This window comes from Limanda limanda, chromosome 22 (assembly GCF_963576545.1).
Source record: "Limanda limanda chromosome 22, fLimLim1.1, whole genome shotgun sequence".
NCBI classification, from domain to species: Eukaryota; Metazoa; Chordata; class Actinopteri; order Pleuronectiformes; family Pleuronectidae; genus Limanda; species Limanda limanda.
In genome coordinates this window covers 5910684-6028979 of record NC_083657.1, presented here as the reverse complement: position 1 = coordinate 6028979, position 118296 = coordinate 5910684, and the positions used below count along the sequence as shown (strand labels likewise).

General features: G+C 43.3%; 6 protein-coding genes across 13 annotated transcripts; 3 read left to right on the top strand and 3 right to left on the bottom strand.

Annotated features, from left to right (window-relative positions):
- Positions 1-25833: 25833 nt before the first annotated feature.
- Positions 25834-28000, bottom strand: smim20 (small integral membrane protein 20). Its single transcript, XM_061066361.1, has 3 exons — positions 27835-28000; positions 26350-26406; positions 25834-26053 (listed from the first exon to the last, which is right to left on the bottom strand). Exons 1-3 carry the CDS (start codon positions 27941-27943, stop codon positions 26010-26012), a joined length of 210 nt encoding a protein of 69 aa, XP_060922344.1. The 5' UTR covers positions 27944-28000; the 3' UTR covers positions 25834-26009.
- Positions 28001-28082: 82 nt separating this feature from the next.
- man2b2 (mannosidase, alpha, class 2B, member 2) lies at positions 28083-36425 on the top strand. Its single transcript, XM_061066045.1, has 19 exons — positions 28083-28256; positions 28761-28907; positions 29100-29205; positions 29287-29459; positions 29552-29667; positions 29749-29926; positions 30022-30220; positions 30717-30907; positions 31850-32021; positions 32103-32236; positions 32918-33195; positions 33324-33515; positions 33596-33839; positions 34592-34702; positions 34786-34978; positions 35513-35659; positions 35752-35864; positions 35946-36063; positions 36148-36425. Exons 1-19 carry the CDS (start codon positions 28143-28145, stop codon positions 36249-36251), a joined length of 3030 nt encoding a protein of 1009 aa, XP_060922028.1. The 5' UTR covers positions 28083-28142; the 3' UTR covers positions 36252-36425.
- A 6014-nt stretch (positions 36426-42439) lies between these two features.
- si:dkey-19b23.8 (uncharacterized) lies at positions 42440-47601 on the bottom strand. The gene is made up of 3 exons (XM_061095913.1): positions 47393-47601; positions 44893-45596; positions 42440-44124 (listed from the first exon to the last, which is right to left on the bottom strand). Exons 2-3 carry the CDS (start codon positions 45581-45583, stop codon positions 44039-44041), a joined length of 777 nt encoding a protein of 258 aa, XP_060951896.1. The 5' UTR covers positions 45584-45596; positions 47393-47601; the 3' UTR covers positions 42440-44038.
- An 11100-nt stretch (positions 47602-58701) lies between these two features.
- Positions 58702-64362, top strand: sat2a.1 (spermidine/spermine N1-acetyltransferase family member 2a, tandem duplicate 1). 2 transcript variants are annotated; one of them, XM_061066012.1, is made up of 6 exons: positions 58702-58824; positions 59101-59152; positions 59842-59925; positions 60813-60914; positions 61004-61044; positions 61131-64362. In XM_061066012.1, exons 1-6 carry the CDS (start codon positions 58762-58764, stop codon positions 61296-61298), a joined length of 510 nt encoding a protein of 169 aa, XP_060921995.1. In that variant the 5' UTR covers positions 58702-58761; the 3' UTR covers positions 61299-64362. The 2 variants fall into 2 exon arrangements, with proteins under 2 accessions (XP_060921995.1, XP_060921994.1); XM_061066011.1 differs by having other exon boundaries at positions 60810-60914.
- A 4835-nt stretch (positions 64363-69197) lies between these two features.
- tnfsf12 (TNF superfamily member 12) lies at positions 69198-77177 on the top strand. 2 transcript variants are annotated; one of them, XM_061066439.1, is made up of 6 exons: positions 69198-69585; positions 71000-71081; positions 72793-72849; positions 73004-73027; positions 73169-73296; positions 74827-77177. In XM_061066439.1, exons 1-6 carry the CDS (start codon positions 69412-69414, stop codon positions 75100-75102), a joined length of 741 nt encoding a protein of 246 aa, XP_060922422.1. In that variant the 5' UTR covers positions 69198-69411; the 3' UTR covers positions 75103-77177. The 2 variants fall into 2 exon arrangements, with proteins under 2 accessions (XP_060922422.1, XP_060922421.1); XM_061066438.1 differs by having other exon boundaries at positions 69340-69585; positions 73178-73296.
- A 1656-nt stretch (positions 77178-78833) lies between these two features.
- Positions 78834-118093, bottom strand: chd3 (chromodomain helicase DNA binding protein 3). Of its 6 annotated transcripts, none has more exons than XM_061066173.1 (40): positions 117694-118093; positions 114261-114388; positions 113973-114161; positions 113754-113878; positions 112433-112671; positions 111703-111836; positions 111454-111583; positions 111059-111258; positions 110258-110533; positions 109963-110166; positions 109544-109767; positions 109284-109436; positions 108952-109048; positions 108631-108822; positions 108339-108539; positions 108068-108205; positions 107391-107512; positions 107086-107259; positions 106417-106555; positions 105992-106123; positions 105611-105728; positions 104115-104239; positions 103791-104022; positions 103309-103493; positions 101024-101201; positions 100590-100676; positions 100108-100193; positions 99591-99724; positions 99364-99508; positions 98107-98269; positions 97844-98001; positions 97244-97439; positions 97040-97156; positions 96835-96966; positions 95860-95968; positions 95302-95434; positions 93035-93230; positions 91843-92006; positions 91384-91510; positions 78834-81127 (listed from the first exon to the last, which is right to left on the bottom strand). In XM_061066173.1, exons 1-40 carry the CDS (start codon positions 117875-117877, stop codon positions 81024-81026), a joined length of 6270 nt encoding a protein of 2089 aa, XP_060922156.1. In that variant the 5' UTR covers positions 117878-118093; the 3' UTR covers positions 78834-81023. The 6 variants fall into 6 exon arrangements, with proteins under 6 accessions (XP_060922156.1, XP_060922153.1, XP_060922155.1 ...); XM_061066170.1 differs by lacking the exon at positions 78834-81127 and adding an exon at positions 85176-87064; XM_061066172.1 differs by lacking the exon at positions 78834-81127 and adding an exon at positions 85176-87064 and having other exon boundaries at positions 109284-109415.
- Between the last annotated feature and the right edge of the window lie 203 nt (positions 118094-118296).

The window sequence follows — 118296 nt, the reverse complement described above, 5'->3', positions numbered from 1 at the left end:
ACGCCACAACAACAGGCGTGGGAAACTTCCGAGATCCCGCGAGATTTGGAAAACTCTCACAATAGGCGAGCGCAGAGGGAGCACCAACTATCGCGATACTTCCCCGCGTCAAGGCGGAGCCCCGGCTTGTTTATCCTGTGGCGCTGGAACAGTGTTCCCACGTGTTTACCAGGTAATAAATTACAGGGGAGGGTGAAGGGGGGGGAGCCACGGTTTTTTTTCCCACAGTCACACACACAAACACACACACACACACACACGGACACACACACACACATTACATTGACATACATTGAGACATACTCTAACCTTGCCTAACCCTGACTTTAACCTAACACGAACCTTACACAATCTTAACCTCAAAGCATGTCTCTAACTTAGATGTTAATGATTTACATCGTGAAGACTTGATTTTGTCTGTAGAAGGAAGACCTCTAGTGTGAGTAGTTCCTGGACCACACACACACACACACACACACACATCTACAGTCAGTTGTGTGTCCACTACTTCAGAGGACATTACCTTGAGAGCTACTACTCTAACCTTTACATTACTTGCCTAACTCTGACTTGAACCTACACCTAAACCTAACATGAATCATGGGGACTAGATTTTTGTCGGCATAAGGAAGATGAGTCACCACAATGTGACCACACAGACACACACACACATTACATTGACATACATTGAGACATATTCTAACCTTGCATAACCCTGACTTTAACCTAACCCGAACCTTACACAGTCTTAACTTTAAAGCATGTCTCTAACTTAAATGTTAATTATTTACGTCGTGAAGAGTTGATTTTGTCTGCAGAAGGAAGACAAGTCCCCATAGTGTGATTGGTTCATGTCCCCACAACATGAGTAGTTCCTGGACCACACACACACACAAACACACACATATACAGTTAGTTGTGTCTCCACTACTTCAGAGCACAATACATTGACTTACATTGAGAGCTACTACTCTAACCTTGACCATACTTGCCTAACTCTGACCAAAACCTAACATGAATCATGGGGACTAGATTTTTGTCGGCATAAGGAAGATGAGTCACCACAATGTGACCACACACACACACTCTCTCTTAGAGGACATGACAACCCTTAACCGGACCTCAGACTAACCTTGAAACATGTCTTCCCTCTCCTCTACCTTGAAACTTAATAATTTACGTAATGAAGACTTGATTTTGTAAGACAAGTCCCTGTACCGTAAACATAATTAGGTCCCCACAACATGAGTAATGCCTGGACTACACACACACACACACACATGTAAATAGTGTGCATCCTGTTTCCTCACCACGTCCCTGCAGTATTCCTTATTAACAGCTGCACAGTTCAAGCCCAAAAATCACTTTTATTTTGAAAATGTTTCCCAACACTGTACAGAATAACAAACACGATCATAAGCGAGACTGCGACGCTGGTTTTAAATCCGACGAGGAATTAACGGAGGGTTTCTGCACCCCTGAAATTTACAATCCCCTCGGGGAACATCGCAGTTCCTGTTTGTAATGTGGAAACAATGGTGTGACCACATGTGAATGGGCCATACAGTGCAGATTAGTGCATTGCCATCACATCGGGGAGTCCCATGACCGCCCTGCTCACAGTCCAAACCTCAGTCAAAGTACAAGGGAGGCTTTTATTTAGAATGATCATGCTTGGAAAATGTGGCAAAGACTTAATCAGCCGTTCTGTGGGACTGCGCCTGCCTTCACAAGCTTCTCCCCCCCCCGGCTAGATTGCATCTCCAAAAGGTTTGGATGTATACAAACAGGTCAGGTCGCTCTTGTTTATCTAGGAGGGTGGAAAGGAGGGAGGAGGGGGGGGGTCACAAAGCCGTAAACCTTCATGTAGGTCTCCATCCCCTCGTGTGATGTTGTCTTCCCTAACAGCCTCCTTCATTTAAATCTGTTTGGCAGCTTTGTTCACCTCACAACTGACTTTCTTTTCTTGCTTCAAAGAAAAAATGAGAAGTTCTGAGACCACGCTCATGGCAAACTCCTCATTATGTGTGTCTGTGTGTGTGTGTGTGTGTGTGTGTGTGTGTCTGTGTGTGAGAGAGAGATATCTGCTAAGGGCTGTTTTGTATGGGAAAAGAGTTAGAATTAAAAAACTACCAAAAAAATGGTTCTCAATCTTCGTCTTATTTCACTGCAGATTGTTATTAATGACATAGTTAAATCGTTCATACGGGGGAAATTACTGTATGTTCCTCATGTTAGATTAGATTCAACTTTATTGTCATTGCACAGTACAAGTGCTTATACGACGTAATGCAGTTTAGCATCTAACCAGAAGTGCAAAAAGGGCAGTAAAAGTGCAGAGTATTGTGCATATTTAAAGTGGAATATGTAAATAAATAAGATCTGTACAGTAAGAAATATATATGGAAAATAGAGAAATATATATGGAATAGGGAAATATATATGGAATAGTACAGTATTAACAGGTATTGTATGATATAAGAATGATGAATACACTATGAGCAAGATAAATATAAATAAATATGAATACTATATAGGCGGGATAATACAGTAGTAACAATGGGATTTTTGTTTGAAAATACCTTTGCATTCCAATTTAGTATCAAGTTTCTTTCATACCATTGAAAAATAAGCCATGACAATATCCTGCTTTATTCTCACATGGCCTCACTGGGACATTCCCCAGAGTTTGTACCATGGGCAGGCAGGAAGAACTCACTCTTACATTTGATTCCTCACATCAAGCCCCTGCTCATAATATCAGGATATCGCCAGGAGTTCAGCTCATGTCTGAAAGCAGCTCTTGAAATATGAATCAAGAACGAATCAAGATATTCAAATGCTTGAAATAACATCCCTCTCCCTCCCCCCCCTCGTCTTTTTCCATAACAGATGTGCTCATCAGTGTGAGTACATCAAATAGTGTCTCTGTTGAAAGAATCAGAAGCGATCCACCTCTGCACACTGGGCAAATCTACACATTTTTATATATTTCAGATGCATAATTCACTTTTATGGCGCTTCACTGTTCTACCAGAAGAGGAAAGAGGAGAAAAAAGAAGCATAGAGAGTTGCAGGGATGAGGTTTTGCACGAGAGTGTGCCTGGCCCTCAGCCCGAGCTATGAAGACTCGGAGACCAGGACCTCATCCTGCCCTCAACCATTTTTCCTTTCCCTCTCTTTTTTTTTTTTTTATAGTCAGCGGAGAACCTCTAGTTACACTCAGAGTTGAATGGGGAAGCATAAAGTTTCCTCAAATGTTTTACAGCTGAACACAGGGGGGGGAGAGGAGGCGACACAATTGCAAGTACTTTTCGGGGGAAATGGAAGTGAGATAACATTCGTTTTCTGTGGATATCCAAACCCATAAATATCGATGAGGTGCACGATGGCAAGATTTGAACTTTGACCTTTCTTGGGGTCATTGTAACACAGACTCATTATATTCACGTCTCCTGATTTTTCCTCAATCTTCCCCCCATGTGTCTCCCTCTCGTGAGGAGTAAAAAGCCATTTATTCTAATAGAGACAGAGCCAATTCAAGCAATCACGACTAAGCCATAAGCCTCAGGTCTATAAATCCACTCACTTGACTGCTCATAAGCTTATGGCTCGGAAGAAAAGGAAGATTGAGATATTGAAAGAAAGATCCTTGTCCCCAAGTGGAAACGACCCATCTGTGTTATCTCTATAGATTTGACCTACATAATGTTAACTACATGCAAGTCCATCAGTTTTAATGTATTAACTGTCATTCAATGTTGCAGGGATCCAGAGCCATTTTACTCATAATCCATATCTTTTGAGCTGAAATTGTGAAATTGGACACTTCCTAATTTCACAATTTCTGTTTCACATCCAGGATATTACGGAAACCCCACTAGCACTAATTATAAATAATAAAGGGAAGGGGGGAAATTATTTTTATCTTGCGATTTTAGGAGTGAAAACAGAACGATGGAGAAAGTGAGTCAATTAAGGAAGTGCGGTTCCGGTTTCCTGATTAGTGGCTCTGTGACATGAAGTCATCTGATATGACCAGAGCGTGGTGAAAGTTCCTCAAATGAGAAGACGCACCGCGGCACAGTCAGAGTGAGATCCAGGGACAGAGGGACAGGGAAAGGTGGGTCAAGAGATGCTGGGTCAAAGGTTAGACTGATCAGGAGACAGACAAGTTGATTATTGAGGACATTCAAAATGAGATTGGGGGCCAGACGGAGACAGAAATCAGGAAAAAATTGTATAAATCCAAGGATATGTGGCTTTATTGGTTTGCATGGGTGTTGGACATATTGGCCCTTTCCTTCAGTTAACATCACAAGACAAAAAGGCCGGAATTAATCAACCCTGGCTCGTGTGAGTCTGAGTTCACAGCAGAGGGAAGGGCGTCCCCGTGTGTCCATACATCCGTTGTGTCCATCTGTCTTGTCGTCCAGCCACATGGGAAAACCCAGGGGTGGACGAGGGCAGACAGTCTGACAAATACAAAGGACGATGAGTCCTGGAGGGGCACACCTTTACTCTCCTCTCGCACTCTTTTTCAAAGCCGCCCACTCTTATCACATGACGGCCTTTACAGATTCAGACCCAAATACATCAGAGAGCTTTGACTCAAACAGAAGGAGAAGGAAAAGTGACAGGGTGATACGTTTGCAGACTGTCAGGGGAAATAAAGCGTCTGTTTTCCAAGCCGAGTCTTTTGAAACAGAGGCGAATCGGAGGCACGAGGAAGGAGACGTTTCCCCTTTCCTCATCGCACGCAGTTCACAGCGAGTTCAAGCTGCCAAAACCTATGTGGGGTGAGAACTGCACAGGCACGCTATTTGGCAGCTTTGACGCGGCCTGTGCATGACATTGGAAAATAAGCAACACGATATGATTGACTTATACCACAGTGGCTTTGGGCTTCCACCTTCAGAAACGAAACCCGACAGTTTATGGTTTCGTGTAAGCCTTTATGATCCGCTCAGTTCGTCTGATAGCTGATAACAACTTCTTATAACGAGCAATCAATCCACAGCATGTATTTCATCACAGCCTTTAATATGGTTGTAATAGAGCTAGATTATGGGCTTTCACGAGCATGACACCATCACAAGGACCTGTAAATCCATTACTGGGATGGTTATCAGCAGAAACAACAAGCACCGATAGATACAAAAATCTAAAAACCAGCATGTTCCCTCGGTTACCAGAGGAGAGATCTCGGCTCTGCGACCACAGCACTTTTGAAATCACTTTGCAGAGGATTGCTTCCATTCTCCTTTTCACTCCAGGGAAGCCTTTTCATAAAAAGTTATACGAGTCCCCATCCGAGAGGACCTGGCTCCGGTTCTTGTTGCCATCTTTTTAAATCAGCCTTGGCCTCCGGGGTATTTAACTTTGATTAAAAAAGCAGAGTTGATCATGAGCTCTGGAAATATGTCGAATGCATTATGTATTGAAGAGTATAAAAGCAGCCAGGCGGCCTGATGCCTGTATTTATGCTTGGAAATTGTCCCCTGAATAACATGAGACATTGTCTGCGGGGAATTTCATGGAGCTGAAATATGTCAGTGGTCTTAAATGAAGTGAAATTCCACATTTGAAGGCATCCGACCATATATTTTGGCTTCAATATGTGAAACGCATTGTGTGATGGCATTTTACAGAGGAAGCATAATGTCTGCAGAGGTCTGAAGAAGCCCTCAGGAGGTTTTTGTAAGTGATCGGTTTGTTATTCTATATTTATCCTTCAAAACAAAGACAGTGAAAGTCAATATACTCAAATAGGTGTAATCTAAGTGACAAAAGTTACCTGTAAGAAGATCTCAAGGCTCTAAAGATACCAGTGGTGCAGTTCTTCCTTTATGCTAAGCTAAGCTAGCCACAGCCCTTAACACCCAGGCATGAGAGCGATTTTAATTTCGCCCGTGAGTCTCTAAAGCAAACAAACAGGCTCCACTTTCTTTTTAATGTCCTTAAATAACACGGAGAGGCCCGATGGTTTAGTTACTCTACGAGGAATTCTAAAACATTATGATCCTGCAAGAACAAAACAGGCTTATTGACGGTTGCTGGTTCCAATTCTCAGTCCAGATGGGAGAACATGATAGTGAGAGAATGTGCAATGCTCAACAACTAAGACTGTTGAGTAAAGATAAGACAGCTAAAACATGATTGTTCTTCATTCTGTCACGATGTTATAACACATGTACACTCATCAGAACTCCACCTGGATGAATCAGCGGTTGAAACAGAATCGCCGGAAAGCTTAACTAATCAGAAGCCATTGAATTATGTTATCATTCTGCAGGGGTTTAATAACATGAGACAAATGAGGGCAGTAAAACAAAGAGGCGAGTTAATCACAGAACATGCAAAGTCTTCATCTTCCCTCCATCTGAGCTTTCTCCAGTCACTTCCACTTCTGGATCGCTTTGCTGTATTGCGTTAACCGTGAGTGACGTCTATGTTCCACTTCGGAAAATCTGAGTCGATGCATGCAGTCCCAAAACAACCCCCCCCTCCCCAAAAAAGAGCCCCCTCTTGACCCCTTTTTGCATGTGCGTGAATCCAAAGATTTATGGAAGCTGCACAAGAGTATAGGCTGCAGGAATCCTCTTCCCTCCAACACAAGTTATTTTGTTTGTTGTCAGGATGTGGTTGTAACATCATCTTCCGAGCCCAGAGATTCGGTATCGCGGTCGGCTCGGCCGGGAGCCAGTGTATCCAGAGAGGTTTAGTCCCAGAATAAAACATTTTTAAAAAAGAAAGAAGAAGAAGCTAATACTCGTCCAAACTTAAAACCCTTTAGAGACTAATCAGGAACAGGGTCAAAAAATGTCATAACAATGGAACCTTCCAACAAAAGTAAAGCCCTCCACTTTGTGTAAACCCTCCTGGGACATTCACATCCAGTAAACTAAGAGCATAACTCGCTTGGCTTGGCCTGCCGCCCTTATCAGTTAAGACTTCTGAAGCCAGAGCCTGGTGAGGGGCTTATAGCAGAAGCAGCCTGATAATGTTACAATGCAGATTGTTAATGTTTTGTTAACAAGAGCGAGTGACAGCCTTTATTATACCTCGACAAAAAAAGATTGATGGACACTTATTAGTGGGCTCAATGTGCTGCGGCCAGATCGGTCCGAATCCAGAGGAATCGCATTTTTGACATTTGACGACATCGAATTGTTTCAGGAGAAATGAAAAGTGATGATTTAACTAATATTCATGTTAGTTCTCTCCCTTCTCCTGCACCTCCTGCTCTTTTGACCTCGGAAAAAACACGAGACGCCGTATATTTGTACGACTTTGTCTTTATTTCTTGGCCGCTGCTGCAATTGTTTATGAGATGATGTTTAGAATAGACAGTTTTCAGTTTGTTAGCCACGGCATATTTGGCCGGGGGGGGGGTTTGGAGGGAACTAGCCTCAGCCAAGTGAACCTCTCAAACCTTGACCTTTGGCTCTGTAACGCCCACACGCTCCTGCTCTCTCCCGTCTGCACACACGTCCGTGCACACACACAGACAGACACACACACACAGATAGACAAACACACACACACACAGATAGACAAACACACACACACACACACACAGATAGACAAAAACACACACCCACACACACTTTTCGCGCCTACCTCTTCTGCAAAAGTATGAAAAATACTCTGACACACACATAAAGGGGAAGAGGTGGTACAAAAACACACATGTCAACACATGGTGAGCACACACACACACACTCACACACTCTCTGGCCAAGTGACTACACTGCTGAGGCTGTGACCTTCTGCGCCTCCCCCCCCACACACACACACACACTCCTCCTCCACCATCTCCCAGGCCGTCTGTCTGGGGGCCTGATAGAGGCGAAGGAGGCAGGGGTCAGCGAGGGGCGTAGCAGGGCAGGAAGAGGACTGGTGATTTGGAAGAGGAGGAGGAGGAGGAAGAGGAGGAGGAGGAGTGGAGGTAGGGTGGGGAGGGTTGGGGGGGGGGGTGAACATATCCCTGACCCTCTTTCCCATTCCTGGCAGCCGCACTGCCGCTCCGGGGGAGAGAAAGAAAAAGGAAGAGAGGGAGGCCCGGCAAATATTTGGGATGGATCCACACCCACAGACCAAATAGTGGACACCCACACTCACACACTGAAGAGGAAGACTGGAGGAGCTTTGGTTGTGTCCGCCTGTTTGTCCATCAGTCAGTCAGTCAGTCAGTCAGTCAGTCAGTCAGTCAGCAAGTCAGTCCACTAGTTCAGTCCACATGGAAATATTGTCGTGTATTCACCAGAGTAAATGATTTTAGCATGCGTTTAAATATAATGACAGGCTGATATTTATGATGCTTATTTTCGTGAGTCTCAGACATTCCCAGAGAGTCCTTCAGCTGTTTATTCAAGTAGGTCATTCCTTCTTTGGAAGGACCTTTGACCTAGGGAATGACCTCTGACCAGCAAATGGATGGAGGTGAAGGGAAGATCCTTGACCATTGTATTTTCATCTTCATGTACAAAAACACTTCCTTATTAGGAGGCCTTAGGTGGGATGACATGTTACTCGAAGTCGTAGGTGGAACTAACCTCTCTATATAATGTGTGTGAGACCACGGCCTGTCAGACTTCACCATTTGGCCTGGGTGATTTTCTAGAGGTCGTCCTGACCTGTGAAACTTCTGTGTAATAAACATTATTATACTTGTAAGTACTTGATCCGCGTTCCTTTCCTTCATCATCAAACTTCGACAACCACATCAACCTCTCGGCTACCTAGAAATATACTTCAATATCTCAAAAATTATAGGATGGAATCTATCTAACTAAAGTCTGTTCAATATTTCATGTCAAAATTAGGGATTTGCATATTTTACATTGAAATTCGGAATCCCATCTTTGGCGACATGCCGGCCTCTTCAACCTGCACCTGCACTTTTGCACCATTTCCGCCAAGTGGCTTTCCATCAATTCTGAAGAAATTCTCTGAAAGCATTTTCACCAGGAAGACAAGATTCTCCAAAAGCATCACGTTGCCGCCACAAATTCCCCTTTTTGAAAAGCTCACTTCTCTGTGGAAGAACAAAACTGAGACGACATTTTCAGATTCATCTGCTTCTCTGAGGCTCGAGTGATCGGGCTGAGCCAGGAACTCTGTACCCTGTGTGCGTGAGCCGGATACGAGAACAAGTGAACACAAGTGGACAAGTGGACAGTGGTGGAACAGTGTGAGCAGACGGGTGAGGAAACGGGCTGGCAGGCATTCAGCGGGGGGGGGGGGGGGCTTTGGAAAACGCAGGTGCCTTAATTGTCCTCCGATAAAGCCTCGGCGAGTGGGCCGACCTGTGAATGAGTGTCTGCTAAAGAGAGGGAGATGAATGAGGCGCACGTGAATAAATGAAGGAGTGAATGAGTGAGGGAGCACACGAGGGCCTGGAAGAGCAAGCACTCGGTGGGGAGGCTGGAGGGGGGGGGCCTGTGGATTTAGTGAAGGAGGGTGGGAGGCGGGGGGGGGAGTAGGAAGATACAAGTGATGTGATGTATGGGAGGTAAAGAAAGCCCAGAAGGAGAAGAGAGAGATGCTGAGGAAGCATTAGGGAGAGGGTGGGTAGGAGAGAAGGAAGAAGGGGGGGCTGGGGGTGGAGGGGTGCAGAAATCAGCATAGAGGTGGGGGTGAGGGGGGGTGAGGGGGGTGAGTCAGGCCCGTCTCAGACAATATGACATGGCACACGCTATTAATTCTGGCTCAGCGGAGAGACCCTGCCTCGCCATCTGCTCAGGGTCAGGGGCGTTCGCTGGGGTCGGCGTCACATCCACTGGCCCCCCCACACCCCCACACATCCACCCACTTACACACACACACACACACACAGACACACAACCCCTCCCCTCCCTCTCCTCCCCTCCGCCCTCGCCTGGCAGACACCCGGCCAGGCCCGCGTGCATTTCCATAAAACAATTGCGAGCCAACCTGCTCCCGTGTCGGGTGGGCGGGGTTAAGAGGGGAGTGGAACGCTGGCTGGCCCGAACCCCCCCCCCCCCCCCCCCCAACAATGGCCTGTCAGATGAAAAGACCCCTGGTGAACTTGATATACATTACAAAAGAAATCACACCACGGCGGCAGGCCTTTGCCGACCTGCGGTTGGATTTGAGCTTGGCGTTCGTCCGTTTGTTTGCAGTTTGCCCCCCCCACCCCACCCCCCCAACCTCAACCCCATCTCCTTCCTCTTAACCCCACCACCCTAACTGCAGCCACACACACACACACACACACACACACACACACATGCACAGACACACACGGGTGCGTGGCCGGCTGGTATTGGAGAGAGATGGATGTAGTTCAAGAAGCTAAAAGAGGTTATTTTTCAAAGCTGAAACAATTAGATAATTTATCAATCAGAAGGCAGAAAATAATGAAATTATTTAAAAAACAATGTAATTCAAAAATATATACAAATATTTGTTTTTTAATAGTGAAAGAAGTATCTATATCCTTTGAATTACACCCTAAATTACTTGTGGTACCTCAAAAATAATACTAGATGAAATAATGCTCCTTGCACAACTGTTCTATTTGGTTTTCGTATATAAAATATAACCTAAAAACTAAATATAAATCCCAACACAATAAATACAATGATTTATTGCACAAGTGAAACCCTGGAAACTGGTGGAGCTCCTGTTCCCTAACATCGCGTGCAAGAGGCGGCAAAGCTACGAGATATTTGTTCCCTAATTCTGTTGCTTCAGATCAGGATTAGCACTAAAACAAGAGAAGATCAGACGGCTGGAAGTGGTATCGCCGTGACAACACACCACTTCCTGTCTGCGTTTTGCCCTCTTCCACTCGCTATCCATCCATCCATTCATCCATCCATCCATTCATCCATTCATCCCTCGCTGCCTGAGCTTCTTAAACAAAACACAACCTCTTGATTTCTTTGACCTCTTTGGCGTTTTTGTGCACAGGTTCATCAACCAACCAGCCGTGTAGATGGGGGAGGAGTTTAAGTCCCTCCCCACTCCCCCCCCAACCCGAGCTAAATCCCTTAATCTCCTCTCGGACACGTCTGGAGGGCAAAACAAACAAATAGGATCCCCCCCACCCCACCCCATCCCACTTGTCCTCCTCCTCCTCCTCCTTTCTACCACCAGCTCCACACACACATGCATGCAGATCCCCCCCCCCCCCCGAGCCCCTACACCGAACATGACATCACCGAGAGGAGAGGGTGACATTCACCCCCTCAAGGTTAATGAAGTGAGGTTGTGACCACGGAGCCGGCGATTCAAGTCACGACAGCGGATGTCTGGAAGAATCCTCCCAAGTCTGCAACAGGATAAAACTATTTCTTCATCCCTCTTTCCACAGCAGCGAAGGACAAGGTGACTTATCCAGGAGCTGCTGTGATAAAAAGACAAATCATTATCGAGGGTTAAATGACATAATTTCAGCTTTTGGCCAAAAGCTGATTTCCTTGTTGATTAAGAAGCATCTGATCATGCTGGTGTCACTGTGGTTTCTTGGTTTAGAGATGAGATCATCGACAGATCACACCCTGTACTATCTGATTTCTTCGGGTCTGTTCTGTGGCCTTTGATCTTTTCGCTGAACAAACAGACGGAAGACATCTAACACATCACAAATACTTCTAATGTGTGGTTTTTCTAAGGCATTCCTCAGGGTTCATTTCCAGAGCCTCTGTAGTTCTCTCTATAAACACTAGGGACGGGAATCGGCAGGGACCTCCCGATACGATATCACGATACTTAGGTGGCGATACGATATGTATTGCGATTCTGTGGGTATTGCGATTCTGTGGGTATTGCGATTCGATATTACGATTTCCTGGGATTTTTTTTTTAAATACTGGACCATGGAAAAATGTTGAATCATACCTTCAAATACAACACAGTCAAATTCAATTAGAGCTTTACAAGTTTTATTTCAAAAATTAACATTAACTTAATGACTGCCGGGCAGCCAATAGAGAAAATAAATAAAAATTAGCCCTATTATTTTATAGCCCTTGTCAACTGCACACAAACTGACAGATTAGTATAAACCAATAAATATGTTGCTTTTTTTTTTTTAAACATTTTTTTTTTATTATTTTGAAAAAAATCGATTTGGGAGGCAGCATGGAGATTTAAAATCGTCATTCACAAGAATCGCGATTTGTAACTGAATCGATTTTTCCCCCCATCCCTAATAAACACTGCTACTATGTTTCAATGTGTAGTCTAAAAGATTCTAAATATCATTTTTATGCAGATGATACAATTTGCATAAACAAAGGGCTCATAAGTTAAAAAAAGAAAGGTTAAAACTGAACCTGCTGTTTCACACATGAACTTCTAAGTCTGGAGGGCTTTTGTGTAAGTCTTAATATTCAATGCCTGCTTTAAATCCTTTAAGTCCTTTGTAGATAGTGAGCCAATTCAAAAAATCAAACTGCTCTCATTGAGCCGTCCCTCTGGTTCAATGCAGATGTAAAGGTTGAATAAATGAATGTGAGATTGAGAGGAGGCCTGCAGGCACTTTGACATCTTCTCTTGAGTGCAGACGTTTGTCCGTCCTCCTACACGTGCATCAGTTGGTCTAAATGAGGTTTATTAGCCATTAAATCAAACGTGTGCTTCTTTATGTGAAGGAAGGGGGGGGTGCTGTTCCTGCAGAAGGTCAAAGGTGAAAGGTCGGGAGACGAGCGTGATGCAGTGTCATGGACGGCAGCTGGTTCCTCAGCTGATGACCTCCAGGGGAAAAGAGGAAGAAGGGAAAAGATGAAACCTCGCTGATCTACAAGTAAAACCACTCAGACTCAGACAGGGAGTGAGTCCAAACATCAACTGAGGCCAAGAGAAAAACGTGCATCTATTTATATGCGTCTCTGTTGTCAGTCCTCAAACTAGCCTCCCCCTCTCCTCCCCCTTTTCCTGCCCATAAACTAACTTTATTACCTTTAAATAAAAAATCATTTCCCCATATTTCTCCTCTTTTCCCTTTTTCTTTCCGTTCAATTTTAGCCTCTTCCTCCCTCCGCTGCGGGTTACCTCCGATTCCTGACTGGGTGGGAGCTGCGATGGGCCACAAGCGATGATGTCACGGCTGCTATTTAAAAAAAAAAAGGGGGTGAGCTCATTGGCTAAAGCCACAGAGGAGCTGGCATCCAAGTGTCAGGGAGCAAGCGACCCGAGGTTGCCAGAGGCCGGGCCCTGGGTTTTTCGTTTGCGTTACATCTGGGGAACGGATTTGGGACAAGTCGTCTTTTTCTGTCAATCTACTGCTCTTCTATCTCTCAGTCAGGAAATATAGAGTTGATAAAAGACGGGGATACACTGAAAAAGAAAGAAAGTGACACTACGACCACATAAGGCGGTGAAAATAAATAACACTGCTTTTCAGATTTGAGAGTCTGGCTTACAGTCCTGGAGGAGCAGATATGGGAGTGTGGAGGCCAGCAGCCACACGCTAGTTGACCATGACATGGAAAGAGTGACACGGCTGTGCAAGATGTGCCAGAGGACTGATAAAACACAAACCGCTCCTCCAGCGAGTCCAGCTCAAACTCCCGGCCGCAGCGGTTCCTGTTGACTTTCATACGGATGACGAAGGAAAAATCAACTCAAAACATTTGAATTTACTGAACATTTGTTGGTGGTTCAGTGCAGCAAATCTCCTTCCTCAACAGATAACGTCAGTGCACATCACAATATCGCTGTTATGGTCTTCTGGATATGGCAGTAAACACTTTTATGATGCACACAAAAAAACATTTATTGCACACGGCAAAGATGAAATCAAATCGTTGTCTGAGGGGACAGAGCTAAGGAAGTGTAGTGCCTTCACTCGAGAAATAATAGAAGTAGATGTTTTGACGATAAGAAAAAATCCTCCTCTTTTTCTGAGTCAGATCAAAATCCTTGTACTTTCTGTTTATGCAATCCCAAAGTCCAGAGGTGCCTCAGACATAATAATAACAATAACAATAACACAGATGTTTGTTATTTATTTTCCAGGAGAACAGTTTAATGTTTTTGTGATTAAATCTAATGCAAACATCCCAAATTGAATTATATACACATCAATTTGTAGAATAGGAATTAGGGGAAGTTGGGGCCCATTGTGTGTGACATGCATATACACATGGTGGCTGCCAAAAACACACTGTAGACACTGTGTGTGTGTGTGTGTGTGTGTGTGTGTGTGTGTGTCACAACCCATCTAAATGCACTGAGGGTACACAGAGGCCAACAGACAGAAATACGGATGAGGTGATTTTCTGCTTTCTGGCTTTTCAATAAACTTATCTGGTACTAACATCTGTGTGCCAGCCAGGCTGTTTGTGAATGTGTCTGCATGCATGTGTGTGCCTGTGTGTGTTTGCATGCCTGTGTGTGCGTGTGTGTGCATGTGTGTGCATGTGTGTGCGTGTGTGTGCATGTGTGTGCGTGTGTGTGCATGTGTGTGCATGTGCGTGTAAGGGTCAGTCTGGGCAGCAGCTATGGAGAAAAGGAGTGTTTCATCATAGGAGGTAGGTCTGGGCAGCGTGCCAACCAGCCTGACAGACACACACAGACACACACACACACAGACACACACACACAAACACACAGACACACACACACACAGACACACACAGAGCCGGAGGCAGTGGCCCTGTGCTGTTGATGCCTGCAGGCCGGCCTGACCACTCGCTGCCCCCACAGACACGCCGAGGACACAGAGAGAGCAGAAAAAGAGAGGGATGGAGGAAGATGAGAGGAGCGGAGAGAGACGAGCTGCGGGGGTGAGGGTGGAAGGGCGAGGAGGAGAGAAGCGAGCGGACATGCTGATAAGCCGGAGACGGAAACGCAGGCTGATAATGATAGATGGAGGAAAACAAGAGCGAGAGAGAGAGAGAGAATGAGGTGTCAGGAGAGGAGGAAAAAAGGATCGGGGGGGAAGGAAAAAGAAAAAGATGGCTAAAACAAATGGAAAAAGGGGAAATGGGATGATTGGGGTGGGTTATAAGTTGGTGTGTTTGTTGTGGGAGGTGCAGCGAGGGGTCCAGAGTTGTGGAAAGAGGGGGGAGACGGAGAGAATAGGGAGAAGAGGAATGGAAAAACAGTGGAAAATGTTTTTTTGTGAAAGGAACAGGGGGTGACACAGACAGACAAGGGCTGTAGGGATAGTGGAAAAAGGATAAGATAAAGGAGTGTAGGCAGGGGGAGTGTGTGTGTGTGTGTGTGTGTGTGTGTGTGTGTCTGTGTCTGTGTCTGTGTGTGAGTTTGAGTGTGAGTGTGTGTGTGTGTGTGCCTCAGAGGCAGAAAGAGGAGATGAGTGGGTGAGAAAAAGAAACATTAGCGGTTTGACAACATACAAAGCTCCCTTTAATTGAACTGATGGAGAGATGAGAGAACTTATGCCACAGAGAGACAGAGGGATGAGGCGGGAAATTAGAGAAGAAAAGAGGATGGGACGTTGAGACCCTGACACAAAGACGAAAAAAGATAAAAGAAATAAAAAGGCAAGGGACATATTTATTTTATCACAAAGACATTTTGTGAAAATCCATCGTCTGTAGAGTCACTGAAGCAGAAGGCTGCTTGGAGAATCACATCCGGGATCTTTTGACCTCATTTTGATTTTTGAATTCTTCATCAAATTATGAGCGTATGGTTGGTAAAAAAATATACTTGAAATCATATTTTATAGCTATTTTGCCTGTCTCGTCACAAATTTTTAATAAATTTGTAATTATGAAACTTGATCATGGGAGTGTACTTATTGATTTGATCCTACGTTTGTGATTAACCTTGTGTCAATGGAAGAAAATCGGAGTTAGAATTTCATTGTATAGTAGAACCCCATTTTACTGTACTTATTACAATAAAGGCTTGAATCTCTTGAATACACAGTAGGTGTATGATTGATCAAGCACTGATTATAGTCAGTCGTACTGGTGGCTGGCCCCCAAATAGAACTCTGCCAGGGCCCCATAAAGGCTTGGTCCGGCCCTGCGTGAGAGATACAGCAAGACACAGGCGGCCTGAGAGAGAGAGAGAGAGAGAGAGAGAGAGAGAGAGAGAGAGAGAGAGAGAGAGAGAGAGAGAGAGAGAGAGAGAGAGAGAGAGAGAGAGAGAGAGAGAGAGAGAGAGAGAGAAGAGTGAGACAGAGAGAGGAAGAGAAAGAAAGAACGCCTGTGTTGGTGCCAGAATGGAGTGTAGGGTTTCCTGAGACTTGTTTTCCTGACTTAGCCGTTCTGTAAGCCCTCCATCTACTTCCCCTGAATATCCTATGTTACACACACATGCACACACACTCACACACATGCACACAGGGACGCACACACACACAGACATACACACACAACTCTCCTCTCCTCGCTACATATCGCGGCAGATAAAGGTTTTTGGGGGGAAAACTGAGCCCAGTTCCTTTGGGCTAAACCCGCGCTCCGGTTACACCACCACGTTCCAGAGCACAATTCCACAGAGCCGAGGCTGAGTTTACTTAGGCAATTCCTCTCTCTCCTCAACATGCTGCACAATCACCCCCACAGCACTTATCTCTGTTATTGGAACTCGGCTTCTATCAATCCCCTTCCATCTAAATATTATTGGAGGCAGAGATAATACAAAAAGTTGCAATAAATATGCGAAACAACATCGGGAGAGCACAGCAGGACCACTTCCTTAGCAGTTTACATTTGAAATGAATGTGTTAATATGCGAAGCGTGCATCTGCAAAACCACCGGCTGGAAGGAAGCGCTTTTCAAAAGTAAAGTTCTTCACTCAAAATTCACCGTGAAATGTCAAATGCAGGGTTTTGGATGTGACTGACATTTAAAAAAGCAGAAGAGTCGGTTCCTGTGCTTCGGAGCAAGGAGGCGTTTTATCTCAGAGCCATTAAAGATCCATCGACTTATCCGTCATGTTAATTCGTCTGTGGTCCATTTAATGGTTGATCTGATCTTTAGCTCTAAAAAGTGCATGGCGGAGAGTCAAGAGATTCATCATCCTTATGCGGCAGTCGCCTGGATTTCTCTGCAAAGGAAACTCATAACTGCATGAGCGATAATATTTTGTGTGGACGCAAAAAACATAATGCAACATTATATAATAAACCTCAACATATTTGTATGTATTTGTATGTGTTGCTCTTAGTGAGTTAGCATAGCCACTACTGTCTGTAGCCTATAGAATGTGTAAAAGTAAGGTGTAGCCGCAGTGTGACAGGTGTTTCAAATGTGTTCTTGCACCATCTTTAAAGATTAATTTGACGAGTACATTTCACTTCTTAGTTTGGCGCATGTCTCATCCACTAACATGGAGGAGGTGGTGTTTATGACCCTCTACTGCAGCCAGCCACTAGGGGGCTGTCACATAACTCCATATATTCCACGAAGCGATGCCACATACACGTTTATTTTCATGTAAATCCAAGCTTGATGAGTTGTTTTCATCGCGGTGAAAATAAAAAATTGAAATCACTGTAATTCTCAACTTGATCCTTTAAAGACAAAGTTTAACAAAGCGATTTTGGACGGAGCAGAAACACTTTCAGTTTGTGGAGTTTGTGATGTGTTCCACACTGTAGGTAGCCAGACATCACTGTGCAGTTAGTGTGCATTAGGAATCCAGAAGCCACAAGTACAAGTTGGTTTTCCTTCCTTCTCCCCCCCCCCCACTCCACTCCACTCCCCCACCCCCAAGCCAAACCACTCTCTCTGATACCTTCGGCCCAATGATTCATTCAACCATCCTCCCACTAAAGCAACAGTGAAACAAAGAGTGAACGCTACATTAAAACAGCCTATACTTTTTCCGACCACATGCCTTCGCACACACAAGAGCACACACACATGGTGTAAGTTTCGTGCACCCACTTGCATGCCCACAGTATAAAACAAAACAAAAAAAAGAGTCATCCATCAATTTTGCTCATCATATTCCACAGCGTTCCATCTCAATCCGTGTTTTTTTTTTTTAAACAAAGCCCAAAGGCAACACCACAGGTCCCGGCCCACATCCAGGGCCCGACCTGGGATGACATCACTCCTCTCCTCTCTCTCTCTCTCCCTCTCTCTCTCTCTCGCTCTCTCCCCCCTCTGCAACCATCCTTCTCCAACAAAGGGCCGAGTTCCAACACAAATCATCCAACCCTGTCCTTAATGACAGGGTAGAGCTAAGTGATGCCAGGGGGGCAGGAGCGCTGGAGGTACTCTGGTCTGGGATGCTGCCCGTTCATTCCATTCCTCCCCGAAACATGTGGTTTGTACTCGCTCTCTCTGGATGGTGCAGGAGCGGAGGGATAGAGGGATGGATGGATGAGGAGACTAGGCAGGGAAAAGGGAGAGACCACAGAGTAAGCTCACTGCCCATGGGGAGAGATCAGTTGAAGCTCAGGTGGGATACGACTCTGCTTTCCTCTGCGGACGGCATGAAGTAGCAGACGAATTCCCTTTGGACAGAATACCAGGAGGAGGTCTGCGCGTGCAATTCAATCGTTTTTGCAAATTTCCAACTGACATCAGTGCATATGGCTGCTATTTAATCCTGCGGTTGGGTTTAGGGTTATGCACATGACATGACCACGGTTTATTTTTGACCCTCCATCGCTCGCGCGCAGCCAGGGCGAACAAATGTAGGAAATAATGAAGTTCTTGAGCAGCCGTGGAAAGAAAATCCTTTCCAGGGCTGCGAGGCTTTTTTGAAAAGGAAACAATATCAGCCTTTCCACAATCTTAATTTGAAATTCATGGTGGCTAAGATATCGTGAAAGAGCTGACAAGCAAGTCAGTTTGCAAGGCTTCCGAAGGCGAGTTCAACCAACGGCTCGTGTCGTTAAGAACAAGAACAAGTCAGGTCACGAGTCTGGTGATGGAAAATCTCATGAAGAAGTTTAATGTCATTTTGCCACATGTCTCTGTACAAGGCAAAATGCAAAGACATATTTCAGTCAAAATACTAAACAAGGGACTTTATTTGCAAAGAATTCAGAATAAGCTGAAGTCAAATAGTCCTTCAAGTCCAAATTAAGAGTTTAAGCAAAGTCTTAATTGTTAAAGCAACACTATGCAACTTTTTAGCCTTAAAAAAAATAAGTTTTAAAACTTGTTTGATGCTTCAGAAAGCCGGGGATCATGTGACTCAGTTAACATCGACATTAGTATTCTGATATTAATAAGAATAATGGCGGAATAACGTCAGACATAATGAGTCATAATCAGACTTTGCTCTCTAAATTGTAAACAGAGATATGAATGTTGAATCTAAATGTTATGTGTTGGGTTATGAATCTTTGACATGTTACAAAGTGCTGGTTGAATAGTGACTATGTGCAAATCTGGTAACAAGTCATTTAAGTAAAGCTGACCAAACCTGAGACTCACTTGTTTATACTTCTAAGTCTTAAATTACTCAAGCAGTCAGTCTGTATGAAGTTTTCTCTCCCCCTCTTTGAGCAATAATTCGAAACACATCAGTAAGTTTTGTTATGGGATATTCTAAAGACGTTACTGAAACAACTCTGCATGTTACTCATCAGCAAAATATCTGAAGAGGCAGTTCTTCCAGAACACAAGAGGATAAGTGATTCCTCATGAGTTTTCATCCTCAGAGCCTTCAGTTTTGGGACTATATGAGGTAAATGCAGTGAGCAGATACGGTGGATTCATCGCCCTGAGAATACAGATCACCGGCCCGGACTCATTATCGAGACCATCACGCTGCGTCGTATCTGCTGCAGTGCTCAGAGATCCCGGCTGGACACCCACCATCCATGAGCCCGCCTGCCTGGTGCGGAGCTGTAAACCTGTCTCTGTTCTGGGTCACCTCCCTGAGGATGTCCCACACCACACACACACAAGGACACACACACACACTGCAACAGGATTTCTCCTCCTGGGCCAAAAGTGGACAGCCTGTGTTCCGTCAGAGCGTCCAAAATTCCATGACTTTCCCAGAATTCCCACCGCGAGCCAAGTCGTATATTTTGTTGTCATCTGCAAGGCCCCAATGGAAACCCCGGAGGAACCCAGAGGGAGATCAGGTCCTGCCCACACGTCGTTTACACCCAGAAACTCTTCGGATGGACACTGAATATCTATAGAAACTATCCAGCTGCCATCGGACACAGGTCTGACTCGCTGGATTCATTTTCTCCGTGTGCAAAACCACTAATAACAGGATTCAGTTCATCTCGCGGCACAAAAGTAGCGGGGGGGGACTGTGTGCATGTTCAACACCGTGAATCACTCGGTCCACTTGCACGTCGGGGGGGGCTCCAACTACAACAAGACCCCGTACGTCACATTTAGGGTTGCAAAATTCCGGGAATATTCAAAGTTGGAAACTTTCCATGGGAATTAACGGGAATATACGGGAATTAATGGGAATAAACTGGAAATTTTGTGGATAATTTAGACTAACTGTATTTACCTTGTCCTATACAGCCATAAATATAAACATTTTGTTTTGTCATAGGCTGATTTGAGCCCTGAGGAAACTTTGGGCACTTGACTATATGCTTCTGCATCGTTGTGTCATTCTTAACACAGGTCTTTGCACAGTATTTGCAAATGTACACAGCCTTTCCTTCTACATTGGATGGGGTGAAATGTCTCCACACATGAGAGAGTGCACGTGGCATTGTTCTGTAGAATAAGATGAGAAAAAAGTTTGTAAAAAAACACTAATGCAATGCCAGAGATATAAATAGTTAGCCAAACAATTGGAATCGTCTGTAAACATATTTAACAATTGATGGATAAATGAATGGAAATAGGCTAGATGAACAGATGAACAATCCTCAATCAGCATGCTAATATATTTTCCCCAGTGATATCATCGATACTTACCTGCTTGCTCGGCGTTTAATTTGCGTTTTTTTTTTTTCAAAATTCCCAATATTCCCGAGCTTAACTTCCCATGGAAAGATTCCGGAAACTTTCCGCCCCTTTGCAACCCTAGTCACATTAGATCATAACACCACACGTGTTTTATCTGTCTTTATTGCATTACACGCTGCTAAGACAGCTCTGTGAAATTACATACCTTCTGTATTGTTAAAAGTTTTTAATGCCGTCTCGGGATCGAACTGTTTATTTTGATGGGATCCCTATACTGGAGGGGGGGAAGGGAAGCGGCGTGCCAGGAAATATGAATGAAAACTGACCCAAAGACAGTGTAATAAAAGAGCTTTCCATGGCTTTTTAATGTAAGCGCTGGCTTTGATCGGCCGCAGACTTATTTTCACGAATGAACGTGTCAAGTATTAAGGTGCCTTATAAATCACTCGGCCTATTTTCTCAGCGTTTTGTCGGAGGAGCAGCACCGACTTGCCTGCAGCCTTGGCCCTCTCTGTCAGTAGCTCTGCCTAAATCAACAGTCCCCCTGCTGCTTTAGTGCATAAGACATTTTTAAGATTATAATGGGACTTTAAAAACGGAAACCTGCTATATAACGTGATTGACGGCGGAGGCTTGCACTGGCTCCGACGGCGGTGCTGTAACGGTGTGTGTTTAGGATGCGTGACAGTTACACTTCAGCCAGCGTGTGTGTGTGTGTGTGTGTGTGTGGTTGTCTGTTAATCAGCTCTGAGTTTAGAGCAATTGTGGTTCTCGACCTTTTTTTCGGTTCCTCGGAAATCGATGGAACCGTCGCGGATGAGGTCGGTCCATAACACGGATTTTCCTTTCTGTTGGGAGAGAAAAAAGAATAAATGATGGAGGAAATAATAACTTTTTTCCAACCTTAAACTCCAACTAATTGCTGAACATTTCCGCCACAGATCCACATGAGCGCACGAGCCAAGAGGCAGGAGTTCTGGCACATCGGAGAATTTCCTACTCATCTCACTCAGAGGTGTTGCTTCATCACATTCACCGGCTGCTTGAGGAGACGTGAAGAAAGAAGGCCCGGCTCAGTCCAGCCAAAAACACAGTAGAGACACATGTTGCTCCTTTATTTCTGATGTATTTCTTCTATTTTTTGACTGTATATGGTGTTGTACCTCTTTCCATTCACCACATCTACTACATGAGACACAAAGAGACTCATAAACGTGATGAAAAACAGGTTTTACATCATTCTTTTGCGATTAAAGTTCTTTTCAGGTCATGAGTGCCACAGTCTTAAAACTTTCAGAACCACACAGAGGTCAGTTCAACAACCCTTCTGCCAAAGAAACACAACTTTAAAAGACAACACACATCCGCACAGAATGAAATAAAATCGAATGATGTGGTTTCCGGGGGGCTCAGTTTGATTTTATGCAGGGTTCCTTCTGGTCCCTTTTGCCCCGGGGGCCCTGAAGTCCCTTGAAACACCCCTGTGTTTACTGAGTCAGTGTGGCATTGCTAACCACGCTAACCCAGCAAAGGCCGGGATTGCTTTACACCACAAACCTGTCATTTAAATAAAAGAAAAAGGGATTGTGCTAATTACTATTCTAAAATTGTGAAACTTACTGTGCTACGGACGATGACTCTTAATTAGAAGATGAAGGTTTTTTTAATGAGTTCAACTAAAAACAGACTTTTAAGAGGGAAAAGAAAACAACCACACAACATGTTTTCACAGATTCTTTGGTGGGCGGCCAAACGACTGCACACACTGTTTAGAACTGATAGTTCCTGTGAGAGCCTCAGACACACACACACACACACACACACGAACAGACAAACACACACACACACATTGCATCATCTGCCCTTCACCACTGGATCCCTGTGCACAGGACGAAGAAGCAATGGACTGCAATGCCTCCACGACCGGGCAGTGGAGACAAACCTTCAACAAACAATAAGCAGCTATTTGTGGTGCTGCCCGGGGCAAATACGAGCATAACACAAGAGCACACACACAAACACACACACACACACACACAAAAACACGCACACATGCACAGAGAAGCTCGGAGTTCCAGTAAGTTCCAGGACCACAGTGGAGTCTCTAGGGGACACTGTGTTCCTCTTGACAGAGCTGCTTTGCTTTCTTTCCTGAATGACACATGCACAAACGCACGCACACAGTGTAACACAAGCTGGCTGCGGACCCACACTGTCACTGAGGCAGCTCGCCTTCGCCTGGCCCGCTGAGAGGCCTACACCCGCTGCCTCTTCTTTTCCTAGACATTGCTTCAGACTCGTACTATCTGTTTCCACAGCCGTGCGCCTGCTGACCCAGGAATGCGGACGGCACTCCGGTGCATTGTTTTACTGAGCGGCGTATTCGAGACGTGAAATGTAGACTCTTGGTTGTTTTGTGGGGGGGGGGAATCCACAGTGTGTGCTTTCTGGTGTGTGCTGAATTGATTATCTTATGATTTTCTTGTTTTTTCTTGTATTTTGGTGAAGTGGTCAGCACTTTCATTATCCTCATGCAGTGTACTGTACATTTCCTGCATTTTTTCAGATACAGAATTGAAACTCTGATGTCTAATATCTCCTGAACCCTCTGCATGCTTCCCTTCGATGGAATATGAAATATGCTCAGTGCATCCACTCCGTGCTGCATCAGGTGAGGGGAACTCCAGCAGTCAGGGGAACTCCGACAATTTCACACATCAAAGTTGGTGTAGTGGCCCCCGGAGTTTACTTTAGAATATGTGCAAACAATTGTAATAAGCAATGCTGGCTCTAGAGGGAGCTGTGCAAAATCTGATGAAGTGCCTCAGGTGATGTCACTTGAATCGCTTGGGTGTGAAGACTATAAATTTCACATAGTTTTTTATATACGTATTTGCGTAAATGTACAATATGTTATCGCAGTCACACTTTAAATGGTGTAATAGTATATAAAAAAAAACATTTTATATGATATTGTATTTTGTTTTTTTAATTTGGGCAGCAACTCATTACTTTCCTAATGAATTGACTCATTGTTTCATGATTTTGGGCTAATTATTTTCGGTCTGGCCTTAATTTGTTTTTTTGTTTTTCTCCTCCACGCTCTTCTTCTTTGGTTATTTGTTTTACGGAGTGTGTCATGGAGAGGCTCCTCTGAAGCTCTCCAGACTTATTGTTTTCGTTAACTTATGATCTGTTTCTGTTCTTCCACACTTGACAGGGCACATGGCATTCGCTCGTATTTTACCCGCCATTCCCGCCCCTTCCCGAACGCTCTCTCTGCTGTTCCTCCAAACCCGTGGCCTGTCTGTCAACCCCTTGTTCCCATGGCAATTAGTTCGAAAACCTCGGCCAATTATCTGCAGCTCTTAAACACACGCCTGACAAACAGCTCTCAAAAACAACACCTCCTCAACAGCCGAGAGGGATTTGTGTGATGGCTTAATAGCAGGAGAGTTGAAGTGTTGCTGAGGCGACAGTGGAGAGTTCATGTTGGTTCACATCGGCCGTGACCCCGCTGAAAGTTTCATAGTGACGAGCGTTCGATCTACATATTCTGAATGGGGACAAGGGGCCAAAGCATAAAGAGACGGAGACAACACAGGACCGTAAAAAGCCCGGTGCAGACTTGAGGCCTGCTTCACAAACGCCAGACATGTGGAGAAAGTGTGTGTCTGACATGGAGTGTCACAGCGATTCCAGCACAGAACGAGAAGCTGCCGGCCCGGCCGCACAACCTGTTGCATACTTTGCCAGCGAGAGTAACCGAGATTGAGTGTCTTTCTATTCTGTGCGTAGGTGACGCGTCCCCTCAAGAATGTGGTTCTCTTCCTCTCGCCGGTCGCTTCAATTTCCCCTTTTGGTTGCTTACTTCACTCGCACGGCCGAGGAGCTGTCGCCTGAGGAATCTGGAAAACACCAGCGGGGGAATGAGAGGAATTTCTGCTTTCCATTTTTTTTTCCCTCAACCACCCCCTCACCCCTTGCTCTCTTTACTTTGGACGCCTCAGCGCAGTCGGGCCCTTGAGTTTTCTCTTGTTTCTGAACACGGCCCAACAATAACAACCTCTCATAAACAATGGGGCTTGTTGATTGGGGGGTTGAGAAGGAGAGTGGCCGCTGCTGGCCCGTGCTGTGGATTTCGCTGGCAGGCCGCCTCGCGAAACGGTCCTTAAAGTCCGAAAGTACAGGCTCACATGGAGGACTGTGAAAGATTTAAGGGCAACTTTAAAAATGCACCATCTCTGAAGGACCATAAACACATGCTTTAGCTCTTTCTTAATCTATCGCTCCTCAGAAAAGGACTTTGATGGACCGAACTCTGGAAGGGGATGCTGGTCAATGTCAGCAAACCACAAAAGTACAGGGGAAAAAAGTAAAAAAAAAATGGTAGTTTTGGAATTCTCGGCTTTTTTACGGCAGCCGTGGACTCGTAAAGAGAGTCTGGATCACATTGAGTAGGAGTTTGAACGAGACGGCCATGGAGCTCTGCCCCATCCTCTGCTGCCTATGGGCAAAACACAGCAGGAGTCACATGCCATTTAAAAAAGCCGAGCTAAACCCTGTGTCTGTGACGGGTAAATGATAATTCAGAGTGATGTGTCCTGGAATAACTCTGTCTCTACTGTTTCCATTTCAGAAGATGATCCTGCACGTTACTGGACAATGTCCCTCGTCTGCCGAGCCGCTTTCATTACTCTCGCATCAACTAAATCAAAATGAAATGTCAGAGGAGACTCTTGTGAATGGGCTGGGTAAACAAACCACTGTATTTTATTATAATTTCCTACAGGCTGCATACCAGAGCAAGGCTTTTTGGAAATACAAGAGTTTTTCCAAAATATCTAAGATGCACAAACAATACACACGTCAATGCTTTTGGTTGTTAACATGCAGACATGGGGCGCCCCCTTGTGGACAAATTCAACTCTGGGGGTTGAACATTCGAGTCCAATCTGTCTCTCAAAACAAAACATTACCCAGTACAGCAAGAAGATTATACAAATAAATCTTTAAGGAAACGTATTTACGCTTTTAGAACTTTACATTTTATTTATAGGATTAAAGAATCACTCAAACAAACCAAACACATTCTGGAAATCATTCATTCACTCACGCTCACACCAAGCACTCATCACAAAAGGCGTTTTCGTCATCAGCATCAGTTTCTGGAAGTCGTGAAGCTCGGCTGTGGCTTCTCTTCATTTGTCTCCAGGTTTGAACGGATCCGACCACATCTTCACACCTGAGGGGGGGGACAGAAATAAACACTGTCCTGAAGAAAAGGGTCATGAGACAGGAGGATCTAACTAGTTCAATTTAGGACCTTTAAACCTTTTTTGTTTACAAACAATAAAAAACAAGTAGTATGTAATATATTAACATATTTAGGATTTTTACGGCCGAAAAAGCTCAGTTCAATACATACCAAGCAATTCCAAAGGTTGAAATAAAGGTGAACAAAATCCTTAATACATAAATATAACATTAATAAACTGCAGTGACAAAACCACTCAGTTCAGATCTACTATTTGTTCTTACCCACAGGTTGAATATCCTCCTGGTTGATTCCCGTCCGGTTTGTCTTCTGCACGACTCCTACACAAGAAAAAATCATTTATTTAGTGCAATTTAGTGGTCAAAATCAACTACATTTTTCACAATTGAAGCTCGTTATCATCAGCATTTGTTGTTGTCGTTTGTCAGCAACACAAGAAGAAGATTAATCCTCAACTTGTCCTGACCGTAGCTTTCCATCCGTGCCGGCCAGAAGTGGCCAGACGTAAGCTAACTATTTAGCTTAATGTATTTTCCTGGCATCTCTCTTTCTTTGTCTCAGTTGGTTTAACTGCATGTTTATTTATTTCTTTGTTTGGGAAAAATAGAAAGGAAACTTCTCTCTGCATGCAGGACAACACATTGGCCTCATTTGACAGAATAAATGTTTTTAACTCTTTGATGAGAAGAGCTCAAAACCCTGTTTTATAAAACTACTTGTTGAAGACCAGCCATTTACTTTAACAAGGCTTTTAAGTCTAATTCTTAAATTCTCCACTTGATAAAGTATGATTGCTCTGTGTGGTGAGAATAAGGGTGTTTAATAAGCGTCTTAATAAATATCACATCATGTTTAATGAATGCTACTGGCACACAAGGGGCTGAGTTAATTCACACAGAGGTTGCCATTGTACTGGTTTTGTTGCCGTTGGACTGGTTTCAATTGGCTACTATGCTAGTTTCCCTGCCGTTGAGCTGGTTTTGGGCGGGTTTTAGTGCCATTACACTGGTTTTGTGGCCATTATGCTGGTTGTGTCGCCATTGGGCTGATTTTGTTGCCATTAGGCTGGTTTTGTTGCCATTGGACTGGTTTTGTTGCCATTGGACTGGTGTTGTTGCCATTGGACTGGTGTTGTTGCCATTGGACTGGTTTTGTTGCCATTGGGCTGGTTTTGTTGCAATTGGGCTGGTTTTGTTGCCATTGGGCTGGTTTTGTTGCCATTGAGCTGATTTAGCTGCCATTGTTCTGGTTTAGTTGCCATTGAGCTGATTTAGTTGCCATTGGGCTGGTTTTGTTGCCATTGGGCTGGTTTTGTTGCTGGTTTTGTGGCCATTAGGCTGGTTTAGTTGCCATTGGGCTGATTTCTCACCCAAACCTGGCAACCCTGCATCAGACATTTTCATTCATTCTCTCCTGCCTTGTGTGAATCCAAGTAAATTACCTTTCTTACATGTTCCTAATAAAAAACTCAGTACATTACAACTTAAATTAAAACAAGTCTCTATAACTGGGGCCACTGTGTATAAAGCAACATTAGCATTAGCATTTAATGTACCAGAAACACCAAATTAGAAGCCACATGTTTTAGGCTTTGAGCTAGCTAGGTTGTGTTTAACCAGGTAAAGCTACAATTAGCACAAAGCTAAACACTTCACATCCAGCATCGTATGACCTGTCATTACTGGGAATGTTGTCACCACAGTTCCCATTAAGTAACCGACACGTAATTGAAGTTTAACCCGACTTACTGTATTCCTCCTTGTGATGGAGCGGGTAGAAGAAGATCGGGTAAAACGCGGCAGCCACCGCCGTCACGAACCCTCCGAAGATCAACGTTATTCTCAGGTTCTTTGACATGTTGTGTGTCAAAAGCTTTCACCTCCAAGTGTGTGTATGTGTGTGTGTGGTGTCTACAACGAGTACTTCCGGTTTGAAGGTCAAAACGACTATTTTGGTATTTCAGGGCTTCCGTAGTCATGTGCTGCAGCCACAACAATAACACGGAAGCAGAGTTTGCAGACTCCTCTTCCCTTTTTTAGCTTTTATCGGCTATAAGATGATTTATTTGGCGTTGTGTATGTTTTATTTGTGTTGCAGCTGCTCACACGGAATCCAGACGTTTGTGCTTCCTCACAGTCACATGGATGTTGGCTGGGTTTACACCATTCAGGTTGGTTTCAGAATCAGAATCAGAAGTATTTTATTGCAAAGTACGTTCACACATACAAGGAATTTGCTCTGGTAATTGGTGCATACAATGAACATAGAAACATAAAAAACGCAATAAATACAACATGCATAGGAGAGCAATGAAAATGGGAAACCAGTATATATTTACTCACTGTTTACTTCTTATTTACTCACTTTTTACCAATATTTATACAAAGTAACATTTATTTTGAGATAAACATTTCTGAATAAAAATATATAAAAAATATAAGAAGTGAAGTAAAAAGTGAAATGCTAAATGCAAAACAGTTAACAGTGTCATATTGCAATATGCAATGTAATGCAGTATAATATAATATAATCTGTCCTAAAGCTGCTGTGAAACCTCTAAAACACCTCCAGACGAATGAATTCCCCTTCTGCAAATTGCTTTAATTCAAACAACGTGCACGGATGTGTGTGTTTTACTTGTGTGAATGGGGGATTTGTGTGTGTTTTCCAATAGGAGAGCATGCACGCCTATGCAGCCAATGTGTACAGCAGTGTGACTGAGGAGCTGTCGAAAGCTGGAGATCGTAGATTCATCGCTGTGGAGCAGGAGTTCTTCCGCCTGTGGTGGGACGCCGTGGCCACAAGCACCCAGAAGAAACAAGTAAGGATGTGTGAAGGGTCTCTACGCTGTTCTGACGTAGAATAATGCACCTGGAATACACCTGGGAGCTTTATTTTGAAAGGGATAAGTCTATTATGTGTGTTTCTTAAAGTTAGGGGAAGATCCTTGTGTTTAAAACCACTTGTCTATACAGTAAATGAATAACGTGTCGTGGTTTGGTTGGTTTTCCAGGTGCAGCAGCTGGTAAAAGAAGGACGACTGGAGTTCATCCTCGGGGGTCAGGTGATGCACGATGAGGCCGTGACCGATCTAGAAGATCAGATTTTGCAGATGACAGGTGGGGTCACGCACGTTTTCTTCCTCTGTGGTAACTCCAGCAACGACTCGACATTAACCCTGAAGCTTCCTGCCGTTTCAGAGGGACACGGTTTCCTCTACGAGACGTTCGGCGTTCGCCCGGAGTTCTCCTGGCATGTGGATCCATTCGGCGCCTCGGCCACCACGCCGGTCCTGTTTGCCCTCGCCGGGTTCAACGCCCACCTCGTCTCACGGGTCGACTACGACCTCAAAGACGACATGCAGAAAGAGAAGGTACTAGTTGGGTTTAAATACAATAGTTAGCACAATTTCATCATATATTTAAACTAGAATTGTTTCATGATTTGTATACCTTACTTTGACAGAAACTACAGTTTGTATGGAGAGGTTCTTCCTCCCTAAAGGAGAAGCAGCAAATCTTCACTCACATTATGGACCAGTTCAGTTATTGTACGCCATCTCACCTCAACTTCTCAAACAGGTAGATCTAGACTACTGACCTAAAAGAAGCAGTATTTTTACCATTTTTCCGTTTTTATATAAAACTTTAAATTGTCTGCAGCTCTGGTTTCTACTGGAACGGAGTCGCCTTGTTCCCTGACCCGCCTAAAGATGGAGTCTACCCCAACATGAGTCTGCCCGTCACCAAGGAGACGGTCCACGCCTACGCACAGGTCATGGTGGAGAACATCAAGCAGAGGGCGGCTTGGTTTCGGACAAACCACGTGCTCTGGCCATGGGTGAGCAAAAATGAAAATGAAAATGAGAAGCTGATTCAGTTGTGTTGTTGTTTTTAACGTATTTTTTGTTTGTTTGTGTGCTGCTTGTGTTTCAGGGATGCGACAAACAGTTCTACAACTCGTCCGTGCAGTTCAACAACATGGATCCTTTAATGAAGTACATCAACCAGAACAGCCACGAGTTCGGAGTGACAGTCCAGTACGCCAGCCTGAGTGAATACTTCCAAGCCGTCCACCAATCAGATCTCGTGTGGGAGCTACGGGGGAGTGAGGATTTTCTGCCGTATTCCACTGGTGAGAATCTGGGTCGTGAATAGGGTTGCAAAGGGGCGGAAAGTTTCCATGGAAAGTTAAGCTCTGGAATTTTGGGAATTTTGAGTTTTGCATCTCATGTGTGGAGACATTTCACCCCATCCAATGTAGAAGGAAAGGCTGTGTACATTTGCAAATACTGTGCAAAGACCTATGTTAAGAATGACACAACGAGGCAAAAGCATATAGTCAAGTGCCCAAAGTTTCCTCAGGGCTCAAATCAGCCTATGACAAAATAAAATGTTTATATTTATGTCTGTATATGACAAGGTAAATACAGTTAGTATAAATTACCCACAACATTTACAGTTTATTCCCGTTAATTACGGTTAATTCCTGTTTATTCCCATGGAAAGTTTCCAACTTTGAATATTCCTGGAATTTTGCAACCCTAGTTGTGAAACATAACAAAACATAACAATAATACCAAGCATCACATTAAAGGGAGGTAATGAGACGCAGGGTTTTCTTTCCTCAGAGCCGTACCAGGCCTGGACGGGGTTTTACGCCTCCAGAAACGTTTTGAAAGGAGTCGCTCGGCAGGCGAGTTCCCAGCTGCACGCGGCCGAGACTCTGTTCACCCGCTACCGGCTCACCTTCCCCGACGGACCTGTGGCTAAAGACTGGGCCCTGGACAAGCTGAGAGCACTCTGCTGGGCTGTCTCTGAGGTCAACTCTCAAACTACTGGACTCACATACCAGACAGGGATGTCACTAGGGTTGCAAAGGGGCGGACAGTTTCCCGTAAATTTCCGGAAACTAAAGTTTAGCTCGGGAATTTTGGGAATATTGAAAAAAAAAAAAAACAACTACGCAAATTAAACGCTGAGCAATAAAAACATCATTCAAAACTCTATTTTAAAGATGTATGGAATGCAGCACACACTGCACGTTGAATTTCAACCCTCCACTGTGCATTCTTCCATCACATGCACAGATAACTCCCAGCATCCTTCACTCTACAGCAGGGCTATTGAGGCCTGCTGTAGTGTGCAGGACTAGTCAGATAAGTTTCAATGATATTACTCTGGGAAAATATATTAGCATGCTGATTGAGGATTGTTCAACTGGTCATCTAGCCTATTTCCATTCATTTATCCATCAATTGTAAAATATTATCACAGACGATTCCAATAGTTTGGCTAACTATTTATATCTCTGGCATTGCATTAGTGTTTTTTTACAAACTTTTTTCTCATCTTATTCTACAGAACAATGACACGTGCACTATCTCATGTGTGGAGGCATTTAACCCCATCCAATGTAGAAGGAAAGGCTGTGTACATTAGCAAATACTGTGCAAAGACCTATGTTAAGAATGACAAAGATGCAGAAGCATATAGTCAAGTGCCCAAAGTTTCCTCAGGGCTCAAATCAGCCTATGACAAAACAAAATGTTTATATTTATGTCTGTATATGACAAGGTAAATACAGTTAGTATAAATTACCCACAACATTTCCAGTTTATTCCTGTATATTCCCGTTTGTTCCTGTTAATTCCCGTTAATTCCCATGGAAAGTTTCCTACTTTGAATATTTCCGGAATTTTGCAACCCTAGATGTCACATAACACAAGTAAACGCTTAGAACAACCATGTCATGTGTTTTTAGGTGCAGCACCATGATGGTATCACCGGCACCGAGTCTCCCAAGGTGGCAGACATGTATGTGCAGCACCTGGTGCAAGGCATGATGGGAGTGGAGGAACTTCTCGCCGCTCTTTTTCTGCTGCCGCACAACCTTGACATGTCCAGCGACCTCGACAGCAGCTACCACAGGAAAGGTGGATTACAGCTCATTTAACATGTCTGTCATGTAACTTTCCATTTGAATCGTTTTGTATTTGATCACCTCGTGTCATTAGTTCATCGGACTCTGGGGCAACACGTCATCGTGTACAACCCTTTAGCCTGGAACATCACCACCATCATCAACGTCACAGTGACCTTCCAGAACGCAACCGTCTTCGATGATGAGGGTCGGCCTGTTCCTGCACAGGTATTATTAATCTGATTTCATAAGCTGATAGTCACAAATGTTTAGATCTTCAGTCTCTTGTGACTTTGGGCTGGACTGAGGAGAGTAAATGTGAATAGTCAGCTTCAAGAGGAGAAATTAACATAAGTGGCCAGAGGGAAAAACAGTAAATTCAAGGAAATATGGGACACCTTCATGAGATTTTTGGAAAGCGGCCAAGTGAAAATTAATGAGTGAAACAGAATAAAATAGCAGCACCAAATAGGATGAATATTAATTGTAACTAACTAATATTATGAATAAGAGAACGTTATTTTATCTAGGCTTTTGATTTGATTGATTGTAATTTTATTTTATTTATTTGTATTTGTATAATTATGTCTTTATTTACATCCATTTATTCTGATATTTTTATATATGTATTTTTTTTTATATTTTATTTAATCGTATTTAAGTTATTTAATTTCTGCCTCTTTTTCTTTACCCTGAGTGTTTGATTGTGGGTTGGGAATGTTCATAAACGTTTGTATGTTTATAAATGTTTGAATGTATGTTTCTTATATATAAAACTCAATAAATATATTGTTAAAATGTGAATAGATCAGCAGTATCTTCAGTTCCTCAACGATCCAGGCTTTCTTTTCTATTCATAATTTAAAAGTTTTAAATTCCATTTCTTCAATTTTCTTGTGTCTGTTACAGATCCAGAAATCAGCTCAGTCCAACGTGACCTTCGACCTCTTCATGCTGGTGGAGCTGGGAGGCCTCCAGCATAGGAAATACCTGATTAAGTTCTCTGACAGGAAGTGCGCTGGCAGGTCCAAGTGCGGCTGGACGTACGCGGCTAAAGGCGTTCGGTTCGAGAGGCGCAGAGTCCGCGACTGGACGAGAACGGGCAGGAGGCTTCTGCCCGTTCTGAACAATTGTTACAAGCTCATGTTTGACCAGGATACAAATCTCCTGCACAGCATCACTTATCTGTAAGATTTGTTTTTCAGCATTTTATCGTTCTCATTCTTATGTTTAGTTATCCGTGGTACAGAAGACGTTCTTCTCATAATGTCGTAACTCTTCTGAACTTTGACCTCTCCTGTCGTCCCCCTGCCAGTGAGGAGAGCAGGAGGGTGAGTGTCTCTCAGGATTTCTGGGAGTACCACGCGAACGGAGACGTGGGGGCGGGGCCCATCTCCGATAACTACATCTTCAGCAGCAGCGGTTCAGCCGTGCGCGCCTACCAGGCCGTGGAGATGGAGATCATCCCCGGAAAGATCGTGTCTGAGATCAGGCAGTACTTCTACAGGTGGGGAGAAGGAACTTTTTCTCTTTTTACTTCTCAGCTCTAATTGTGATTCTCGCAATTTAACATGGTGCGTGTTTCAGAGAGGAAAGCGACGTGGACTACGCGTACTCGATCACCACCCGGGTCCCAGAATGCTTCGGGACCACGTTGCGGTGTCACAGGCTGGAGCAGACTTATTCGCTGGGGTCCCTCCTCCTGAACACCGAGGTCGTCCTCAGGACCAGCACAGACCTGAAGAGCAACAGGACTCTGTACACAGACGACAACGGCTACCAGATGATGAAGAGGCCGTACAGAGAGTTCATCAACAACACTATCGCAAGAGTAAGTCTGGGCTGCAGGGGATTTCCATGACTGTTTAGAACAGGGGTTTTCAACCTGGGGTCCGCGGCCCCCTGGTGGTCCGCAACGGCATTGCAGGGGGTCGGCAAAATTCGCTTTGATATTTCAACACATTTCCATATTACTCTTGAATATAGTGAAAAATATTTAAAATAAGATAAATGTCTAAAATAATATAAAGGTGCTGGTGATCATGAGGTTAAACTCAAGTAGGCCTCAATTGTTTGTGTGATATTGTATGATATTCATTTGTGACATATTCTGCATTACTTTGTCATCTTCCCTCTTCAGTTGTAGCCCCAGTTTATGTTGATTGTTATTGATCATCGTTACTTTAACGTTCTCTCAACATGTCAGCTACATGTCTGTACATTTAAGTCATGAACGTTATATATTGATGTACATATGGCTCTGAGATGCAGTACAACTACAAACTGCATTTTAATTTTGTTTTCAATTCTTAAGCTCTGAAAATCAACCGTTTTTGTTGTTTTTTCACAGATTTTTCTAGATTTGTTTGAGGTTTTTAAGTATATATATCTAGGTTTGTTTGAGGTTTATAAAACCAACATGGAAAACCAAATGTTAAAACTTCCTTGGGCACGCGCGTGCGTAGGCACATACGGTGGGCCGCGGATTACTTTCTAGTCAGAATGGTGGTCCCTGGGACAAAACCAGTTGAAAACCCCTGGTTTAGAATACGAACAAATGCATTTGACGTGTGTTTTTTGCAGAACTACTTCCCCATGGTGCGGACCGCCTACATGGAGGATGACCTCAGCCGACTGGTGCTCCTCAGCGACAGAGCTCACGGCGTCTCCAGCCAAGCCAGTGGACAACTAGAGGTACAAGAAGCTGTGAGATCACAGACTCTGTCCACGTCCTCTCACACTTGAACATGTTGACATCCTGCGTCTTTACCCCTCAGGTCATGCTCCATAGACGTCTGTGGAACAACCAGCCCTGGACCCTCGCCTACAACCTGACCCTGAACGACAGCTCGGTCGTGAGGCCCACCCTGTGGATGATGCTGGGCTCCATCAGCAGCACTTCCAGGCTCTACCAGAGGGAGGCAGTAGAGCTGCAGCACAGACCTGTCATCATGCCCATTGACCAACCTCGTAAGTTTTGTCTTTTACAAAGTAGTATAATGACATTTTAAAATATTTGATGAATTTGTTTGGCAAATTACGTTTGTTATGAAAGACCCTTACAGGATGAATCCACCCTCTACTTGTGTTACTTCTGCACTTGAAGTAATTGCCAACTTCAGGAAAACAAAGTTCCTGACTCTGCCAAAACTCTGGAAGAAGAATGAAAAATGTCACCGCAAATTAAATGCGGTCCAAAAAGCAACCATAACAACACAAGTCTGTTGTTCACTGTGCATTTTTCTCACAAACCGAAAAACAACTTGTCCAACAAACACAACCTCGAACAGACGACCACACAACTGATCCCCAAGTGCGTCACATCCTGCACTGCCCACATTCAGCAAGCAGGCGATTACATTTCTATGCACCATCACTTGGAGTCTGGTGCACATGAGAGAGACGTTCCACCATGGATTGAATGTATTCTGCAGAGAGAGAGAGAAACAAAACACCAAGAAACAAACAAGAAACCTCACTGTTGTGTATTGTTTGTCCACTTAGAGAAGCCGTGGCCGGAGAAGAAGCCCAGAGGACGTTCTGCCGTGCGTTCAGTGGTTCTGCCGCCAAACCTCCACCTGCTCAGCCTCAGTATCCCCGGGTGGAACTACAGCTCTGACCACGACGTTCACCTCAGACACGTACACTCAGGTCAGCATGGAGGAAATACAGTGCACATTAAAATCTGTCCATTCATACTTACTGGTTATATTCTGAGGTTTTTCTTTGGGATTTGCGTCTAGGGGAAGATCTGCACGTCGAGCCAGATTACGACCGCGTCCTGTTGAGAATCATGCATCTGTTTGAGGAGGGAGAAGATCCTGAGCTGTCCAAACCAGTCACCGTGAACTTAAAGGTGCGGATAGAGAAATTCAACTCATACATCTACATAGTGTACATTTTCATCATAATTCTAAAACAGCATCTTTTCCTTCAGGAAGTTCTGCAGAGCGTAGGGGAAGTCAAAGTGGTGGAGGAGCGTTCTCTCACAGGAACCTGGAACATCAGCCGTCTGCAGAGGTGGAAGTGGAAAACTGTAGATAAACTAGAAACAGGTGAGAAACAGCAGCAAACAATAAAACAAAAAATATCAGGAGTCACAATAACACTGCATTTCTCTTCTCTTTTCCTTCCTTTAGAAAACAAAGGGAGTGAGAGACACGGAAACGAAACCTTCACCGTCACCATCTCACCCAAAGAGATCCGGACTTTCTTCATTCACTTCGGTTCCAATGACTTTTAGTCTGAAGTGTCTTTCTTTCTTCTGTGAAGATCTTTAGACACAGCAGAGCTTTTTTAAACCTGTGATTCTTCTCTTCAGTGTTAATTAATGCTCTTTTTGCACATGATGTTGATGCCAACTTTGAGTCCCTGTTGACTCGCAATGAATAAAGTGATTATTTTTGTCTTATTCAAATATCTGTGTCACATGTTTGACTTCACTCACACGGGTCAAATAAATCAGGTTTAACTGATCGGGTCAGTTGCAGTAAATTATGAGATATAAAAAACTAAATGATGGCCCAATGTTTCTCCACCTCCAGACATGGATGCATGTCATAATAAAGTCCATGCAGACCTTTAAGTATTAAATCTTCAAATATATGGATATTTAGAAATGAACAGCGTGAAAGTGGAAGAACGAGCTGGGAAGACACAGCAAAGGGTCATAAGTTGGAATCAAACTTGCAGCTGCAAAATAAATGATCTGCTTTTCTCAATTATCAGTTTTTAAGGTCGATACAGGAGAATTGTAGCTACAGAAAATATGAGAATAACTGACACTAAGAAAAACATCATAGAAGTTATTAAAGTTACTCAAAGTTTCCCAAATAAGATAGATTGTTTTACATGGACATATGGGTGGAAATATTTCCTATCGCAGTTTATTTGCTTATCAAAAATGCAGATTTGCAGCTGTGATGTCAAGAGGCAGTATTATGTCCGGCCACTAGGGGCATCACAGCCCCAATAACCAAACCCAGGACTCCTCCTCCTCTTCCTCCTCCTCCTCCTCCCGTGTGTGAGCATCACCACAGTGGTTCACCAGAAAGAAGAGGTCGACAATGAGGTTCCAGTGTCAGTGAGCAGAGTCACACCATGATTCTCCTGCAGAGGAAGCTGTGATAGTGGATGAAGATGAGCAGCAGCAGCGTGAGTCCTGTTCTCTTCACATCAGCTGCTCAGTCTCTCTGTGTTTGTGCAGCAGCGTCAACACTAAGGTTTAAATCTCAGTTCATGCTCTGTCTCTAATCTGCATGATGTCATCATACGGTGAATGGATTCTTTGTTATTTTATTGGTGAAGATGCAGGAGGCTGCGAGCAGGTGTTTGTTGCTAGGATACGAGGAGACTGGCAGGGTGATGTCATGGTTGACTGCATGATGGAAGATTTTTGAGATCAGGCCTGTTAGAAAAATAGAAACATTACATTTTTGTTATTTTATCCATTAACAACGTTTAAATTAAACTGACATAATGATTATTTGTACATGTGTCTTTGTATTGTTCTGTCTGTGATATTAACATCCTTTATGTGTGTGTGACCAGAAGAGAGAGAGGGAGCAGAAGAGGAAGCTGCAGCACTTCCTGGGTGACCTGGCTCTGCTCGGATCTTTACAGGTGAGAACACACAGGGGGGCAGGGGCGTCTCCCGGGGTCTTTGAGGACCCCAGGCCAAAGGGACTCCTGCTCACTGATCTTGTTGCAACATCCCAGACATGGAAGTGAATGCAAAGAGAGGATTAAACTCACAGAATTAATAAGAAAAAACAAACTCTTTGTTTTCCTTCGCAGGGTTTTAAATATTTCCAGCCGTGGCTCCGAGGGAAGGAGGAGCTGCTGCTGACAGTCGTCAATGAGGACCTGGTCAGTTCCTGTTGAAATATACAAAATATAGATGTATCTGAAATACATAATATAATAGGTTTGTATGTGTGTTTGTTCTACATATACTTAGTAATAATAGTAGTAGTAGAACAATAAAAAACCCGCCCACAGAGTCATAATATAAACTGTTTATGCTATTCTCTATTATAGATAGATAGATAGATAGATAGATAGATAGATAGATAGATAGATAGATAGATAGATAGATAGATAGATAGATAGATAGATAGATAGATAGATAGATAGATAGATAGATAGATAGATAGATAGATAGATAGATAGATAGATAGATTACTTTATTCATCCCCGAAGGGAAATTAAGTCGTCATAGCAGCCGGTATATTTGAATACAATAAAATACTATACAATACAATAAAATAAAAAATATTGAGGTAGAAAGAATAAAAACAGAACCACAAGATAAATAGGTAGATAAGGTGCAGTGGCAAGATGATGGTAATAGTACTGATGATATGATGGTAATGTTATTGTTAGACAGTATATAAAAATAGTACAGTATATATAGTATATAATATAACATAATATATATTTATATATGATAGTAATTATACCAATATAATAGCAGTATATAGTAATAATGGCAGCAACAGTATATATAATAATAATAGTAAATATAATAATAATAATTATAATAACATGTACACATATATAAATATGTGTATATAGACTTATATATACAAAGAATATACAGAGAGTATGATATAATATATAGTGGAGGTATATATAAGTATTTGACTATGCAATAGATAATATAATATACTATGAGTGTAAGAATATGTAGACAGAGTGTGCAAAAGACAATATTATTGTATAAAATATGGTTTATATTAACACATATCACATATGATGTGAAGTAAGTGTTCCAGTAAAAACAGTGCAAGGAGACTCGTCTACACCACACCTTGTCTCTCTTGTGTATTTACTAAACAAGTCTTGCATACTGACATCCCTTGGTGCAGGGTTGGCGCTCCCCGGGCTTCGCGGTGTCCCGAGCTTCCTCCTTCTCCTCCAGCAGCGGCAGCAGCAGCAGCGAGGTCTCCCCCAGCAGCAGCTCTCCCAGCCTGGCCAGCCGCTGCAGCTCCCCCCTCCCTGGAGAAGCTCCGGCTCCACGAGGCCGTCCGGCTGAAACACACACGGAGACGCAGCCACCGAGCGTCAGGTGACTGAGGAGAATGTGTGTGTCTGTGTGTGTTGTATGTGTTTAGATTCAGGGGGAGATTCTGATGTGACTCTTTTGTTTTGTCTGAAACTGGACAAAAAACATTCTGAAGTAACATCTTGCTTGTGACATGTTAGTGCATCACCTCCAACAAACATTTCAAACTCCGTCAAGTAGATTTAATGTTTCTCCCCTTCCGTTAGTTAGTTAGTTAGTTAGTTAGTTAGTAAGATAGTTAGTTTGCAGGATTACAGGATAAAAATGTAGCCTCACATAACTATGCCACTAGACGAGCAATAGAAGGAAGGTTTTCACTCCCCAGACCTAATACCAATTTTCTTAAACGCACTGTGGGATACAGAGCCATGAAGTCATGGAACCTACTACCAACAGAAATTATAAACGTAAATGTATGTTCAAAAAGCAAATAATGAAACACTTGGGTACATCATACTTGTGCCACTAGATGGTGATGTACTGTACATAAATGTGTAGTATTCTCTTACATGGTTTGCAGTTTTCGCTTCTATGGAATTGGATATATCAGTGTTTTATATCATGACAAAGTGAAAACTGCATAACCACTAAGTTAATTTTTGATATCTGTAATATAAAATTGTATGATCATTATTTGAATGTATTTTAACTTTTGATATTTGTAATTTAACGTATGTTTTAAATGTTTGATATCTGTATGTATGTCTTAAATGTGGACCCCACTAAAAGTAGCTCTGTCTTAGGGTAGAGCTAATGGGGATCCTTCTAAATAAACAATGAACAAACACAAAAACTACTGAACATAGCCCTAATTATTATATTTGTATTATTTATCTCCTCTTACCTGCCTTTGGGGATTCCTCATATGAAACTTATGAGATTTAGCTTTTCCTCAGCATTTTTATAGCATTGATTCATGTCACATTGCAAAAAGTCTGATTTATCCTTTGTGTTTTCTCAGGGCCCCCCCCAGTGAGGACCACCTCCTGCCTGCATCTCCCAGTGAGAGAGAGATAGCCGTACCTGTGAGTGCTTCATCCAGACTTCACTTGTTTACCGCAGCCAAAGCAAAGTCCAGCACGTCCTGGGACACATTTTAATAAAGACCAGCTCTGTTCTTCGTCTCCTGACCTCATTAACCCCCCCCTCTCGTCCCTCAACAGGAGGTGAACTGCACTCTCTTCTTATTGGCCGGCTACGTCAAGTACGGACGCCCTTACGCCTGGATCCGCTCCAATCACGAGCGCCTGGTGAACATCGGAGGCACCGACTCCATGGTCCGGGACACGCCCATGAAACTCAAGTCCATCGCAGACTGGCAGACGCGAGGTATGGAAACAATGTGAGGAATCCCAACAGGAGAAAGTTATTGTTTCACCGAGCTGATTCAATAATTACACTTTTTTCCACGAGTTAAATCAGACGCAGATGTGTGTGGATGAGGGTTGTTGAAGGAAAAATAAACATCTGGATGCTGTAGTTTATATTCTGCTGGATTTCTACGATTAATGCATTAGTATAAAAAATAATTTTCTGTCCTTTTCCCCCAGTTATCCGTGTGTGGGACATTGTGAGTGAGCTGGTTTGTCTGTGCACGGTTCCCTCTCCTTCGAACCCCTTCGCCCTGGACATGCGTTACATCCAAAGTCTTCCCCTCCCTGACCGGTTCCTGGTCACGGGCGCTCTACTCAACTTCCTGGAGACCTATGTGGTGTTTGGCAACCAGGACGAGCTGCACTATGACAAAGGTATGACTAGGGTTGGAAACTTTCCATGGGAATTAACGGGAATATACGGGAATTAACGGGAATTAACGGGAATAAACTGGAAATTTTGTGGATAATTTAGACTAACTGTATTTACCTTGTCATATACAGACGTAAATATAAACATTTTGTTTTGTCATAGGCTGATTTGAGCCCTGAGGAAACTTTGGGCACTTGACTATATGCTTCTGGATCGTTGTGTCATTATTAACATAGGTCTTTGCACAGTATTTGCAAATGTACACAGCCTTTCCTTCTACACTGGATGGGGTGAAATGTCTCCACACATGAGATAGCGCACGTGGCATTGTTCTGTAGAATAAGATGAGAAAAAGTTTGTAAAAAAAAAACACTAATGCAATGCCAGAGATATAAATAGTTAGCCAAGCAATTGGAATCATCTGTAAACATGTTTTACAATTGATGGATAAATGAATGGAAATAGGCTAGATGAACAGATGAACAATCCTCAATCAGCATGCTAATATATTTTCCCCAGTGATATCATGGAAACTTACCTGACTAGTCCTGCACACTACAGCAGGCCTCAATAGCCCTGCTGTAGAGTGAAGCATGCTGGGAGTTATCTGTGCATGTGATGGAAGAATGCACAGTGGAGGGTTGAAACTCAACATGAAACGTGTGCTGCATTCCATACATCTTTAAAATAGAGTTTTGAATGATGTTTTTATTGCTCAGGGTTTAATTTGCGTATTTTTTTTTTTTTTTTTCCAAAATTCCCAAAATTCCTGAGCTTAACTTCCCATGGCAAGTTTCTGGAAAGTTTCCAGAAATTTACCTGAAACTTTCCGCCCCTTTGCAACCCTAGGTATGACAGCTACAGTTTACAGTGACCTCTGAAAGCCAGCTGGTGGTGCTGTTTAGCTGCAACACAACTGTTCTCCCATGTGAAGTTATCAGCTCATGCTTTGGATGATTCGTGTGTGTTTCTCCTCAGTGGTGGAGGAGGTGAAGCCTCTGAGGCGACTCCACGTCCAGTCGCTGCTGGAGCTGCAGCGGCACAGAGAGGCGTCCAGGTCGAGCTGCAGCCCGACAGCGGAGGAATCGGGTGGAGAGGAGTGAACAGAACTCGTTCACATATTAACCAGAGCAAGAGGAGATGTTCTCGGTGCACTTTTAATAAGTTGAGGGAAAACAGACTGAAAATAGGTTGGAATGTGCAACATTTGACCAGAGGGACCTCGATTCTGTTTCATTGTAATAATCTGTCACTTGTTTTCTTATTGCAAACACATTGCACAAGGTTGTCCTGCCCAGTCAGAGCTGTATCTTTACTCCAGTTGGAAGGTTGTCACGTTATCAGATGTTTTGGAAAAGTGGAGAGAAACGCTGGGGGAAACAGTCACATGACTAAGATTAAAAAATCCCAGGACCTCTCGGCACCTCCAGTCCCTTCAATCTCAATCTCTGACTCCCACACAGGAATTCTGTTTTCCTCAGGCCAAGCACAACATTTTAAAAACGTCCAAATGTGGAAAAACAGAAGATCATTTGTCAGGGTCAAAGCTGCTTTGACCCTGAAGTTAAATATTTGCCTGGTTGAAAGTCAGAGCAACACAACGAGACGCACACGAGATGTCGTATAAAAACTTTTAATAATCCATAAAATACACATTTAATTAAATATGTACAAAGACAAAAACAGTACATCGATAAAAATAAATCTTAAAGCAGGCACTTCAATCTGAGGCGAGGGTTGTGCCGTTTGTAAAAGATACATTGAGAGTACAAAAGTGGCACAGCAGTCAGAACAATAAAACACACACAGGAACCTTCCTATAGCTTAGTTTTGGTCAGAAAGTAAGAAAGATAAGAAGTGGGCGGCGGCCTCGGGGTTCCAGCACTGATCCTCACGTCTCTCATTTGTAAACCGGAGACAGAAATCGCCATCGTGAGAGGAGGTTACGCAATACTGCACGCATCAGATCCCACCACCGCCACTCAGAACGGACTCAGGAGTTGTGAGGGAACCTTTTATGGCGTTTGGTAATGTGAACAAGTCGAGGTCCTGGGAGTTCAAGCAGCACATTCTGACGTGTACTCGTGAGGCGGCTCTGAATGCAGAGTCACGGGCGGATGTGGAGAAGAAGTCCGGGCGCTTTTTTTGAGAAGATTCGCCATCTCAGATTTCCTACCCTGGAATGCAGGTGCATTCCTCCGCTCGGGAACACAGCGTTCCCAGTGTTCGGACACAAACAAACCGGCGACTCATGGCCCAACGGGTTTTTATCACAGAGAAATGCAAATCATTTATCTTTGTGGAAAAGTCGGGAGCTGTGGTTTTGCAGGAAACTGTTGACCCTGCAAATTCTGCAAATTATTCAATGTTTGTGACGCAGGTAAGCGGCCCGTCGCCACAACTCAGAAAAAACACACGCAAACCCAGGAGGAAATTATAACACCTGTGTTTCCATACATAAGGATTGAACTGTGATGTGTTCAGGTGTCAGATTTTACAGTTGGAAACTTGGAAAGTGCTCGGAAATGACTTGTGTGTGAGACAGACGACCACTTGTGTCTGCCAGCATTGTCCTCTGTTATCTTCTGCTGTATCTAGATCTACTTGTTCAAAACTGCCGTGGATTAAAAGTGTGCTTTTGTCAGTCCAAATAAAAATCTTCATGACCAGTCACGAATGTCAGTTAAATAAAAAAGAAACTCAGGATTGAGAAACATCAGGTCTCTCGTCGTCTTTTTCCAGTTTTCCCTGCGTCACTCGGCCGACAACCAGCGTCGTTGTTGGGTTTAATCGTCTTTTCCCAACACGTAACACATCTTCGGAGGCTTCAGCATCAAGTGGTCTCCTTGGAAACAAACCAGCTGACGAGAGAGCCTCAGACGTGACTCAGTCTGGTCCTCAAACGTCTCAGCGGCAGCCACACGTCCTCAGAGGAGCGCTGACAGGCGAACAAAGGACGCCGTCAGTGGCGTGGCGTGCTGCCGTGGACGCCGCACGTCAACAGACGCCTGCGCTGCGACACGAACCTCCGAATCCACACACTCATCATCCTCTCACAAGCAGAGTCCTCTCACACACGCTGTCCAAATATGGACTTCCCCCCCCCCTGTCGTCCTTCCTTCTCTTCTGTCTTGTATAATTCTCTCCCTCCCTCCCGTCAGTGCTGTCGTCGTCGAGGTTGTCGTTACGTCGTTGTGATCCCATCGTGTTCGAGGGGTTCAGTTCCAGCTGTCGGAGGCGGAGCCTCTCCTGGTGATGGCCCTCAGGGGGCTGCGTGACACGGAGCCGCGCTTCTTCCAGCGAACTGAGGAGAAGGAGAGAGAGAGAGTCAGTGATGCTGCAGATCAACAGAGCACGTTGGCGTTTCAATATCCATTATCAACACAATAGGTGGTTTGACCTTGACTCTAAATCGCCCTACTGAGGCTATTCATTAACTACTTCCTGCTTCAGCACTAGAGTTTCACACTGTGGCTACGAGGGTTTTCCAGCTAAAACAATCTGTCCACACAAGTGTTTTGGTTTTCTGCTCGAATACAAGCATGTCTCCAGCATACGGAAGAGGATTAGGGCCACTGTGGAAAAAACAAGTGAGTTCTGAGTTTAAACTAAGAATTCTGACTTTTTTCTGAGATTTAAGTCAGAATTCTGAGAAAAAAGTCAGAATTCTGACTTTAAACTCAAAACTCACTTGTTTTTTCCACAGTGGCCCTAATCCTCTTCCGTACCCACGCATGTAAGCAGTTGTATTGTTATAAATTCAACTACACAACAGGGTCAGTAAGCTTGTAACTGAATTTCCCTGATGCATTCGGTTGTTTTCTTGCAGATGAAGGTCGCGTGATAGCAGCCTGACGAATCAGCTACGTTGTGTCTGCAAGTGGCTGTAAGTGTCTACGTCATCAATTCCTAACAACTGCCTGTCAAGACTCAAACAGCTCCGGAGGTTTAAACTAGTTAGCAGACTTTCCAAGCGTCTCCATTTCAGAAGCTCTAAAACTCCGGAGTGTGGACGTTTTTAAAACCCAGCGTAGTAATCTGGATGTAGCCTGTAGATCAATTGTCTTCTCACCTTTCCCCAGACTGGGTGGTAGGGTGGAGCTCTTGCTGAGGGTGGGCGAGTTGGACGACTCCTCCCCCCGTTTCCCCTTGGCCTCCCCGGGCGTCAGCGTGGCCGAGCCGTCCTGCTGCAGGTCGCTGAGCGCCTGCTGGAAGGAGTGGGCCAGGCACGCCGTCATGTCCCGCGCCCGCTCCGCCCGGCTGCACCAGAACACCCGGCACTGCAGCTGCTGGCCCTGGTGCTTGCAGATGTACAGGAAGACGTTGGGCCGGGTGGCGTCGGCGGCGCAGTAGGCGATGTCCTGCAGGTACGTCTTGGTGAGCTGCCGCCCGGTGCTCAGCTCCTTGACCTCCACGTAGCGCGGGCGCACCACCAGGGCGTGGTCCTTGCTCAGCTTCTTGCCGTTGGCGATGCCGTCCAGCAGGTGGCTGATGGCGTCCTGGGCCTGCTCTCGGTCCAGGGAGAAGATCTTCTCCGTGCCCAGGTAGTGGACCTTGAAGAGCGGGTCGCCGTGGGACAGGGACTCGGTGCGGTCGCGGCGGAAGCGGCGGCGGAAGGCGGCGGGCGAGTTCTTTAGCGTTTGCACGAGGTGGAAAGTGCTGAGGGACATGGTGCGTTCGGAGGAGACGTCGGCCGAGGCGGAAGCAGCCGGGGTCGTCTTCCTCTCGTCCGCCTTTCTCCTACGAATGGAGAGAAGTTTCATCCACTGCTTTTATCTGGAAGGACGCAGAGAAACGTTGATGAGGATCCAGTTTGAAACAGGAATAATAGGAAAGTGACAGATGCTTGAGATTTGTTTGTGAGAGTTTCTCAGCACAACCTGTCCTGCAGCTAGAAAATAAACCAAAGGCCACCGAGCAGGATCAGTAACACAAGTGACGCATTTCAGCAAAGAATAATTATTCACCACAGACACTCGGTCTATTAAATATTTACTGTCAGTCCTTGGAGCACAGAAGGTGACGGCTGCACAAAGGTGGCAAAAACAAATCAGATAAGCAGAACTCATATCTCTACACTATAAGTTACTGTAGACGACTGTGACCTTACAAACAAGTGTTACACAACCACATCTGACCCACACACACACACACACACACACACACACACACACACACACACACACACACACACACACACACACACACACACACACACACACATTGTCTCCCATCCCTCGGACCCTGCAGAACCGCATGTTCTCCATTGTGCTAAAACTTTATTTTTTCCCCCCTTTCTCCTTTCTCGGACATTCTTTCAACATCCGAGCCTCCTCCTCCTCCTCCTCCTCCTCCTCCTCCTCCTCCTCCTCCTCAGACGCGGGACAGAGAACCGCCGACTGTTCCAAGTTCGGTGGCCATTGTTAGTGGACCCCCTGTGCAGGAAGCAGCTTTGTACACCCCCCCACCCCACCACCACCACCTCCACCAAAAAGAAAAACTAAAATATGTCTCCCTGCAAAACAATGGAATGCCTGAGAGTGTGTGTCACACCACGAAAAGAGAAGCAGGTTGATCCTGAGGCTCGTGAAACCAGGGAACGTGAACATGCACACGTGTGGGTCATGAACATGCTGTGACAACACAACCTGAACTCAGACACACACAGACACACACAGACACACACAGACACACAGGCTGATATTTTGCATTGAACCAAGACTACTGTACAATACTGGTTCCATACCAAACACTTGATTCAGTCCAAATTTAAATCCATATTTTCTGCTGTCAGATCTAAAAGTGCATCCTGTTGTCTTTTTGGACATTTCTGCTTAGGGCCAAAATATTATTTCAGGATAAAAACAAATATATAAGTTGATATCGATAATTATTAAGTTTAAACACTGATTTTTACTCCTGAGTGAAGGTTGTGGTTTTAAACTCTTCTTTATGTAAAACACTTCACAGGTTGAGGTAGATCAACGTGTTTAAGCATAAGCAATATATCTAAATATATCAGACTTTTCCTATATCGTTATGAATGAAACATATATTTCGATAATTATTGATAATGTCTTATTTTCCAGCCCTATTCTGCTTATATGCATTTTCCTGTCCAACCACTTTATTCTCAATATGTAACTAATTCAATTCAGGTGTTTATTGTCATTGAACAGCTGTACAACGAAACTTAGGTGCAACTCCTCTCAGTGATACAAAGAGACACAACAATTAAAATAAATCAGGGATCAAGTGGCAAACAATACTTAAACACTTATTTCAAAGTAAAGTGCTCCTTCCTCTTATAAGCCGAATTATCCACCCTATCTTAGACTCCACTATAAACAACACAAACACATATTGTGTGATGTGTAATTGCAGGAACAGGTGAGAAAACCTTTAATTGACAGATTTCTAATTGAGGTTCAACGTGAGTCCGATAAAAATCCACTTTTTAGAGACAAATATCTAAACATCTCCAGACTCCATTCACATTTACCACAAGATAAAGAGTGAAAGCAACATTTTAACACAACTTTGGAGTTTTAAAGTGTTTTTTAAAATCTTACCTGCACGCGTTCATGCGATGCTCGTCCTCAGGTGAAGTTTCCCAAAACTCAGGTGCAGGGTTGTGTAGTCCTGTGCGTTGACAAACACACAAACACACACACAACAAACACTGTCCTCCAGCATGGAAACACTCCTGTGTCATTTACAGCAAACACACACACGCTGGGTGGATGGTCTACGGAAGCCGCGGGGTCTGCTCGGTGCGAGTGTGTTAGTGACTGAATCCCGGAGCTGGTGGGAGAAGCGTTTAAAACCACGCAGCGCAGGCGCGGGCACGTAGGACGCGGGGACGAGCATTGCGTCCGAGGGGCTGGAGGCGGGAGGAGGAGGAGAAGAGGGGGGGAGGAGGAGGTGACGTTCACAGACAGGAGTCACATCTATTCGTTTCACTTATCAGAACATTTATATAAAGTGTAATAATTCAAACTCAAAACTCCATGATTTTTGTCTGTCACTTAAATGTGCCTCGTTTTATACAATTCAACCAAAATACAGCCTGATGCATTTAATGACTTTGGAAAAAAATGGAAATTTTAAAGCCATATTCTTTTAAACCATATTTTACTGGGTTGTTTTAGTTGTTTCCTTCCTCTCCTTTCCTTTCTTTTTCCATCTCTTTCTTTCTTTTTCCATCCATCTGTCTGTGTCTCTTTCTTTCTGTCCTTCCTTGCTTCCTTCCTTTCCAAGAAGTGCTGTATGAGTACAGCTAATTGTTTTCATTATCATTTATTATTATTAGAAGAAGAAGAAGAAGAAGAAGAAGAAGAAGAAGAAGAAGAAGAAGAAGAAGAAGAAGAAGAAGAAGAAGAAGAAGAAGAAGAAGAAGAAGAAGAAGAAGAAGAAGAAGAAGAAGAAGAAGAAGTTATTAAAGCCAGTTAAAACACTTCATTATCACCAAACACACAATTGACAATATCAATATATCAAGTCTTTTTTAATTAATTAATAAAAAAATAGTACATTACACTTCACCAGTTTCTCCAGAATCCATCCATCCAGCTTCAGGGGTCACTGGGGAACTGGAGCCAATCCCAGCTGACATTGGGCAAGAGGCGGGGTCCATCCAGGACAAGATGCCAGTGTTGTCCAGAGTCGACATATAGAGACAAACAGCCGTTCATACTCACATTCATAGCTACAGACGGTTTAACTTCTCCAAGATTCCATTTTGAAATGTCTAGTTTTTGTCCATCTAAGAGTCCCAAAACTCAATAAAACAGTTTAGAATGATGGAAAACTGAAGTTGGAACCACTTATTGACATATTTGCTCTTTAGTTTTTACACAAATCATCAATATTGATCAACATTGTCGGTGAAAATGTACAAAACGTTGGCTTCTCATTACAATATTAGAGTTGACCTCCTTTCCCAAGCCCGTGACGACATGCCGCTCCGACTGAAAGTCTCACTTGACTAAATCCTAGCACATGTGCGACGCCATACTGTGAAAACATCTGAAACCCAGTACCTCTCATTTCCATCACATTGCGTCAGCGTCTGTCTTTAATGGGGATCGTTGGGCTCAGTGGCTCAGATCTGCTCCCAGTGTTTATTCTGGGGGCATTTGGAACAGTGGCAGAGGAAAAACTTTAAACGGTTCCATGTGTGTGTGTGTGTGCGTTTGTGTGGGTGTGTGTTTGGGGGTGTGTGTGTGGCTGGGTGTGCCTGACGCAGGGAAACAGTAGGGCCCCTGTTGCTCCTGGGTTTGGCCCAACAACAGTTAGGTTCTGGACGTCACACTCGCCTCGGGGCCTCGCTGGACACACTGGAACTATTCTTGGGGCACCAGTGACATAATGGTTCATCTCAACGCAGGCGCCCACCCTCACGGTATATCTGCTAACGGCCAGTAAGAACAGTGTCAAACCAGTGTCAAACCAGTATAAACCACAGCATAGGGGCAGCTGCTGCTCTGGAACACGTGAGAGCATGTTGTGACCTGTTGCATTGAAGGTATATCTTATTCTCCATGTACCCAGGGAGGGAACCATTCAGCAATTCCCTATAGAACAAACAACATAATACAACTTGAATCCTCTTTTAAAACATTATCAAAGTTGATCTAAAAGCCATTTGCAACATTTATTGATATGTCTGGATATCTTATCTTTAGCCGTGTGGGCAGAATTGCTCAAGGGATGAAAATAACTGGCACCAACACAACAACTAGACATTTATGGCCCCCAGAGGATGATAAACACTCCTGACTTTGATCCCCTGTCCTAGATATTTATGGTTCAGAGGATATCTTTGGAACTGTCAAACGGATTTAGTGATTTAAACTTTTCACCTCCTGTGAAATCATTCAACCCGAGTGGTTAAACAGCAAAGCTTGTACAAATATAAAATATCGGAATTTGTTTTTCAGTGTCTAACCCATCAGGACAAACTATTCTAAATGAATAAATATCTAATCCTGAACCCTGAGCCTTTAATCGGTATCAGAGAGCAAAGCCTTAGCGGGTGTGGCTGCTACAGATCCTACAACAGCTAATAGGGAGCTTGTACTTAAAAAGTCCTGAATAAGACCAGAAACTGAAACTAGTTTACAAACCTCTGCCCAGGTAGTCACACGTCGATGTGGAGGCAACACAGACGACCTCTGACTCCATGGGCGGTTCAAGCAAGTACAGCGCAGAAAATAAAAAGCTCCTTTGATGGAGAAAGTCAACACAGTTCAGCTGACCTGCGAGGAAATTTGAGAATTTCTAGGAACAGAAATCACAGCGTGTGCGTTTTATAAGACCAAGGCTGAGAAAGGGAAAAAGAACAGCCCGTTAATGAGATTAGGTTTTTATTCAGAGATTGGAAATAACTGTCTGACGTGGGACAGAAGGATTTTTTTCCAAATCGAGTGAATCAAAGATGAGAGTCCTGATTCCAAGAAGGAGGTTTACAGAGTTATCTGCTGGAAGAGATATTATCTCTGCTGGTTATGCAGCTTATTTAGAACACAAACACATGCTTCTATTGTGGGAAACAGGGCAAACTGAAAATTAAGGAAGTACAATAACACTATATGAACCACGGCTTATTCATGGAAGTGTTTTACACCCACTTCTCTTTTTCGAAATTGTAAATCAAGCGCCACAAGCTGTGAGATACACGAGTATTTGCACTGATGTGTATCTCCAGCTTGTCAACAGTGAAGACAGTGTTCCAGTCCAATGTTTGTGTGAGTCACAGTGAAGTAAAAGTACAATACAGTCTGTCCTCAGGTCACCGGCCATGTTGGCAACGCCCACAGACGAAGGGCAATTGCCTTAGGTCTCAACTGTCCTATGTGTTTAGTACTAATTAGCAAGTATTCACACAATTAGCTAAGATTGTGGGAAAACAAACAACGTAAATATCAGCATGTTAGCAGTGTCATTAGTATTTATCTTAAAGTGCCTATAGCTTCCTGTGTATATATAAATGACAGAAGCAGAATATGTGGAACAATTTATATTTAAGCTGTCGTTGTTTAATAGTATTAAAGGCTTTTAAACTCAATGACTTATTTAAAATTTGATTAATTCCAGGTAAAATAAGTCAAAATGAGACACAACCCTCATTCACAGTCAAAACCATCAAACAGAGTTGTGTATGTTTTTGTCACACGTGAGACACATGACCAACAGCATGTCTCTGTGTGACATGCTGTGTGTGTTTTCTGCCAACGTCGTCTTCTGTGGTCACACCAGTTGTTGTTGTTTACGTAAATACCACTTACGCACGCAGGGCATTTACCTCGAGGAGGAAGTCGGATGTGGCCTGGAGATATGAAAAACAGGAATGGTGACAGTAGAGATATGGGTCACTCGCTGTTCTCAAATATTTACAATGGAGGACATGAAGGGACGCAGGTGTTTGTCCCGTACAACAAGTATTTTAAACACGTCATCCAGTTCCAGGCTCATAAATTCAGCTGAGGTTTTGTTATATAACTCGAGTCAATTTGATTTTCATGTAAATTCTCTGCAAATGTCGAGATATATGCAAAAGTTTCAGTGAGTTGGTGGGTTAGAGAGAGAGAAAATTAAACATTATGGAGTTGATATCAAGTTTTTATCGTTCATCATAAGATTTGACTGGTTTTAAGAACAAAACCAATGCAGGATGTTGGCATTATTGGGAAATAACAAGGGAGAGAGCATGGAAAACCACTGAATTTGCAGACTTCCATTGGTTTGACCCTGATCAAATGTCTCCAAGATGAAAGTGAGCAGATTCAATCCTGTGGAGTGTGAATCTCTATCCTCACTCCCTGGTTACACCTTCCGGAACAAGTTCAACAGGCCTCTTGTTTCATACGGGGAAATGGATCACTTACTCAAAAGAGAAGTCATCGACGGGAGGGGGGGGATTCATTGTATTTGCTGGCCTCATTGTTACGTCTTCCTGTTATTCGTTGGAATTCAAAGGAATAAAATCGGAGGAAATTACTTAACAGTGAGAAAAAGGGAAGAAATGGGCGGCGTCCACTTCTGATCATTTGGAAATCTGACATTACCCCATAAATTATGATTTCATGGTAAGTTTTGCAGAACTACAGGGGTTTCAGTGTTGCTTGAAAACTTAGTTAACCCCCTCAACACACACAAATACACACACATTCCACTCCTTTGCCTCCTGCCAGTGAAGACTCCTTGCAGTAGAGCCATAAGGGAGAGGCGCTTTCCTCAGGATGTTACTCCCGCAGCTCACGTGCTGCTGTGTGTTTAGAGTCGACGCCACGATGCACATCACAAGCTGCTGGTTTCAGTGGAAATACAGGAATCTGTGGAGCCGCTGTGCAGCTGTTTCCCTGTTTGTGGTCAGGGAACATAAGAGGGTGTTGGTCTTGTAAACGCCACAATATGCCGATTAAAAAGGTTTAATTATTGTGTGAAAGTGTGTCTTCGGGATTTACGGAAGGTTTTACTTTCAAGACCTGTGGGAAATCTCAGCATACAAAAATCTGGGATTGCGTTAAATTTCTTGGTTCCCTTTAAACATAAAAAATCCCAGCGTTGAATACTTTGGTTGCCTTTAGTTGACTGTGTCGCCATTCTTCAATTGCTCAATTACTTTTTGCAAATGTCTCAACTCTATATAAAAATGGATGACATGACAGATTCCCAAAAGTGAAGCCAAAGCATCTCTATCGCCCCCTGATGGCTGCAGGTCATAAACCTCACATTCTCCATGTTGGTGGACGGGAAAAGAACACATTGAATAAACTAATTGTACTTATTTATTTCAGTAAGTGTAACCTGTCCACACACCTGTCTACAAATATGCACGACAGCTCAAAACTTGCACAGCAGCCCTGAGGCTATTACACTTCAATAAAAGTTAGAAAGTAAAGTGTGTTTACTGTGGCAACAGGTTGACATGTAAGTCGGTGTTGTCTGTAAACGTGGCTGATCTCAGTTTTGACCTGCGATGACAAGAAATGCACGTTTTCCATACTCACACACCTGGGGTTAGGTAGGGAAGCCGCAGGTTTAACAGAGGTGTCATCAGCAGGAATATATATACGTCTCTGTTTGATTTGTGAATGAAAGGATGTCATTTATCCAAATATTAGCGACACAGATTGTTTTTTGCCGGCCGCTTACTGAAAGTGAATTCCTTTGTGCCCCTTACGAGAAAATATTAACCGGACACTCTCAAGGAGCTGTGCCAGAATGAGAAACTCCTTTTATTTCCCTTACAGGAAAGGTGGTTGTATATTTACCTTTACCGAAAATCTAGTGTTATCGTTCAATTTCTCGACTGTGCCTTTGGCCAGAGTCCCGTGATGAGCAAGTGGCCGTGTGACCCGACCTTTAAAACATATCACATGGCTTAGGCCGTCTGAGGCGAAGCTACACAAAAAAAACACACAAAAAAAAGCCACCTCTGCCACCTCTGAGTGATCCAAAGCTCACAACTGGCTCCAGATGACCTAATAAGGCATGTTAATGGAGCTCAGGGAATGACACCCTGTCTGCCTTTTACCATCCAGTTATCTTTACACCAGGGTTGCGTCAGTCAGCGAATGAGCTAATTTCCTGCTTTTCTTTTCATTTCTCTAAGTGAAGGGGGCTTTAGGTATGATCACAGCAGACAGGAGGAGAAGTTTGGGGAACTTCCTTGAATCCTAAGTCTTATTTTCACGCCGTCATGTTGATAAGGAGATTTCTTGAACGCCTTTTTTGCAGCAAGAAACTTTAAGCCAAAGAGAGACAAACCAATTTTGTGACATTCTTAAAATTAGAATATTTGGACTCTGTATGGCCACTGTATCTCCAAAGTATACTATTCATGATAAGCAGAGTAAAGGCGCTAAGCCACTCAAGCAGCTCTTATCACAATACTTTGCTCCTTCTGGGCGTTTCTTTGTTTTCTTATTGATGTGGTGGAGAAACTAATCAGGGATTTTATTTTCAAAGCAAAATAAGGACCAAAAATGGACATGATGGAATCTGTTCACTTGGGATTCCTCTTTTGTTTTGACTGTGTCTCCGTCCCCGTCCACCGGGCCATTCTCATTCTGTCATGTTCAGCTCTTTTGAGATAAGCTGCGATAAATGTGGTGTTGACTGCTTTGTTGTGGAAATGCTCCCGAGCTCAGGGACCAATCAGAACCTAGACTAAACAGGATGAGGAGGTGGCTTCCTGTTCGGCCCCCCGACAGAGTCGTTGTTATATGGGACTGTTCTGAATCTGCAGGAAGGACTTTCACAGGCCGCCAGCCAGAGGAACAATGGCTGTAGAAAATGAAAAGTTATCTAGGTCAGAATGATGAGTTTGAACTAAAAGCTGAAGTCCAACAAAATGAAAATGCTTTTATTTGTTTAATTGTTATAAAATGGAAGTATTTGTATGATGGGGTACATGTCAGATTGTTTCATGAATAAGAAACTCTCGTCGACACAGACCTGGAAACAAACCTGTGGGATTATCTGCTAAATGAATTGTCACCAACCCGAAACAAGCTTTTCTTTTTTAGCGCATGAAAATGTCCCGATAACAGGAAATGAAATTGTCCCTTGTCAGCTGTCACTGCACATGATATTGTTGTCACTCACAGCATCACGTCTAAACGGCTGATTCATTTAAGTTCATGTAAAGAGTAAAGACGAGGTTGTGTCACTTTTCTTGAGCATGAGACGGTTTATTACATAACGCTGACATTATTCACACCTAATGAACGAGAAAGACGGCTTCCTGTGCGTCAGTTTGAAAAGGTCAATGTGGAAAAAATCTTTACAGCAAAGTTCTAGCGCGGTCTTTAAAACAGCATGAGGTTAAAAGTCCTGGCGTTTTAATAGAGAGGTAAAGATTCATACCTGGGTTTTTAAAGGTTATTTAACATTAGCTCTGATTAAGATCAAGATCCAGAAGCTAATTAGCTTTAGCATAAGGTCAAGCATGAGGAGGAAAGATGATTTGTTCTTTCGACCAATCGTAGGTCAGTCTCAGCTGTCAATAATGAATTTGAATCTCTTTTTATAGAATCAAATAACCAATTCAAACCAAACTTACCAGCAACAAACACTTGACTATTCATCAGTGGGATAAGAACGACCTTAAAACGCTTGGTTTTACGTCCCATTCACTAACATGGGAGAGACAGGGTTTATGAGCTGTACTACAGGTGACCATTAAAACGTTTTCCATCGCGTCATCCATCTTTACATACAGTCTGTCTTCTGAGCATTTTACCTAGCTGCTTCTTGTTCTTACTTTCACATGTGCTCTGAAACCAAGCATATTTTTCTATGTGTTGTCGTGGATATCCCGGTGAGAGGCCCCTCTCTCTTTCTTACTCACAGTCCACTGACTAATACCTTCTACAATGCCTCTGCCTCCCCTAGCAGCCTGTGAGTCCTCTGTAGTGCGTCTGTAAAAACTGTCAGGGGGCGTCTTACCCACGTCATCTGCAGAGCCGGAGAGGCCGCTGATGAAAAACCACGGCAATGCTCTGGTTCTGCTGCCTGCGTCCAGCCAACGGAGCAGTTAGTCAGTTCTAAGGAGTCACACCGGCCCACTGGAGCTATTAATAGCAACATAGACGGCTTTATTTTCTCCAGGAGAAAGCCAGCCCAGCAAAATCCCCCTTTCCCTGCTCATTTCCTCCCCACCCTCTACTCAGCCATGTACTAAATGTATTTTTAGTCTCAAGCAACTAAAGGCTCCTATTTATAACGAGATTTGTGTGTAGAATCAACACAAATCACACGAGAGCAGTGAAGATAGAAGAGCATCAGGGTCACATGCAGCAGGCTGCAGGTAAATGAATACAAATCATCATGTGAGAACTGACAGTGACGATCTCTGACATATTTCTCTGCTGATTCACTCGTCAGTTATTACCACAAACCAGACTTCACACATGACTTCACCCGCTGAGGTCTCGTGGGTTTCACAGACAATCATTACACGGCTCTTAAAACAGAAGGAAGGTAAAGAGGGGAACAGGTTTTTTGGAATACTTTGACACAATCTATATCTTGCGTGTATTTGTTTTTCACAGAGTCAAAGGTCAGATAGAAAGTCATGAAGAAGTTCTGAAATACTTTTAAGCTTTGAAAGATATTTCTGTTGGATTGATTTATTCAAAAGACAAGAAGGCCGTAAAATAAATGCAGTCGATAGAAAAGCAGTAAATACAGAAGCAGAAAGTAGCTTAAAATGTAAATACTCAAATGAATTAAGTGTACTTAAGTATTCAGTTTGGAGATAACATTTGTATACACTCAAACTATAGTCCCCTTTCTCTATTGAGGCTTGAGTGACGTCAGCCAGCCAGAGGGGTTTCATGTGTTCTACCTGCTGTGGGTGGATCTGCGTTGACAGACTCTTGAAACACATAATAAACAGCTGGTATCGAGCGTGAGGTCATATTGAGGTATTTTGATTTGATCAGCTCACTATTTAAAAGTGTTTGTTCCACCTCATGAACTGCGATGCTAGATTAAGACAAATTCACTTGACAGGCGTATCTAAAGAAAGACCTGTGCGTCATCTCTCTCTTAATGAGTCATATCTTCAGATCCACTCCGTTTAGATCTATCTTTATATATATATACATTTATATATTTCCCCTCTGGTCTAGTTAATGAATTTGGTCATTACTTCTCTCACCACGTGGTTCTCAGTTCCTCTAACATGGCGCTCAGTTGACTGGGACTCGCCGTTATGTCTGTGAGAGACAGTGTGAGTTAATGAGATCATTCTTATTTCTGGGGCTGAACTTCTCACTATGATTACATGTCGACACGTGCGTCATCACCAGATCTTTCTACTGAATAGAACTTCTTCACAGCTCCTCTGTGAGATCCAGCCCTTTTATTTAATATGATCCCTGGATGTAAAACTGCATCAATCTGTAAAACACACAGAAACTGAAGCCAAAGGCGTCGGTCTTGTTAATAGTAAAATAATCCTCAGCTTGTGGTTAGAAACAGAAACTGAGTTGTTGAGGACAACGAGAAAATGTAACCGCCGAAAAGATGCAATAATCCACCGTGAGTTATATTTTGTGTATTGGGTGAAACTAATAAAACTTGAGTGATTCATGAGAAAATATTTAACCTCTACAGTACAGGATGTTCATTTCTCCACTGCGGATTTCCCACACATCCATAAATCTCCCTGAATGAGGCACATCAGCTTCTCTTCCAGCAGCTCAGACATGAAACTCACACCACAAGTCTGAAACCTTGCTACGGCTCCCTCTAGAGGCGGAAATTATTATAACAACCCCATAAAAGCTACACACTGCTTAGATATGAATGTGTTCAGTGGATTTTTACAGGGATTTATCAAAATTAGGACTTATCTTCTGATGATGTCTTACGGTAGTGCTGAAGGAAAGGTGGAACGTTCCCCTGGGAAGCATGAAAATGGATAAATGCAATCTAGAGTTTCATACATGTACACATAGAAACTGTTACCTCACAGATGAAGGTCAAGGGGTTAACAAACCCCAACATCTGGGTTGATCCTCTGGGAATCGTCAACATCCACATCACATTTCATAAAACCCCCTGTGTTATTACTATTGGACTGATCCGGTCGAGGAGAAACTCGGACCTGACAGAGGCCTCAAAGGTCAAGAGGGCGCCACAATATCATCTTCTGAGGACCGTGACATTTAGCTGTAGAGCATCTAAATCAAAGATCATCTGCAAATAGAAACAGTAGTTATTTAAGCTACTTTAATTTTGACAACAGTTTGCATTGGCTAATAAGCAGATAATTAAATGCATTTTGGGTCATGTCATTTCAAAAGGGAAGGTTAAGGGAGCGAGCTGGAAGGCCCAGTGAGTCACAGGCAGATATATTTAGCCCAAAATGTCAAAAACTATTTACAAAAACCATGTAATAAACCTACAGGCCAATTAAAGAAGGCAAATGCACAAAAGCAAGCTAACAAACCACCAAGTGACATAATTAAATTCCACTGGACCAACCAGACAGAGCAACAGGGGACATACATGCCCCCAGGGTTAATCTGCCCCCTGGTGGAGGCCAAAGAGACCCCCTGTCTACACAGTGTAGAGATTTGTTATTCAGGAGTTATTCGTTATTTCTAACCTGTCTGTGCAGGTTCTCACACTCGCCTCCCTGTTACTCCAGTTTAACGAGTTGTGTTGACTCCTTAAGCAGACGACCTAAGAACATTGGCTGTGAAATGGCCTGTTTAGATCTGATACTCTCAACAGCTGTGGTGAGAAACTGATGAGAGATTTCATGTTGTTGACCAGGATCAAGAAGAACTGGGCTGTAAACATTTCAGATATTGTGATTGTTCTAGGATCAGTTGTGTAACTGTTGTACTTAAGTTGTAATAGTGTAATGCTGTGACTGCAGCTCCAACACTTAGGTTTTTATTGTTTTTGCTTAAAACCATACGCTCTGATGACTTTTAGTTTAATGATATTAACATATTGAAGATGTTCCACTGTATTTTAATCAGTTACTTCACTGTGGAGTGGATTTAGATCTTTTTTTACAAGTGATCTAAGAACATTTTACTCATATAACTCATTTGAATGACTGTACATAATGCAATATAAATAAAGTTTATTGACACTTTGACCTACATTCGATGTGTTTGAAAGTTGCTGTGCGAATTGAAAGTTTCATTGACTGACTCATTCTGAAGAAGAATATATTGTAAAAGTCTCAAATGAAATAAAGGAGCAGTTGGCCCCTCCCCTCCCGTCACAGCCAATCAACAATCTCGTACCTTGAAGCGAACTGACGCGTTGACCAATGGCGTTAGAGAACAGGCGTGACACTCTCCCCCCCCCCCCCCCACCACCCTTCAGCCCCGGTTCTCCTTCCGCCTCTGACACCGTGCACACTTCCTCACTCCGCCCGGCCACATCGTCCCTTCTGCCCGCCATGGATTTCTCCATCCGCGCCGCCAACGTGGAGGACTGCAAGGACATCGCTCGCATGCTCATGGTGAGGGAGGAGAAGGGGGGGGGGGGGGGTGTATGTATATGTATGCTGCTGTGACGTCACTACCTGGCTTTCACATGCAGCAGGGGTGATGTTGTGTTATTATTAGATCTCAGACGTGTTGTTGTTGTGTGAAGCTGCAAGAAGAACATGTGTTTCAATGCATTTCCTGTGTGTGTAGATAAAGTTAACACACTGGGACTATGTGTGTGTGTTTGTGTGTGAATATACATGAATGGTTTCTTATGGATTTACTTTGTTCTTCTCCCACCTCTGCAGGAATTGGCTGAATATGAGAAAGTCACGGACCATGTGAAAGTGACTCAGAGAGGTAACTGTACTGTGAGATCATGTGATCTGTGTCATGTGACCTGACACTAGAATACAGTTGACCTTCATAAGAACAACATCCCTGGAGGTCAGAGCGTCCAGCAGCAGGGATGGAAATGTGGCTATTAAACAATATTAATCAATATCATAATATATAAGCGGTACTAATTGCTACTGTTTTATCAGCCAGCGATATATAAATACATTTCTATTTCTGCTGTTAAACGTGAACTCATCTGTCTTCACTTCACATAAAAAAATTGATTTGACCTTCATAATAACAAGGTGAACTTCAGTGGAGCGGTTACAACATCAGAGATGATTGTTGCAGACGTTAAATGCTTGTTTTTATTTTCCTTCTGAGCACTTAGTGAACTTTTCAACCTGCAGCCTATTAATATGTAACAGGAGGAGCTGAGACGATTGTGTGATTAGATCTGAAGCTTCACAGCAGCTAATAAATGAACCTTGGACATTGTTATCTACGATCAACGATTCAGTATAAACTTTTTTCTAACAATTCCACGAAAAACAGTACAAGCTGATAAGGTGGATAAATCATTCATTACACTCCCATCGATATCTGTTGTATAAAGGCATAAATAGATCTAGAATCATCATTCAGAATTACTAACTGTTTCTGGAGAAGCAGCCTGTTATTGACACGTTCCTCCTGCTTGTTGCTCTCAGACTTGGAGCAAGATGGTTTCTCCAAGAACCCGTTCTTCCACGGGATCGTTGCTGAGGTACCAGAGCAGCTCAAAACCAAAGAAGGTGAGAGAGAGAGAACCGTCCAGTCACCACAACTCGACCATAACGCCACAGAGCGCCAGCAATTCATAAAATTCCAAACAGAAAACAGTTATGAGCAGAAATAACATGTGTTTTGGTTGATTAGGATTCGATAATAACACATAATATCACATTTTAAATATACCTGTCTCCTTGCACTGTGTACCCTGTACAACACTCCGCTCCATATACAATTACTTCACATCATATGTGATAAGTGTTAATATAAACCATATTGATATTATATATCATTTTATACAATAATATTGTCTTTTGCACACTCTGTCTACATATTCTTACACTCATAGTATATTATATTATGTATTGTATAGTCAAATACTTATATTTATACCTCTACTATATATCATATATTATATCATACTCTCTGTATATTCTTTGTATATATAAGTCTATATACATATATTTATACATGTGTTCATGTTATAATTATTATTATTATATTACTATTATTATTATTATTATTATATATACTGTTGCTGCCATTAATACTATATACTGCTATTATATTGGTATAATTACTATCATATATAAATATATATATTATGTTATATTATAAAATATATATACTGTACTATTTTTATATACTGTCTAACAATAACATTACCATCATATCATCAGTACTGTTACCATCGTCTTGCCACTGCACCTTAACTACCTATTTATCTTGTGTTTCTGTTTTTATTCTTTCTACCTCAATATTTTTATTTTATTCTTTTGTATTGTATTTTATTGTATTCAAAGATACCGGCTGGTATGACGACTTAATTTCCTTTCGGGGATGAATAAAGTAATCAATCAATCTATCTATGTATCTATCATTTTGTCTTTGTTTTACGGTTTGTTAGCAGGTCACACGAAGATCGGCTACGCACTTTACTTCTACTCCTACAGCTCGTGGTCGGGCAGAGCCGTCTACATGGAGGACTTGTACGTGATGCCAGAGTTCAGAGGTAGAGTTAAGAATCTTAAAGTTGTGATAAACACCTTGGGAATATTAAACCGAAGATGGATACATAATAATGTGGATTCTCTGTTTCAGGGAAGGGCATTGGGAAAGCACTGATGAGCAAGGTGGCACAGGTGAGTACGACACACGTCGCCCTCCCTCATGTCAACACAGCTCAACGTACGACTGACTTCTCATTTCATTCTTCTCTCTCTTGAAGCTGGGCCTGGCTGCCGGCTGCAACCAGCTCAATTTCACCGTTCTGAACCACAACAAATCCTCGGTGGACTTTTACCTCAGCCAGGGCTGTTACGACCTGACGGATAAGATGGGCTACCACTGCATGCGCTGCGAGGGAGAGGCCCTGGAGCACCTGGCCCAACCCTAACTCCACCTCTCCACCTCGGTAACCATGAGCTCCGCCTACACAGTGCAGGGAAATAGACTCAGACAAAAAAAAAGTTTAAAAAGTTGACTGTTCGGTAAGCTCCAACACTTCCACTTCATTTCTACCGATACTAAATCCCCAGCTTGATTGAAAATCCTGATTATAACTAGGGTTGCAAAGGGGCGGAAAGTTTCGGTAAATTTCCGGAAACTTTCCACGGGAATATTAAGCGCGGGAATTTTGGGAATTTTGAAAAAAAAAAATATGCAAATAAAACGCTGAGCAATAAAAACATGATGACAAAACTCTATTTTAAAGATGTATGGAATGCAGCACACACTGTACGTTGAATTTCAACCCTCCACTGTGCATTCTTCCATCACATGCACAGATAACTCCCAGCATCCTTCACTCTACAGCAGGGCTATTGAGGCCTACTGTAGTGTGCAGGACTAGTCAGGTAAGTTTCGATGATATTACTGGGGAAAATATATTAGCATGCTGATTGAGGATTGTTCATCTGTTCATCTAGCCTATTTCCATTCATTTATCCATAAATTGTAAAATATGTTTACAGACGATTCCAATTGTTTGGCTAACTATTTATATCTCTGGCATTGCATTAGTGTTTTTTTACAAACTTTTTTCTCATCTTATTCTACAGAACAATGCCACGTGCACTATCTCATGTGTGGAGACATTTCACCCCATCCAATGTAGAAGGAAAGGCTGTGTACATTTGCAAATACTGTGCAAAGACCTATGTTAAGAATGACACAACGATGCAGAAGCATATAGTCAAGTGCCCAAAGTTTCCTCAGGGCTCAAATCAGCCTATGACAAAACAAAATGTTTATATTTATGTCTGTATATGACAAGGGAAATACAGTTAGTATAAATTACCCACAACATTTCAAGTTTATTCCCGTTATTTCCCGTTAATTCCCATATATTCCCGTAAATTCCCGTTAATTCCCGTTAATTCCCATGGAAAGTTTCCAACTTTGAATATTCCCGGAATTTTGCAACCCTAAATATAACCAATTTTTTTTTGATGTTCCAGCCTTGCAATAAATATGCACATGTTGGCTGCACACAGGATTTCAAATGAGGTAGAGTTCAAATATAGTTACACAACCTGTAGACCCACAAAATAAATTCCTACTGAAGTCATCGGGCTAGTTAGCTTAGCAATGCTAATGCAGGCAGTATACGTTGGGGTAGATAAACATAACTTTCATAAGATTCATTAATTGTCGTGCAAGGTTTTTATATATTCACGGAATCACTATTATTAAATCTTCACAAACAGTGTCCAGTTAGCGTTGCTAGTCTGTGATTGGCCGATCGCTGTTTGCAGGAGGGGCTCAGCAAACACTTAATTTGCTCAAGTATTGGAATGGGGCCTTTGCAATACATTTGAATAGTTCTTAATTGAGGGACCTTAATCTGTGGTATATGTGGTATTAGGTGTGTGTGTGGGTTTGTGTGTGTGTGTTGTGTGTGGGTTGGGGGGGCTATATTTGAAGGATCTTTAGTGAAAGTCTTGACGTTAAGTTTGAAACATCGTCATCCAGGAGTTAAATAATCGTTTGCACAAAGATCAAGATAAAAAACAGGATGTATGTTTTATTGTACGGCTGTTGAAATATAAAAGTGGGTTTGTGGTTTCCTGTCCCTTTTTAAGTTTATGATTAACGATGACAACCAAAGAGTCGTTCGCCCCTCCGCTGTAAAGCTGTTGTGATTCAAGTGTTGGCAGTTGCACTGTTCTCTTCCATGTTGAAGCCGTGTACATAGATGGATGTGAGGGTAATCGAAGTGTGCACTAAAGGAATCAGTGGGATTGAACCTCAAACCTCCCTCCACGCTGCCAGACAGCAAACTCCCGGGGCTGGTTTCTCAAAGAAACACAATCCATCTGGCGGAATCTGAAAAACAAAAAAGGAAAATCTTGGACTCATCTCGGTGCGCGTCCTTAAACCTGTCCGGCTCGAGTGAAAGTGGCACCACTCTGGGCTGCACTTCTGTTTTATATCCAGTGTGATTTAAAAAAAAAACACAAAGAGGACTTCTTGTATCATTTCCAGCCATTTACTGAAAACACTCAGCGGTATATTTAGTTTGTTTTCTCTCACTCTAAACAAGTAAGAACCACTAACCCTCCTCTTTTGTAGCTTTTTGCAATTTGCATTTATTTTCATACTTTGTTTACGAAATAATTGAGCGAGGAATGTGAAGTTGTTTTTCTCAGCCTCGGGACATTGTGTGGTCAAATAATCGCGTGGGTTTGCTTTCAGAGTCGAGACGTCAACGTGGAACAGTGTGTTTGGTGCATTGTCGTCCATGTTGTTGCAGAGTGACACAAAGATCGATAGAGTCCAGGGGAAGATGAAGAGATATTTAAATTTTCTCACCAGAACGAGCCAGAGCCACAGACTATACAACGCGTGACTCAGTTTCCTCAGTGGAGGCCACACAATTTCAAATATTTCAAAACCAAGTCAAAGTTCAACCCTGATTCCTTTCAAATCCACTGAGATCTCAGCAATAAATAAACTTAAATGTGCAACGTAAAGATTTTAGGGATGCGGGTGTGTTTCTCACAATCAGTTCTCGTAGATAAAAGCACCTTTGTTGATGTCTTAAGGTTGTTTCCTCAACTTTGGTGCTGTGGAGCCTAAATGTGTGTGATACCCAATGTGCCACATGTTCATGTTCCTGTTAGTAAGTGTGTTCTCAAATGTCACCTCTGCGGTCATTAAGTTTTTATATGTGTCGGACGTTGTTCTCTGGAACGGTAGCATTTACGTAGCATTTAGCGCTGAGTGTCATTTGCTCTTCCAGAAATCCTTACTCTATAAATGCATTAGAAAATACCAAAAGCCATATTAGCTTTAGCCTATATATATAACCTGCATGGAATTCAAATGTTGGTTTCAGAAAACTTATTTTAGGCTAAAAACAAAGGTTGTGTTTGATTTTTTTATTTGTTTGATTTGTTCAGCAGTTGAGGAATAAAACCTGTGAGAGTTGAATAAAATCTGTTGTGTGAAAATATAAATCAACTGTGTCGACTTGATTTCTTTCCATCTGAGTAAATTCATCCATATAATCATTTATTAATCATTTACCAGGAGTTCATGAGCTTATATGGATTTTTTTGTGTATGGATATAGACAAACTATCTACTGTATACATACATTGCAGAATATGCATTCATTTTTTTTTTTAACAATATTTTTTATTGAAGTTTCAAGTGCATATCAAACTTTATGCAGAATTTACAAAGATTTTCATTTACATCCCCTCGAACGTCCACTCATTCAAACAGACATAGAAAAAATAAATAAATAAAATGGACAATGACAACAGACATCAAACTAATGGAGTAAAAAATAAAATAAATAAAAATAAAAATAAGAAAAAAAAGGCAGGATCATTTCACAACCTGTTGTTCAGTCAGTGTTATCTGTTTCATTGGTCAAAAATGACATAAATGATTCCCAAATACAAGCAAACTCCTCCTGTTTACCTTTAACAATGTATGTCAATCTCTCCAGTCCAAGACAAGTCATCAACTCCTTCTTCCATTGTGCCAGTGATGGTGGTTCTACATTTTTCCAAAATAGTGCAATCACTCTCCTTGCAGGGAGAAGTCCAAAGTCAACCATCTTCGATTGCTTCGTTGTTCTGATGGAGTCTTTGGGGTATATTCCAAGTATACAGATTGTTGACGTCAAAGGAATGTTACACTTAACCATCCGTGATAAACATTTAACTACATTTTTCCCAAAATCAGAATATGCATTCATAGCGAAAAAAAGTAGATCTCTTGTGTTCTGCTCTGACAAAAGGAAATAGGAATATATTTCTAAGTTGCATTAAGAATAATAAACATTAAGAGTAGGAAGCTGCATGTGCTCGTGTTGCCATGACCACCTGCCGTGTCTGCTTCAGGCTGTTTCACAGACCGACAGTAGATGGTGGTAACACGCCAATGAAAGGCAGCAGTGAGCCAACGCAGGCAAGCAGACAGGAACAATCACCGTTTTCAGATTCACCCACAAATTTGCTTTTGCTAAAGTTTTTGCATAACTTTGGGGAAACACATATTTTGCATTTTAAAACCATCCACAGTATTAAAATAGAAGAAGCTGTCTCTAGCTATAACTCAGTTTAGTTTTATGAACTCTTGCTTAATTTGTTGTCCACATAACGGTTCAAAGGTTGAATCCAGTCTGAAGTGTGTGGAAATAAATCAAATCTATTATAGAAAACTTTTCAGACGTATAACTAAGTTTGATTTAGTCCTTTTCCCTCCCCAGGCTTCTTCAAACTATTCAAACTAAACAGTGACAAAGAAAAGTAAGTTAGTTGTGAGCTTCAGCCTATATGTATATATATATATATTTGTTTCCGTTACCTTATAGATTTATCAATTTGTACCAAATTTCTTGAGGATATTAAATTATTAGTGACAGAAAGATTCCCAACCAACAGACTGAGGAACAGAGCCGTGACCTCATCACACCAAACACTGTAAACACACACATCAAGTGACTGTGACTCACACACGTACACAACCCACCACACTGCAACTGAAATAAAACATATTATATTTATTTTGCATTTTAAAACCATCCACAGTATTAAAATAGAAGAAGCTGTCTCTCTAGCTATAACTCAGTTTAGTTTTATGAACTCTTGCTTAATTTGTTGTCCACATAACGGTTCAAAGGTTGAATCCAGTCTGAAGTGTGTGGAAATAAATCAAATCTATTATAGAAAACGTGTCTTTTCAGACGTATAACTAAGTTTGAGTTAGTCCTTTTACCTCCCCAGGCTTCTTCAAACTATTCAAACTAAACAGCGGCAAAGAAAAGTGAGTTAGCTGTGAGCTTCACCCTATATGTATATATATATATATATTTGTTTCCTAACCTTATAGATTTATAATTGTGTACCAAATTTCTTAAAGATATTAAATTATTAGAGTGACAGAAAGATCCCTAACCAACAGACAGAGGAACAGAGCCGTGACCTCATCACACCAAACACTGTAAACACACATCAAGTGACTGTGACTCACACACAAACACAATCCACCACACTGCAACTGAAATAAAACATATTATATTTATTTTGCATTTTAAAACCATCCACTGAATTGAAACAGAAGAAGCTGTCTCTCTGGCTATAAATCAGTTTAGGTTTGAACTCTTGCTTAATTTGTTGTCCACACAACGGTTCAAAGGTTGAATCCAGTCTGAAGTGTGTGGAAATAAATCAAATCTATTATAGAAAACGTGTCTTTTCAGACGTATAACTAAGTTTGATTTAGTCCTTTTACCTCCCCAGGCTTCTTCAAACTATTCAAACTAAACAGTGGCAAAGAAAAGTGAGTTAGTTGTGAGATTCAGCCTATATGTATATACATTTGTTTCCGTTAGCTTATAGATTTATCACTTTGTACCAAATTTCTTGAGGATATTAAATTATTAGTGACAGAAAGATCCCTAACCAACAGACAGAGGAACAGAGCCGTGACCTCATCACACCAAACACTGTAAACACACATCAAGTGATTGTGACTCACACACAAACACAATCCACCACACTGCAACTGAAATAAAACATATTATATTTATTTTGCATTTTAAAACCATCCACTGAATTGAAACAGAAGAAGCTGTCTCTCTGGCTATAAATCAGTTTAGGTTTGAACTCTTGCTTAATTTGTTGTCCACATAACGGTTCAAAGGTTGAATCCAGTCTGAAGTGTGTGGAAATAAATCAAATCTATTATAGAAAACGTGTCTTTTCAGACGTATAACTAAGTTTGATTTAGTCCTTTTACCTCCCCAGGCTTCTTCAAACTATTCAAACTAAACAGTGGCAAAGAAAAGTGAGTTAGTTGTGAGATTCAGCCTATATGTATATACATTTGTTTCCGTTAGCTTATAGATTTATCACTTTGTACCAAATTTCTTGAGGATATTAAATTATTAGTGACAGGAAGATTCCCAACCAACAGAGTGAGGAACAGAGCCGTGACCTCATCACACCAAACACTGTAAACACACACATCAATTGACTGTGACTCACACACAAACACAACCCACCACACTGCAGCTGAAATAAACATATTATATTTATTTTGCATTTTAAAACCATCCACAGTATTAAAACAGAAGAAGCTGCCTCTCCAGCTATAAGTCAGTTTAGTTTTATGAACTCTTGCTTAATTTGTTGTCCACACAACGGTTCAAAGGTTGAATCCAGTCTGAAGTGTGTGGAAATAAATCAAATCTATTATAAAAACGTTGTCTTTTCAGACGTATTACTAAATTTGATTTAGTCCTTTTACCTCCCCAGGCTTCTTCATACTATTCAAACTAAACAGTGGCAAAGAAAAGTGAGTTAGTTGTGAGATTCAGCCTAAGCCCTTTTTGGTCTATGTATATATATATATATTATATGTTTCTGTTACCTTATAGATTTACCAATTTGTACCATATTTCTTGAGGATATTAAATTCTTAGAGTGACAGGAACATCCCCAACCAACAGACTGAGGAACAGAGCCGTGACCTCCTCACACAAAAACACTGTTACACACACACATCAAGTGACTGTGACTCACACACATACACAACCCACCACACTGCAACTGAAATAAAACATTCTTGCCCTATTCTTTTTGTTGTATACATTATTATTTACTGTTATTATTGTTATTTTCTATTTTTTAATAATATAGATAGATAGATAGATAGATAGATAGATAGATAGATAGATAGATAGATAGATAGATAGATAGATAGATAGATAGATAGATAGATAGATAGATAGATAGATAGATAGATAGATAGATAGATAGATAGATAGATAGATAGATAGATAGATAGATAGATAGATAGATAGATAGATAGATAGATAGATAGATAGATAGATAGATAGATAGAGTACTTTATTCATCCCTGAAGGGAAATTAAGTTGTAATAGCAGCCGGTTTATTTGAATACAATAAAATACAATACAATAGAATAAAATAAAAAATATTGAGGTAGAAAGAATAAAAACAGAAACACAAGATAAATAGGTAGATAAGGTGCAGTGGCAAGATGATGGTAATAGTACTGATGATATGATGGTAATGTTATTGTTAGACAGTAAATAAAAATAGTACAGTATATATAGTATATAATATAACATAATATATATTTATATATGATAGTAGATCTATCATTCTATAATAGATATAAATCCTGACTAGAGACAGTTTCATTGCACCTGAGTACGATGACAATAAAGATATTTGAATCCGAACTAATTTGCCACTTAATTTATAATTTTACAGTAAAATCTACAGTGGCTCGGACAGCAGGCTGTTGATATTCACTTATACACCAGCGCCACCGCGTGGTGACTCGGGGAGGTGTTCCACGCGTGAATGGCACATACTCAAAAAGCAATGCGACTTGATGAAAGCAGCTGAGACTCAGAGGAAGTGGTCGATGTGTTCGTTTGGTTTCCTTCCTGCGGATTCACCAGCTGCTATCAGGGTTCACCTCCGAGTGTCTGTGCGTAAAGTGTGCGTGCCTTGTGCGTAAAACCCTGCGCACTGCCCCCCCCTGCGTGCACCAGCAGCACCAGCAGCAGCAGGAACAGCAGGAACAGCAGTCAGTCAGTCTCTCTAATGGACTGACCCCCCAGCACGTTGGCTGAAGGGAAAGACAAGAGAGGAGAAGAGCTGAGTCAACGAATCACAACCGAGCAGGATGCACCAGTGCACCCGGAGCTGCACAGAGTCCGGCTGAGGATGAGGATGGTGGCTGAGGAAGGATCGCGTGTGTCTGTGGATCTGAACCCACTTCATCAGACCCACTAAGGGGGGGGGGGGGGGACTCTTTCCAACACAGCATCTTCCCCTGCAGCTGGGGTCTGCAGCAGCTGCGCGTCCACTGTGCCACTTTCTGCGCGTCCTCACCCAGGGATGGACATTTGGACAGGAGCGCGCACGGAGGAGGGAGGACAGGCATGGAGCTGAAGTCTCGTCGGGGGTCTCGGGTGGTCTGCGGTGGCGAGTAGCAGCAGCAGCAAACCAAGCGATGCATCGGATTCTGCAGAGGAGACGGGTGCGCAAGCTGCGGGTCGTGTGGCTGTCCCTGGCCCTGGTGGCTCTGTCCCTGGCCGCCTGCAGCGCGCTGTTCACGGCCTGGACCTGGAGACAGACCCGGGACCTGTCCCAGTCCTTCAAGGTCCTGCAGGACCGCTTGGAGCAGGTCTGTGTCTCACTCACTCACACTTTAAAAAAAAACGACCCTCTTCCCTTTTAATAGCATGCAACATTTCATTTGTTTTTTCCCCTCTTACGCACCATCAAGTGTTTGTTATGTAACTTCTTGTGTGTCTGCGGTTACGGGAATCATCGTGGGGGGTGCAAGGGACAAAAAATGCAAAGTCCACACTTCAACCCCAATACTCTCCCCTCCTCCACTATTGTATTGCACCATTCCTCTTCTTGGCACTTTTATTGCTTACCAATAAGACCAGTGAAAGTTGGTGTGTGCTTGTGTTGTTTCCCTCCCCTCCTCCTCTCCCCCCCTTCCCTTCCTCCCTACCTCCTCCTCCTCCTCCAGAGATTAATTACTCTGGTGCCAGTTGTGCTCCAGTTTTATCTCAATTTACTGGAAAGCCTCAGCTATTTGGCATGTGAGCGCTTTATACCCAACTGGCTGCTGCTGTGGCTGCAGGCCTGAAAAGTGTGGCAAGTGTAAATCATCTGCAGCCAGCCTGAGCCTCTTCTCATGCTCGGGCTCGGGGATGAAGTGCAGTTTTTGGAATTTTACAGGAATGAGTGTAAAAACTCTGTGCAGGCTGGTGCAGAGTGCAGCTTCTTAAAACTTCTTCTTGTTAAGACTCCAGCCGGAGGTTGCATCACAAGGTGAATTGTTTCGAAGGAAGCAGCCAAAAAGGAGCTGATGGAAACTCTTCTGGTTTGGAGTTCACAGTGCTGACAAACCCAGGTTGCACTGGATTTGAGATCACGGGGGACAGCAGACTGGCTGTGGATCGTATTGACAGACACACACACACACACACACATATGCATGAGCTTCTCCCACACACACACATGCACAAACACCCCAAAAGTGGACACGTGGAGTGTTGATGCTGGAGCGCTTCCCGAGGGGCCCCACGTTCTGTCCGTTTGACCGGTCGCCAGCTCCTGATGAGAGCCAGTGAGTGAACGTCTGGAGAGCGAAGAGCAACTCGCTGCCGACGTTTCCACAGTAGCAGTAAATTTAAAACACACTTTCCCCTCAGCCACTTCTCCTTTTACTTTATATAGGCCTCCCTCGGTCACTCGGCGGAGCCCCGAGCCAAGAGTTTCCAACATTGCTTCTTCCACAATCCACAGAGCTAATTTCTTAATGAAAAACTGGGGGAGCAAAGACATGCGAGGAATGCGAAGCACTAAAAACACGCGTTAGGTGTCGCAAGCAAGTCTCGGAGGAAGTGGTCGACCTATTCTGAAGCGAGCGTGGCAGCAGGGGCAGGATCCTGGAAAAGATGAGAGTGTTTATGTGGCTGGCTGGAGGAGGAGGCCGCGTAGGACGTGTGCCAGAAAACAGTCATAACAAACTCATTGGACGTTTGTTAATAGTGCGGTTTCTTTTTTCTCTCTCTCAACAGGTGAATACACAGAGGAAGGCCATCGTCCAGCTCATTCTGGAGAAGAGGGAGCTGCTGGTGGGGCAGAGAGTGAAGAGAGACGGTATATTGCAAATCAAACTAAACAGAAACCCAGTCCTGAGCTGCTGCTGGTTTTTCTTTGCCTCCAGCGCCACCAGCCATACGTCCCAGCTCTGTGCCTTCCAGGCCGTCCAAATCACCACAGACACAATATACTTACCAACTGCACTCTTGTTGTTTTTCTGGGAAGAACATTTAACACAAACGCGGGCCAGCCTCGGCCCACATGCCACTCTGGTCAGGTCCTAGCGGGCCGCAGGCGCTACCCGCTGCTAAAAGTTGACACAGGAAAAAGTAGGCAGCTGGATGACTGTTCCAGAAATTACAGGTCTGACCAGAGCGGCCTCGGAGCCCAGAACCCAGCTGGCGCGGGACTGAGGCCTTGTTGCACGCTTTTGGGCAATGAAATAGATTTCTCTCTCCCCCCTGAGCACACGACTGACACAGCTATGATTTGTTGTGAAAGCGGTGATATTTGATGACCTATCATTGCTGTATTTATAGCCCCGGCTTGCGTCACCATCACGGGACTGCGTGATTGTTCACATTTTGTCCAAGAGTGAACCCTCGCGACTCCGCTGTGCTTCCAGTTCAGCCCCGGGGTGATTATCCAAAAATTTTGACAAAAGGATTCATTTAGAGAAACGACCGGTCGCCGCCAAAACAACCACGTTCATATCCTGCAGATATTGGCTTTTTCATTTCATAAGCGATATCTGATTCTGTGCTTCCAAAATGCATTAAAACAGTGTTCGGGAAACCCACGGCTATCAATAGAGTAAAAAACCCAAACAGCTTTTTCCAGTTTGTGGAAAGTTGACCACCGCGGTGCAGCGTTTCAGCGGGACACTGCCGTTATGTTCTCTCTGATGACTGACAGCCTCAGTGAGGAGAACCTGGCCGGCCTGAGGGCTTTACGCTCGCCCCGTAGCAAATCCTAAATCTACAGGGTCACCCACCTGCGAGTTATTTTAGCAGGGACTTAATATTCCTCATACGATGGCAGGGGCCCGCTCCACACAGAAAGCACTTCACGGGTTCACACAGTATTCAAGCTATATCTGTGTTTGAAATACCTCCCCTCAGGCCAGATTGCAAAAAAAAAGCTAAAATAAACCTTTAGCGAGTAACAAGAGCAGGCGTTCTTCGGCTCGGGCCTTTTTACTGTTGTGTTTTATTTATTGTATTTATTTGAGCAGGGGCCATAACTGTTGCTTCACTCTTAATCGACTCTGTGAGGGTCAGAGAGGAGCCAAAGACCTTTTCCACTCTCCTTATCCGGCACTTCATTTCTCTTATTTAGCGAGAAACATTTTAAATCCCTCTCTCCTTCTCCATCTCGTCTTTGTCTGACCCCGAGCAGCACTCGCACTTCTTCATCGCTCCTCTTCTCTCCGCACACTCGGCACTTTCTTGATGACTGCGACCAGCTGGCACTGAGATTAGCCCCCACAGGGGAGAAAAAAAGAAAAAAGAAAAATAAAGGAGGCACACGCTCCCGACCGAAAATAACAGTTTGAGGAAATATATTGAGGCACGTGAAAGGAAATCCTTTGCCCATCTGTTCGCCGCATTAGGACCAGCCAGGTTCAGACTAAATGGCCGCAAATTAACACACTCTGTTATTAGACAGATACAGATGGGAATGATTGTTTTATCAAAAAAAAAAGCCGCAGCCGTTATTTTCTTTGCCATTAAAACTCATATTCTGTCTGTCTCTGCCTTTCCGAAAGGGGGGGCGCTTCGAGGGAGGAATGGAAGTGGAAAGAAGGCAGCGTCTCATTTCGAGAGTAAGTGGCTTGGCAGATCTCGTGTAGACTTCTCATGTAGCATCTGCTGAAGTGGTTTCAATCCTATAGTCCTATACAATTGCAACCCATAAAATCTTAATTGACTTTCCCCCTTTTCTTACTCTTTTCAATGTCTCTTTTGCTTTTCCACCAGTAACCAAAGTCTCCTCTCAGCAAGGTAAGAGTCGTAAAACTGAAGGATGGAGGATAATCTGCAAAGCTCCCGTCCATGAGATTAATCACCCTGGATGCATGTGTGCGTGTGTGTGTGTGTGTGTGTGTGTGTGTGTGTGTGTGTGTGTGTGTGTGTGTGTGCCAGTGGGAGTAGGTGGTGTGATAAAGGGCTGGGAAGAGCGGACATTGAATATGACCAAAGCGGTGAAATACAACAAGGAGCTGGGCACCTTCACGGTGGAGAAGGCCGGCGTCTACTTCCTGTTCTGCCAGGTGAGGTTGTGCTGGGAGTTGTAGTTCATACAAGTTAATAACACTGGAGGAGGTTAGCCTGCGGTTATTAAGGATTTTAAACCAAATATCTGGCCCTACACTGCCCCCTATCATTCATCTTCGTATTGCAATGTGTAGAAAGGCAGCGTTAATTTCCGAGGACGCACGGAAGCAACATGCAAGAGAGTAATGATGTGTACTCGTGAAAAACAAGTATCTTCGTCCTTAGACCTATATTCGTTATATATATAGACAAACATTTGTTGTTCTGCTTCCCTCGAGTGGCCAAAAACACAATAATGCATCTTTAAATTGTATAATTCCATATGTTTAGTTTGAAAATCAAAGTCCAAATCAAAAAAGTGTGGTTTTAGGTTTTTAAACAACTCTCAGATCCAGGATAATCTTTGCACAACAGTAAAAAGACATTTCTTTTAAAAGTAACATGAAGTTTCAAGGGCACAAACAAAACTACCAAGTTTCAAAAGGAATGCTTTGCTCTTAAATTAGTTTTCCATATTCCCTGAGGTGAAGTGATGAAAAAACCAGAGACCTCTGTCATATTTTGCAACTCGAGAGAATAACTCTTGAGTCTTGTGACCAAGCAGTGTACTGGTATGTGTATAAAACCAGATTGCACTGGTATGTGCATAAACCCAGAGTGGACTGGTGTGTGTCATGTTTTTCAAAGAGGTGAATATCAGGTTTTGGGCAGTTTCATGTTGCCAGGCGTCCGTCCGTCTTGTCGAGTCGACAGAGGTCTGGAGAAAAAGCAGCCAAAAAGGAAAAAAGAACAGGATTCTGATAACAGGACCTTGGAAAGCACTGGTTCTAGGGCTGCAACTAACGACTATTCTGATAGTCGACTAGTCACCGATTTTTGAAACGATTAATCGACTAATTGGATTATGAATGACACAAATTCTCAATTGCTATTATTTAGCAAGCAGCTTTTAAATTTAGCTTGAGGTTGTTCGAGGCATGTGGTGACTGAAAATAAAGACAATAAAGATCGATACTTCATTAAAAAAAAATGTCTTTTAATAAACTTTGCTGCATATAAGGGTACTGTTGACACAAAAGCAAAGAAAAATCAAGTTTTTGTAATTTAAAACCAAGGACAGGCAAAGTGCTACTAAAAAAATTATAAATTTAAATTCAAGTTTCCCTTTTTTTACTGTGAACCAAGAACAGGCCAAGTGCTGGTACTAAAAATAAATTAAAAATCAAGTATCCATTTTTCGTGTTAACAAAAAAGGTCAGGGAAAATAACATTAATAAAACAACAACAAACCAAACTACAGTCTTCTTCGGACTAAAAGCTGCGCGGCACGAGAAACACGCGCTATGACGTCACCAACGATTCATCGACGAGTAAATTCGTTAGCGACTATTTTTGTCATCGGTTTTCGACGTCGACAAATCGTTGCACCCCTAACTGGTTTGTTTTCTGACTGAGCAGAAAACCAAAGTGTGGCTGATTCTCTTCATAGCTTTTGATCGTCTTCCTTTTGCTCCTTTCCTCCTCAGGTGTTGTTCAACGAGCAGCAGACTCCGTACGTGAAGCTGGACGTGGTGACCACTGGCCACAAGCCTCAGAAGCTGCAGTGCATCGAGGGCTACGCCACGACCCCGTCCGCCGGGCCGCACTCCTTCCACTTCGTCAAGTCGTGCCAGGTGTCCGGCCTCCTGCGGCTGGACAAGGGCACGGAGCTGCAGGCCATCACGGGCTCGTCCTTCCGGCTGCACACCGTGGGAAGCCCCTCCGCCTCGCCTCACGTCTTCAGCATCTTCAAAGTCAACTGAAGCTCGGGCGCTCGTCCGATCTGGGATGGAAACTCATCTCCCTGCAATGCAACTTTCTTTTTTCCTTTTCTTCCAAAGTGGTCAGAAGCAGCCGAGGGCATCACACCCTTCTACAGACGCTCATTTGAAAGACAAGCCTGACATTTGCGGGACGATGTTGTGGGAATGTTTTCCTCCGGACACAGACTTCGGGATTTATAAAACCAAAACCCAAAGTGGACACGAGGCCTCGATGAATGTCTGCGAAACACGTGCGATGGAAGCTGTTGTGTACAAAAAGTTCATCTTAGCCTCCGTATCATGTAACAAATAGTGCTTCCACTGTCTTTATAAGACTGACAGTAAAGCTGTGCATGCACCTTTCACTTTTATATCACCGGTTGCCTCAAGAAGCTGAGAGCAAATCTGCAAGCATCAGATCTCGACGCTGTTAAAGCCAAATGAGTTGTCGTTCATATTTTATACAATACGGTGTGTGTCTGTGTGTGTGAGAGAGAGAGAGAGAGAGAGTGTGTGTGTGTGAATCCAACAGTTCTTGTTTATACTGATTTATGCTCATTACAATTCAATGTGCGTTTTTTTAAGTGTGACGTTGCCTCTTCACATACTTTGTATATATGTCACACACGTGTCACATGGGTGCGTTTCAACTCGACAACAGAAAGTGCAACATTTTTAAATAACATGGATTGTGAATTTGTGCTCTTTTCTGAGGTCAAATTTGATTGTAAGGTATTTTTATACGTGGTGTACTTGGCGTCACTTTAGAGAAGTGAGCACAAGTTATAGAAGTGTACAGCTTTGAATATATATCTCTCTTTCTTTTTCTGACTTTATTATGTTAGTGGTAATGAAACACCATTTCCTGCCTATAGGTGCGTCATCTGTTCATCATACCGTTAATAACACTGAGAGGAAATCACGGAATAATATCGGGGAGGAAATGACACATTCAAGATTAAGTGACAATTAACTAAAAAGAGATTTTCATTAAAGAAGAAGCATCGTTAAGACTTGTATTATTCTGTAAAGTTCTTTAAAGTCTTTGAGTGTCTCATTGCAAACTCAAAAGGTTAGTATAAATTCGTCTTTATAATGATGCCACTTTAATTGTAACAATATGTAGCCTCAGTTGTACCAAAGGTGCTAATAAGCAAATGTTAGCAGATGGTGAATATTATTAACACTGTAACTTTCGGCGTGCTAGCATGCTAACATGAGCATTTAGCACACATTGGCCTCAGAGTTGTGTTAAAACTCGGAGTTAGGACTTGTGGAGGAACCTCAGAACCCCCGACTTTGTGCAAACTTTTGCCCAATTGTGCCTTAACTTGATTTTCTTTTTAAAAACCAAAGATTCAGAGTCGTACGACACCAAAAATGACTTTCAAATTGTTCCCATTTCCTCCCGTTTGTGTCTGAGTTCGTTTCTCCGACTCGTTTATTTCTGAATCTCTCTCTTTGAAATGCAAACTCCTTCCTTTTCTGCCTCGTTCTGTAATATCTCCTGCTGCACCACCAACAGCGTGTATTTCCAGCCGCGGGTTTGACTCCCACTCTTGTTTATAAGTAGTTTTTGTGGACGGGGCCGCATTGGTTTTCTCCACAGCACTTTACTGCGGCGAGCGCAGACTTTTTTTTTTTTTTTAATTGGTGCCAAACGTTCATGTTTTCAAATGGAAAAAGTGTCGACGTTGGACATATATCCTGTTTGATTTCCTCATCGTTTTCCTCCTTCCCTTTTGTGTCTCCCCCGCACCACTTGTACTACCACATGCACCTCATATTTCCCTGTCAGCACCGATCAGACTGCACACACACACACACACAGACACACACACACTGACTCCCGAGTGTCCTCTGCACACACACACACACACACACACACACAGACACACACACACTGACTCCCGAGTGTCCTCTGCACACACACACACACACACACACACACAGACACACACCAGCAGCCATCTAAATTTTCACTTCCTGAATCTGAACCTGAACCACATTGCTCAAAGTCTTTGAGGAAAAACATGCCTCCCCCCCCTCCCCCACCACCCTCACACACTTCCCTGTCCCAACCCCCCCCCACCCCCCCTCCACCCCCCAAATGTCAAAGTTTATTACCACCTCGGAAAAATCTTGCGAAGTCTGGTGAAGAAGTTTTCTGTAAAAAAAAAAAACACCCAAAAAAAAGATGATGTATGCCGCTGCCTGGACATTTATTTTTTATTATTTCTTCTCAAGTCACTCATCATAAATGTTGAATAAACTTATTTTTATGTTTTTTGGAAAGTCGTACTTTTTACATTTCATTTTTTTAATTTTTTATTTAATGGTGTGAAAAATGAGCCTTGACGGGGGGAAGAGCAGAGATGGAAGTTATCACGTCTGAGCTGGACGAAGATAATCAGATCAGACGATTAAAGATGCACTTATGAACCCACAGATAAATATTAATCTGGCGCTACCCGGAGCCTTTTAGTGTCTCTAAGCAAACTGTTTTGGTTTTATTGGCCTGAAATTTTAATTTATTTAACAGTAAGCAACTTCTCCGCATCTCAACTCGGGGGCTGCGACCTTCAGAGGCTGTGTTTGACCTTGAAATGCGTCCATCACAACCTGAAACACAAGTGAATCTTCAGCGTTTACCCGAGTCGCTCCAAACTCGATCTATGCTGACTAATTGGGAGTTGACAGTTTTCTTCTTGACCTTTGAATCATAAAGATGAGTTAACTGGGAACTTAGGGGAATCTATCAGCTCTGAATAACAGCATCATGACCAATTGAAGAGCTGGTGAATCACAGACGCCCACCACCAGCTCCTCCCGCGTCTACAGGCAACAAACAGCCGTCAGTCCAGACTTCTACTCATCCACTGTTCTCTTGCTTTAGTCAGACGTGAACTTTATTGCCTTCATTTATCAAGAAAAAGGAGCAAACGTTCACACTGGTTTCTCACGACCTGGAAAACCTCGTCTTGGTAAATGATCAATTTCAACTTGAGAGTAAAACCTCTTGGCCCAAAGCCACTTTGAATGAAACTGAGCTTAACAAACATTAAATCTTACAGCCCATTTAAATCTACAGGTGGTTTTTATTTTGACAAGGGATCGGAATCATTTAAATTACGAGTTTAAACCTTTCATATAACGCTGAGATCCACAGGAAACGGGACAGAGAACGTTTAGATTTGATCCTTTCTGTAGTAAAGTTAAGTCCTGAAAGTTGTTTATGCCTCAGTCTGCATTTCCTTTAGTTTTTGGTTTCAGTTCAACTGTCATAAAAGGTCAGTGCAATGAAACCTTACAATAACGAGATAATAAATTAATGTTATGAAATATATGCACGAGTAAAAATATGACAATTATGATTTGTTTCCAAGTAAGATGGCAACTTAGAAAGAAAGAAATAAAACAACAATGCTCTTAAAAAAATAAAAAGTTAAATTCATTAGCATTCAAACCCCTTGTTGCTCAATGCACTACACTCTGGTTTATTGTTGCACTAGTAGAGTATTGAGCATAGAGTGGCTAACGTTAACCAATGTTATGCAAACTTCCGAATGATATTTCAGATAAATATCAATTTGCAGATTTAAAGTCTTTTATTTTGCGGCTTTTACCACACAAAACAACTAATGTTGTGTTTTTAGAGATATTTAAAAGAACTAAAGCTAAAGTTGCATCTCTGACACGTCTCAACTTGAATAAATCCACACGGCAACAACTTCTTTATAATAGTTTCGTTCAGTTTTATTAAAAACAAAAATAAAGAAAGAAAAAACAAAAGGAGAACCATCATCATTGACGTGTTTGCATTGCCACTCATCGTCTGATCGGCACCACGACATCCACAGTTGCACAAAATACCCAGAAATAAAACACGAAAAAACCTGGAAAGAGGACAAAGTAAAAGAAGAGGGAAATAAAACGAACTAAGTGCTTGATTTTTTGGGGGTTGCAAAAATGTTTGTACGCAACAAGAATTGGAAATGGACTCTGACTAACTCCTGGACTGATCAGGATAAAAGGTCCTGGGTTTATGGGATAAATTAACCTAGTTAATTGTTTTCATTTCTAACGTAAAGCCGACTTTGACTGGGATGTTACAGGTTGACATCAGGTTCTCACTCCATTTTACAATTGTTCAGCTGTGTTTGTTAAGGCGCTTTTTAATGATGCAGTGTATAAAATGGATTTCCAGCCTCTAATTTTCAAGATAATACCCATCATGTTTTTCTTTTTAAATATTGGGGTTAGATACACTTTCGTTTTGCCCGTAGAAGCATTTAGGGTAACATATGTCCTATTCTCTATATATGTATATGTCATTTGCAAGCCCCAAATCTAGAATGTAAGCAAGAAAAATCTGTTCTCCTGTAATATACGCATCTACATCTGAAGTTCGCTCAACTTCTTCGTTTCCATTCGCCTGTAATTAGAGGACAAACATGGCAGAGAGGTGCATCGCGGGTCGCACGCTCCCGATCGTTTTTCCATTGTTTGTTACAAAAAAATGTCTCTTTTGGTAGAAGGTCTTTCTCAAATAGCAACAGCAAGAACAACAGCGACAGAGACGACAACAAAATACTCATAACTCGCGAGAGTAGAAACACAAGAGAACACGAATGATCTGTTTAAATATGCAAAGTATATCACAGGTTTTTTTTTTGTAGAAAGAAATAAAAACTTGGACAAGAAATAAAAAATTGAGAGAGGGGAGAAGTCAGGAGGAGTGTGGAGGGTGATCGATAGGATTTAATAACACTGACTTGTTTATGAAAGGTTATAAACATTCATGGGGTTTCTGCAACATAACGCTCTTGGCGAGAACTTTTTTATCTGGGAACAAACCCCCCGAAAAAATACCTCACAGAACATGAACTCGAACCCAGCGGGGGGGCGGGATGGGATGGCGGCGAATGCGCTTATGTGGTCGAACGAGTCCTGAATATAGTTTTTATATTGATATCATTATCATACCTCGCTGCGTGTGTTATATACTAAACATGTACCATCGGGAAACAAAAAGCAAAACAGGAAACAAAGAAAAGGCCAAAGAGAAACCGCTGGAGCCGCTCGCGCTGAGGAATCAGGAGTTTCAGCCTCTTTCTGAGAATTAGAAACAGTATTGAAACGACTTTAGGCACAGCTTGATACAGATTTTTCTTTTTTTTTACTCTCCCCCCCACCCCCCTTTTCCACGAGACAGCGTTATTGTGATTAGAGCATGCTTCAGGGGATGGAGTGTGGTGGTCGAAAATGTTTTTAGTTTCACATGCAGCTTCCTGTCGAGAGTTTCGAGGAGCAGGGGAGCAGGAGGAAGGTTACTTGGTCTACTGAGAGATCTAAAGGGTTCAGGGTTGAGGTGCGTTGTGTGTGTGAGTGAGTGTGTGTGTGTTAGAGTGTGTGTGTGTGTGGAGGTGAGGGTAGAGGCATCCCTAGAGGAGGAGGAAGAGGAGGCCAGAGTGAGGAGGCCGGTTATGAGGAGTATAATGGTTTGAGGCAGACAAAGAAGGTCATAAGAATCTTATGAGTCTACATGGACTGTATGCACTGTAGGTGTGTGTGTGTGTGTATGAACAGTAAGTGCACGTGTGCGTTGATTACTGTGTGTGGGTTATTTAAGATACTCATGGAGCGAGTTTAAGTCTTAGAAGACTCTTGTATGTGTGTGTTTGTGTGTAGGAGTGTGTGTTAGTGTGTCAAATGAAGCGACTACAATCACGAGCGGGTCAGTAAGTTCACCCTCAGTCAGTCGGTTTGTGTTAATACTGGATGGTTCACCGGTGCCGTCTGAGGAGCGTGTTCCGCCGAGACTCGACTTTCTTGGAGAGAATTTGAAGATTCATTTGCAGCAGATGGGTTTCAGTGAGTGTGAGTGTGTGGGAGTGTGTTTGTGTGTGTTTGTGTGTAGTCTAGTCGTCGATGCAGATGACCTCTCCGCTGCGCTGCTCCCGTCGGTTGACTAGCAGCTCCGCTTCTCGCTCCTTCTTCACAGGCATGGGAGGCCCGTTCAGCACTGGGGGGGGGCGAAGAGAGAGAGAAAAGAGAGTTCAGTTCAGGAGGTTCAACGTGGAACTTGTCAGGAGAGAAAATGCGACGTTGACAAACACAACTTGTTGGAAAACGTGTCAAACCAGGATCTCAAATAATTTTTTTTTAAAGGCGGAAACAGTCTTGAGTTTTTCAGTTGTGTGGGAAAATGATGGGCCTGAAAAATCACTTCCAAAATGTTTTTTTCATTACAGAAATTAAGAACAGGGACATTGTGCGGTTGAGCTGACAAAGCAAATTTGACAATAAATTCTTGTCCGCAAAAATAAAGAAATATTGTTTGTCGGAAATGTCAGAGAAAGACTCAAAATATCTCCAAACTGATGAGGCGCTTGGAGATAATATTCATATTTGCAATTGTTTTCAAAATGATAATTCAAGGACCGATTCTTTTTAGAGTATATGGTCATTATGAAGAAATGTAAGCATTAAACTACTCGAGTCCAGGATGCTCTAATACACTTCAATTATCTTTTTAATGAACAAACAGTACATCAATATATGGTTTTACATTTACAGTATTATGTTTACAAGGATGATTAAATCCCAGAATGCATATAACTGTTAACCTGGCAGAGGTGTGGCTGGCAAAGAGAATAAACACACACACACACACTCACACATATACACCACAAACACACAAACGCATGGAAATGATTCTCCTGCAGCGTCGGGCCAGCTCAGGGATCTTGTGCGGCCCACATCTTGTGCGCTATCATAAATCTGCTCGGGGAGTGGAACGGCGAGTTTAGCGCTCCTTTCAAAACAAAGCCAGGAATAGACCAACAGCGCACTTCTCTCACCCGCGCCACAGGGAAAGATAAACTGTCATAACACCACCGTGCAGATGAAAGAAGTGATAAGGAGCGGATTGAGCCCAGGACGTTTGGGCTGGTGGGCCTGCTGCAGCCCTGTGTGTGTGTCTGTGTGTGTGTGTGTATGTGTGTGTGTGTGTGTGTGTGTCTGGACCCAGCGGGGGGACCATTTATGGGAAAACGTGTGGCATTTTGCCAGTGGAGGCCAACAGAGGGGATGCTGAGAGAGAGAGAGAGAGAGAGAGAGAGAGAGAGAGAGAGAGAGAGAGAGAGAGAGAGAGAGAGAGAGAGAGAGAGAGAGAGTCAGTAAGTTTGTATGTGTGTGTTTGGAAGGGGTGGGGGGGGTAGAACAAAATCTGATAAGAGGCAAAACAAAATCAAGGTGAAAACTCGGTGAAAGAGCGAGAGAAGAAGAAAAAAAAAAGCTGCAGAAGATTGAGACGTGGACGAGAGAAGAAGAAGACGATAAAACGAGTGAAAGACGGGTTTAACGGCTCTGGAAAGAAAAGGAACTGAGGAATAAAAAGCTGACAGACGAGTGAGGCCCAGTGTAATAACAGGAAGCTGAAGCACATTTAGTGTGAAGTCGTGTGTCACCACTGTATCGTTTGTCCACCAGAGGGCGCTGACAGGTACACATGTCACGCACACGTCATTAATTAAAGGACCCTCATGAAAGAGATCAAAGCCAATTTGTTTATCACATATTTTAACAAATGTGTGTATATTTCAATTTAATGAAATTCCACAAATAAATATTTGATGTGTATATACTGGAATTTCCTATAATTTTGTATTAATAGTGGTGTAGTTCCGCTGCTGTCCACTCGTTTCAATGATGGACAACTCGTCTCCACTTCCTCTCCTTATCCAGAAATGAAGCCAAAATATACAAACACCGCCATCTTGTGTTTTCATCTTGCATTAGGAGCCAATCAGGGGACAGAGCCGCGTTATTAAATTACATTAGTGGTTTATGGACCTTTATTTGGTCCCTGTCCCATCTGCTAACATGGATGAGATGGGTTTACGACCAAATACCGCAGCCAGCCACTAGAGGGTAATCCAGATGCTTTGGCTTCACTTTCGAGCAGCTGTCTTGTCGCTCATCTTCATAAAGTCTTGTGTCTATAACCATAATTGTAACCTTGCATTTGCTTTTACTGCTCCTTCACATTAAAAGCACTAAATTGGTGAAACAGAGGATGGCTTTTTATTGTGAAGCAGCCACATGTGTACCCAGTTCACCGCAACTTGAATATCAGCTTTAGAATCTGCCCCAGTAAATCCCCCCAGAATCAGTCGGACTCTAACCGAAGAGGCAAATAAGGTGAAGAAGACTCTAAGAGAAGGAATTCAAAGGAGCACTTGTTCTGTATTAGACCAGATAACAGACTCACTCGGCTCCAAAACTCACTGAGCGAACCCGCCCCTCTGTTCTCCTCATCCTCCTTCATATACTTCTCACTGGCATGATTTATTTTTAGTCACAACCCGCACATGGACATACAGCATCTCTAGGAATCCCTTAAAACCCTAACCGTCTTTATTCTTTCACTGGCAGATAAAGTCCAGAAAAACAATAGAAAATCATTCCTGGCCAACAGGCGAGTCTCTCTCCTGTAGGTCCTGATTCTATCTGATAGAAGTGCGAGCTGCCATCTTGGCAGGAGACGCAGCATTTCTGAAAAGCTTTTACTCGAGTGTACCGGAGCCAAAATGCTTCATCAGCGAAATCCTCGTGTCTCCAAGCCGTCAACCCTCTCAGGAACTACAACATCTTTCATGCAAACATGTGTTGTGTAGTCTTTAAATACTGGGTATCACACGTTTTCAGACTGAAATCTATTAAAATGAACAAGTATCTAAAACTATCCTGTTTTCTACTGATTTGAACCTGTTTACTTGTTTTTCGATCAAGTGCAGGTTGTACATTCACATATTATTCGCTCAGAAAACTGAACTGGCTCATATGTTGGACAACAACTTCCCATTTACACACCAAGCAATCACAGTACAACACAAACATGTATTTTGACTTGTGTGTTCAGTCAGTTTCTCTCCTTTTAGCTCAGTTTGTGGTCTCCACCGACCCCTGGAGGTAGTGATATCTGGAGCTTGACCTGCTAATGGCTCCGGCTAGTTCCTGACTTTGTTAGACAGGTCGCTTACTTCCTGAAAACAGCTGCCTGCAGCTTATAACAAGGTGGAAGAGACGAGCGAGACTGAAACTAAAGTTTGGGGTCTTAGAACCAAAACAAGGAGCTAAAGAATGCTGAAACGCTTTGAGGTAAACTGGACTGTTGAGTCATAATTCTTAAGGGGAAGTCAGCATGAGAGAGAACAGTCATTTTATTGATTGTTACCATTAAAATACTGATTCGGTACAACTTTAATGACCGGATCCAAATATTTTACTGCATGAAGGGACATTTTCCTTCATTTTCACAGATTCCCTAGTGAATAATTAAAGGATCTTGATGAAATAATAAATCAAGCATATTAACACGACTCATATCTGTGAATGTGTGTAGTTTGGAGCAGCTTGATTGAATTTACCAGCGGATGCATGAGCTCTACTGAGTGTTCAAAGTCAAATTCTTGCCTCAAATAGCTTTTCTCTACTTTGTTTTGAGACAGAATTAAACACTGATGCATTTGAGAATTGAGGGAAATAAAAAATAAAAAACTTTGTATAAAAACATTCATATTTGGCGAAGTAATGTGACTCAAAATGCAGTATTTGGAATTCATATAAAGAAAACGAAGTATCGTATTGGTACTGATATGGAAAATTCTAAATGGTCCCTGGTTTTAATAAAAATGGAAGTGCTACCCTGCGCACACAGACACACACAGCATTCCTCAATTTACACACACACACACACAAAGACACACACAGTGTATTCTCATTGCAGGCCACATCAGTGCCACACTTCTCTGGTCTCAATGTTCTTCAAGCTGAAAGGGAAATAGCACTCAATTCTAGCTTAAAAATACTCATACAGTAAGTAAGTCCTGGAAAAGTCTGGACTGTGTAACTGATTGTTCGTGTCTCCTCTTTCCAAAGAGTTTGTCCTGCTTCCCTACTCCGAGATGTCACCCTGATGTACAGCTCCACTGCACACACACACACACACACACGCACGCACAACTTCCACACACACACACAGACACACTCAGCTGGAAAAACCATGACAGAGTCCAGAGTGTTTTATTTTCCCTGGGATCAGGGGACATTTTCCAGCGTGGAATCCATCACACTGTCACAATAAAGAAGCTCGAAGAACAGAAACGTCTCCTCGGGCTTCAAAGTGAGTCTCCCTTTCTCTCCCGGTGACAGATTACAGTCTTCGGCTTTAAGGAAGAGCAGCTCATAAATACAGTCGTTTGTTTTTTTCTCCTTCCCTTTTTCCCTGTGATGAGGCTTTAAAACAGGAAATGTAAATACTTCACTTGAGTGATATTCCCCTTTGGGTGACCCCCTCCGAAAACAGAAAGGTGCAATAGTAAATAAACTTTTTTTGCTAATACAGTACATATGTCAATACCAGACCCGTCAGACTGGGTCCGAGTAACTTTGCTACTGGTTGTTGGTCGAAGGCAGCGTCTCAGTTTCTCAACTTCCATGCTTCTTGCTGATACGCTTGGTTGAACTGAGGAATGCGAGGGCAACAGAGTCCATGGGAAATAGAGTTTTATACTTAGACATTTTTATTTTTTTCTTTCAGTTCTGTCCTTTTTTGTTGTTTTTGCAAGATAAGTCCAGCTCGTCCCTTTTTTTTTCTCTATTTCAAGTCTGGATCTCATCTGCACAAACTCGGCAGACGTATTAACTTCTTTGCAGGTTTTCAGGTTGTGTGTGAGGTCTAGCGTGTGTTGTGTGTGTGTGTCTGTGTGTGTGTGTGTGTGAGAGAGAGAGAGACTGAGAGAGAGACGGAGGAGTGGAGGACTGTGGAAGAATGAGGGAGGACGGGGTCAGAGCGAGCTGGGCCAGGCTTGTTCAGTCAGCCGGCGGATGAAGAATTGATCCAGGGGGAAATCTCTTTTCTTTCTTTCGGCGCGGAGGGAGAAACAGAAAAAAAGAAGTCGTTTGAGAAATCTGTCTGAGGCAGAATAATATGAAAAAAATAAATAAAAAAATCCTCTTTCCTTTGTTGCACTTTTCTTCAATTCCACCGTCATATTTGAATTCTTGAAAACCTGTGATTGCATTAACATACCGACTCTTTTCTTTTTTTTCCATTCTTCCTTCACTCCAGACATATTTCCTCCTAAAGTCAGATTTTTTGGGGGCCTTTTTTTTTGTTCAGCAGCGACTTGCTCGAGGATTTGTTTGTTCCAGACAGGACATCTCTCCTTCTTTCTTTCTCTCTGACTCATTTTCCTCCCACGCATCATTAGTGCTTGATCTCAGGGCCAGCTCTTCACCTCTCCCTTGGTATTTTTGACCTCTCTCTCTCTCTCTCTCCCCCTCTCTCTCTCTCTCCTCCGTCTCCCTCTGTGGTTGATTGCTTGTTTTATTCTGTGGACCATAGTGCCAGTACTTCTTTTTCACTTTTCATGTCCTGTCCTTTTCGCTTTCTCTCGTGCTCACTCAATCTACCCAGCGAGCGTTTTGCTTCTCCCTTTATATCCCTCACATTCCAGCAGAGTTAAGGTGCCTTGTCCTTGTCCTCCTCGTGCATTCAGGTTTTTCATCTCCTCTTTCTCCTGCTTCCACTGTCTCTTTTCTGCTACGTTCCAGGATTCGTAAATCCAAATGTCCTTTCTTTCTTTCCTTCCTTCTCCCCCAATGTGGAGTCTCTCAGTTGAACCTCAGGGTTTCTTTGGTCGGCCGTTGCGCGGCAGGTTTTCCACCGTGTTGCTGAGCCGGTACTTGACGATGATGCTGTGCACCGTGGACTTGGGCATCCTCAGCTCCTGCCCGATGGCCCCTTCGGACTTGCCGTCCTTCCAGAGGTCCACCACTCGCTGCCGCTGCACCACGTCGTGCTCTTTGGTCTTCTGGCAAACGCTGGCGGCGGTCGGCCCTCCGGCGGCTCCCCCGGCGGCTCCCCCGGTGGCCCCGGCAGCGGCGGCGGCTTCTGTGGGGGCAGACAAGCGGCAGACTGTAGTGGAGAGTCGGAGCAGGGGAGCAGGATAATGTGACACTTTACTGGTCCCCGTAAGGGAACGCTCTGTTTGTCTGCCTCCCGCCTCTGCAGAGAGGGTCAAAGGTCATGGGGAGCTACTGGAGCTGGCGGGAGTTTCGGTGTGTCCTGCTCAAGGACACGTCGGCAGGGCAGGTGCTTGCAGACGCGAGGGCTCCACTCCATCGCTCTAATTTCTAAACCAATAAAAAGATGTTTTGTCTAGAGTGGACTCCTCTGAGATGAGCAGCTTCCTCAAGGAGGCGCTGACGGCTGAAACAGGGTTTTCCAAAGTGTGATTCAACATATTAAGCAAATGCAGAGACACAGCCACGTGGGAGACAACACAGAACATTGCATTTGCTGCATCATAGTGACTCGAAGCAGGGTTCACAGAGTGCAGCTAAAGAAGTGGGTGCCTAGTTAAAAAGGCCATGCAGGGCAGACATGCATATTTTTGGACATGTTTTGTGTACTTAAGTGAGGGAGCTTTTCTCAGGAGACTTGTCATTAATGGAGTGAAGCTACGAGGTCACAAAATCAGACGACTGTGTTGTTTTAACTCCGTCCATTTTCTCCTGCTCACTCTTTCTTCCCCCCTCCACTCTGGGTGAATCTAAAAGAGGTCAGGAAGCAGCGGAACCCCAATCAAGACCACAAACGCGGCCTCATTTGCTGCGTGCCTGCGCCCTGCCAGAGGTTCAGGATGTTCAGAGGCAGCTCGCCGGCGCTCGGCCTCAGCCGCTCGCCACCAGGCCCCCCCCGAGCAGAGAAAACCCACGGAGCGACACAACTCGCGCGTGACTATTTCTGACCGGGCCGGCGCTCGGCTTAGCCCTCCGCCCGCTTCACAAGTCGCAACACAACATTTACACAACTAAACTCCAAGTGTGGTTTCTGTCCCTCTCGAAATACCTTGGTACAAAGTCCGAAATGTTTTCTTGGCACGGCCCGCCTCAGACAGGCTGAGCATAATGACATTTTCAGAGATAGGCTCTGGCTCTCTGAAACGCAATGGCTTTGACAGATGTCTCGGTCTACAATTACATAAATCAAGATCCTCTGAGTGAGAGGCAGGCGCGGCGCTGAGGGAGCTGGCTGTTGTGGTTTTTTAAGGGCAAAGCTATTGGGGCATATCAGGTTTTGCCAGTTATCTCCGCCACATCTCAGCTATCTAAACATCTCCGAACACGAACGCACATGCCGAGCGCAGAGAATGCGTCTGGCGAGCATATGTTGTTACCAAACTAATTATGAGCAAATAAATTCACAAACTGCCTGAGCGCATTGACAGACTGCAGGCGAAGGAATCGGACAAGAGGCCAAGAAGAGAGAGAAATTCTTTTGCTTCTCTTGGGGGGGTTTATGGTTATAATTCTAAACCTTTTAAACTCAATAAGTAATGAGCGCCAAAACACAACACAAGAGAAAATACACACGCTCGAAAAGGAAAGAAAACACTCCCCGGGCAGGTCTGATACACTGGGCTTTTATTGTTGCACAATGTGTCATTACTCCTGAGCTAAGCATTGAGGTTTTGAGGTCGGACATGTTGAGAGATGAAAATGCCTTAATATAGCAGAGCAGCACGTTTGTGTTTGATTTCGGTAATGTCTATTTCAGGTGTTTATCTGGCAGCCACATCTGAAACTCCGCTACAGATGTTTTTCTCCAATATTGACTCCTTTCTGGATTTTGAAGGTTTCACAACTTAAGCTGCTCGGGGAGATAAAGTGTCCGTTCAAAGTGTTTAAATGCTTGCCGCTTTAGAAGCAATCAAAGAGTTCTTTACTCCGCATATTTAAAGATTACATTGAAATGTTATAGTTTAAATGACGCTGCGCTTGATCACTAAAGTTCCCACAGCCTGCGATTTTCTTTCGCCAAATGTTTTTTTCCGCAACAACATAACCATATAAAGATGGAATTCCTCAGATGATATCTTTGAATCAGAGAAATATTTTTGGACGGGTTTTGCCCATCATCAGTGAAAGTTTCCAAGTAATAAAGCCAGACCTCTGGAGCCCAATTTGTGCTCGTCTGTCAGGGTGTCGTGGAGCCGCTGGAGCTCAGATGGAGCCGGCTGCAAGCGGTGCAGCTACAGACACACCACAGGATCTGTAATTGGTCAGTCGGGGCTGCTTGTGTTTTCTCATACAGAGTTTATGATGCCAGTAAAGCCCGTGGATGGTAAAGGAAGCATAAGAGCGGAAGGACGACCCAGTAGTTTTCAGTAAAACTCCACACGCTTCCATTAGGAGATAGTAAATGCAACCGCTGCCCTCTATCCTAGAGTGAACTCAAAGACTTGGCCAAATGTAAAGTAAACTTTCCAAGGCTTAATCTCTTCTCCTCTCGAACATCTTCACTGCTCTTTATCAGACAGGAGTTCAAGGGTTCGGGTTCGATAAGTTCTTCCAAGTGTATTGAACTCTATTGGAGGCGTTTACCAACCTTGAGGACCCTTTAAATCCCTGAAAGACCCTTTAGAAATCTCCTGGGACCCATAGGACTTTGTGAAGTACCTTGATAAGCTCCTTAATGACCACCAGAACCTCCTCAAGACCCCCTCGAACCTCCTTAATGACTACTAAGCCTCCTATAGCCATCTGCAGAACCTCCTAATCAACTCACTTCTAACAACAAAGTCTGTGGTAAAGGAAGCTCCTCTCCTCCACAGAACAAACAGAACTTCCTGAAACACCTTGTCATTCGTCAGGTTGATACTTCCTCATCATTGTGACATCACAATGGGCCAGTCAGCCAATCAGAGCAGACTTGGCTTTATAGGAAGAGGGGCCTAATAATTCAGACAGAGGCTGAAAAGAAGAGCTGCAGCAATGTACAGTATAAGGAACATGATGTAAAAACACAAATTAGAATCTTGAACCTGAACATGTCTCCTTTAAATGATCCTGAGAACCTCCTCAATCACCAATAGAACCTGATAAAGGAACCGTAGAACCTTATTTTCATTCTGTAAATATTGCATTGAAGTGTTAAATGACAGGAAAGTTAAAGACTGTGTTAGTTAGCCTTGAATCAGGATTTCCCACACCACAATTATATGTAATTTACTAAGTTTTTGGTGGAAATACAGTATATATATTTGATGTTCAGGAAAAATGAGAGCGTCCTTTAATTTGTTACTTGTCTGCATCTTTTGTTGTAAGACAAATATTTCACAATAAAATCCATCACTTTCCTCCCCCAGTAATTATACTTTTTCATGCCTCAACTTGAAGTTGGCTGAGTGTTTGTGACTTAGGGGTGTCGGGCCAACTCACCCATCATATAAAACCGCACTTGACCGTTAGCATGTGCGTCACAGCAGCCGCAGAGCTGGAGAGATGCAGTGTCATTTCACAAACCTACACAGATCCACCACAACATTAAAACCGGTGACTGGTTTTAATGTCGTAGCTGATATATATCTTGTAGGTCAGTGCCCTGTTATGAAAGAGTTCATTCGGAAGCATCAGTGATGTGATTTACAACTTATACAACAGTTTTTATAGACTGATTAATCCTCCTTGCACACATTTGTTTTATGCTCTTGGGAGACATAAGTTTTTACGGTTCATATCTTATCTCATCATCAGCCTCTATTACCCATGACTAAAAGGAACACATCAGATAACACAAAGGAAGCACAACACGTCTTTGTCAAGCACTAAATCCACTGGTGCTGTGGTGCTGCAACCATCAACTGGTTCAACTCTTTGCCGAGCCATAAATCAGTTCCTCCGCCGGAGGCAGCTTGGGTGAGATCTGCAGCAACACCTCCGCAGAGCAGCATAAATCAGCACAAATAGCCGGCCTGCCAAGTGTCAACCAGATCAAACAAACAGCTATTCTTCTTCTGTAAATTAGCCCGACTGCTCTAATTATAACTGCCATAATAATTTATGAGGCTTATTATTGCTGAGTGTAACGCTTTTCTCACACTCAGTATTTGCTTGTGTACATGATGTTTAATATTCCCCAAATGTCTCTTAACAGAACCCTTAAAGAGTTTCTTAGTAAGATAAACTATATATTTGAACAAATATCAGTGAGATAAGGACTAACTAGAAAGACAGAAACCATGTATTTGATGTGTACTTTGACGTCATAGTTTGACCCATGTCCCACCCACTAACATGGAGGAGGCGGGGCCTATGACCCACCAGTCGCCGGATGCTGTCTGTGATTTCTAATGTCTCCAATCTGTGACCGAGACGTTATTTACCGCCCTAGAAGACGTCTGTGTCCGTGCAGCTCCAGACACTGACCTGATATGAAGGATCCTGGTGGCATCTGACTGTAGTTGGCCCCTCCCATGTAGAGGGCGCTCGGGGGTGCAGGGGTGAAGGGGGCTCCGTAGTTCTGAGGGGTGGCGTAGGGTCCTGGAGGTATGGGCTGTGAAAAGGAGAAAAGAAGCTTTTTATTTCCAGGAACAACGTACACACACACACACACAAAAGAAAATCAAAAAACAGAACAATAGGGGGAAAAAGGCCGATTTGATCCATGCAAGCTGACAGAAAAATGTGCTGACAAAGCTGCTGCAGAGTGAAAAAGCGCAGGTGGGTGGGTGACAAGATAATGGGCTCTGTATTTTTATTGGCCGCCCTCCATTTATTATTTTTCCACTGAGCGCAGGAAGGCTCGAGCAGGTTTTAACGTGTGAGTGCGGCTGTTAAATTGTGTGTATGCGTGTGTGTGTCTCGGTTGAGAGTGGCGTCGCTGACCGGGGGCGTGTGCGTCTCTGTGCCCTTGCTCGCCAGCCGGCTGAGGATGGTCCGCTCGGACATCTGCAGGCGGGCGGCGATCGGGGGAACCCTGGACAAGGTGGCCGGCAGCCGGGTCACGTCGGCCTTCATGTCGCTCAGCAGCTCCTCCAACTGGTTCAACACTGCAATGACAACCACAAACACCAAATTAGTTATTAGAGGAAAACACATTTGCATATTTCAGCTTCTACCTCTTGCCTCCTTTTGGCGTCATATTAACTATTGATGCTTCTCAAATTTTATTTATGTTTTTTTTTATTTTATTTTATGTTTATTTATTTTTTATGTAATGTAAAGTTTGTAATGGTTTAATTATGCAATTTTTTTACTTTTTTCTTGTTGGTGGGTGGGAAGGGTCAAGGGTTAATTGTGGTTCATAGAAGCCGTTTTGGCTCAGTTAAAGCACATTGTTGTTATCAGCATACATCGTGTAAGATATCCTACCGCTATTTTCTACCTCTAAGAATTTTTGCATACACTGTATGTTTGATTTATTGCTGTATGTGAACGAAAAAAACAATAAAAAGGTGTAAAAAAAAAAAGCAGATTGGTATTCAGTCACGCCCCAACGCTTCAAACACTGTCTCAACTATTTACTAAAAATCTCTGTTTACCATCCTTTATCATCTTGCCGCTCTGCTATCAAACCCCTGCATGAAATTAAACACTGGTCTTCGGATTGACATCGCGGCTCAGAGATCTGATAAATGTTTATGAACGTTCATTCACTTCAGCTACGTGCGGAAATACGAGACGAGGACGAGAACAGTCGCGGCGCTGAGCATGTTATCCTTTCGACAGACCAATTTAAACATGGACAGACTTGCCAGGCGGGCGGTGAGGAAATGTTTGGAGCTATCACTTAACATCGTGTAAGCTTATCTGCTTGGCCTGATTGAAGTCCGCTCCAGGCAGGGCGCTACGGTCGCCGGTGCAGGAAACGAAGCGATCGCACAACAGCGCCGGTGTGTGATGTGTTGATGATGTGTATCTCTCGTTCATGTTATGTTTGTGGTTATCAGTCTGCAGATCTCTCCCTCTCTCTCCTCTGTCTGCCTCCAACACGGTTTCATATAACGGTACGAAAACACATTTAGAAAACAGAGATTTTTGTATCTCTAATTAACGACCTCTCTGTATGATCTCTGACCTTTGTGCAGGACAGCGTTGGCGGGCTTGTTCCCCCCCAGCGACTCCTTGCTGAGGTGCTGGTGCGACTCCGCCAGGCACTCCACCTCCGCAAAGCGAGCGTTGAGCGCCATGGCCGGATGGCTGGGGTCCTGGGTCATGTTCAGGTAGGCCGCCCGCCGCAGCTGCTCCTCGATCACCAGCGCCTGCTCCAGCAGCTGCAGGACCGGGGCAGAAACGTATTAAATTACAATATCTAACGTTGGCATTTCTGCAAACTTTAAACCCAAAATGAGTGTTTAGAGAATTTGCACTTCAACACAGAGATATCTGTTTGATATATTAAACCAGGGAGTTGCTTTGATTGACTATTACAAAGCGTTTGCCAACATGGAACGAGAACAAGCGAGAGAAGGACTGAAATTAAAGTGCAGCGGGGGGTAAATGTTTATTCTGGTTTATGTCTTATGCAGATGTGTCTGCAGACTGCTCAACACATTTTGACTAAACCACTGCATCAAACAAACATTTCTGTGTGTGTGTGCAAACCCTCCTCAGAGATAACAGAGACTCTTTCACAGTTTGCAGCTGAAGCCACTGATTGCACCGACAAGTGTTGGATGCAATTCACCATGGGAAGATCTGAAGAATCGGCACAAACTACAAAAAGAAAAAGAATATTAACTTATAATCAAAACCTAACATAAGCTAAATGTCGTCTAACAAAGAGACAACATAATACAGTAATAAGTATCTACGATATATCAGAAAGGGAACTGATTTTTTCAATGTGCCTAACAGACGGAATTGACAAATTAAAAATATCTTTGGAAATACGATTTATGGGTATTTCCTTTTTTCCCAGGAACAAAATAGTGGTAAATAGATTTCCCTCTGAAAGTCTTTAGCTGCGAGTGATTCATCTGCATCTGTTGTTTCTCTGAAAAATATCAAGGGTGTGGTTAGCAAAGCAATGGCAAGACAGCCTTTTAATGGGAAATCTATTTTTAAGTTGAATGTATGTTTACAGGAAAAAGTGTTAACATTTCCCAAACGGGGGGGGGGGGGGGGGGGGGGGGGTTATCGTGTTACACAACCAATTACAACGAAAACTCATCCGACGGGAAACTGGTGGGAAATCGTTTAATTTTGTTCGTCCTTGAGTAACCTTGTTGTTGGATTTTTAGAGCGATAAGAAGAAGAAAAGAGAGCGAGACAGACAGAGAGATACAGTAAATGAGGATGTTGAGGGCAGGATCTGAAACATGTGAGCTGCTCAAAAACAGGATGAGAGATCTTTGAGAAATGCAGCGGTCAGCATGACCATCAGGCCGGTATGTGGGACGAGGGGCATCTGTCATCCGACCACCAGTCAGGTGATTGACGAAGCTGAGAAATGGGATTGAAATAGTTTGGCTGCTTTAAAGGTTCGGTGTGTAGAATTTAGTGGCATCTAGTGGCGAAGTTGCGTATTGCAGCTGATCACCCCTCTTTCGCCCTTTCAAACATGACAGAGAACCTGTGGTAGATTCAGTTGTCGTAAAAACTTGTTGAGTTTGTCCAGTCGGGGCTACTGTAAAAAACATGGCTGCCATGATGTAAATATAAAGTATTTGAATATAAAGGGGTCATTCTAGGGTAAAGAAAAAGCTCAGCATCTGTATATATCCGCCATGGAGAGTTTGTGCGTTGATTATCTAGAAGGACGACGCAAAAACATCTGGACTGATTTCCTTGAAACTCGGTGGAAGGATTTTAACTGCGTCAAGAGAGAACCACACAAATTGCTTGCGAATCCGTATCAGCGAATCCAGGACGCACAACAGAACATTTTTTGTTGATTTCCAAGAGCATAATTTGAGGACCTTGATGAAAAATGCCTGATAATTACGAGCGTGTGCCGATTGATGCAGATCCAACAATTAAAATCTGGATCTAGTGAATTTAAAAGTGGTTTCGTAAGGGGGGTGATGAGCATTGGCCGAGGTTTGCACTCTTAAATGATCGGGAGAGGACACGTCCCAATGAAACGCACATAACTTACGTACGAGTCAAAAACATTAACACAGAGATACAGAAAAATTCTGTTCTGAAAACAGAATGAGAGACAGATGGACGAACAGACGGAGGGAAATACTGATGATGACTATCGCCCCACGTAATGTGCCGGGGCAATAAAAAGGGTTTGTAGCGTAACATTTTTATTTCTCAAAGCAAAGTGTAGAAAAACCTACCATCTTGTAAAAAAATGGAATAAAGACTGAGGCTGTGGCTGTGTTCCGTCTTTACCTTGAAGCGTCGAGCCAGGAACTTGTTCTTCATCTCCAGGAAGTTGCCTTTGTTGGCCTGCGTCTTGAACGGCTCGTTGACGATGGCGAACTGGGGATCGTTCTGGATGTCCTGCCACCGGGCGTAGCCGTGACTGCACGAAGGTTAAAGGTCGTGAAAGAGCAACTAAAGGACAGAGTGGGGTCGTCTTAAATACCCAAGTCAATACGTTTAACAGGGTGAAGCTAAAGAAACTAAAATTAACTTAAAGAAGAGATTCAGGCCGTTTCTGAAAACCATTTCTCTGCTTCAGTTTCACTCTAACAGCATCTGAGCATTAACTTGCAGAGATTTATGTGAATGCTGCATGGACTTAATTAGCATAAACAGAGAGAACAACATGAACTAAATGACCTGCAACAGTGGAGAAGCCTGTAACTACACCGACTTCCATCAGACACAGTTTGCTGTTTACTGAGCTCTCGCCTGCTTGTTGACTTATTGCACCGGGCTCCTGCCGGCGGACAGAAAAACAAACACACACGGGGTCATCGCCCGGGCAACTGCTGTCAAGGATACATCACAATTCCCGCCAGCAGCCAGAAGTCGTGTCGGCGGTGCCAGATCTCGTTCATCTTCCCCGAGGAGATGGCGGCCCGCTCCTCGTTCTGCCAGAGAGTGTGCAGCTCTGCGGGGGGGGAAGCCAGCGTTAAAAGTGAGCCTGGAACTCAAAAGTGCTGAGCGAGCAGAAAGCTGGATGCAGGTGTTTCCAAAGCACGTGGAGCTTTTCTGCGTTTGTGATCAAGGCGGAGATAATTCTTTAGCTCACTGTTGCTTTTGCAGAGGCGCTCTGAAAAGCAATTTTTCCCTGTTGTTTGGATTGCTTAGTGACCTGTTTGCTCAACCTTATTAGTTATTTTCACCTTTTCACCTCCTCGTCATCCTTCAGGGATTCGGACTCTAACCTTCTGCATCTTTAAATAGGAGGTGTCTCTCCTATAATTCCAGTTCCCTGACTGGAGTACGCAAATCTGTGTACCGATACCATGTCTTTAAAGTATATTAAAAAGTAATATTTTACGCTGGAAAGTCTCACAAGTAAAGCCACGACATGCACCGTATAATACTTTAGTTTCGAGCTATAAAAAGGAAGTAGTGTTTGTGTATTCCCACATTTATTTATTTGTATTCTTTTTCAGTTGTGACTGTCAAGAGACTAGATAATAAAAGTTCTATGATATTCATCTTCTGGATTTATTTGTTTTAAGGGTTTAACCTGAGCGAGGCCACACAGCAATCATCACTTCCATACAAGGTTAGTAGCTGACAGCTGTTATATAAGTCATTATATTAAAATTGCACTGGTGTCAGATCGGTACTCAGTATCGGCCAATAAGCAAAGTCAAGGTATCAGTATCTGTTTCAGGAAGTCCACATATGTAGCTATCATATAATAATTCATCTTTTCTATGCATCTTTTAATCTAGAACTTCGAGGGAAATCAGAACAAAACCTTCCTGAAGGACAGTTAATTCTTCACAGATCCGTACTCACCAGTAAATCCGCCGTCGGCGATGTTGAACATGAAGCGAGGTCGCTCAGCAGGAGGTCTCCCGTTACCTCTGGGCGGTTCCTCCTTCGCCGCTTTGACTTCTTTTCCGGCATCTTTTTCACCTTTGACCTCCTCTGTTATTGAGAAAGACAGTGAAGGTGTCATTGAGCGTAGACTCATCGTACGTGTTCACAGACGGAGACGCACCTTTCTTCACGTCGGCCACCTCCGACTTCTCCTTGGTGTCTGGCGCTTCCGTTGTCGTGGGCGTCTCTTCGCGCTTATCGTTGTCTTTTTCCTTTTCCTCCGCCGTCTTCTCTCCTTCTGCGGAAAACCAACCACAACCGGACATCAGATTTCATCCAACCAAGTTATCAGTTTATTAATATTCTCTTGTGTTTTAGCTTTTACCTGATTTCTCTTCTTTTAACTCCGTGTCTTGCTTCGTCTCCTCTTTGCTCTCCTCCTGCGCTTTCTTCTCCTCTGTCGTGGCAGCTGGAATGTCTGTCGTTTCTTTCTTCTCCGCCTCTTCCAGGTTGTGCTCCTCTATATTTTCGGCTTTTTGACAAGGAGACGCACTCTCTGGTGTCTCTTTTGTCGAGGACAGCTAAGGACGGGGACAGAATAAGGGATCGACAAGTTGGTATTTACTGTATTTTTCTGTTATAATGGCTTTAAATCAGCTTTTAAGTGACTGCATTTTTAATATATCACACTACACCAAGCCAGAGTTGTGCATGTTTTTCTCTTTGTGTTATTAATTTAATTTCCTTAGGATCATCCCGAGCTACATCAATTTTTATCCATGATTTGGTTTCAAATGTAGCTGTACAATACAGTACCTCACAAAATGTTTGACAGTAAAGTAAAATATATATCATTTGAAGTTATTGGTTAGATAAATTCAATAAAATAGACCAAAGCAATTTTAACAAATGCATTAATAACAATTGGATGATTAGGAAAATGGGGTAAGTGGGCAATAAAGATGTTTTGAAAAACGTGTCCCACCTCTTCAGGGTCTCCAGTCTTGTTGCCCTCCACCTCTTTCCCCTCATCCTTCTCCTTCCCTTTCTCTTTCTCCGGCAGGGTCTCACCCTCCTCTTTGTCCTCCTCCTTCTCTCCCTCCTTTCCGTTCTTTTCCAGCTTGTCTGCAGGAGCAGGGGTCGCTGCACATATTCATACAAATACACACAATATGCCGGGTTATGTTCAACTGCTGCCCTTTACATGGAGCGCCCCCTGCTGGATCTGGCGTGTGCATTTTTGGTTACCTGGCGTGGAGGTGCACGGTGTGTTGCTGTAGCTGGCGTCTGGCGTGGGCGTGGTGGTCTTCACTGCGGGAGAGGAGGCCCTGGAGGAGGACTTGTCCACGTTGACCTCAGGCTTGAGCTCTGGGAGACTCCACCGTCCGTTGATGTGCTCAAACTCCTGGATCTGAACACAAAACACAGATAAAAATATTTAAAAAAACTTGGCACAGACTCACTTCACCGAGTATCACCTGATTTAACCTCACCACCCACATGGCCCGTTTGTCTGGAAGTAAATCATGTAATCCCTGTGGCTTAGATAGCGGATCAAGATGTCGACAAGTATTAACAATTTGGACTTAAAACCAGATTAAAGATGTTTGGATAAACTAAAATAAACTGGGAAACTGGAAGTAGTCAAACAATCAGGACATCTTTAGAGATATCACTTGCTCAGACCTGAAAATGACTTACAGTCCGTCTCACACTGTTAATGTGGGATCACACCAAGTTATAGTCCAATCTTATATTTTGATATAACTAACAGCTGTTTACTCTCCTGCAGCAGTATCACACTTGTATTAAGTTACCGCTAATGCAAACCGAACATTTCCTCCTGCTGCTGCTTCACATTAGTCAGATAACGCCACGCAGCTTTTATTGTGAAGCAGTCGTAGCGGAGAAGAGACGGATTTGTAACATTTGTCACTGAGTCGACGGGATCGTCCGACAATGAGGAAACACATAATGATACGAGAGCCACGAAAAGAAGTGATGAAATCATCCGTAACATGACGAGTTAAAAGACAACAGGCTGAGCAGCTGTTTCAGACAAAGCGTTTGCTGTTGTATTAAACCGCACTTGCTGTTTCCACGGCAACCGCTGAAATGGAAAGGATGAGAGCATCAAGGCTCCGGACTTGTTACGTTCAGCACATTTATTTGGATGCCACACGAACAGAATATAAAGAGGGACGACATGAAAGCCCCCCCAAAAGTGATGCCGCATCATCTTTATCGCCCTCTGGTGGGCGGCTTTAGTAAAGGTCATGGATGGGATACTAGCCAAAAGGTGAAAGTGCAGGTTAGATACATTTTTCCATTACGTTTGGATTTAATTAATTATCTGATTCTATAAAAATGTGGTGAAATATCATCGACTCCACTCTGGCTACAAACGTGCTACATGGCAGCATTCGTATATGGGATATTGTATATTATAAATGTGTTCTATACAGTTTAATCTTGACACTTGAGGGCCAACAGCTGCAGCCTGACCTTCTTCTTGACGAGGGACATGACGCCGATCCGCGTGAGGACCGGCTGGCGACACAGGCCCTCCCTCGGGACGCCGTCTGCGAACGTCTCCGCGCCGTCAGCCACCGGCTCGCACAGGTGACGCATGAAGAGAGACACGTACGCTCTGGGAAAGAAACATTTGGTTAAACGATGGACACCAGTGGAGGAAGCTCATGTTTGAACAGTTGAAATCATGAATTTCTTACTTGAATTCTTTTTCAGATTTGCCCCTGAGGTCTCTCACCAGCCACTGGGAGGAAAAGGCGTCCTGAGACGGCATCCCCCAGCGCATCACTGCGTTCAGGAAGGCCTTCCGCTGGCGTGTGTTAAAGCCCAGCACCTGTCAATGGACACAGTTGAAATAATACCAGGCTAAGAAACGACAACTTAACTGACATCCATGTTCAGTATTTCTACTCCAAACAGGTCTGACTGCCTAATAACAGCGAAAATAAACTTTGAATCCTATTTGAACACTTGTTGCTCATTATAAATCACGTCCACCACTATCAGGATGATAGATAGATGAGTTCAAGAGGTTCAGCCTTGCTGGACGTGAAAAGGCTTTGCTGCCACGTCCGATTTAATATTGCTAGATTGCTAGAAAAATAACTACGAGTGCAAGTTGACTTTAAATAAAGACCGACAGATTCCAGTAATATCTCAATTAAAAGAAAAATGATGGAAATGAAAGCAGGCCTGGTTTCAGGGAGATGTACAGACCTCAAGGTTGCCTCCAACTCTGGCCAGGAGAGGAGGCAGAGGTTTATCTTTCTCATTCCTCATTTGGCGTCGCGACTGCCTTCGACCTGCACATCAAAGCGGGCAAAGAAAAATGTTATAACAGCAACAGTAATTTTTTTTTTGTATGTTTTAAATTTGCACATTTTGCAGACTTCTCTTTAAAATCAATAGATCGACATCGACTTCAAATCAAAAACTCCTGAAACGCCCGGAGCACTTTCCTCTCAACTGTCTGAAGGAGGAGGTGGATGGCGGTTTTTGCATTTTTGGCAAAGCGATTTGTTGGACTCTGCCAAGCAACTGTAACAACTAAATCAATTTCAAACAGTAATTTAACACAGGCCCAATACAGTGTGTGTTACAACAGGAATCTCTCGCTGTTCACGAGCAGCTCTGCTAGACGTCTCCCTCTCTCCCCCTGCTTTTTTTTTTTTTTTTTTAATTTGAAAATCCCTCCTCACCCTCTGGTCGATCGTCAAAGTCCTCGTCCTCCTCCTCGGAGCCCACTGAATACTCGGACTGGTTATCTGAAATGTCAGCATGCCACTCTGAAACAGCACATGGTGGTCTGTCAATAGGCCAGGCCCATTCACGTCCACTGTACAATAACTCAAAACAGAATAGAGTAAAATCCTAGGATCATATGATTACAATGATCAATCTTCATCGTAAATTTAAAAAAAGAAAATGTTTTACTTCTGTCCTTCTGCGGCAATAATTCTCAGGTTCAGGGAAAGAGGATTTCATTTTTTGAATCATGAGTTTCCCAAAAGGAAACTTAAACTCCTCTTCTGCTGCCAACACGGCCGTGATTCTGAGGTTTGACCGTCGTAAAACAAGTCGGATGAGTTTATGAGACATTTTCAACACGTCCAGGTCCAAACCGAGACCCTACCTTGGTCCTCCTGGGCTGCGTCGTTGTAGTTGACGGGCTTGCGGTTCCTCTTGCCTTTACCCAGTTTGCTGGCGAGGTCCTCCTGCTGCTGCTCGTAGTGGTGCCGCAGCAGCTTCTCCCAATAATCAGGGTCTACGTTCTCCTCCTGCTTGATGATCTCCCGCTCGATCTCCTCCACCTGGAACATCAGATTAAGTACACGCAGGTTAGACGAGGCTTTATGAAGCTCTTTACAAATGTGTAAAGAAAGGAAAAGTGATGTGGCTCTGAGGGTTAGGGTTACTTTCACAGATTGTGGATTGTGCACCGCAAAAAGCTATTCTAATTAAACCTATACAGGAAATCGTTCCTCCCAACCGCAATAAGACTGTACAACTCCTCTACCTCTGTCAGAGCCACCATCACAGAACTGCACTAAATATACCTGTCTCCTTGCACTGTGTACATGTACAACACTCCGCTTCATATACACTTACTTCACATCGTATGTGATATGTGTTAATATAAACCATATTGATATTATATATCATTTTATACAATAATATTCTCTTTTGCACACTCTGTCTACATATTCTTACACTCATAGTATATTATATTATCTATTGTATAGTCAAATACTTATATTTATATCTCTACTATATATTATATCATACTCTCTGTATATTCTTTGTATATATAAGTCTATATACACATATTTATACATGTGTACATGTTATTATTATTATTATATTTACTATTATTATTATATATACTGTTGCTGCCATTATTACCATATACTGCTATTATATTGGTATAATTACTATCATATATAAATATATATGATGTTATATTATATACTATATATACTGTACTATTTTTAAATACTGTCTAACAATAACATTACCATCATATCATCAGTACTATTACCATCATCTTGCCACTGCACCTTATCTACCTATTTATCTTGTGTTTCTGTTTTTATTCTTTCTACCTCAATATTTTTTATTTTATTGTATTGTATTGTATTCAAATATACCGGCTGCTATGACGACTTAATTTCCCTTCGGGGATGAATAAAGTAATCTATCTATCTATCTATCTATCTATCTATCTATCTATCTATCTATCTATCTATCTATCTATCTATCTATCTATCTATCTATCTATCTATCTATCTATCTATCTATCTATCTATCTATCTATCTATCTATCTATCTATCTATCTATCTATCTATCTATCTATCTATCTATCTATCTATCTATCTATCTATCTATCTATCTATCTATCTATCTATCTATCTATCTATCTATCTATCTATCTATCTATCTATCTATCTATCTAATATTTATTATATCCTACAGAAGGAAGCAAGAACAGGTTTACACACGACCCTTCATGTATTTTCTCAGTAAAAGATGATGAACATGTTCTATGAAATGAGAATAAACATAATTTACACCTAAAATGTGACTGTGAAAGTCTCGCCCACGAGAGGTTTCCAAAGCGTGGGCTGTAACTGGGCCTCAGAACATCTGCTGCTGAGCTGAATCCTCACTTCCTCTCGCATGATACTTTTTTTTTTTTAAATGCAACTAATGATTATTTTCATTCTTGGATAATCTGCTTATTATTTCCTTGATTGGCCAATAAATCATTTGCTGCCTGAAACATTAAGTGCAGTGTCACAGAAGACAGAGACAAGCAGAGACAAGCTGGACACAGCCATGAATTATCCACTAATTGTTTCAGCTAAGTTAATGAGCCGTGCACACAATGTTTGTAAGCGCACGACCTGGGTGTTGCTGAGTCATCCATCTGTATTTCTTGTATTAGTAGGTAAACACAATAAAACACAAAACAAATAAAGTTAGTGGTTTCTCCCTTGTGTTGCTCTCTTCTCTCCGTCTCTGTAGTGGTTTAACTTCCATACATCGAGGCTAATTTGTGCACTGGGAGAGTAAACAGAGGATTTGTGCCAGAATTTAAAACTCAAATGATTTATGAACATGCGTGTGAACCCGGAAACAATCAGGGAGACGCTCTGTCTACTTCATCTTCCACTGTGAGTAACTGCAGGGCTTAGAGAACAATTGCTCTCTGCAGTAAACTCCCACTGCCTCTGCACCCCCCCCCGACCTGTCGGCTGGTCTACAACACAATTTGGTCAAAATACACAACACTCCTTTCCTGCACCAGTCCTCCCACTCCTTCCTCCAGTCACAGCTTTCCTGTTTATCCTCCCACCCTGCATCAGTTATTAGTGTAAAAAACTTGTTATTAACTCTTTATTTTAATTCACTCTCACCTTATCCTCCTCTCGCACCATGTACTGGGCCACTTTAAAGGAGCTGAGGTACTCGTTCATGTTCTGGACGTCCGTGTCGTCGGTTTCGTTCTGGCTTCGGTCCAGCAGCCTCTCGATGGCCGTGCTGTCGTAGTGGATGACGTTTCCCTCGTCCTCCACTTTATCCCCTGTGGTGTTTTTCATACCTGAAGTTAAAAAAGTGGAAAACGATTGGTCAGCTGTTTCCAGACTAATGTCACAAATGAAAATGCTCTTGTCAACCAATCAAAATCTGCACGAGACAAACGTTCACCTCTGGTCAACTCTTGTCAAGAGTAATTTCACTCAGGAGAAGACGCCTGGCAATTTCCCTCTATTAAAATCAAACCTGTTCCAACATTGACCCGCAACCCAACATCATTAGATTTGACTGGAAATCCTAATTTAATTTGACAAGAGCTCGTCCACTTCTAATTTTCACATGTAACGGTATCCGATGTCACCTTCTCTCTGATCCTTGAAGAGCTCCTCTGTTCCAAACTTGAGGATGTCGTCCAGTTCCTGTTTGCTCATGGAGCCTGCCTTGGACCCGAGGCCCGGCCGGACCACCAGGTGGGTCAGCATCATTTTCCTCTTGGCCACCTGGGTGATCCGCTCCTCCACGCTGGCTCGGGTCACAAAGCGATAGATCATGACCTTGTTGGCCTGCCCGATTCGGTGGGCTCGGCTGAACGCCTGTGTAGAGAGGGACGAAGCCACAGGTTGAACACAATCATTCTTAATTTTGGACACAAGGAATTTCAACCCTCTACATCCGTGTGTGGCACCTGTATGTCGTTGTGAGGATTCCAGTCCGAGTCGAAGATGACGACTGTGTCAGCTGTGGCCAAGTTGATCCCCAGACCTCCGGCTCTGGTTGAGAGCAGGAAACAAAACTGACAAGCACCAGGAGCTGGGGGAAAAGACACAGAGGGTTTGTGTTAGAGGATCACACAGATAATAATATGAATATTTTCTATTTAATGACAGAATCGTATTGATACTAACACGTAAATGACAAATGTAGATACAGGGAATACTGGAAAGTCCCAGATTTGTATATCAAGCCTGTTTTGTAAATCTTTCAACTTCAAAATTCATTGTTTGATAGTTTTTTGTTTGTGTTTAACTGATGAAAATCTATAACTCAGTGCACTTTATAGAACAGCCCATATTCCCATACAAGCAATAACACATCATTCACACACTGACTGTGCAGTACGTAAGGGGATTTAATGTCTTGCTCCAGGACACTTCTTTCAGCTTGAGGCCTGGAGGAGCCAGGAATCAAACCACAAACCTCATCTGGTGATAATAGGCAAAACTCTATTAATGTGTTTTGCATAGTTTTCCCATGAGGCTCTAAAGTCTCATTCCAGGTTAATATTACACAAGAGTTCACCTGAGGTGGTAAACGCAATCGTTCCAGCTTCAGGAATGCATCACTCACCTGCAGGCTATAATTCAGAGTGTATAATTCAATAGCTCTCATTGACAGCAGCTACTTAGTGAAATGGCAACGCTTCACATGCAAACAAAGTTAGCATGCCCCCTGGTGTTCACCACACTCTGTAATATGAATACATCAGCAACTGCAGGAACTGGTGTCCCAGCAGGAAGACACTGTGTCATTTTGACACTAATTCTTAAAGATTACAGATAATTGTCTGTTCTCGACGCTTTACCCGAGTCTCAATCTGCTTTAAACACCCACCTCCTGTTACAGCAGTAGTGGAGAGTCAACCATGAACTAGGGGTGTGTGACATCTCCAGTCACGCTATATGTAATTATATCATATCGATATATTTATGAAGATAAAATACACGAGCTGGAAAACTGTCTGCGAATGTGTTTAATTGTATTTTTCATTTGGATTCTGACTAATGAAGCAACTAAAATAGCTGACAAATCAAAGATCATCATCACTGTGGTGATGATTTTTCAGTTCTCTCTTTCCTCAGGTGTGTCGTATAGTTTTGTATGTAAAACATCTGCAAGGCAAGTTAAAGTCTACAGTAGAGGGAGATCCGGTCCTGGGGGGAATTGTGATGGCTCAAATTTCCATCGTGCCCATTTAGCCGTGAGGCAAAACGAGAGAGCGGAGGACGACATTTTCTACATGCGCTGGAAGCAGATGACCAATCACAGCAGAGTGAGCCAGCTGGCATAGAGCCCTCCCCTTCTCCTACACTAACATTATCAATCAACATATTCTGACTGACTCTGCATCTTTAAAGTGTCCAGTCACCAAGAGAACTCGCTACACAACCTCCAGTGTCTCACCGTTGAAGCGGTCGATGGCCTCTTGTCTCAGAGCTCCCGTGACGCTTCCGTCAATCCTCTCGTACTTATAACCCTCATAGTCCAGGAAGTCCTCCAACAAGTCCAGCATTTTAGTCATCTGCAAACAGAGGAGGGAGAGAGAGAGCTGGTGATGTGTGTACTTGATTAATCACACACACACACACACACACACAAACACAAACATGCACAGCTGGAACCGCAGTCTGCAGCTGAGCCTTCTGGGGGGATTCATGGGAATAATATAACATCTGCGACGGGGGATATCCATCTGGTGTGCGTTTATACACTTGCCTGTGTTTCTGCATTGTGTATGTGTGTTTGCGCATTTGTGTGTATCTGTGCATCGATGCAAGTGTGTACCTGTGAGAACACAAGCACCCGGTGCCCCTGCTCTTTCAGATTCCTCAGCATTTTCTGCATCAGCGTCAGTTTCCCGGAAGCCTTGGTGAGGGCCGACCCCTCGTAAGCACCGCTGGGTGTTTTCGCAGCTTCCTACAATCAACAACACAAGAATAAACAACAACAAATGAAGAATTGGATCTCAACTGCAATTTTGACTGTGTATCACATTTTTAAGGGGTAAAAACATTACCTTTAATGACCACAAGGTGTCATTGCTTATCGATTTAGGATTAAAAGTGAAATGTAAAAGAAGGGAAATGCAAGCATATCAAAGAGACGTGTACTGCTACTGTGTGTGTGTGTGTTTGTGTGTGTGTGTGTGTGTGTGTGTGTGTGTGTGTGTGTTTGTGTGTGTGTGCGTGTGCGTGTTTGTGTGTGTGTACCATGGAGGCCACAGGGAAGAGGTAGGGGTGGTTGCAGCACTTCTTGAGGTCCATCATGATGTTGAGCAGTGACACCTGGCTTCCTCCCTTCGTGTTCAGAGCCTCGAAATTCTTGGTCAGAATCAACTTGTAGTATTTCCTGTGTTTAAAAAAAAAAAGGTGTGAATAAAGTGTAACACAAAGACTTCCTGTTGTTGTCTCCTCTCTACCCTCCATTGTTCAGTTCTTACTCTCATTTGTTTTCTCTTACTGGTGCTGTGGAGTATTCCCACTTTAAACTTCAAAGTTCCATATTAATATATAAGACATTGAAGGAGCCATATTTTATCCTGTGGGAACCCAAAGGAGCACTTTAAACTGCAGTGAGCAGTATTTTTGATTTATGTCTCCTCAGTGTGGGGCTGGATTCCCGTAAAAAACAATAATCATGGTGAATGAGTTGCAATTTCTTTTGTTCTCAAAGAAATTGTCGAGCTCACACAGAAGCCACTGGGCTTTTCAGAAAACCAAAGTGACCACAGCTTCTTAATCACTTTCTATGTATTTTATGAGTTCTCCATTGTCAATCACTTGCATCTCCAAGTGTCTAAGTCTCAGCAGGAGGTTCAGGTCATGTGGTTATTTCAGTAAATCATCAGCCTACATCCTCCCCCCCTACTTCTGTCATACTTCTGCATCGGGCTCAGCTCCACCCTGACAATCAGCTCGGTCTTGGCGGGCATGTTCTTGAAGACGTCGGCCTTCAGCCTCCGCAGCATGTGAGGCCCCAGGAGGTCGTGGAGCTTCTTGATCTGGTCCTCCTTGGAAATGTCGGCAAACTCTTCCAGGAAGCCCTCGAGGTTACTGTACGCAGGGAGGTGGAGAGGGTGGGGAACATAGGTAATGTGTATTAGGTGATTCCAGCTAGTTATACACAGTATTCTATGGGAAAATCTTCTTCCTGAATTTCAGCATGTGTATATTTGTGAGTTTACTTGAAGCGGTTGGGCGTGAGGAAGTTGAGCAGGTGGAACAGCTCCTCCAGGTTGTTCTGCAGAGGAGTTCCCGTCAGCAGCAGCTTGTGGTCGATCTTATAATCGTTCAGACGCCGGAAAAACTGCAAAGAAGGACGAGAAAATGTCAAACTCTGTCCCGTCGTAGATACGTCCCTTTATATACTGTACATTGATATAATTTTTCTCCTCGAGGGGTAGTACACCAGTAAAATCCTCAAACCAAAACCTCCGATGATTTGGTCGATAGTAAATAATGTAGTTCCTGTCATTCTTTACAACATGTATGACTATTCATAATATTTAGACAATAACTGATACATCTGCATTATTATTGGCCACTTTTACATCTCATTGATATTCATGGGAGCATATAGTGTTTGGTATTGTTTAGTATACTTTAAATACCCATATGAACTGTTAATTGATTTGGTTAAATACAGTAAACAGAAATTACATCCAAAAACTACAGGACATGTAAAATGTTGTCATTACATGGTTTGTCCACCAGAGGACTGCCCCCTATTTTTGTCAACTGTACAATGTCCCGTCAACACATTTTATGATATGTTCTTTCCACATTAATGTTAATAATCTTGTTTTTTTTAATCTAATTCTGTCTATTTTTGTATCATTGATTCATTTAAACTGTTTACTACCTTGGACTGGTTGTTCTTGAGCCGGTGAGCCTCGTCCACCACCAGACAGGCCCAGTCGATGGACTTGAGAGCCGTCTGGTCGATGGTCACCAGCTCATAGGACGTCAGCAGCACGTGGAATTTAATAGTAGCATCCCTCTGCAGTAAGAGAAGCACAAACAGAAGGATGAGCAGAAGTCATTTGATATCATGTTGTTTTCTTACATTTTAGGTTATTTAACGGCATGTATGAATTAATTTTCTTGCTCAAAATACTGAGATTCTTCCTCACCCTCAGTTTAAAGGTCTTCTTTCCTCCTTTGACAGCCGTGTCGTCGAAGGTGAACTCGTTCTCTCTGATGATGGCTCGACTGTCCTTGTCTCCCGTGTATGTCAGTACGTAGAAGTCGGGTGCCCACATCTCGAACTCCCTCTCCCAGTTGATGATGGTGGAGAGCGGAGCGCTGACCAGGAACGGGCCCTTGGTGTGACCCTGAGGATCAGAGAGAGAATAATCCACACTCTGCTTCGGTATCATCATTCACAGGGAGGTGGAAATAAGACAATAACAATAACCCTGGTACCTCTTTGAAAAGTGAGTAGAGGAAGACGATGGTCTGGATGGTTTTGCCGAGGCCCATCTCATCTGCCAGGATGGTGTCGGTGCCCTGGGACCAAGAAAACCGAAGCCAGTTCAGACCCTCGAGCTGGTACAGGTGCAGCGTCCCGCCGGTCGATGTGACGAAGTCTGGCTGCTCTTCGTATTTTATCGTAGGCTGGAGGGACAGAAAAAGTCACGTAGAAATTGTAGAAATGGAGATTTGGTGTAAAATATTAAGATATGAACAGGAAGCTGCTGTAAATCAGACGCCACAATATCGAAACTCCAGCAATAGTTGACTCACGTCAGTGACGGGTGAAGCAGAGGAATCCTCTTCACCCTCTGGGTTCCTGCTCCTCATCTTCCTGGGTTTGTCTGGATCCTCCTTCATTATTAAATCTCTGTTGGATAAGAAGATATTATCAAGTAAATGCATTAATCAGCCAAGTGACAAAACTCCTGAATCCGCCCTCTTAATCAAATCTGCTCCAAAGATTAATGGTTTCTTCCTTGGCCATTATTCCAACCATCCACCAAGTTTCATTAAAAAAAAGTTTGACACTTCTTGCTTGTTAGAAATTATAGGTTCTTTGTTTTTCCGGTTTTAAATCTGTAAAGTTTAATAGTCAGTTCTACCTGTGCCTCCAGTAGTTGGCCTTGTAAATTGCAAAATCAGGGATATCCAGGTCGTCTCTCTCCCAGGTGCACTGGTCGTAGGTCAGGTCTCTCCACTTCACCAGGTAGTGGTACGTCGCCTTCTTGTCCACACTGACGGACAAACAGTGGGAGCTGATGTTATGTTATTGAGCTACTTATGTCACAAATAGCTCACTGAACAATCTTTATTGACACACACACACACACTGAAGCCCAGAAACTGAAAGTAAAGACTGTACCTGTGGTTGATGATGCGGTGGATCATCATCCACTCAGGCTTGATGCCATACTTGTAGTATTTGTCATCCATGATGGCGTACTCAGGATCCTTAGCCCTCCTCTTTTCGCTCTTTCCCACTCCGTTCTCGTCTTCTCCTCCAGAACCATAATCCAGACTGGGAGGCTCGTCCATGTCCGTCTTCCTCTGGTAGTTTCTGTACATCACCGAGTGGAAGATCTCCAGCTGGAGGGAAGACGGACAAAGGGGAAGAGAAAGAGAAATGATGATTTTATTAGTTGAAAGGATTTACGAGAGTGAAATGTCTTTCACAGTCTTCCATCTTTGTAATCTTGTATTTTTTTCTGTGCAAAAAACTGTCAATTTGTTAAAGTATGCTTTCTGTATTTGAATCTCACTTCTCCTTCATCCCCTTCTCACCTGGAGCTCGGTGATCCACGTGCAGTGCCAGTAGGACTGCCCGACCAACTTGACAAAGAACTCCCTCTCGGCTCTGCCCTTCATGGGTGGCGGCGGGGGGGCGTCCGGCTCGGCGTCAGGCGCCGGGGGAACAGGAATCGGCGATGGAGGCTCTCCCCACCGCCAGTGGAGGATTTTCTGGACGCGACCTTTGATTTGCGGACACTAGAGCAAGGAATACACGTGATATTCAAAATCTGAATATGGACGTAATAGAAATATGAGATTTGTTGCAGATATGGGAGAAGTAACGAACCGTGCACCGTGGACACAGCCACTCTCCGTTGGGGATCTCTGGCAGCGGCGGGTTGAGACAGTGGATGTGGTACGACGAGGTGCAGGTGTCGCAGCACAACAGTTCCCCCCCGTCTTTGCACACCCGACAGAACTCCATGTGGTCGTCATCCTCCTCCTCCGTCTCGATGGGGATCATAATCCCGGCTCCGACGTCTGATATCACCCTGTCCTCGCTGTCCTCCTCAAAGTCCTCAAAGTCCTCGTCCTTCGCTTCCCACTGGATTCCTTCTTTTTCCTGGCAAAGGATTAAAAACAGGGAATGTCCTGAACACAGCGTAGGAAAATCACAAAAAGAAAGCCCACTAAATACAAAATAGCAGGCTTCCTGTGGCGTTTTTCCAATTGCACCTGAGACATTTTGTTTGTCTGGTCATGATACACCTGCGTATCGATTTTTGTGAAGATCGGTCAATGTGAACACATTCCGGCGGTCTCGGGGGGCACCGTTGAGCCATTTTGCTACGCCCATTGAAAATTCCTCCAGAATATGTAAATGTTCACCACTTTCTAACTTTCTGCAAATTTTGGTAAGAATTTGAGCATGTTAAAGCCCTCAAAAAGCCAATTCATTTGCCTGAATAATAATTAATAATAATAATAATCCTTACAATTTCAATAGGGCCTCACCTGTCAGGTCAGTGCTCGGGCCCTAATGAATGAAACTCAAAATGCTTTCCTCTTCTGAATATTTATCCATCCATCAATCTAAATAAGAATGCGCGTAAGCAAAATCGACGTATGCTTGTGAAGTTGTACTCACGCAGTGCGGGCAGCTCCACTTGCCCTCGGGGGCCTTGTCCAGCTCCGGCTCCAGACAGACGAGGTGATGAGCTCTGGGACACGTGTCACACAGGATGATCTCCCCCCCCTGCTGACACACCTCGCAGTAGTCCTGATGATCCGTCTCGTAGCCCTCGCCCTCCTCCTCCCCAGGGACTGGAGCTGGGCATGAAATGGCACATAGAGGGAGGAAGCAGAAGGAGCTTTTATACGACTGGGATTGCTTTTCACAATGAGACATCCTTTAAACTGAAAAAAAGTGAATCTAAGCTGCATGATTCCCCAACGTTTGCCCCAGGAGTTTTTTTAGGACACGATCATCTTATATATCATTTATGAATTTGTGCTGTACATGTAAAAAGCAGTTTCCCTTACTTTTCTTCTTCTTCTTGGCAGGACGTCCTCGCTTGTTCTTCTTGACACGGCCGGAGCTGTCCGAGCGAACCGAGGAGCTGTGGACGCTGGAGTCCTCCTGCTCAGACTCGTCCTCCTCTATATCATCGCTCTGACGGAGAACAAGAAAGAGTCGAGGACTTAGTCAAAGAGAAAAGGAAAGAAAATGAACCAAGGGTGTTTACAGAGCTCCTTCCACTGTATTCAGCACGCCGTGAACTTTATACTCACGGAGCAGCTCTTCTTCCTCTTGGCACCGATGGGCGACAGTTTGATACGGATGGGTGCCATCTTTTTAGCCTTTGCTTGAGCCTTTTTCTTGTCTGAGACTCGAGGGCTTTTACTGCGCTTTTTGTAGCCAGGGCCTGGACGGATAAGAAGATCATATGCAATGGTTGAGATAAAAAAATGACAGGGTATTCTATGTGTTAAAGTGATGTGTGGATCAATAGTACACTCAGTTTATTGTCTGGTACTAGTATGTCAACCAAAAAGACACGTGACTGACTGTTGTTTATTAATATGCCTCTTAAACATCTGATCTAGGGTCAGTATTTACTGGAAAACATTTTTCTATGTCCGAACAATTAAAAACATGAATCGCACCAATTAAAAATGATATCAACCTACTTATTTTCACTTCTTTAGCTGCATTACTCAATAAAGGACTGTGAAACTGACAGAAATTCTAAGGGTGTTACAGGGGAGGGAAAGCTTCGGGTCTGAAGCTGACGACTGACCTTTGCCCTCTTTCGTCCCTTATTCTGAGATCATAAGCAATGGTTTAGATAAAGATTGACAAGGAATTCTATGTGTGAAAGTGATGTTTGGATCCATAGTACACTTAGTTTATTGTCTCGTACTAGCATGTAAACCACAAAGACACACGACTGACTGTTGACAGAAAATCTAAGGAGAGTTCCGGGGAGGAAAGGCTTTGTGTCTGAAGCTGACGACTGACCTTTGCCCTCTTTCGTCTTGGCTTTCCTGATTGGTGGTGGCTGTGGCGGCGGCTCAGGCGAGGCGGTCGCTGCAGAGACCTGCTCGGCGACGGCGATGGCAGCAGCTGCAGCAGCCGCAGCGACGGCGGCGGCGTTGCCCTTAAAGGGATTGTTAGAGCTGAACTCCCTCCACTTGGCCCCCAGGATGGTCATCATCTTGGACATGGGGATCTTAGGGTTCTTCTTGGCGATCATTGGCCTGTGAGCGAGAGAGCAGTATCGTTGAGAAGATAGAAACCGCGGCGGACAAGGCAAAGAGCAGACATCTGACTTAAATTAACCTCTTTAGAGGCGGTAGACTTTAAGTGGAACAACCTCAAGGACAATTTTTCTGCCTGAGTTCGAGTTGAGCCAAATCTGACAACCAGATAACCACCCATCACACACATATTAGGCATAATGGATCACTCTGTCTTATCAGAGCCGGTGCAGGTTTGAATCAGTCACAGGGGCAGAGGCACGTTGCCACTGACACACTGACCCACTGACAGCACGGCTGGTCGGCTAACACAACCGGCTGACACGATAAAGACACAAGTGCCAGAGGGAGACACATTCAAGTAAAAGTACTTGTGCCCTTTTAACCCAAGGTTCATGGATCAGTGTTCGGTCGTGGACAGTTATTTCTGAACGATTCTTCTGGGTGGGATGAAACTTTTGATAGTTAAACATCAGTGAAACAGATTTTAAAAAGCAGCTGTCCTGAATACTGTACAAAACGGCTTACAGGGAAATACATCTTCTCTGTCTCTTGCATAAGAAATCTTGAGTTGTGTACTTGATCATTGTAATCATGTGCGTGAAAGCCAAACCCTGAGCTTTTCATAAATAGCTAGTGGAGCAGGAAAATCTGAAAAAAATGACCAAACATTTTAGTGTGGACTGGGAAAGATTAGCTTTTGCAAGACGTAAGGATTTGTGTTCGGCCTCGTGGATATTGATTGTGACTCCATCACTCTTCCACCAGTACTTAAAGGGGACATATTATGAAAATTCCACTTTTGTAGTGCTTCTACACGTTAATTTGGGTATCGGGCGTGTCTACCGTTCCAAAAACTCTTGAAAAAAAAAACTCCCGCGATTTGTTGTGGTTCCTCTATGTCAGAAACTATATGCTAGAGTGCGTCGAATGGGAAAAATGTTACAGACATTTCATTAAGACCCCAAGGAACCATATCAACTTGTGGTTAAATGGGCATAATATGTCTCCTTTAAGGTATTTCTGATAACACTGTACATGTGCTTGTTCATCACCATGTAAACAGAAGAGGAGTTTCCTACCTCATGAACTGGCTGAAGGCTTTGTAGTTGGTGAGTTCGCTGTAGTCTTCCTCTGTGAAGGTATGATCAACATCCTCCAGACCCCACTCCTTTGCCAGCTGGGCCGAGTTCTTCTGCTCCATTGGCTGCCGGGAAGAACCCACCAATCAAATGAGAAGGGTCCCGACACACACAAGGACGGACGTACCGTATAGATGTGTTTGAGCAACAACTCTTTACCTTTGATGATTCCTCCTGACTGCTGTCCCGCTCCACGTCATCTTTTTTCTTCTTCTTGGTTTTCTTCTCCTTCCTTTCTTTATGTTTCCTCTTTTTCTTCTTCTCCCCAGATCCATAGTCGCTGGCGACACTGTCGGAGTTCTCGCCGAAGTCTCTCTCTCTGTCCGAGTCTCTCTCTACATTGCTTTCCTGAAAGAGGAAGATGGTGCAAAAAAAAAATAATTAAGATGGTGTGATAAAGTTATCAAAGTGGGAACAATCCAGTGTGTGACAGCTCAACAAACGTACGATCTTCTTGCGTTTCTTTGCTTTTGCAGGTTTCCCCTCTTTGTCCTTCTTCTTTGTGTCCTTCTTCTTCTTCGGCCGTCCTTTCTTCCTGCACGGGACCTCTCTGTCTGACGCCTCTGCCTCTTCTTCTGGGGAGGCGGGCGCAGGCGGGGGGGAGTTAAAGACAGCGTGAAATGACAGACAGCTATCACAATCAGATGAACAATAATCTTCTCACAACACTTCCGAACAAGCCGGCTAATCCCCGGCGGAACATAATTACACTCCACAAAGACCTGCATGATAGCCAGTGTGGCTGCAGCGACCTCTGACCTTGTCTGAATTACGCCACATGCTAAGCTAGATACAGTTTGTCACAGGGCTGTAAGTCGATTTGACAGCTGGTGTTGCTGGTGCCACAGATTAGGGATAATTGGTTTATTGTGACGCGAACCATCTCTGGTGAAAATTGTTGAGTGTGTGTCTATATTTTAAACCCCTTTGATTCGCAATAAACAACAGCGGAACAACAAATTGAATCTGATTTAAATATGGGCTGCATTTGAAAAACATTTGCTTCCAGGGAGCAGAGGAAGTGGAAATAATGGAGTTGAGCCGAACTTCCTTGGTAGAATGTAATAAACGGACAGAGCGAGAGAGTTTATTTACCTCTAATGTTGATGCTAATACTCTCGGCTCCGTCTGGATTGGCTAATAAGCTTGACCGTACACTGAGAAATCATCAGAATTTAAGATCAAGAGGTTTCTGCTGGAGTCACAGTCTAAACAGTTAAACCTCATCCACTACCTCACAACCAGCCACGGTGCTTCGATCACATCCGACACACACAGAGGCCTCATGCTACTGTAAGACCTGAAGACATCAATTATCATTCCTTTTTTTCAGTATTAATTGATATCACCAAGTGGTTTATGATAAAGAAATAGCACCGGGGTAATATCACAAGTTCAGGGAAAGCAATTCAACCTGCAGCCTGACCTGACATGGAGTAAACAAGGAGTCAGCTGCAGCCCTCAGACAAAATGCAGCAGAGCATTAAAGCCTGACCCAAACACAAGCTGTGTGTGTGTCTGATTTTATTGTCTGCCTGCTTTTGTTGGTGCTCGCTCCCTCCAGCATCAGCAGCACCACCAGCAGCAGCAGCAGCAGCTTCCTCCCTCTCTCCCTCCTCCACCACCAGCCTCTGTGTATCCGTGCAGCCGCTGAAGACGAGCCGGGGGCGGCTGCAGCACGCACGCAAGGCCCCGGTGATCCAGAGGCCGCTCCCCCCCCCCCGCGGCTCCGTTATTCCCACAGCCGGGACCGTGACCCCCCTCTGTGACCGCTGCTAGAGGTCGTCAAGGGGTTAAAGCTCCAGCCTGACACTGATCTATCCGTCTGGCACGGTCTGGCACGAGTCGAGCTAATTAAAGACAATGCATTGCCTGATTCCTGCAATATGCATATAGGAAGTGAGCCTCACGTTTCCTCCTTTAACGACACATGCACTGTGACTTTAAAAGTGTTTTTACCACATCTGCATTGCATCCAAGCCAATGTATCACCATTGTTCCCATGCATGTTATAAATTATGTTCTCTACTTTGTGCCCCCTGTAAAAAAACAACTTCTGTCACAGCAACTTCCAGGAAAGCCACGTGCATATCACCCAATCCTTAATATCCTGTATTGCTGCAGAACTCCTGCACATCCTGCAAAAAATAATGATAATAATAATAATAATAATAATAATAATAATAATAATGATAGTGATAACGCAGCTAATTAGAGAGCAGGTATGCTGAGCTAGCAGAGGGATCTGCACCCTCATGTCCTGGAAGTGAGCAGCGTGCAGCAGACCGTGTCCTGTTTTGACCTGTCATGGCCACAAAGGGGCAAAGGGAAGTGTGTGTGTGTGTGTAGGGGGGGGGGTGAGTGTGTCCACGATTTCACACCATCACCAGGCTTTTATGTGAGCACAGCAACAAGCTTCACCTCCCCTGGAGATGGGTATCCAGCACACTTCTATTTATGCTCAGCCTGGGGCCAGAGGACTCTCCAGCCTGCACGAGCCTTCAGGGCGACCTTGTTACCAGCAACTGTCAAAGGGATTTAAGGGACAACTCCCCCCCCACCCCACCCCACCCCACACACCACCCACCCACCCCTCTCTCTTTTTCATGGTGGGTATTGAGTGACCACAAAACCCAGCTGGGACTGAAGTGGGTTTACAAACTTTTTTTGGCTGGTGGGAGAAGAGGAAGTGGAGGATTGAAGGAAAAACAACACATCTGGATTTACATGCTTTTTCTTGTGGAGCTTTTCACTCCCTTGTGTGTGTCTTTTCTTGTGTTGCAGCTGCAGGTGTGTTCAGGCGTGTTCAGCAACATGTATGTACAACAACTATGTTGGCGGGGAAACTGGACTTTTATCATTATTGTTATTATGTGTTTCCGTTTTACGAGCATGCCATCTTCTACTGTGTAATACTGGACTTGTGGAGACGCTCCGGACATGATACACAAACTGCGGCTGCACTCCGGACATTGTCCCCATTTCTGCACAAGTAAAAGTATTTTTATTTTATTTTTGGTGTGCACTACTCCTGTACTGTACTGGACTTGGGTAGACGCTCCGGACGCGAGACACAAACTCCGGACACTGTCTCCATTTCTCCACAAGTATAAGTGTTTTTATTTGATGTGCACTCTTCTACTGTACCACACTGGACTTGGGGAGACACTCCGGACGCGAGACACAAACTCCGGACACTGTCCCCATTCCTGCACAAGTAAAAGTGTTTTTATTTTTTATTTGATGTGCTCTACTCCTCTACTGTACCACACTGTACCACAAGTTATTTGATGTACTCTACTCTTGTACCCCACTGGACTTGTGGAGACTCTCCGGACATGATGCACAAACTGCGGCTGCTCTCCGGACACTGTCCCCATTTCTGCACAAGTATAAGTGTTTTTATTTTTTATTTGATGTGCTCTACTCCTCTACTGTACCACACTGGACTTGGGGAGACGCTCCGGACGTGAGACACAAACTCCGGACATTGTCCCCATTTCTGCACAAGTAAAAGTATTTTATTTGATGTGCTCTACTCTTCAACTGTACCACACTGGACTTGTGGAGACGCTCCGAACACTGTCCCCATTTCTGCACAAGTATAAGTGTTTTTATTTTATTTTTGGTGTGCTCTACTCCTCTACTGTACCCCACTGGACTTGTGGAGACACTCCGAACACTGTCCCCATTCCTGCACAAGTACAAGTGTTTTTATTTGATATGCACTCCTCTACTGTACCACCCTGGACTTGTGGAGACTCTCCGGACATGGGACACAAACTGCGGCTGCACTCCGGACACTGTCCTGCACATTTCTGCACAAAAGTAAAGTGTTTATATTCTCTCTGTGCGCGCTCCCGTCTCCTGGCTGTTTTACCTGGCGCGGCGGCGGCGGCGGCGGCTGTTGCAGTTTCCCGAGGCGCCGCCGGAGAGTTTATGTCGCTTGCGTCCTCGTCTCTGTCCCCGTCGTCGTCGTCGTCTTCTTCTTCATCGAAACCTCCTCCCTCGGAATGAACCACCATGCCCTCGTCTTCCTCGCAGCAGCGCAGCGGAGAGGACATTCTCCTCCTGTCATCGGGATCCGTTCCTCGCGTCCCGTCGGAAAAGCGGCGCCGGGGTTTGGGAAAATAAAAATATAAAATATACAAGAGATTTTCTCGCGGCCGATGTTTGATATTTTATTTAATATTCAAATCGGCCACGGGAGAGAGTGGGGGGCGTTTTGGAATATTTTTACACTAGGCAGAGCAACAAAGATGGCCGCCCCTCTTATATTTATTTTTTAACAACCCCCCCAATAAGAAAAAATCCCCTTACATAAAAAATGGCTGACTATATTATTTCAGAACGCGCCCCCCTCCCTCCCTCCCTGTGTGCGCGGCTGTCTCCCGTGCGCGCCCCCTCCCTCCGCGAAAACGTATACATTGTTGCAAAGGGGAGAGAGAGAGAGAGAGAAAAAAAAAGTGTGGAGGGGGGGCGA

Excerpts from the sequence above, each read along its gene's own strand:
- sat2a.1 (XM_061066011.1), top strand. The coding sequence starts at position 58,762 with ATGGATTTCTCCATCCGCGCCGCCAACGTGGAGGACTGCAAGGACATC. Across the intron at positions 59,153-59,841 it reads TGTGAAAGTGACTCAGAGAG|ACTTGGAGCAAGATGGTTTC; the intron begins GTAACTGTACTG and ends TGTTGCTCTCAG. Across the intron at positions 59,926-60,809 it reads GCAGCTCAAAACCAAAGAAG|CAGGTCACACGAAGATCGGC; the intron begins GTGAGAGAGAGA and ends ACGGTTTGTTAG.
- si:dkey-19b23.8 (XM_061095913.1), bottom strand. The coding sequence starts at position 45,583 with ATGAAACTTCTCTCCATTCGTAGGAGAAAGGCGGACGAGAGGAAGACG. Across the intron at positions 44,125-44,892 it reads ACCACCCAGTCTGGGGAAAG|TTCGCTGGAAGAAGCGCGGC; the intron begins GTGAGAAGACAA and ends CCTTCTCCTCAG.
- chd3 (XM_061066170.1), bottom strand. The coding sequence starts at position 117,877 with ATGTCCTCTCCGCTGCGCTGCTGCGAGGAAGACGAGGGCATGGTGGTT. Across the intron at positions 109,437-109,543 it reads CACCGCATCATCAACCACAG|CTCCCACTGTTTGTCCGTCA; the intron begins GTACAGTCTTTA and ends ACATAACATCAG. Across the intron at positions 96,967-97,039 it reads GGTGGCCGACGTGAAGAAAG|AGGAGGTCAAAGGTGAAAAA; the intron begins GTGCGTCTCCGT and ends TCTCAATAACAG.
- tnfsf12 (XM_061066439.1), top strand. The coding sequence starts at position 69,412 with ATGCATCGGATTCTGCAGAGGAGACGGGTGCGCAAGCTGCGGGTCGTG. Across the intron at positions 69,586-70,999 it reads TGCAGGACCGCTTGGAGCAG|GTGAATACACAGAGGAAGGC; the intron begins GTCTGTGTCTCA and ends CTCTCTCAACAG. Across the intron at positions 71,082-72,792 it reads GCAGAGAGTGAAGAGAGACG|GGGGGGCGCTTCGAGGGAGG; the intron begins GTATATTGCAAA and ends CCTTTCCGAAAG.
- man2b2 (XM_061066045.1), top strand. The coding sequence starts at position 28,143 with ATGATTTATTTGGCGTTGTGTATGTTTTATTTGTGTTGCAGCTGCTCA. Across the intron at positions 28,257-28,760 it reads GCTGGGTTTACACCATTCAG|GAGAGCATGCACGCCTATGC; the intron begins GTTGGTTTCAGA and ends GTTTTCCAATAG. Across the intron at positions 30,908-31,849 it reads TCTGCTGGGCTGTCTCTGAG|GTGCAGCACCATGATGGTAT; the intron begins GTCAACTCTCAA and ends ATGTGTTTTTAG.
- smim20 (XM_061066361.1), bottom strand. The coding sequence starts at position 27,943 with ATGTCAAAGAACCTGAGAATAACGTTGATCTTCGGAGGGTTCGTGACG. Across the intron at positions 26,407-27,834 it reads CCATCACAAGGAGGAATACA|GAGTCGTGCAGAAGACAAAC; the intron begins GTAAGTCGGGTT and ends TTTCTTGTGTAG. Across the intron at positions 26,054-26,349 it reads GGAGGATATTCAACCTGTGG|GTGTGAAGATGTGGTCGGAT; the intron begins GTAAGAACAAAT and ends CCCCCCCCTCAG.